Raw genomic sequence first — 141,455 nt, 5'->3', positions numbered from 1 at the left:
GCAATTGCAAGCACAAACCTTGATTTGCGTCATTCCACGGCCAGTTATTGTGCATTTAAAGCGCCCCCTAGTGGTCAATTTGAATGAGATTTGCACTGTGTAAGGTCATTATGTAGACATTTCCTGGAAGTTTTGTGTTGACTGGACAAATATTTAGTCATTTATAGCCTGATTTGCGCTATATCACCTGCAGTTTGTTTGCATTTACAGCGATCCCTGGTGTTCAATTTGAATGAAACTTTCAGGGCGTGGTTCAGGTACTTATGAGGACATATTCTGAGAGATTTGTGATTATTGTACAATGAATATGTGATATATAGCAAATTGTGTGTAAGGCCACTCTCCTATCTTGCACTTGTTGCGCCCCCTAGTGGTGTATGTATATAAAACTGTTTGGGTATATCTGGGGCACTTATCTGAACATACCCTATGATGATTGGCCTTACAGTTGTTGACTTGTGTTAATTTATGTCCAGAGCCACGCCCCTTTCAAAGTTCATTGGCCAATAACTTGAAAAGTAATTGAGATATGGACATGCTTTATACAACTTGTAATAAGCTTGATCCACTGATGATTCACTGAAAGTTTGGTGGCAATCGGAGCAACAGTGTAGGAGTAGTGTGTCTTTCAAAAAAATTAAAATGGCTGAAATATTTTCTAGGCGGACCTTAACGGTCCTTAAAGCTTTTTGTAGAGCACATTACGCTGCACGTGTGTGAGAAATTTCAAGTCATTTGGACTACCGCTCGCGGTTTGAACCCTAATTACATTTATCTGGTACAAAACATGCATGTTTTTAGGATGATGAAAGTAATTTACTCACCAACACTTTGAGCGTGGTTTGATATAGTAGAGGGACACCGCTGCACACCTCTGTTGCTCCTCAGGAACAACGCACCACCCAGCCCTTCCATCCCATCGCTTACAGGGACTAAAGTGATGATAGCACGCATGCACATAATAATAAAGTCATGTACACAAACAAACAGAGCTACTGACATAAAAGTAAACACATTCCTGATTTTGTGTGAACTCCAGAGAAAATAAAAAGCAGTGTATGACTTAGTGATCTGTTAATGATCCTCTTTTGTGCTTAGATTTTTCCTTTAATTTTCGCTCTCTGGAATAGAAGCTTTAGCCCTCTTCACAGAGAAAGTCTTAAAATATAAGAAACAGTGGATTTTTTGTATTTCTGATGTCACCTAACTCACAGGCACCCCAGCTCCACAAAGAAAAGAAAAGGACCAGGGTGGAGATCCACGGAAGGACATTGCCATTTGTATAAGCAAAGTCTATTGCTATAATTGTTTAATAGTTAGGAAACAGCAGTTAGATTGCATTTTTTGTTATTGTTTTATGCTTATGCACAGATTTTGGTAACGGAATCAGTTTAGCTTTGTATAGTTTCTTTGAGACATCTAAAGAATATATATATATTGACCTGGGCCGACACCCTCAAGTCCCGGCATATCTTTGGCACGCCCGTTGAGCCCGACTGGAAGGCCACTGGCATGTACAGCACGAGGCGGTCGCTTTCCTGGCACTTTCACTGTCACTCGCAGCAGGTCCATCTCCTTCCCAGGAGCATTTAGCATGTAGTCCTGCCAAGCCAAACATCAGCCATTACACATCAACCACTAGCCATCAGTGGTGCAGCATAATGCTTTAGAGCTCCGTCAACACACTGACTCACATTGACACTAGAGTGATAGGACAGTATGCCATCGTTGGACAGCGTGACATACTTCTTCTTCCATTCTTTGTTGAGCGAGTTCCCGCTGCGCTTCAACAAGATGCCCTGATGGAGGTGACAAAACCGAAGAGTGAGAATTTATTTCAAATGTCTCGTGTGTTCATCTTGCCCTTTTTGAGAGCATGATGACTGCTGGCTGCCAAAAGCATCCACTATGCTATTCATCAGGCCAATAAAAGACATCACAACATTTCATCACAAGCTCCACAAGCTGAAAATGCTTTTACACATTTGATTTGAAGTGACTGCTGGTGTGATGTCCTCTGCAGAGGGTCATTAGATACATCATGCTTTTTTCTGCATCCACTGCAAATCTGTGTCCTACCTGTTTGATGGGAATGGAGCGTCCACTGCCCAGATCTCCCATACAATCTGCACTCCTTCTGTTTGAGTCACTGCCCCTCCGACCCTAAACAAAGTACAAGAGGTGCATTGTAGGCATCAATGGCAATAATGGCAATAATTGGGTAATTAAGGAAGTCTTCTTTACAGATTGCTGTACATTTCATTACAAAGCCATAATTTCAAATAAAAGGAAGCATAAGCACGACTGCTTTGGCTACTAAAAAAAACGTTAAAAATCATTTGACCGTCTTGTACCGCAAATCTGGAGGTGCGTCTCCGGGTGGCACTGCGGACGGACCCAGGCGTGGCACTATCCTGCTTTTCCCCTCTCACTGTCTTGCCAATCTCTTTATGACTGATCACAGGAGTGGAGGGAAGTGATGAGGAGTAATCACTGCTCTGACCACCGTTACTGGCCTAAAAAAAGGAGGAGGGGGGTGATGAAGTAGTAGTTGAGAAAAAAAAGGAGATAATTGAGTTTGTCACAACAGCATGCCGACAGCCTTTAAAAATAGCCTGACAGACGAATAAAATATGCAATACACAAGGTAAGAAAAGGCGCACGCCATTTTTTCAGACAGTGTGGAACAGATAGACAGTTGTACCTGTCCAGGAAAGACACCTGACACGGGGGTGGAGCCTCCGGAGTGACTGGGAGAGTTAGGGAGAGATTTACAGGAAGCCAGTAGAGCAGCTTGCTTCTTGGCTGCCATGATCTTCTGAGCAGCTGTGGAAACACAAAAACTTTAAAATAGACACATAACCTTCATATATCTATATCTTCTGCAGCATAATTCTCAATGCTCTGATCTGCACACATACCATCAGTGAAGACTCTGTTCACATTGAGGCCGTACGTTGCACAGGTTTCATAGTAGGTGCAGCGCCGCACGTCTGAGCACAGCTGTCTGGCCCTGGCATCATCTATTACTCTGGGGTTGGTGCTGCTTATCTTATCTAGAAAAAGCACAAATCGCAAATATAAATTCACTCATGCAAACATTTGAATCAAAGCACGTGCTACATGTGAGTGGCTTACCCTGAGTACCGACTACTATGAAAGGTATCTCAGAAATGGGCCGGTGGGTAGCGAGCTGGTGGTAGATTCTGTAAACTTCCTGGAAGCTGGCCTCGTTTTCCAAACTGAAGACCAAGATAACTGCATCCACCCAACTTGCAAACTGAAGAGAAGGGAGGAGGAAAAAAGAAGAGCAGCACTCTGGCCGTAAGCGCTAGTGTAATTGTGTGTATTTAGTTGTCCACATTAACCAAGTTCAAACCCACCTGAGCACCCGGGAGTTCTGTTTCTTCTCTGATTATCAACACGTGGCTCTGTCCATCCACCAGGACGTCCTTAATGTATTGGCGACCTGCAAATACACAGTTGGAATAATCTAGAGTTCTTACTGATATTTTTGCAGTTCACACGTATAACTAATAACATTAATAGCATGCCCAGGCTCATACAAATTGAATGTAGCCAGTATTAATGTAATACATTTTATATTTTGTCTCTTTCTTCTTTTATTGTTGGTTTCTTTCCTTTATTAATATTTCTCTTTAATTTGCTTTTATTCATTGTTTGTTTTTGTCTCTTTTTTTCTACATATAAACTTATAGATGTGTCTAATTTGCTCTGTTATTCAATTTTTCTTTTGTCCTTTGCTTTGTTGTTACATATTAAACTGTAATCATACTATATAATAAAGTGAGACACTTTATAAGCTCCATGGGGTTTCTTGTCTTCCTTGCACATGTGTTTATGATGGATTGGTTACTATGTACAAATTATTTTGATGTGTTAAATAAAGAAGAAGAAAATTGTTATTAAGCTCTAATAATAAGAAAAACACACATAAAGGTTGTAGAATGAGGACATGTGAAACCAACCCTCAGCATTTTCCAGCTGCAGGTAACTTCCTGTCAAGTGCCTGTGAACCAGAGCGGACTTCCCACTGTATAGACCTCCCAAAACACCCTGAAGAGCACAAACACACAGATAAAGAGAGAGAGAGAGAGAGAAATTATTAATTTAGTATTAAATCCCACTCACCAGTTTGTAAAAGCTATGTCCTGATGCTTACCAGGTGAAGCTCTTGTATAGTTTGGCTCATGGTCCATTCTTGACTGCTGGTGCATGCAGCTGAAGAAAGAAAATTGACAGCCAAAAAGTAGAGAGAGGATTCATTAATAAAAAGTAAAAAAAATGTATTGGTAACTTGCTATGTAACAAGATGCAGGATAGCAGAGCTAAAATCTGGGCTAACAAGCTAACTAAGCTAAAAAAAACTTCTCACATCCATTTCTGTACTGGAAAAACTAACATGATCATTGACCTTTTCATCTGATTGTGAGCAAGCCAGCCAACTATTAAAACAAAATGTCAGACTGCTTTAAAGCAAAACTAAAGCACTTTTCTCTTTGCTCCCCCTACAGGTTGGAAGCGGAACTGTCCATTGCCGATGTCTCATTACAGATCTGCTGCCCGATCTGGCAAACTTGCATAGTGCGCTAATCTATTTAGCCTTGAAAATGTATTATTCTTTAGCTATGGTGAGATAATTAATCTGGTTCCCAGCGCAGATTCCCACATTTCATGAATTTTATGGAAGTTTTTATAGAAGTTGGTGTCTACTGAAAGAAGACAGAATATGCCACTTGGTGCTCTGTGGTGTCACACTGATTTAAAAAGGCAGGAGCAGACTTACATCAGAAAAAAGTAAAATAAGCTAAAATAAAAATGATGTGTTAATGAAAGAGTGTGAGTAAAGTATTTCATAAAAAGAGGAAACTACACTGTGGAAAGTGAAATTATGGCACTAGGGAATTTGTTTCTTGTAAGAAAAATGTGTCTTAATACTGTAATGTTTTTATACGGGATGATCAATAGTGTGATTTTGTTTACTTTATGGGCAACTTTATTTTGCATTAGACAAAAATGAAATGGGTCTTTAAGATATAATAGAAGATAACTGCTGTCAAATGAGTCATCTAGTTACAGAGTTTCTTATTTAGGTTGCGGCAGACAGCATCTCCAGAGATTAGCAATCTCATTCCTCTTACAGTTCTTGACAGTCTTTGAAAAGCAGACATGTAATGACTTATAAACTACACTATAAAACAACCCTTTGAAGACAAAAGCAATCATTTAGATTATAGCAAAGTGTAACGTGTGTAATGTTACTTGACTCCCTTTGAAAAACCTGAAGCATCTCATTTGATCGTGGTTGAGCTTTTACATTCATAAGATGATCTATTAGGGGTAGCTTAAATAAAACTGTGTTTGTGTTGGTTTTCTGGCTTTAGTTTTACTGATAAGAACAACATGAGGACTGAGTTTTAATTTCAAAAACCTACGTACATTATGTCCCAAGTGTCATGATGATATATAGTTTGTGAGATTATGGCCAAAAATATCTACTTCAATTCCAAACTGTGATCATAATGATCCAGCAGCTGTGCAGGTTTATTGTGTAGCGGTCGTTTGAGTACGTTATCAGATTTGGTACTAAAATAAGACGTTGTTAAAACGCCAAATAAGGTTAGCTGCATTTGTTCCGTTTTTAGTTGAGTTACAGCACTACAGAAACTATTCAAACATATTCTTTTTCTTAGTTTTATTACTCAACTTTCTTTAAGGTCATATTGTAGATATATTTCTGTTCCACACTTTACAGAAATTATGAATCAAAAGTCTCTCCTATTCAGTCTTAATAAGGTTTTTCTTCAAATAAAATAGAGATTCGACCGGTACATTATAATGGAATACCTCCACTAGAGTCAGTATCTTGAAACAAGACAAAATAACAATATAAGACAGATAAATCCACTGGTGGCAAGAAAATAATATTCAAAACAATTCTTAAAACAATCTGATTTCTTTTATAAAATTATGTACAATACTTTCCACTATTAACAAACATGTTTGACATTTTAAAGATTTTGCTTCACACAAGACACACACACACACACACACACACACACACACACACACACACACACACACACACACACACACACACACACACACACACACACAAAAGCTGTCATTGGCCGGCTTTTCCAGGGACACAGATTGCAACTTTAACCCCCCTACTCTACCTCAAAACCATCTTTGGTCAACTCCCCCTTTCATCGGCAGTTTCACGCCATAGACCAAATAGCATCTCTCACGGCTTGCTGTTGCCATGGCAACTCCATTTTCCAGAAGCCTCCAGCCCGGGTCTCTATACAATAAATGGTCTCTCATGGATACAGCGACGGGTGTGAGAGACAGAGAGACCACCTGTGTGCATTTGATGCTAAAAATATGCGAGTGTGTGCATGCCTTGACAATGATGACCATTTTTTTCTAAATTAAATTTGATCAATTACGGTAACCGATCATCAGAATACTGACATAACATGGAAATTACAGGTTCAACAAGACACAATGTTGACTCTGCAGCTCCTAAACACTTAAACACAATGTGGATGAATGAATAGGCTCCATTTGAAGACTGATTAACTCCACGCACAGAACAGGAAGTCACGGGTTCCTGTTCTCCTCACTTCTCTGATGAACACAGCTCTGTGTATCCCCAACCTTAATTATTCATGTCCCACTTACTCCTGACAAATTATTCAAAGCTTACTCCAAAACCACACTCTTTGTCAAAGTTCATTTTCTTTAGAACGTATCAATAAAGATTAAAGATTGATAAAGTTGCAACATTTCCTATATTTCAAATGGAGGGGTCTTAATATTTCATTAAGTGTTTTCGTAGTTTTTGACAAGACTGAAGTGATTTATCGTGTTTAGTTGGGTTTTTTTTTTATTTGGGGAATTCCTCAAAACAGAGATCCAAAACATTGATTACATTACTGAAGGTAGAGAAACCACTTTAAGGTAGCAGCATTTTAACCTTCTTCACTATGAAAATGTACAGTGAAGCTGATAAAGAACAATCCTTTCTGATTTACTTACATTTTTTCTGCAACATTAATGTGTAAAGTTGTGTAACGTTAATATCCTATCTATACCTGATTTTAGATTAGTTGTATGTTTGTCAAATATTTTTATTTATTATTAACTGCTCTGTAGATCATTGGAAACAGATCCATCTTTTGTCGAGGAAGATGATTCACTTGACACTTAGATGACCTAGTGAGAGGATTTAGTGATCAATATAGGGCTTTGAGTATTTGGTTGTTTGGTCTATGAAATGCCAGAAAATTGTTAAAAGAAATGCCCATGACTATTTCCTACAATCCAATGTAACATATTCAAATAGCTTACCCCAATACTTATTCCAAAACCTCAGAAATAATGAGGACTATCACATGACACAAAAGAATGCAACAAATCCTCACATTTGAGAAGCCGAAAACAAAGAATGTTTGGTATTTTTGCTTCAAACATTTCTTAAAGGATTAATCTATTGTCAAATAGTTGTTGATACAATTTCAGTTAATTGCTCTAGATCATGAACTAATCTGAGTTATGTTTTACCCATTTGTGCCATGGAGTTAAATCTGACTATTTACAGGATAACTGCCATCTATTCTTTAACAGTTAACCTTTAATACCTAATACTTGCCCTACTTATAACCTCAGATGTCATTTTGTTTTGAAAGTGTGCTGCGTTGTTCCCTTTCTGCAGCTCCCATTAAAGCTGATATTATTAAATCTGATTGGCAATATATTTTCACCCGATGTCATCAATGGAAGTTATTGTGTAGCCCTGAGAAATAGTTTCAGATACACTGAGAGATAAAGGCAACAATGAAAGAGAACTGTTGCACCAATCCTATTAAAGACAAGAAAGGTTATCGAGAGCTGATGTCAAACACAGTCACATCAGGATTACTGGTCATGTCAGTCACAAACACTGATGCTGTTCATCAGTAAAGCCTTCAATTAACATGTGTCATCTAAGAAAATTACAACAGTTTATTCTGAATGAAAATAACCACAGAAGACACTGAATTTAGTTTAGTGCTAAAGTAAATTCAAAACCACTTTGCATGACAGTAAGCATGATAAATGTATGCTCACCTGATAATTGAATTTGGCAACTGTGTGTAATTTACTATGCCCAAATGAATGAAATGTTTAAGAAAATGAATGAATAAGAACAGCAGTAGAGCATTAAAGAAACTGATTGGAGCACATTGTTTTGGTTTAGGTTCACAAAATTACAAAGAGGGCAATATAAATGAGAATAAATATGTGATCCTGTGTAATAACATTAAATAAAATGGTATTTGTAGCACCGGGAAAGTGAAACACCAGATGTGACGGTGTTTTTTAGATAGCAGTCATAATAGTAGATGCATGAGGTGGCCTTACCTTCCTCCTCACTCGACCCCCTTTCCACAGCTGGATAGAGAGGAGGTGCGGTGCTGACGCTGGCTGGCACCGCCGTACTTTTGGTGAAAATGCCACTAATGAACTTGAGCATCTTTCTGTCACGGGGAGGAGCGCGCTGGATTGTTCCTCCCTGGCTCTCCTTCCCCTTCTTCAGGTCCTCAGAGAGGGAATGTAGGTCACTGTTGTCCAGGGTACGACTTGTACCTTTCCTTTGAGGCCTGGACACGTCGGTGACAGGAGGTACAGGCAAGGAAACAGAAACTGTCTTAAATCTCTCCCCTTGAGGGCTGTCCCTAGCCATAATGCCGGAAAATCCTCCGCTGATGGGGGCTCCGGGTCGAATGAGCGTGCCCCTCCCGTCACTGTCAGCCCAGGATGCCCTGTAAGGCCCCAGAGTTGTAGCTGCCATTAAGGGGGACTGGTCCCCAAAACGGTTATCCCTTCGATCTAAAGTCCTAGCAGAGTGATACAAGCTTGTATTGGCCTCTCTGAGTTCCCTCCAGCATGCAGAGTTGCCTCCTGCATGTGACCTCATCAGGACTTCAGGGCGCTGGGTGACCTGTGGCGGGATGGAAAAGGGGAGGCTGCAACGTGAGCGACTGTTCAGGTCTGCTCCATTTTCACCCTTTAGGAAGAGCATGGGGGGCTCTCCGTAGAGCTCCGTCTTAGGGCGCATGGCGTCTGAGCGAGGACCCTCTCTGCGCACAGTTCCCTCAGTGGTAGTTCCTCCATACACTTTGACCATTTGTCTAACAGGTGGATGTACAAAAAAGGTGTCTTTGCTTTTACCAACTGATCCAATGTCTTTTGGGTGTCCATGAATTTCCTTACTTTCAGGCTTTCCCCAGTTCTCAGTGGGGCTGCCATACTTGCCATGCTGCACCTGTTCCACTTCTTCTTCCACCTGTGTGTTTTCTTTTTCTCCCACTTGTATACACACCAGTCCTTCCCCTTTTTTGGGGGCATCTTCCTCCTCCTTCTTAGGGCTCCCTTCCCCCTCTGGAAGAGCCTCCCTCTGGTTCCCTGCTACATCCTCTGGCACAGCTTCAACCTTCACCAGAGTTAGGGAAATGAGGTAGGTGGTGCGTCTCTGTGGGTTGCCTGCCTTGCTCATTGGTATAGCAGACTTCAGCACAGTACCACCTGCACTCTCACCTAGCCAGACCTGCACATCTCAGTCTTGGCAACCAAGACAAGACTGGAGCAGAAGAGAAAAAAATCTAAGATCAAGACAAACACATCAGACACCCAATCAACCCTTGTGTAGTCTGATGCCAGGCCTGTACACTTGACAGGAATCCAAGTTTCCTTTTAAATCCCTCAATAAAGACACGAAGAGTCAGTTAAAAAACAGGAATGCTTCAAATTGCAAATTTCCAGAATATGTTAAAAAGGATGACCCAGTGGTGAAAAAAGTCTAGACTGTTTTTAATGCCTCCTTTAATCCTCTTCAATGCACACAGATACTACTGGTCTCTACCACTGATTCATTCATAATCCTTACCTCTCTTTCTCTCTAATTGATTCTGTGAAAATCTCACATGTAAACACACGGATAGCTATAAGAAGACATTTCTTATCACTGTGTATGTCTCAGGCTCAGATTTCAGCCTGGAATTATGCAACAGCCAACACATTAGGTTGATCCATTTCTTGACTAAAATGAATACTGTCTGAATAATGCCACCTTACTACAGTATGTGTCTTGGATTTTGCTATTATCATACCTTCATTTTTCCTGATGAATAACCATTGCACAGTTCCTTGTACATTTGATTTGGTGAAGAATTTATCTCGCCATCAGATTACCATTCATATCAAACGGCACATCAAATAAGGCTGACAAAAAAAAAGACCTCCAGGTGATAAGTCCAAGACAAAAAACAAAAAAAAACAGGTGAAAGGGAACAGGGTGCAAACAAATCAAAATGGAAATCATTCACTTGTCACGAAGCGTCTGGCAGCTGGAGGCACCGTTCGACAATGTCATGCATAAAATTATGTATGCACGGTGTGATGGTCACTGGGAGATGCTGAAAAAAAACATCTGTTATGTCTCCAGAATAAAAAAAAATTAAAAGATGAAGTAGCCAGATTTACGCAGCCTGAGCAATGCTTCCTTGTGCCTGTATTCCTCCTCTGGAGAGCAGCTCTTCTCGGTCACCGCATCCTCTCCTTCGAGTGCCTCATCCAATTAGCAAGTCAATAAAATGTGTCTGTGAAGCAGAGGAAGCCCACCAGCTCACCACAGCCCCTCCTCCTTTTTTTTTCCTCCTCTTCTCGCTGCCACAGAGCCTTGCAGCCCCCGCTAGCCTGCTGATAGCTGCCGCACAAGCAGCTCCACACTGGATCCAGCTCCGGCAAACAGGCTGGGGATTAGAGGCTAGCAGTGAGGTGGTGGTGGTTGTCCTTGCCAATGTCCATCAGATTTGTATCTAACGACCCAACAAAAGAGATTCAGGAGGGAGAGAGAAAACCACTCAACTCTGCTTCTGTCAAAGCATCTGCTCTGTCTCCAGCTCTGTCTCTACCCTCTCCTTTTCCAGAGCAATTTATGGGCAGCTCCTGCCTTCTCTCCCTGCCTCCCTGTGTCCCCTCGGAGTGAGGAAGTGAGGATGCACAGGATAAATCTCGATGTCTATGAATCATTGCAACAGGGAATAAAATGGAGAAAAAAAATGTTTGAGAATAAGAACGTTTAGGAAGCAAAACTGATTTTAGCAGCATTTAATTGAATTACATGGAGAAGAAACTGAAGATATTAATTTGGGTTTGCAGGTGATGATGCAAGACAGTAAAGAATAAAATGGGAAAGAAAAACAAGTTCCTTGGAAATAAATCATAAACAAAATTCACTCCTTTCATTACAGTATCTCTCTTCAGGGCGGCAGCCACTTCTCCCTCTCTGCTAATCTCCTTATCAAACCATCATTTGTTTTAATAGGCTATAATAGTTCATTATATTTTTCAGTTTTCATAGAATCATATTTGTTCATTTTGTATGGGCTGCTATTTAAATTTTGTATCTAAATATATATAAGAAAATTTGGCATACTATATTAACAATCATCATCACAATAATAATATACACAAATGAACGTTACATGTGAATAAAACAGTTTTTATTAATTTGTGGTTGCAGTGCTGGTTGATTTCAGATGGTTTTAGCAAACGGACAAAAAATGTTAGACATGAAATGACGTGTACCCCGTCAGTCCTAAGTTTTTAAGGGCAATACCAGTTTTCTTGTCATATGTCTTTTTGCATTTTCCGTCTGCTAATTCAGACTAGTCTCATTTTCTCATGATTTTCATAAAACATATGATGTTATTGTTCCTTTAGTATGATAAATATGAACACAAATACAGTAAAATCCCTAACGACTGGCTGTTCTAACCCTCATGTGTCACCTCTGTCAGACTATGTTCGGCCTGAAACGAGAAAAGACGACATCTCTCCTGTCTTCTGTCAAAACACTGTACAAAAGTAACACAAGCAACATTTCAGAGGAGATGACAGGCGTGTCTGTGTGGACGAGACTGATGAAACATCAAAGAACACTGGTACTGTCCTTGAAGACACAATATGGTAATTAATTGTGATGTTGGAAAGCATGCCAGCGATCCTCAACTTCACTCCTCTTCTTTTTTATACCATTTCTCAGACTACAATCCCAATCCCCGATGTAGGAGTAACAAAAATAATATCCCAAAAGCATAACCATGACGTCTTGAAAGGCAACGCACTGCATGAAATTGAAATCCTTTATGGTTTGGCCAGGTCTAAACGTAGACACTGTTACCTCTCGCTGCGTATTTCACCGCGTCATTTCAAGTCAATGTCTCCTCGTCCTGGAAATATGGGTGTTCTATGGCATTCAGGGCAGATATTCGTTTCAGTGGGTCGAAGGTCAGCATTTTCTGTGGAAGAACAGCAGGATATTAGAGCTGCGTCAGGTCGTGAAGGAACAGTTCGACATTTTGAGGAATACTTTTGTGCACTGTCTTGCAGGGAGTTAGGCGAGAGGGTTGATACCACTCTACCTATTTATTAGATTAGCATAAAGACTGCATACAAGAAAAACAGACAGTCTGGCTCTGTTCAAAGTTAACATATAAAGCTCACTCATTAACACATTATCTCATCTGTGTAATCTATTTAAAATATAAGATAAAAGACAGTACGCCGTTTACGTAGGGTTATGTGCCTGACTGTCATTTCACCAGGACCAGTTGCTAGGCAACGGGCAAGAAGTGTACAAAGTTATTGGTCAAAAAAGGAAAACAAAAAGGTGAGAGGAAAGTCACAAAAAATGAGACTTAAGATTTGCTTTTTCTGGTTATTGTGATTTAGATATTTAAATTTGGTTATTTCAATAAATTCTTGCCCAAAATGTTTCTTAATGTATTTTGCAATTAAACCTTAAAAAGGCAAAATAAAATATACAGTTTACTTTAAAAAAGGTATTGTTAAGTCACTAGTTCAATCCCAGAACAGATACATTTACTGCACATTTCCTTTTTTTAGATATGTTGGTAAAAACAATACTAAATCAATTAGAAAAGTTTTACTAGCACTTTAAATTATAATGCAGAAAGAATAGTTTTATTTAAACAGGACTGCTGTAACTCGTCAGACTGGGTGAGCCCCGCCCACTCTGCGGGCGATTTGATTTGGCCCTGCAGCTCGGTCTGGAAACCTGCATCTTTAATCCTCCTGCTTCAGTTGACAATTTTGCAGGAACCAATCACAAATTGGCTTATCTACCTGGCACACTACTGGCGGGTTTAACACAAAGCGACCAAGCAGCTTCTTACTTTTTTTTTTTTTTTTGGTTGAAGGATTAACCATTTCCATTTGAACTATGCCCATTGATCACGCCTCTTGTGCAGATAAAATACAGAGCAGACTCCCCAGACCAATGCTCGATCTCAAATCTATCAAGCTTGGCTTGGTCTGGTGATTGCCTGACCATTAAGTTGTGCTCTCCTCTAGTTTAACCAGCTGGAGAAGTAACTAGTCATGAGGATTTTACCAGTGAAGTTATTGTGGCTAATGTAGAACATCAGCAGACTATGAGCAAAGATCATTCTTCTTGAGTTTGAGGTTACTGATCGTGTTGCTGGAAATTAATCACTTACCAGTCAAGATGGACTGACACTTTGAATTTTTAATTCATGGCGAAGTCTTACCAGCAATAGTTGCCCCCCCTGCTCATTTATCTCTGGAACAAAGTCAGTGATTGGGCGAGGTAAGAGAGGGGGGAAGTGTTTTCTTGACAATGTAACATCAGTTGGCCACTCGTCCTCTGGTGGCAAGCCGATAACTCTGAAATGACATCAAATTCCCAATGCATTAGGTATAATATGAAGCATCTGGTAAGGTAAATGGGATGTAAGCTGTGATACTCACTCAAAGATTTTCCCAAGTTGGTCCACTTCTGATTCCCCGCAGAACAAAGGTCTAACAGACAGAAGTAATACTATGTATCATTTAATCATCACCATCGTTATACTGTTCACAAGGCAATTATTTTAAGGCATGAATCTCTTCTCTCTACCAAAGTTGACTGCTGTCTTCATGTAATGTGTGATTTGTACCACTAGATGAAGCTACCATGTGTGTGTGTGTGTGTGTGTGTGTGTGTGTGTGTGTGTGTCAGTGCACTGGTTCTCAGTTGAACTGGGAGAGACTAGTTGCAAACAAGACTGATGAGTGTTAAAAAGCTATAGTTACATTATGACTTTTGCTTGCAGAAACTGTTTGTGGACATGCTACCACCAATGGCGTTTGGATGTGTTGAAGCAGGTTAAAGTCTGTGAGCCGGCAGTGGGTTTGAATCAGCATGCATGATGCTGATGACACTTGCCATGACTGCAAGATGTAAAGTACAACTACGGTATGCGTCAGAGTACATTTATTGTAGAGTTGGTTGGAAGAGGGGCAAGGCTGTAGTAAAACATATGTATGTGCTGAAACATAATGAGGTTGGAAGAAGCACAGCTGTTTTTCACCAATTCACCCCCCGACAGTCTGAGGCTCCAGACCACATTTCCCCGGAGCCACAGATAACCTTGTAATGTGATCCATTTAAAGATCAAAATTGGAAACCTCAGCAAACTCATCAACGCTGCTCTGAAACTGACACACAAACGTATGTTAAGTTTGAGCTCAAATCTGAATGCACATAACCAGGTAATGAGTGTATCTCAATGTAGCTAACGGCAACTCTATCCTACTTATATTTTATCTGCAGTATCCTTTCTGGATTAGGAAAAAAAAACATTGCCAGTGAAAATAATCCATGCAGCAAAATGTTTTTAAAGTACATTAGTAGTATTTACCTACAGTATATAAAATGAAAATGTTTGTAGGAGACATGGATTCAAACTCTTAGCTAGCCTGTGGTGTTATACGACAAACTTTAAGCAAAAACCTCCACCTTGCAAAGGTACCTTCAGGATATTAAATCGCATCTCTGCTACTTTGTAAGTTAATCAGATCAATACCATAATTTGTTGCTTTGTGTTCAATGTTTTTGATATTCTGATTGTACAGCACTTTCCTCAACTGTTTTTAAATGTGCTCTAAATACATTTGATTGGATGGATAGAATAATCAAACACACTGTTTCTTTGCACAGGCATTTGGATCATAAAAATCAATCTAATTTAAAAAACAAACAAAAAAAAACGTTACGTAATGTTCGGACAAAGACTGGCTATATATAACAAAAAATCAATCTAATCTAAAAAGACTGGCCAAAGACTGGCCAGTCTTTTTAGATTAGATTGATTTTTTGTTATATATAGCCAGTCTTTGTCCGAACATTATTCTGCTGACTCACTTGCGTCTGAACATCTCAGCAAAGATGCAGCCGGTGCTCCAGATGTCCACGGGTGTGGCGTAGCTGGACTGCAGCAGAACCTCGGGGGGTCGGTACCACAGTGTCACCACCTGGCAGACACAAACAGGGAGTCCATTGAATGTATATTGTTGCATGTTTTAGCTTGTTTACAACACTGTGTTTATGTTGACCCTTTCCCAAAGCTTACCATACATTTTAGGCTTCCTTGCCTTCCAGGTGGACATTTTTTAAATTCATTTTACCTCAGTATGAATATCAAGTAACAAGCTATAGGCCTACTTTGTTTGTGGTGATAAGTAGCTAACGTTAGCATGCTGACAGGCTAAAACCAAGCAGAAGTTAGCAGTATACTACTGACTGTGGACTCTTATTTTCATTTAAACTGTTACTTAAATATGAAGAATAGGTAGCGCAACCCAAGATTTGAAGTTAGCAACTGAAATAAATGTGTTCACTTTATGCTACTTTGTCATTAAATTTAATTTAAAAAGAGAAATAATAAGCTAGTATGGGCTTTGCAAAAAGGGTAATGTGCAGTGGTGGAAGCCATTTTCAAATACTTTACTTTGATAAAAGTACTAATACCACAAGTAAAAGCAATAATACCACCAAGTAAAAGTCCTGCATTCAAAACCTCACTTAAGTAAAGTATTGTCCACAAATGCACTTTCAGTATGAACAGTAAAAGTACACGTAGTAAAATGTTCAGTCATTCTTTTTAAACCATTTTACATATGATCATATAAGTCAACTTTTCATGACTTTAGAAAAACAGCCTTGTATTTTTAATTTTGTGAGGATGCATTTTCCAGCTCATCCAAGAGGGTTTTTAAATACTTTACTTAGCTTGTGAAATAGGTGAGTTTTCACAAACCATAACAAGGAACACTTCACCCTTAAGTTCATCACAAACATTCAAAATCAACACACCTGGAGATACATGGTTTTCTCAAGTAAAGAACAAGGTCCTTGAATTTGTACCCAAGTACAGTACTTGAGTAAATGTACTAAGTTACATTCCACAACTGCAAATGTAAAGATGCCAGTGTCTTGTATTCACAAAGGTTAATGTTGTAACCCGTTAGACACTGAATGCACTGTCAAAGAATTTAGTTGCAAAATAATATTAGTATGATAGATTAGTTATCTCAACCAAATTTTCAGTGGCTGAAGATTGAGTATGAACTGACTGGAAACAAGCAGCCGGTTTATAAATTGTATTTAGAGGTTATATCAGAATAGGTTTACATGGTTTAATTTTCAAAAAACACCATGTTTTTGTTGTACTGCACATTGCCCAGTTCTTTTGGGGTGGCTTTTTCACTTTGTAAACACCTATAACATGCACAAAAAAAAAAAAAATATATATATATATATATATATATATATATATATATATATATATATATATATATATATATATATATATATATATATATATATCACAATAAATGAAGGGGGGAAACTCCAAAAAACACAATATGAGCACAACATTTTTTAAATTATGATATTCTTTGGAAAATTGTATACACATGTATGGTCCAGGTGAGTTCTTACCACAGGAGTGAGGGCCATGTGACAGCTGTAGATCCTGGCCAGTCCAAAGTCAGCCAGCTTCACCTGGCCCTGGCTGGTTACCAGAATATTCTCTGGTTTTAGGTCTCGGTGCATCACGCGGTTAGAGTGAAGGAATGCAAGACCGCACAGCAACTGCCTCATCAGGTCCTGCAAAAGCACACAAAGGAATGTTTCAACAGGAACACAACATTTCAACAGAGGTTAATAATAATAATAATAATAATAATACATTATATCTAACAGTGCCTTTCTAACACTCAAGGACGCTTTACAGACAATAAAAGACAGATACAGGGAACAGAAAAGGGTTACTTGAAAAAAGGGTGATAAGACCCTAATTCATGAAAAACACTCCACCCTTTCCACACAGTTTTCTTCTTTCTAACCTATTTGACAGATTATGCAGTTTAATTGAGAAATTGTTTCAGTTAGTTCTCACTTTAATGCGGTCAGGAGATAATCCTGGAGCTGGGGATCTCTCTAGATACGTCTTGAGGTCTTGGTCCACATGTTCAAAAACCAGAGTGACTTTAGTCTCCTGGTCTGACCTCTGGGTGGCACATACATCCATAAGCCTGTCAAACAGTGACTTCAGTGAAAGGTGTTCAAAGTGAATTGCAGAATTGAATTATTTGAACTTGATGTTTTACCTGACCACGTTGGGGTGGTCAAACTGCTCCAGCCTTTTTAACAGAGCCACCTCTCTGACTGTGGAGACTGGGAGGCCATTTTGGTCGGTCTGGACTCGCACGCTTTTCAGAGCCACAAACTGCCCGCTCTCTGTATCTCGTGCCTTATAAACTGTCCCGTAAGCACCTCCTCCAATCTCTGCCACAGGCTCATACTGGATGCTGGTGCCGTGGGCCATGGCCAAGATCAAACAGACTGAGAAACAAAGTATGACACACAGATCAGATGCAAAAGCAATCCATGCTAGTAATTGTAGTAATGAGATGATGAAAGGCAATCACTTATGTATGTATGTATGTATGTATGTATGTATGTATGTATGTATGTAGAGTTTACACTTTTAAACTTGTATGAACCTAACAAGCATAACATTGGGAAGTTGAGAAGTAAGAAGTAGGGATTTTAAAACATCCCACCAGCCTGGAGCTGTTCCACTGAAAATGAACATTGAAAACCTTATCCTAAAACACATCACTGTATGACAGAAAATAACACACTGTCTTTCATCCCACTGCCCATTTCAACTACAATGACCCTCAACCCAAACCTACCCAGTACACAGACTTTGAATAAGTAGGCTACAGAAAATTAAGTTGTAATAAAAATCTAGTAACTAAAAATGCAATTAAAATAAGGCAAAACTAATAAAGCAAGATACATAACATCTAAAAACCAGTAACAGAGTAAAGCTTTTTTATGTGTATTGTTTTGACATTATTTTTTCTATTTCTAGTGTCTTTATTTTAGTCTGTTTTTCTTTTCTTCAAATGTCTCTTGATGATTTCTAAATGTCAAACTGTACATTCAAACAATGCAGTTTTCTTCTGTGAGGCTATACATAGCACAGTGGTGTTTTGAGCTGAATGCTAACATGCTGATAAAGCATGTACAAATATTTACCACAATCCCCACTTAGTTAAGCTTGTTACCCTACCGACATTTGCTAATGAGCACTAAACACAAAGTACAGCTGATACTGATGTGAGTGTCATAAGTTTTGTAGGCATTTGGTCATAAACCAAAGTATTGTACAAATTCAGTTTTTGACCTGATGCTAGTGCTAGAATAAGTCAGAGGAACACCAAAGTCATTACAATTCATCCTGAGGTGGGACATGAATTTATGAACAGTATGTCATGGCGCTACAACATAACAATAATTCTAAAAAACACATGTCAACTTTTGGCGGTACGAGAGAAAAAGTCCAGGGATCCCTTAAAGTTCTCAGGATAAATCATCTGGGAACCATGAATGTCTGTTAAAAGAATAATAATAATCCAATAGTTATGAGATATTTAAGTCTGGAGTGTTCTGATGGACCAACTGACAGACCGATATTGCCATCAATAGATGCACACCATTCACGTGGCTAATTTCTTTTTTAATAAATACTTAAGTAAACCGGTATAATGAATTAGCTGTACTGGACAAGGAATATACTTCTAATATTTTGGCTGCGATAACTTGGCGGAAACAGAAAGTTTGCAGGATGCGTCAGAGCGAGGAAGAGGAGGAGGAGGAGGAGAGCTTCATTCAGATGATCAATCAAAGCAGCTGGCCTTGTATGGAGCAGTAAACCACTGACCCTTACCAGTGTCCAAGCAGGAGATATGGATGTGGTGCAGTCATGTAAGCTCTTAGTAATATAGTTTATATAACAAACCAAGCTGTTGTAACACTACACTCTACAAAAAGGGGACAAGGGCTGTTTTTCAATTTGTAAAAACAGAGTGCTTCACACTGTCCACCCCAGTGTAGTGGTTAGAGCACTGCTGTATACAAAAGAAGCAGCATCACAGAGGAGCATGCTGTACGGCTCATCAACAACCTGGTGGATGTGCCAAGGAGCCGACTGCCATTCTGGCTCTATGCTGAATGTGTAACATTTGCAAATACACAAATACTGTCAACGCTGATCTAAATTCAGATAAACCTAAAAAACATACACAGTGACACAAAAATCCTGTAATTCAAATAGTCATGAAGCAGTCCTGCTCATGATTTGCAACATTTCCCAACACAACCAGAGATAATTAAATAGATACCTCAGTATAAACGCTTCAAGAGTTTCTCTCAACACATTTCTTCTGTCTTGCAGTATGTATCATATTCCCAACTCTATCATTATCTATATTAATTAAATTAAAAAATTGTTGGCAATGAAACAAGATAAACATTTATACAGACATATTATCACATTACAAAGTTCTTTCAGCAATTTGTATGCAAAAAGTTGCCTCTGAAGACATCCATCAGACACAAAAGTGACACTACCATTCATTTGGAGTCATGTTTCTGTCCATCTGGCAGATACAACTCCAATATTCACTCTCTTTAGTACCATTTTGGTCTCCACTGACAGAGAAATATCTTAAGCTGCTAAATGTTCCACTATGTTCAGCTAAATGCACAGCATTTTATGGGTAGTTGTGCTGGCCTCTATCAAAGTGAATCCTCCAGGTACTTTAATCCAAGGTGCTGACATAATATTAGACATATCCAAAATGGAATGCATTAGTGCTCTTCTACATTTGGGAATAGTTTTATAATCTGCTGTTGACTGAATGGGATGCTAATTTAAAGCAAATACACTTAACGCATGACTTTTGGCTGCCACAGGAAGCACTTTCAACCATTCATCAACAGCTTTCCTGTCCCATTCACTCTCTTTCCTCTGGCCTCTTCACCAACTCCATCTATCAGCATTCAGCACACAACCATCAAGAGAATCATCCCACTCCTTCCTTCCTTTTGTTCAAGCCTCTATCTACAGTTCCACCCATTCTACCTACCTGACATTAACGCCGGTCACCTTCATACCCAGCATATATGTCCTACGCGCTGGTGGCGGTTCTGTTGTCCTCTGCTGCCTTCAGGTCTTTACCAGTACATGTCATGATATTCAGGGTATGTGGTATAAAGTTCAAAAGGTCAATACTCATTCTAAAGATAGAAGAGGATCATCATCATCATCACAACGCAGTCTTGGCTCAAAAACCATTGCTTCCAGGTCCTCTATTGTATAACCTTGTCGATGTCATTTACTGACTGATGTATTGGTGTGGAAGGAACTACTGAATAACTGGGGACTGTTACTTTGTATAACAGATTGCTTCATGAGCCTGGAACGAAAAACCCAGATGAATGCAGAGTCACTGATGAATGTAGCAATACTGTATAAGTCTTCTTTTTGGGCACATTTTTAATATTTTGATGTTTTAATTAATCACATTTACAACCTTTTGGATCAGTATTTAAATCTCACCAGAGCTTCAAGCAACTATTCTACTAACCATTTACAATACATCCCCAACATGCGCATATACCAAGGTGTTCAGTAAAGTGGTATTCTATAGCAACAATACTGTTTAAAATGATCTATAAACACTGGTGAACATGCTGTTAACGGGCATAGAGCTCAAACTCTAGGGATTTGAATATTCAGTTATTATGCCAAACCACAATTGTGGAAGCGGTCAATATAAACTGTTGGTAATAAGAGTATTTCAGTTGAGGTAGAGTGTCTGCGGACATGAATCTGCCAGCATCCCTGTGTATCTGCAAGAAATACAAATTCCTGATGTTAAACTAAACTGAGAAAAAGACTGCAAATACATTTCCATAAAATAAAAGTCACTTGAAGTAGCAATAAAATACTACAAAAGTAACCCAAGAAACATTTTATTGCAACATCGTTGCATGTTTGATTTTCAGACTTTCCCTAAAACCTTCAATTTAGTTTTACTCATAAACATTTGTAGCTGATTCTAAAATTAGCATTAAGTTAAGTTTCCTCTTCACAGCAACATGTATCGGTTTTCTACATATTAACAGACAACCAGTAAACTAGCACTTAACTATTGAGGTTAATTATTAAAGCCTTACATACAGAGAAAGACATGTCTGTCTAATGAGCTTTTGTTACAACACCCCAGGGAACTAAGTTCATGAACCAATACTTTAAATTATTCACATGAACAAAATGTTTTTAATTACCCTTTTAGCACGTTGACACACTACCTTATACACATTTAGCCTTTGATATTAGTTAATAGTAGGCTGCACTAACAACTTGGATTTTTCTAGCTTTAGTAATATACATGAATATAGATATTAGGGGTGGGTGCAATTTATCGCAGACTACTGCAATATGTTTAGAATCACAATCTCGTATCGTGACATAAGTATCGTGATGATAGCGTATCGGGAGGAGTCTGGTGATTCTCACTCCTAATAAATATATAGTTTATGGTTTCAAAATCCTTTCATAATATTTATGTCACAATTTCCAGGCAACTATTAATGAGACCTGGCCAAAAAAACTGAACAAGAAATTGTGAGAAACAAATTAGTATAATGGACAATGTAGTCAGCCTCATGTAAACAACATATTGATCATATATTATGATTTACAGATTGCCACAGATGCTGGATGCCTCATAAAAGTAATTAAGCTGATTTTGCAACTTTCCACTGCATGCAGACTGTGAGGCAACTGCTGTGGGAGGCAGTACTGCCACAGAGAGCCACAAAGACTGAGAAAATTCTTGACAAAGAAGAGCGAGGCCTGGTGAAAAGGGGTGAATTTTCAGGCCTGTTCTGTCAAATGTCAAACTGCAGAAAGTTTTTTTTTTTTTTTAATGCAGAGGTGGAAGAAGTGCTAAGATCTGAAGTGACTATATGTAACTTTTACACGTTTCTGAAACTATAATGTTCCATTTGATGATCATAAGTGCGCTGTAACAGCAAACAAGACTAGTTTTATATGGTTTTTATTAATGCATCTGCTCAGGTTTGATTTTTCCCACAAAGTCCCAAAATGATTTTTAGCAAGTAGACAGCGCTACAGTAAAGACATTCTGGCGGGTCACAGATTTCTTTGTTACACATAGGCCTGTCGCGATAGTCAATAAATCAATTACTCTTAGGAAAGAAACCATGACTGACTGCCTGACTCTCACACAGACAGACACACCTCCTAATTTGTTTAACCAAACTTCAGATAATTCGATTGACAAGTTGATGGAAACTTAGCTTATGTTTACCGTATGCACTAACACTTGAAATGCAATGTTGCATCACTAACGTATTCTTTTATTGTAAAAGACTAACTTTTTTTTGTCTAAGCAAAACATTCTTTGCGACTATATGACCTCACCGTAACACTTACTCAGTCATCTACAGTGGTCAATACAGCACCTGTAAAAAACACAGCAGGTGTGGTAAAAACAAGTAGCTGCTAGAATCAACACAAACTGAAAGTTACATATAGCCACTTTAAAAGAACAAAAGTACTGGCATCAAAATATACTTTAAGTACCAAAAGTAAAAGTACTCATTACGCTGAATTGTTAATTTCAGATTAATAAATGTTATATTATTGGATTATAATTATTGATGCACCACTTAATGTTGAAGCTACATTTAACAATGTATTATTGATCCGCTAGTAGCTGTAGTGAAGTAGAAGTATCAAGTACAAAATGGAAATATTCTAGTAAAGTACATTATGATATTTGGCTAATTATGACCCAAGTATGTACTGAGCCTGACATATTACAGTTAAAAAATACATATGTAAAAACTCTTTGGTTGATTAACTACATAATAGCGTCACTAGAGGCTACTTCTTAACCTGCCTGAGTCTTGTTTATCATCTGGCACTATAGCCCCTGCAGTATCCACACCTTCATTTGACAACAGGGGGAAATAAAACAAAACAGACTGATTTAAAACAATTTCACTGGATTACAGAATTAGCCTGTTGAATGTCCTTCCCCATCTCATACTGACTTATGTTCATGTCAAACCTCCTCTGATCCTACAGGAAGTGGAAAAGCTGTATGCTATGTCTATGGTAGGCTACATGACTTAAAAACATTTCTGGAAGTTTCCCATATGTCGCAACACTGAGGTCTCTAGCAGCTCTATCGATCAGAAGAGCCTGTCAGTTGTGATTATCACGTTAAATTCTCTCCCACCACATGTCATTCATTTAATACCGGACATTGAAGGCCAGTGGGCGTAGGCAGAAACAGGCCAGGACAGACGGAAAGTCTTCTGTCCCGACACGTGGAGCTCCTCCATAGCGCTCCTTTGTTAATTAAACTGGCACAAAAAAGTGAAGCAACAGGCCACACGGACTTTTTTCCTCTTTACCTACATGTGCACTGACGTGGCGGAAGAAGACTGTAAAAAAGTAGGCTACATACGGCAGAAACGGATCACCGCCAGCAACTTCCCTTTGCACATCTGTGCCACAAAAACTGCCAAAGTGTCACGCACATGAATCACAGTCATTGTAAACGGCAGGTCAGATACTTCACTTACCACCTCTGTATATTTTCTGCGGCAGGTAAACTTTGCTTTGGCTTTATGAGGAGGACATGCTCACTAATCTGCCACGTATAACTCCTCCAGAAGCGGGTCAGGAGCGGCAAATCCAGGCGGAGGTTTACAGCTCCGGCAGGGGATCTGATGTGCACAAGCTAATCAACAGATTATGATTTCGACCCTTCTCTGTTTTTCGTCTTATTCTTCTTCTTCTTCTTCTACTACTTCTACTTCTACTATGGGGTGGGTTTTAGGTCAGCCCACATCCAAAAAGTTGCATTGCTGCCACCTCAGGAACTAGCACCTTAGTGCACTATATCCTTCTAAACAGCCCAGTGTCCTTTAAAAAGTATTTTAGAAGTAGGATCAAGCGGGAGGGTAAAAAGTTGTTTTCAGTTTTTTAGAGAATCGTCTTCTAAGCCAATGTCTCGCATTTCTCTGATTAGATCTTGTCTTTGGTGGTCATTTTTTCTCCAAAAAATCAACACATGGCTTGTGTTCATGTTCCTGACATGAACACAAGCCACTCTGGTGTTTTCCTAACATAAATAAAGTGCTATTCAGAAACGTGTGACCAATCCTCAGTCCAGAAATAATATGGATAACCTCCCTTCTTTTACAGACAGTGACGGAATCAATTACCCTACTAGATATGGAGAATAGTTACCTCCCTTTGTCTTATTGTTCCCAGAGCTGTTGCCATTTTAAAATTATTAATAATTATCACACAATACCTTTACCCTCCACCTTGGATAAATCAATGCTGGTCTCTACATTTTTCTTATAAGCAGCTTCCTTTGCCAACCTATCACCTTTACATTTCTCGCAATACCAACATGAGCTGGGACCCATGCAGGTGAAATTTATACCCCTCTCCTTGTCACCTCTTTAATTGTCACAAGAATCTCATATACAAGGTCTTGTCGACTCTTTGATGACCCTTTCCCAATACTATTGATAGCGGACACAGTAACTACATATCAACACTTTATGGTCCAGAATCTGCTCAGTCCATCGCACTGCCATCAGGATTGCATATAACTCCACTGTGAGCACACTTGGAAATTCGAGGTTCTCTTAAGGGCTTGGACATTCCACCACTGAACAACAAAAGCTGCTCCTGCAGCACCTGTTTCTGGATCCTTTGAACCATCATCAAAAATTAATGTGTTCCTGATATCTCTCTATTATATGCCCATGGAATCTGATTCAGGATTATCTGACTTAATCCCAAGTATCTTCAAATCATTCTTCGGGTTTCCAATAGCCACAGTACTCGTGGACAGAAGTTCATGTCACGTATAGACATTTCCTGTGCCACGGTCTCTCCTGTCCCTCCAAAACGTGGAAGTTTTGCCCCCTCTCCCTCCCAGCTTGCTATAATTGCTACCTTAACTGGGTGATGACACCTTTGACCCATCAAATTGATCCAATAATTAGCCTGAAGTTGCTTTCTCCTCAAGCAGAGTGGCATTTCACCTGCTTCTACCTGCAAGGAACAAACTTTCTACCAAACACCTTCTAGATATTTCTTTCCTTATTTTCACCTGAATTCTTCTATTATTTAAAAAGTTACCCAGTTAAACATATTTCCCCCAATTCCTAGCATATGCATCTTGATTAAGAGACCCTATACACAAAGCATATTGTATGCTTTTTCCATGTCTAAAAATACTGCCACAACCGTCTCATTCTGAATCTGTGCTTTTCTTATTTCATCCTCTAGACTAATTTCCCTTTCTAAAGCCACTCTGACACCCAGCCATCAACCACCTTTCTTCCATTAAGAGCATTGGCCTTCCATTTACCACCCTTTCCATTAACTTACTTAAGTGAGAGGTTAAAGCTATTGGCCTATAATTTGCCTGATTACTAGCATTTTTTCCCGGTTTTCTTATTGGAATAATAACTGCCTCCTTCCATCCCGCATGAATCTTTCCTTCCCCCCACTTTATTTACCAACTTTATTAAATACATTTAAAATCTTCCGAAGTCCCTTATCACTTAAACGTCTTAACATACCATAACAAACGTCATCTTTACCAGGAGCTGAATTCTTACACTTATCCAATGCATTTCTCAACTCTCTCAGAGTGATAGGAACATATTCATCCTCTAATCAATCTTTCTTTTGAATAACCCCAGCATATTGACTCCTTGTTTCTTCCCTACCCCTTCTTTCTTCTTCTGAGTTCTTTTCAGTCTTCTAAAAGCTCTGTTCCTTTCCCAAACTACCTCTTCACATTCAACACACTACCATGGAACCGCTTTTCTCCCTAGTTTTCCTGAACTTTTTGACATTGCAGCCATATACTCTGTCGCAACTCACTTTCTTTTAATTCAACATCTTTACATTCTTGGACTGAACTAATATATAAATTGCTTATTTCCATAAATCTCGTCCAGTCTGCCTTTTTGAAAATCCACCTACCGTGACTCTCTTTGGGACACAACCTTACATCAAAGTTCAATTTATATAAAATTGTGTGGTGATCACTTCCAATAGTGCTGTGCACTTCCCACTCACACTTTTGAGCCATTTTACTAGACAAAATTGTTAGGTCTAAGACTGACTCTTTACCAGTTCTAATATCAATCCTAGTCCTTCTACCATCATTCAACAAACAAAGTTCCTATCATTCATTATCTCCTCAATCACCTGTCCATTGTCATTTCCCCTCCCCACAGCGTATTGTGGGCATTAAAATCTCCACACCATATAACACTATCACTATCCTGGCCTTCTATTTCTTCAAGTTTATTTAATTCTAACTGTTTAAAAGGGTTATAATAATTTACCATTACTATTTTCTTTTTGTCTGCCCATACTTCCACTACCACATATTCTTGTTTCTTCCCTATACCCAACACCATATAGGGTACACCATTCCTTACAAAGGTGGCACACCCCCCACCACTACCTTGCTCTCTGTAACAACTGATGCCTTTATCATTAGATATAACAAAATCCAATCTGGGTTTTAACCACGTTTCCTACACATTACATCAGGTTTTTCACTTACGCTATCTATAAACTGTTTAAAATTGTAACCATTTGCCAACAAGCTCCTTGCATTCCACTGGATAAATGATCATGATCAATAAGATCACCCTTTACCCACTTCCTGACTGGCATGTACAGCCAGACATTTCCTTATTTCTTCCCATTTTAAGTCTAGGATGCCCAAATGCCAAATTGCTACCTTTGCAATAATATGAATCCTTTCAGTTTTAGATTTAATCTCCGCTGTTGCATTAATTACCCCTGCAATAAAGATATCCAAGTCCCTCTTTTCTCCTTCTCCTTCTCTCTTACATATTCTCGTCTCTGTGTCCATGCATTCCCTGTTGTTGTTTCCTGTCTAACATTTCCTACATCAACTCTCTTTGTTTGCTCCACTCTTTTGACTGCCATAAGAAACTTCTGCACAATTACAGCATTTAGGACTTCTCCACATTCCCCATAGTCATGTTTCCACCACATTTAGTACGCCTTTTAGTCCCTTTGCACAACTCCACTACACTCCACGCACTCTTTCACTTCTCTAACCCGCTTTATTCATCCTCCTTTTCTGCCAGTTCCCACTTTCTTGCTCATCCTCATCCATAGGCTACTACAACACTATCTTCCGGATTGCCTGCCATGATAGAGAATACGTGCACTTGTATCGTATACCGGACCTGTACAGGCCGTCTGCCGACACTCCCGCATGCTCTCTCCACTTAGGCTATTCTGTCCTACTTATAACAGTCCCTATGCAATTTTGTGTAGGCCTACTCGTACAGAAGCTGCACAGAGTCGAAACCACCGCTTCCTTGCTTCCACAAGACGATGGCGTCGAGACGTACGAGCGCCTGCCAGCCTGCACTCTATTTGGGTTGTCACTTCCTGTTGATTCTGGCCACTCTAGGAGGAAGGGCTAAATAAAAGAAAAAATATTTACAGAATATTACGCATGCATGTTCTACGGGAACAAGTAACAAAATACAAAAGGCACAATGATTTCAAAGGCTTCAAGGGATTGTGCTTGTGTGATAAAGCAGACAAAAATAACGTGACCATTTCACCAACTGGCATGAGACCGGGTTGGATAAGTCATCTCACCAAAAAAGGAAATAAAACAATAACATCTCAAATTTAAGAAGTAAGAAAAGAATCAAATATTTTAGCATAACACAGGGAAGAAAATATTTTAAAAAGGAATAACCAATTGATTATATGACAACAATAAAATAAACTCCAGTTGCCAATCACCTGTCAGGAAAAAGAACACTACAATAAACAAAATTCATTTGTCTGGCTGATAAATTAAGCTTTGAGCTCATTTAAAAATGTGTGGAGTTGTTGACAAATATGTGTATATTCGTTTGTATTGTATGCGGTAAAAACTATACAAACATTTCTGTCCATCTGTAAAAAAAGAACAACGCAATTTTGCAATTAGGAAGCACATAATGTAATCTTAAAAACGGCTGTCTTGTTTAAAATAAACAATACAACTGATCTCAGCTGGTTTTCTGTCTATAATGGAGTGCAATGGAAATTTCAAAGTGACCCCAAACTTTTGACCGGTAGTGTATGGTATAAACAAAAATTACGAACTTAATGTCTTATAAAGACCAGTTACAGTATATTATTTTGTGTGAAGTATATATGTATATATGTAAATGTATATATATATATATATAATATATATATATATATATATATATATATATATATATATATATATATGTATATATATATATATATATATATATATATATATATATATATATATATATATATATATATATAATATATATATATATATATATATATATATATATATATATATATATATATATATATATATATATATATAATATATATAAAAGACAAAGATCCCTGTGTACAAAGTTACACTCTGGAACATTACCATTGGCCCAAGAGACTGGTAGGTTCAATGCCACTCCAGAGGAGGACAGACTTTTTTGTGTGCGCTAGTTGTATTTTTTGTTTAAATGTCTGGTCTATGAGGACATAAACTTATGTACCTTTTAGCAAAATGACGTCTCTGTTAATTTCTTTTGGCTGGTTGACTGAAAAACTTGAGTTGTGCTTCTTTTTTTGTAGCAGATTTCCTTTGCCAAGCTTGGGATTGAAGGCAGAATATTTGGTTTCTGACCGGGCTGTAGAACAACCTGCAATTTTGTAATGAAATAAATTCTTGACTACTGCAACTGCACTTTTTGGGTTTGCAAACCCATAAGGGTAGGGCACTTTGTGTGCATGACACAAAAATCAATCAATCAATCAAGCAATGATATGGTCTTTATTGTCTTAATCAATGTATTATAATTACTGTTTAATATTTTTGTTTTCATCCTCTTTAATGTGATGATATCTTTAAGAGACGGCATTTCAGCAGCTTATTTAGGACATAAAGCCTCTTGCTCCATGCTTATGTCTACCCTTTGAAAGCCTCAGACCCTCCATTGTCATACAGATGACGACACACCACACGCATGTGTGATCAGTGTGTGATGACTAGCATTGGCTCAAAATGCCCAAATGTCTTCACTAACTCCTTACTACACTGTATATTGAATCTTCTGATTCCAGCTGTCAACTACATCTGCACACTATCTTCCACTTCCACTGCAGAGATACAAGCATTTGTAACCCTCCAGGCTGCACTACTTCAATGAGATTATTTATACCACGTTGATTAATCCATCAACAGACCCACCAAACATACATTTAGCTTGAATTCCTCTCTGTTTACTTAATTTCTATTACTTTGATCACCCCCCTTTGTTGTCTTGTTTGCTCTGTTTTTATAGTAAAGCACTGAAAATGCTATGGATACATATGCTATAAATATTCACTGATGATTTTTTTAATTTCTGGGGAAACTAGTCAAATTAGACATCACACCTTTACTCAAACTGTCAATTTCCTTAAAATGGCAATTGCTCCAATCATTTAACAAACTACTGATACAACTAAGGCTCTTATGATTCTGACTCTGTTAGCTATAATTCACCTCTAGCTCCAGCCCATTGCAGCTCTTTGTCACTTATTCACAACAATGACTTTAATTCTGATCCTGTAAATTTGTTTTGAATAAAGACAGGAACAGGTTAAACACATACATATTGACAACATGCCTGTTCACACCACATTTTTGCTTCATCACATTTTCTGTTTTAGCGTTTTTGAAGCTGAAATCGGCAAACAAATTACAATGCTTCTCTTTGTGATGAAGGAGCAGGCGCCTGTTCATCTAATAATAGACACCAGACAGTCTCTTCTGAGACAATTATCTGACAGATGTGTTGTGATTGTGTGAATGGTGGATCTATTGTATGCCCTACTGTCGAAGAGTTTTTGTTTTGTTCATTACTGTCAGGGTTTAGAGAAATGGCTAAAGATTTTGGCCCAAAATGCAGAGACGACAGAGTATTGAGTTCAAAGATTTAATAAATGAAAAGGGTTACAACAAAAAGAGTCCTGAAGTAATAGGACAATAGCTCCAAAAAATGTTGAAGCATCTGAAAGACTAGGAATCAAAAAAAAACTGGAACACCGAGACAAAGGTGGTAGACATACACTCACAAACACACAATGCTCTGACAACAGATAAAGACAACACAAAGGTGGGAAAACACAAGGCAGAAAGGGACAAAAGACATGACATAGGAGTAAACAGACTACAAAATAAAACAGGAAACACTAAAATAGAAAATCGCAACCATGACAATTACAAGAAACACACCCATAGGCTACAGTTTCAAAATAATTGTTTTTCTTCTCTCCATCAGCCATGGATAAGAGCACGTGGTCTACGTCACACATCAGCACCTCGGACAGCAGCCTGCCTACCGTGGATGGAGCTCATCTTCTCAGCTGCAGGAGGATGTTTTTACTGGAAAACTGCGATCTGAAGAAGTTTGAGGGGTTATTTTTTAAATGGCGCGCCTGAAAACCAACTGAAAATCACCCTGAAGACCTGGACATGTCGCTGCAGTCTGCCATGTGAAGTGACATTTTATTGTCTTACCTTCTGATTCACAAAGGCCTTGATTTATTTCGGTAAACATTGAATGATGATGTGCGGTTGTTTTCTAACAACCCTGGAGGGACGGTTGCAGTCCACGGTCTGTTTGCAGGAATCCATATCTGACACCCTCTCCATCTGCCTGATTTGTGGCGCAGAGAACTGTGAGTGCAAGTTGTCGTGAAATGGATTCTTATGGTTCATCAGATGTTCTTTTTTAGTATACATTTATAACATGTAACGCTGCTGGATTGTAACTGTTTAACCGGGTGGTCGGACCGGCTTTAGGAGGAAATGCGTTGGATGAAACCCGCTTGATCTAAAAAAGAAGGAAAAAGGCTACAGCGAAGAAGAAGAGACAAGAGGAAATAGTGGTGAATTAAAAGATGCGACTGCGAGACACCAAATGATGCACGCGTGTCACCTCGTTCATAATTTCATTCCCCCTGTAGGTAGATTAAACCCAAATATAATTCGGCTTGGATAATTGTTAATATAATTTAGGATCAAGTATTAGCCCCCTCACACACGATCGCTGTTTTTCCACCTGAAGAAGAATAGACACCAAGCTTTTGTCCTCTGCTGATTTAAAAACACGCTGGGATAGCCTATACAACCGGAAGGAAAATGTAGACAAGGCAAGATGATATGAGGTTGGACCGTTCTGACTTTAATGTGGGTGCTTCACAGGTCGTGGCTTCCAACCTCTATTGGCTCTATCCATGAGAAATAATGCCTCCCTATTGGCTGGATTGCTGTGCACATGCTATAACAACAGGATATGCAAAAAGCTATGGGCTGATCTAATAGCCTATGTTTCCCGCATGCTTTTTTTGACCGAAATCTGTATTTTCTTTCATTGGATGTCAACTGCCTACTTGAATCAAATGGTTTGGATTCCATAATAATAATAATAATAATAATAATAATAATAATAATAATAATAATAATAATAATAATAGCATTCATAATAATGATTAATGGACCTGCCACAGTCAAGCTGAAGGCTGTTTTCTCTCACAAAGCAGTTGTGCCTGTGTAGTAAAGCTGCCGAAGAATGTTTAAGTATCGGATCCGTTTGTTTTTCAATGAACTCAGAGTGTTGTTACTGATGCGCTCTGGATCAAGCAGGAGGACTGACACGGGCAGAGACCCGGACACGCAGACCAGGATGCGAGGACTCGCTATAGGAGGCTGTGGTTGGCCGCCGTTGAACTGCGCTCACCGGGACGATGAGGAGGAATATTATGGCTCTGACTCCCGGCCACGCAGCCTGGCATTGGAGGACACAGAAGAAGAGAAAACCGAGGGAGGAGGCCTGGACGCCGCTTCCATCCCGAGTCTGTCAGAAAGCGGGATGCGATCACCGCAGTGCCGGATCTGCTTCCAGGGGCCTGAGAAGGTATAGTTAAATATTAAAGATATTACTGTGGGTTGCAAGAGGACCAGAGCATTGCCTGCAGGAAACTCCATGAGCCTGTAGGAACCTGCACTCCAGCACCAAGTACTGCTGGTTCATGGGGCCTCAAAGCACGTGGTGCTCCTCTGAGGAAGTCTGTTCTGGTCACGAGGACATGTTTCCAACTCCACTGCTGTTTAAGCTCAAGAATTTATAGAAATGCCTGCTGTCATGAAAATTAATTAAAGTATTTTTCAGGAAAACAAACCCAGTATAGGCAGCTCTCAGAAAAGCACAAGACATTAAAAGACGTTCAAAGTTGACCTATTTAAGAATGTTTTGCAAAATATTTGTACATTGCACAATTCACGGTTTGGTGCACCCTTTCAGAGTCCAGAACCAGTTTTTCAGCATTAAAGGGATAGTTCTACTCTGAAGACAGATTAAAAAAAATATATATTTCATAAAAATGTAAGCAGCAGAGGTTGAGATATCTTAATTTTAAAGGTGAGTCAAGCTTAAAAAAGGATCCTACATTTCCCATAACGCAACTCATTATCACATTTTTATAACTCTCCCTAAATGTCAGCGTCTTTGTCCATGTCAGTTTGTAGCGCAGGTTCACTGTATAAATGTGCAGTAGATCTGAGATAACCCAGATGACATCACTATGACATCATCAGGGTTTTTCCCCCTAATGTGATTAAGATTCTACAGAGCTACAAAAGATATTATATGATTAGCAGAGTAGTGGTCCTCATAAGAAGTAAACTACATTTTTTCAGGAGTGCCCTTTTAAGCTATTTACTTGTGCAAACAGTTCAGTTCGAGGAATTAGCCTTGGTGTATTTGCTGCACACAATAAATTATTTAAAAAGATAATAAACAATAAAGTAAAGTACTACTACAGTCAAGAACTTAAATGTAGAATATATATATATATATATATATATTCTACATTTAATATACAGTTGTGGTCAAAAGTGTACATACACTTGTAGAAAATCACAATGTTATGGCTGTCTTGAGTCTTCAATAAGTTCTACAACTCTTATTTTTCTGTGATAGAGTGATCGGAACACATACATGTTTGTCACAAAAAACAGTCATAAAGTTTGGTTCTTTCATAAATTTATTATGGGTCTGCTGAAAATGTCACCAAATCTGCTGGGTCAAAAATATACATACAGCAACATTAGTATTTGGTTACATGTCCCTTGGCCATTTTCACGGCAACTAGGCGCTTTTGGTAGCCATCCACAAGGTCCTGGCAAGCTTCAGGTCGAATGTTTGACCACTCTTCTTGACAGAATTGGTGCAGTTCAGCTAAATGTGATGGTTTTCTTGCATGAACCTGTTTCTTTAGCACTGTCCACATGTTCTCAATGGGGTTTAAGTCAGGACTTTGGGAAGGCCATTCTAAAACCTTAATTCTAGCCTGGTTTAGCCATTCCTTTACCACTTTTGATGTGTGTTTTGGGTCATTGTCTTGTTGGAACACCCAACTGCGCCCAAGACCCAACCTTCGGGCTGATGGTTTTAAGTTTTCCTGCAGAATTTGGAGGTAATCCTCCTTCTTCATTATCCCATTTACTTTCTGCAAAGAACCAGTTCCACTGGCAGCAAAACATCCCCAGAGCATAATACTACCACCACCATGCTTGACAGTAGGCATGGTGTTCCTGGGATTAAAGGCCTCACCTTTTCTCCTCCAAACATATTGCTGGGTGCTGTGGCCAAACAGCTCAATTTTTGTTTCGTCTGACCAGAGAACTTTCCTCCAGAAGGTTTTATCTTTGTCCATGTGATCAGCAGCAAACTTCAGCCGAGTCTTAAGGTGCCTTTTCTGGAGCAAGGGCTTCTTTCTTGCACGGCAGCCTCTCAGTCCATGGCGATGTAAAACACGCTTGACTGTGGAGACTGACACCTGTGTTCCATCAGCTTCCAAATCCTTGCAGACCTGCTTCTTGGTGATTCTTGGTTGACTCTTGACCATCCTGACCAATCTCCTCTCGGCAGCATGTGATAGCTTGCGTTTTCTTCCTGATCGTGGCAGTGACACAACTGTTCCATGCACTTTATACTTGCGTATAAGTGTCTGCACAGTTGCTCTTGGGACCTGTAGCTGCTTTGAAATGGCTCCAAGTGACTTCCCTGACTTGTTCAAGTCAATAATTCGCTTTTTCAGATCCACACTGAGTTCCTTTGACTTTCCCATTGTAGCTTTGTAGCTGAGTCTAATCACTGGGTCAAATGAGCCCTATTTAAATGGGCTCATGAGAAGTCAACAGCTGTAGTCAATCAGAATCACTTAGAAGAAGTGAAGAGGCCATGACATGAAGCTAATTTGATTGACACAACTCGCTACATCACCAAAATTGACATATTTTGTGCTGTATGTATATTTTTGACCCAGCAGATTTGGTGACATTTTCAGCTGACCCATAATAAATTTATGAAAGAACCAAACTTTATGACTGTTTTTTGTGACAAACATGTATGTGTTCCGATCACTCTATCACAGAAAAATAAGAGTTGTAGAACTTATTGAAGACTCAAGACAGCCATAACATTGTGATTTTCTACAAGTGTATGTACACTTTTGACCACAACTGTATATACTGTGTTACAACAAAAAAGTATGTAAAAATATACTATATACATGTGTGTGCAATATTAGAAAGAAAAAGATGGAGGGCTATACGTTTGTGCAGGGTGTGCAAAAACATTGATCAGGGAATGTGCAAAGGTTCACATCATATTTACTGTATATAACATTACATTAGGCTCGTGCAGCATTAGCATATTTTAGAAAAGCAATTAACATTAAAGTTTCAGAGAATGTTTCCTCAACATTAAATAAATGCATACTCATCATAATTCAGGGGGATTTGAGCGAGGGAGGCCGATATAATACAGGTACGTATAACACAGCTCAAGTGTCTTCCACTCACATTAAGGAGAGCAGAGGGGGTGGATGCATAAAAAGGCAAAAAATGTTTTTTTAAAAGCATTTGTCATTCTTATCTGAGCCTTTAAAATGTAATGTATGGAACCAACCTTGAAGAGACAGACTTTGGTTGAGGTCTCAAAAAGTTTCCGTTTCCCCTACAGATATCCAACTAATTAAAGACCTAGCACATCACCTGGAGTCAGACAGAAAATAAAGTGAGATGTGCGCAATTGTTGTCAGTCCGAGGGCCTTAGGGAGTCTCATACTGACAACAAAAAGCTGCACCAGATGTCCTGTAATTTCTTATGAGGCGACAGAAAAGTGACACGTGAGCAGCAAACTGAATCCAGATGAAGGCGTTAAGGAGCTGACAGTAAAATGTATCAAAACCAGTAGACCCTACACTCTCACATCACTACATTGGGATTCATGTTCCAAATATCTGGTTAGATGATATCCTAAGTCAACCACTGAAATTTTCCTTTCAAGTCAGCACATACATAAATATTCAGAGTTCATGATGCTTAAAACATTTCCATACTTGCTTTTATGTCTTAATTATTCATAATTAAATGGGGGATCAACTGCCGAAAGCCTTTCTTTCTGTCCCATGATTTCTGTAAAGTTAGGAGCTGATCACTGCTCCAAAATTATCATCTCAAATGTTTATCTGGACTGAGAAGTATAGTTATGTATGTTATAGAGACGTTGGGCAGTTGGAAATAACGGATCCTATGGCTTTGTACACTACTGAAGGAGACAAATCGACACACTGGGATGTTACCTGAACACAGTCGTTTTGACACAGACTGATGCATACATGTGAATGACATAGAAATAAGATAAGATTAGCCTTTATTGTCTCCCTTAGGGGAAATTTGTCTTGGGCATTTGAGAGAATGCAAATGGCGTAGCAGCTCACACACAAATATAGCTGTATACACGTACAATCAATCTTCAGGTAACATTCAGTAACATATACACAGATCCATATACACCAGAACATACACACAAAGCATATTGCATGATGTCCTCCACCGAGATATTGCACAATCCGGCCATATAAAATAAAAAATGGAAAGACCCACTAGTTATTTTGTTCATATGTTCCATTTTATGCACCAAGCAGAATACAATTGTATGAGAGAGTTGCTTTTAGAGTAATTGTAGAGATATAATATTCCATAATTTAGCAAATATGCCCTATAAGCAAACCAACATTACACAGTCTCAGAAAAGGGTGGTTAAAAAGTGCAGCTCTGGTTTGTTCCAATGAACTCAAAACAACCATTAAAAAAGCAGTCAGTTGGCAATGAAAGTGAACGTAACAGGGATGTTAGACTCAGAGACAATGAACCAGAAAGAAAGAAAGCTCAGGAAGGAAAAACATTCCTGGACATGTGGATAGTAGAAATGAGATGAGTTAACTTCATCCCACTTCACACTGTAAGAATAAAATCCGCAGAAACACGGATAATGTCCTGGCAGAAAATTACCAGTAGCTTTTCCATTAAGTTTACAGACATTTCTGTTAATTCAAAAACAGGAAATTCGGTAGATCTGCAGTGTGTTCTCTGTACATTTTGACAGACATTTCTGTTAATAATAATAAAAAAAAAAATACGGGAAACATCCTGTGAAAAGTCATAACAGAAAATTCCTTCATATTAACACAGTATTTTAGCCGTATTTCTACAGACTTTTTTTAACAGTGAACCTGACCCAGTTTTGACTACAATCGTTAACGCCCAGCAACCCTAGGGAGTTGTTGGAACTTAACAGAAACCTGATCAAAAATACAAATACGTGAAAGGCACAGGGATGTTATCCTGAAAAGGATTCATGGCAGTACAATTATCAAAGCTTTAATGCCAATACTCTTAAAGTGACAGAATTAGAGGGTACAAGAAAAGTGCATATGTTGAAGGTGATGTGATATTGTTGCCCTTATTACTTAATAGTTAATGTGACTTTGAAATCCTTTCTCTCATTAACAAATACTATGAAACAGCATTGGAGACAGGGTTGCACTTATTACAATAAATTAGACAGATAGACTAATGTCATATTCAACAATACCAAAAACGTGTTGGGTAAGAAAGAAAAGACAAGCAAAATACAAGTTACACACAGTTTCATATTGATTATATTTGTTGGCACTTGCTTCAAGCTATTTTTATCTATCTCTGTTAATCCCTTTGCCAGCTTCATGACAGGAACAATTTACAATAACCTCAAATAACACTGTACCTTTAATAGATACAATGTGACATTAACATTGTCAGGGCTGGGGAAGCAAGTTGTTCTATTCGTGATAAGAAATCTTTATTTTTATTATTACTGCCATCTCCATCAAATCAAATCTTGTAACAAGCAAATTCAATAACAGCTTTAATATTCAGCGGCCTCTGCTGAATGCTGTGTCTCATGCAGATGCTTCTTGTGTCCTGCAGGGGGAGTTGTTGAGCCCTTGTCGTTGTGCTGGCTCTGTGCGCTGCACTCACCAGTCCTGCCTTATCCGCTGGATCAGTGAGAGAGGCTCCTGGAGCTGTGAGATCTGCTACTTTAAGTACCAGGTTCTGGCCATCAGCACCAAAAACCCACTGCAGGTACAGTCACTCTCTCAAAAAGCTGTACTTACTTTCTTAGTCTCTGTTGTCACCTTTAATGTCTACACATTGTTACAGGGGTATAAACATTTAAAGGAGCTACATGAATAAAATCTTTGACAGTAGACTGCCAGCCTACAGCGTATGGCAGAAAGCCATGTGCAAACTTTACATTGCCAGATTTGAGTGAATTATTTATTATATTATTATTATTACAATGAATGTAATGGCATACATTAGAGACCATGTTTACATTACCAACACCACAGAGGCATTTTTGGATCGATTGTGTTCAGTTAACATGCTGTGATTTCTAACAGGAAGCACATTGCTGTTGGCAGATAAAAGCGAGTATCAACATTTACACAAGACTATTTATACTGGGTTTTTTTACAGATAAATGGAAAAGAAGAAAGTGATGGGGACTTGTAGGAAGATGCCAAGAACCAATTAATGAGACACTGCACATTGGAAGTAGTTGGAACATGATTTTACCAAAATTTGTGGCAAACAGACAATTGACAAAAAGACAGTATCACCAAATGTTTCCAGCTTCTGAATTCTGGAACAGAGATAGTTTCAGATGGGAGCTTGTTCTTTCCATTGCTTGTCTTGCTTTAGACACTGGCATCTCAGAATGAACACTATAACTATAATATTTTTGGAGAATTGGTGTGATATGGTAGTAGTGAAATGGCTTAATTCTATCAGGAACTTAAATATAGATTGAAGCCTGAGCAGAAGAGGTTCAGTGATGTGCTGACTGTGTATCTGTGATGATGTGTGTCTTTTAGCCGCCCTGCAGTGACTCACATATAACATAGCACTGAGGCGAAGCCTAGTACAGTCTCTTAATAGAATTATTTTCAAATTTACATCTACAGTTCAGGGTTTCAGTTCATTTTTGCATCTTACTCTGTCTTTTCTAGTGGCAGGCCATCTCTCTGACTGTGATTGAGAAGGTGCAGATTGCAGCCATTATCCTGGGCTCTATGTTCCTGATCGCAAGTATCTCCTGGTTGGTGTGGTCCTCTCTCAGCCCTTCAGCCAAATGGCAGCGGCAGGACCTTCTCTTCCAGATATGTTACGGCATGTACGGCTTCATGGATATAGTTTGTATAGGTAAGACACAGATATTTATTTCACAGGCAGTTGGTGTAAATATTAACACGTTTTTACAATTCAACAAGTCGTTTTGTGTTTATTTTACACGTCCATAATTTTCTAATAAAATTTTCCATAAAGAACTATGTAAGCTAGATACTATTTATCATGAATATGGAGACAGTGTTAAATTAAAGAGAATATTAAATGTTAAAGAAAATATCTTCAGTCAGTGCATAACAGGTAATCTGAGCATGAAAAAGTGGGCAATTTGTCTACAGGCAAGCATACAATTATATATTTTAAATAATAAATAAGTATTTACTTAGGTTTAAATAGAGCAATTAATTCAATGGAAATCCTGTTTTCCCTATAATTAGTACCAAATTACATCACTTGGGAAACCATGAATGTATGTACAAAACTCAATCCATCCAAATAGTTGTTGAGATGAATACCTTATCTCTTACTTTTGTATTTATAACTCAGGGACTGCAAAGCACAAATATAGTTAGTTTACACATACAATACAGCAATTGAGTTGTGAATTGGATGAGTTCAACCATGTGCATATTTGTTTATTAAATAAAACGTTTGTGTTGCAGGAGTGTATTTGTTGCATTCTTTCTCTGCCTCTCTTTTTTTTCTTGGGAAGGAATTTTATAGGCACGTGTCAGTCCAAAATACCCACAAACAAGTCTAGTATGTGAATCTTTTTTTATTTTTGAGAACTTCTTATTCACTCTGTACTTTCTGTACTTGTTAGTACTTCCTGATTCTCATTGAACAAACAACTGTTTGTCTATATGTAACCCTGCTTCCTGCCACTGACCTCCCCCACCCTTTGTCTATTATGCCCAGGCCTTATAATCCATGAAGGATCGTCTGTTTACCGGATCTTTAAGCGCTGGCAAGCGGTGAACCAGCAGTGGAAAGTACTGAATTATGAGAAAGCAAAGGACCTAGGTGACCCGATCAGTTCCAGCATTAAAGGTCATGTTGAGAGGAACTCAGACAGCGGAAGGACGGCAAGTCAACCTGTCAGGACTATTCTTAACCACCACTGTGGCTATACCATTTTGCACATCCTCAGCCAGTTAAGACCCAACAGCCTGCGCAGAGCCAACCATGAGGTGGTCATGAGGGTGACCACTGTATGAGGCTGGCTCATACAGGCAAAGTGGCACGACGTTTAAGGAGGAGATCCAAGTGTTGATTGGGATTTTATTAAAGAATCCTGATCTGCCACATTAACACTGCCCGTTAACTTCTAGGCTCACATTTTGCTTGCAGAATCAGAGCTCAAGAAATATATCTCCGATTAAGGCAAAGGGAGAACGTTGTAGTTTTATCCGAGTTTTTAAACTGCAAAAGTAAGACTAATGAGAAAAAAATTATACATTTAAAAACAAAAGCTTTGATTCTTAAAGCTATTAACCATTTTTACCACCATGACCAATGGTACTAAATGTCATTGAAATGTTTTTTTATTTGTCTTGCTTTCTAATAAATTAATGTCAAGATTTATTTGGATTTTGCTCTATAATTCATAGTTTGACACTGATAATAATTGGGCCCATACTCATGTGACCATCATTTGCCCCAGCACCCCTCACTTTTATAATGAATTTCTGAAGGTCTGTCATGATCTTATGATGTTTTTTCACTCAAAGCAGCATTGATGAATATGTATAAAAATTCATAAAAATATACATTAAAGTACAATTCATGTTTTTAATAAAGACAACTTGGTAGGAAAACGTGTGTGTTTTGTCTCATTTTTAGGCAACAAGATGGATCTGAGAGCAAATGTAACACTCTTGGTATGATTTCACTTTCCTGATTTCCCAAATCTCTGATAATTAACACACACAAACACACACACACACACACCCTGGGTGTCTCTCTTTCTTTGATGTCAACTAGCAAACAAAGAAAGAATTTTAAAAGAATATGGAAAAAGCCTGAATGAAAATCCATTCACATCCTGTTAGTCTAAAAAAATATATAAATCTCATTATGGATCAAGAGAGACGAAGAGATAGAGCTCTCTCTCTTCTGTACATCTATGGACGTGAACAAATGTCTTATGAAGCCTTACAGCAGGAGGGAGCTATAATGTGTCACCCCCTACTTGACAGACTGAACGGAGAGAGATATCAGAGTTGATTTCGAGGACACCCAGAGGGAAGGGCAGCATTGAATTTTAATAGACAACACAGTGAAAGTGAAAAGTATTCATGGGCCACTGAGTGGCTTCAGGAGGTATTAAGAGTCCTTTGCTCATATTTGCTATATTCCCTAAACTCTGTGTTCTTGGTGTGTGACTGTGGGTGGGCTACAGTTTCTATTGGATACCATTTATTTTATCAACAGACACATATCAAAACACCCACAACTTTGCTCTTTTGGGGTTCACAGACAAGTGTCCCAAGTACAACAAAAGCAGCATAACTGACCAACTTAAATTATCAACAAATATATTACTATTAACATAGTTTCTAATTGTAAGTGATAGTAGACAGAAAACAACCAAATATAACTCTGCATTATTTTAAAATAAAATAAATTCAATTAAAAATACCACATGTTAATACCATAGACTGTAGTCTATAGTTAATACCAAATGCTACACCTTCAGTGTTAACTTAGTCTGTTAAAGTACTGAACCCAGCTACAGTTTTGAGGTGCTTGCATTTTACTTAACCATTTGCATTTTATTTTATGTTCTGTTAATTTAAGAAACACATTATTTACTTTACTACTCCAATAGGTCTACATTTATCTAATGGCTACAGTTTTACTAATACATACATTTTTACAAATGTATGTAGATCAGACTATACTTTTAAGCCAGTAGCTATCTTGTTTAGCCCTTGCGAGTTGAGTAAAGACATAGACAGTTAAAGAAAACGCCCATGATAGAGTAAAGCCATAGAGTAAAGCAAGAAGTAAGCCCAGAAATTAGCCGGATAGATAACTGGCAAACACTGAAAAGACGCCTACTGATGACGTCAAATCGCCGCGACTCATAAACGCTGGTAAACCGTATACGACCTAGAAACCAACGTGACTCTCTGGAATTGTCTGTGTTTATTTAATAATTAGTTGACAGAGTGAATATTCTCGGGGGATAACGTATCTCTTTTAATCCAACATGAGTTCGTCAATGCCACAGAAGCGTTACTACAGACAGCGAGCCCATTCAAACCCGATGGCTTACCACACGTTTGATTAGTGAGTGATGAATGTATTCGAGTGGAAAACCTGCACCACACACTGCTCGTGTAAATTTCTGTCTGAACCTGCTAAAGCTATAATTGTCAGCCCCTAAACTCTGGTGGTATGTGGCCATGCAAAACGTTTCGTATTTTGGAGCCTTGTATAGGAGATATTTGTTTGAGATTTCAGCCTCCGCCACAATACAATGTCCCTTAACGTTAGTTGCTAACAGTGGTGTTTAGTAAAAGTAATCAGTACCATCTCTTTTCATAAACACTATCCCTGTTAACACTGTCAGCTGTTTTCACGAATCTTCACTACAAAATGGCTCAATTGAAATCCCCCTATTTCCTCCTCAGCCCCGTGTGTCCTGAGGTGATGGACTGGTCCAAACTGTATGCAGACTTCTTTACTGGCAACCCCTCTGAGAAAGAGTCCCCCCAAGTTGAGTTTGCAGACATCGGATGTGGATACGGGGGTCTATTAGGTAACTAATAGATAGACCACTGAATAGGTCACTGATCTGACCACTTACACCGTTCAAAGTGTATAGTTTTGCTCTGTTTTGACATCATGTCCTGTTCTCTTGTGTCTCTGTGCTTCTTCACTCAGTGGAGTTATCGCCACTTTTCCCAGATAAGCTCATCCTGGGCTTGGAGATCCGAGTGAAAGTGTCCGATTATGTTCAGGATCGTATTCAATGCCTGCGTGCCTCGGAACCAGGAAGCTACCAGAACATCGCCTGCATTCGCAGCAATGCGATGAAGTACCTCCCCAACTTCTTTTCTAAAGGACAGGTAGGTTTGCCTTGGTGTGTCTACTGCTGAGTGATGACAGAAACAGACAGTTTTGGTCCTGACAGGTTGCAGTTTTCCAAGTCATTGCACTTTCCTACATGAAAACACCCAGTTCAGATGCAATACTTTTAGCCCAGCTGTGAATACAGTTTAAATTAATTCATATTAAAATATAGAATGTGTTTGCATTCACTTTACATTCATTCGATTCATTTTAAAAATAGTAAGTTTGTGTTACTTTACATTCTTTTTAGAATTGTTTTTCCAACTGGCACACATTTCTACCGTTGTATTGAAAAGTAATAAAATGTTTAGTTTTTTTGTTTTGGAAGAAAAATATACATTTATATTTATACATGATATAATAGATATTGTACGTTAGTTTTTCAACAATTTGTGCTACCGGACAAATTGTTCTGTTTGTTGCAACCAGAAGACTGTTCTGCATTTTAAAGGCTTCCCTTCATTTTTGTCCTGCTCCCCACATGCGCCACCTAACTCAACATGGCATTGACCCACCACCATTTAAAGTCTCTGAACCCCTTGAATCTCATCATTTAAAGCTATAATGCATAAATTTCTGTTGCCCCCCATGAGGGATTCTAAGTAATGATTCTGAACAATGATGTGTGTCCACATGAAACAAGAACTCTCAATGGTCATGGTGTGAACAGTAATACGGACCCGCACACATTCTAGATTTGATGTTACAACTATATAACTGACTTTATTGGTAGGACTATAGGGAAACTAAAACTACTAAAATACTACTATTAGTGCTAACATATAGTAAATTGACTTCACACCATGATCGCCTTAGATCTTATCAAACAAACTGATCAATGAACTTTATTGCAAATGAACCAGAAAATACACTAAGAAACAAAAAGCAGATGGGTTGTATAAAATATTTAAGAAAGTTGACTGAAGACGACCTCAAATGCAGCGTATTGTCTTAGATTCTATGCACCCATTCATGTTTTCATCCGTGTTCTGATTTCTTTTTGGTGTTAATAGTTATGCCAAAACCAAAGTTTAACCAAAAAGTCATGCACACTGTCAATCACTTGTGTTCACCTTATTTACAAAGGTTTAGTCCTCAGATCTTCATGAGGTCATGAAATCCAGGAGTTGAATTTAAGTGTGCAATTTTTTGTTGTTAATACAACCATTAGTCTATAAGCAATAACTTACCGTATGTGTTACCTGAGGAGAGTTAAATGTAATTGTGATGGATTGCAGCACAGTAATTTTGGGCTCTTATTGTAGCACCACTTTCCTATCTGCACACCATCTCTATGTTACCCCGAACAAATACCACGGGCAGAGTTGAAGCTGGTATGTTCTATACCGTGTACCGACATGGACTGTAATAACCTTAAATTAAGACTGACAGTAAGATAATAAGACTGTGCACGTTTCTGACTACAAATAATAACTTTATTTATGTTCAACATATGGCCTGAATGATTTTATAAAGATTTCTCATTAAATCCTGGATTTTGCAACAATGGGGTCATTGACGAACAATTAAGGCATTGCACCAGCTGAGTATAGAGCAGTGCAAGACGCCATTTATCCGTTCCCATTAGCTGCGGTAATCTATGACTTGTTGAAAGTCGTATTAGATTATACAGTGAGCTTAGTGTACCAATTTAGGTACCCTGGGTAAAAAAAAAAAAACTCACCTCAAATGCCCCGAGCAAGTATAAACTAAGAAATGCACATAGGGGAGTAATTGCTGTAACACTGGTATATTTAAGGAAAAATAATGATATACTTTATTAGGTACATCTGTTCAACTGCTCGTTAACGCAAATATATAATCAGCCAATCCCTCAGCAGCAACTCAATGCATTACGGCGTGTAGACATGGTCAAGACAATCTGCTGATGTTCATACCTAGCATCAAAATGAAAGGTGATTTGTTGTTTTTGGCGAAAAACTGGTTTGAGTATTTCAGAAACCGCTCATCTGCTGGGGATTTCTACGCACAACAATCTTTAGGGTTCACAGTGGTCTGAAGAAGAGAATATATCAAGTGAGCCTAATTCTCTGGGTGCAAATGCCTTGTTGATGGAAGAAGTCAGAGGAGGATCATCTTAAACTAGTTTCTTGAACATGACAATTAATTCAATGTACGCAAATGGCCTCCACAGTTACCAGATCGCAATCCTATTGAGAACCTTTGAGATGTGGTGAAACATAAGATTCACATTATGGATGTGCAGCCGATAAATCGGCAGCAACTGTATGATGCTATGATGTCGCTATGGACTAAAATATCTGAGGTCTATTTCCAGCACCTTGTAGAATCTAGATATGCCACAAAGAATTAAGCTGAGAGTGGAAATGTATCATAGGAACTCTGCCTGGTGTTGAAAGAGATGTGCATTTGCAAGGTGCTTTTTTCTTTTGCAGACAGTGGTACTCCCCTCAGCTCATTCAAAACTTGCATCTCTTGACTCGCATTAATTTACCAAAGAAGGACTTATTTCTAGTTGCAGCTTGTCTTATTATTAATTGTAGTATTTTGTATTCCTTGCTTGTGATTTGAACAAAACTTCCAGAAAAATAAGACAACCACCCAAACTAGTGCTTAAATCTAGTCCCAATTCTTCTCCTGTGCATGTGTTTTAAAATGTTAAAACAGAACATTCGAAAGGCCTGAAATAGGATTTTTTTTCCTTCTTCTTAGTATGTTTTGTAACCCAAAATGTGTTAAGGTTTTTCCATCTTCCATCACCACCACAGCGGCCCCTGAGGCTGCAGCAGTCCCTGGTGATTATCCCGACATCTTTATACCTGACATTGTTTATTTGAGCTAATAAAAAGTTACTGGAATGGTTTTTAATGTATCAATCAATGCAGACTTCACTTGTCAAAGACCGAGACATGGGGAACTTTACGGTGGGGTGGGGTGGGGAAATCAAGAAGGGAAATTCCACTTTGGGGGAAACACCTGAAGAGAATCAGGGCATAAGTGTGGTACTAGACATGGCCGAATGACTGAAAGGTCATAAAATGAAGTGATCCTTTTCTTTTTTTTAACTGTATAAGCTGTAAGCGAAGAACTGCTGAAAAGGAAACTTACCATGATGGGGACAGTAAGAAAGCTTTTAAAAACTCAAAAAATATCTTCTATCGCGTATTTTATTCACCGGGAGGGGTTGAGGTTTATCTACAGGGGTATTTAAATAGTCAACAAACATGCATAAATGACCTGACCCATAAAATTGGGTAACCATTTTAATTACAGTCATTTTCTGGAGGTTTAAATTACTGGGGTCTGATCGACCCCAAGGAAACAAAAGATGTTAGTAAATTTGAGGAAAACAGGAGGGTTAAATTGAGGTGACAATCAGTCCCACGCTGAAGTAAAAAATAAATCGTTCTATTTTTATCTTGTGTGTGGGAATGTGACCAAGTCATTTTTTTTCTGTGCTAATGTAACTTTTTTGTCTTCAGCTCAGTAAGATGTTCTTCCTCTTCCCTGACCCTCACTTTAAGAAGACCAAGCACAAGTGGAGGATTATTAGTCCCACATTGTTGGCAGAGTATGCCTACACGCTGAGAGTCGGGGTATGTACATAAGTAAGACATGTACCAGCTAGTGCTGAAACGATCAGTCCATCAACAGAAATTTAATTTGCAGTCATTTTGATGAATTGTTTGTCATTTATCAAGCACAGATTCCAAGAACAACATTCACTTGTTTCAGCTTCTCAGATATGAGGGTATAACATTGTAATTTGTTTTAGACTGTTTATTGACAGATTTGACAGATTTATTAATAATACAAATAGTTATACGTTGTAGCCGTTGTTCCATCCAATGTCGTCAGCGTTCAGTGTTTTTGTGCTCTAAATCATTTTTTTAAATTGAAGATTCTGCTCAGATTTAAACTCCAAAATTTAGTTAAAACTTGCCATTTAAACAGTTCAGCCAAGATACAGAAAAAACACTCCTACCCTTTGTAGTATTTCTCCATTGTCAACAAACAATACCTTGGGTCCATCTCTTGTATTTTCCTACAATGTTGGTGGTACACGGCCACAAGTCCATTCATTTCCACTGAAGACATAAGTGATTTAAAAACAGGTCACAAATATGTAATTTTTAATGGTTAAATGATTTACTAAAAACAGCCGGGCACTGTAGTTTTTAGAAAATGTAACACAAACAGTAGTAAAAAGTGCATTTCTTGGGGAATAATTTCAGCCACGAACTAATAGACATTTGGTGCTCCAGTGATAATATAGCCGCACAATGGTGTGTGTGGGATCCTTTTAAAAACAAAAAACTAAAAGACCCATATGCATATTGATAAAAGAAAATGTCTGCCATTGTAACAGTAAGAGCTCATTGATGTGTTTTTGATTATTTTGGGCAACAATGGAACAATGGCACAGAGGAATAAGATACAACAGGCTTTGGCTACACAGACAAATTTATTGTTTTGGGCTTTTAATGGGATTTCTTGATGATAAAAAATAATAGTATCATAGCTTTATGCTTTAAGATACCTTAGTTTCAGGTATATTATCAGTGTTTTTTAAATATCCACAACTGAGACTTTTACCACCACCCCACAATGACGGAGAATTGGATTCAAGTTATAGTCTTATTAGCACTACAAACCAAGTAATTGTTGATATACTAATTACCACTCTCCCCATCATTTTATCAATTGATTGGTGTGTGTAGAAATTCATGAATTAAATTAAATAGAGCAACCATTGTGGCCTGCAGCTTGTTGACATCTGCACACACGCTGCTTCTGCCTGTCAGAGCGACACTTCATTTAGACACAAGTGCTGCTGGAGGTTGTTGGGAACAATGATGGGTGTGGGTGGCACACAGCCATGATGGTGGGTTGGGAGGCTGTCAAGAAAACGCACATTATAGAGGCAGTTTCATACTAAAAAATGTGGTTTAATAGAGAATATCTTTTCAGTCAGACCACATCTGAAACAGTAAACAGGTGTGATCAACACAGTCTCTGACCCTGCCTTCTCTGAAACAAACCCACATGTGCCGATATGCACGTAAAAAATTCTGTGCCATTGCTGAGTGTTCTACGAAATCCTTGTTCTAGTAATGTTATCTGTCCAGCCTCTAAAGTCAACTACAGTGACATAGGTGATTAACCTCTATGTTGGCTGTAGGTTATTTTTATCTTTTTTTCAACACGGACCATTGGTCTCCAAAGGTGATGAAACAACTGATGCTGAAATGTTGGACAATGTTTAAAAGGACAAAGGCCATGAGTTTATTTTGTGATCGATTAATGGGTGTGTGTTTATCCACCGGTCAATGTATTTTTCTTAGAACTGTGGAAATAACCCAGCTGTGTTTGTCTGGGCATGTCAGGGTTTGGTGTATACCATCACAGATGTGGAGGAAGTGCACCTCTGGATGGTGAAGCACTTCACTGAACATCCGCTGTTTACGCGTGTCTCTGAGGAAGAACTGGTACGTTGATGTGGAGCTTTTCATTTCTGTGTTTCCAAGTCATCTGCTTATTGAAGGAAAAGAGGTCAAACTCATGATCTGAAATTCTTTGAAGGAGTAGTTCAACATGTTGTGATGAATGGTTTTTCACTTGCTCAGTTAGATAACAAAACTAATATAACTCATGTCTGCGCACTAAATATGAAGCAAAGCTAAAAGCCATTAGCCGATTAGCCTAGCTGATGCTTCATGTACACAATGTCGTACACGCTTCCTTCCGCAATGTCTACACCCATTTTTAACCTTGAAGTAACAACAGATAAATGGCCTTAGTTAGCTACTTTTGTTGGGTTACATAAATATGCCGGTTTGTTAACAAATTAAAGCAGACACTAACAAACCGTGTACAACTTCAACATTTTGGGAAATGTGTTTATTTGCGTTTTTGCAAGAGTTCAACAACAAGATTGATACCACTTTCCTGTACAAACATGAGAGCAATCTTTTTATCTAACTGTTGGCTAGAAAGCAAAGAAGCGTATTTCCCAAACTGTTGTACTAGTCCTTTAAAAAAGTTAGTAATATTAACATTAATGCATAATTAATTCATTAAAGTGAGAATGGTGAGCAAAACAAAATAAGGTAGGTTTGTTATTTATTTTTACACATAACTCAAATTACTCCAACAATAAACATTAAGCTGATTATGATTTTAAGTTTGATGCACAGTGTGAACAAACTGTCACAAAAGAAAGTTTACTTGAGCTTATCTGCCACTGCATCCCTTTTGATTATAATTGTGTTTGATCCTATTTTGACAGGTTGGTGATGTCATCATAAATCGTTTGGGTACCTGTACAGAGGAGGGAAAGAAAGTGCAGAGAAGTGGCGGGAAGAATTTCCTCGCAGTTTTCCGGAGGATCGAGGATTCAAACTAAGAACAAACACTTTGGACATGCAATGAACTGAAATAATGGTCTTATGCATTCATCTCTTCATGGACGATAATGCTGCTCTGTGGATCAGGAGGCTGCGGCTTGTTCCCCTCCAGCACATAACAAGTGATGGTGTGATTGTAGTTTCTGGCATTATTTGACAAACTTATACATTATTACCAATAGTGGATTTGTGTTTGACTTTTTTCACATCATTTTTATATTTTATTCCTTAGCTCCCAAAAGACCGCACAAGGGAAGTAAATCATTAATGCAAGTGTTTTGTATCGCTTTTTTAATCTTATTTTTTAATGATTCAGTTTCACGCCGGTTTCTTTTGCCAAACTCCAAAGTGCTGTAACAATTTCCTGTAAAGCTGTATTTAGTAAAACCAAAAATCGGTATTGGGTTTGGTTCATTTTAGTGGTGATTTGTACATTGTCTGGTAACACTGAAGAGAGTAGGTGGAATGAGAATTGAATGACTATATGTTGTTTTACCTTGTTTTGGGGCCTTTCTCACAAAAGGATTAAGAGGACCAACTTTTACGTTACCCAGTATTCTGGATTTGAAGGGGACTTTAGGTTTTACTGCTTAAAACCATTTCAAATTACCAGAAGAATTCAACTAATGTTATAACTGGGTTGGCTTCACAATGTTATTTCGCAGTATTGGTGTCTGAATCTGAAATAGATTACCACATCATCATTTTTCAAATCTTTTCTGTTTTTTTGCAGAAGCAGTTTAAAGAACTTGTTTTCTTAAAGCTTGAGCGTGTAACCTTTTGATATTAATGAACGTGGTCATAAAAGGCTTGCATCACGTCGACACACCGACAGTTTTGTTGTCATTACTTAGTGTTTCTGTATTTGATGTTAGCTGTATATGACAGGTTGGAGTTCTTGTTTGCCAGGAGCCTGGAAACAGAACAGTGCAGGTTTGAAGCCCTTTTGCTGCTGCAGGGGGTGGTGATTAAGAACAGGACAGCACATGCCTCAGTGATAGAAACCCAGACACTGGGAAACTTTAGATGATCGCAGAGAGCAATTGAAGCACTCATATCCCTAAAGAAATGTAAACTCATACTAGAAAAGGTTTTACTTTTCTATCCTGTTCTCAGATTATTTGCATTGTGGCAATAGTCGGCCATATTTGACAGTACATATTCTGAAACCTACAGTGTACTAATGAGCATTTGTGAATTTAGTTGTTTTTTTTTCTCAACTTTTGCTGCATATTGACCCAAATTTAGATTGTTTTCAGAATTTACAGATCAACATCTGTGAATATGCAGTGGGCTCCCAGAATGTTTGATTGGTAAGTTGCTCTTTTGTGAAGGCACCTTTTAAGGCTGAAAGGTACATACAGGTTTTGGAGCAACATATACTGCCATCCAATCAATGTCTTTTTCAGGGACATCTCGCTTATTTCAGCAAGACAGTGCCATGCCACATTCTGCACGTGTTACAACAGTGTGGCTTTGTAGAAAAAGTGTGGTTACTAGACTGGCCTACCAGTCCAAACCTGTCTCCCATTGAAAATGTCTGGCGCATTATTCATCCATCCATTGTTGTCCGCTTATCCACGGTCGGGTCGCGGGGACACCAGCACGGTACCCCAAATTTACCTTTCCCGAGCCACAATATCTATCTCCAACTGGGGCTTCCCGAGGCATTCCCAGGCAAGGGGGGAGATATAGTCCCTCGACTTTGTCCTGGGTCTTCACTGAGCTGGACGTGCCAGGATAACTCCCTAGGGAGGCGCCCAGGGGGGCAACCGTACCGTTTTACATTCACTGCACCCATGCTGCCTGGTTATCTGGCCACCACCTCAAGCTCAGCTTTAAGCCAACATAGCTGGTGTACTCACAGAAAATCCTGACTTGTTTCTTAGCACAGCATTAACAACTGGGGAGATTCTACACAGCCAATCTGCATACTGCATGCTTGGAGCATCAATTTCTTCCTCAATTGGGATTCTCAGGTCTGGACTAATGAGAAACTTCTACCGACCCAAGATTCCAAACCAACCTAATCTTTTCAAGGCCTTTCAACTGAACAAAGAAAAAAAATCTCTTTTATCTCAACTTCCAATTTTCCTATTTACCCATACTGCATGGCATACCCCGTTGTGGTTAAACCTGAACTCCCGTCTTTTAATAGTTTGACCATTCTTGCCCCCAAAACCATTGTGTAAAAAAACAACAAAAACTGTTGTCTCCCCTCAGGCTGAACTTACTGTTCAAATTTAGTCGGCTAATATTTAAACTGAAATTTTAGAGAATTTGTTTGTACAGTATTTTTCATCTCTGTGGTTGAGTTAGACATAGGTTAAATACTTTCAAACTACAGAGTGCAACAAAAAGGACCTGGAACTGCTTTAAAAATCTAGCTATATATAATCTAGAATACCCTACATAAATATTTTAAACATATAACCTAAAAAAATCAATTTAACTAGAAAATGTGTATCTTCTTGTTTTTTATACATAGTACTGGTCAAATATACAGGGATTATGTTGTTGTTAAAAATGTCTATAAAAGCTAAGACCCCAAAGTAAAAACAAGCTTCAGAGGAAACAAATCGAGTGCTTTGTAGGAAGAATGAACAAGAAAAAAAACAGTAGAGAGGAAGAATGTAATCAGGGTTTCATAACAGTATTTAGGTCAACTAGTTACAGGAGTACCTATGCAAAATGTAAACAAGACGAACAATTTGAATGCAATTGTACAATGTTTCTAACTTATTGGATAGAAAGTAGACAACAGTGGCACATCACAAAAACATTTTGCCTATGTAAAGCTTATCCGATATGATGTGATGTTATAAATTTTATCAGTTTCACAAAAAAAGTCTGATTCACACTCATGTTTGTTGTTTTTCTGCCCGGAGTGATGTCTCTTTGTGAAAACCACCAGGCAGTTTTATTTAAAAACCATCCAAGAGTAAAATTTTCTGTGAAATCCCTCATTATATACATTATGGTAGGTGGTCTTACATAGGTAACATCCCATTCATTGTCAATCACATAAGCTATCACTGTGGTGGTCATTCATCACACACAGCCAGAATGAAAAAGTCTCTCGCATATGACACAACACATCTTGTGCCCAGATATGCTTTTAATCTAACAGACCACACCTTAAACATCTATTTTATATTCATGAAATGAAAGTGTTCAGTTTTTTTTTTTTTTTTTTTATAACTGCAGAGTTTTAATCAATTACCACACGTATGATGATACAAAACACAAGTAATGTTATTGCTCTATTTTTATTCTTCCTTTCCACATCTTCATATCCTGTATGCTCAAAATAAGCTGTTGGGCATTTGGCAACTCTTTGTGTCTGAACACAAATAAACATAAACACATTCTGAATATGATATTCTGAACAGTGAACATTTGTTCAAACACAACCAGAATCCACTTGAAAAAAAAAACATAGTACACATAACTGTGAGCCAATCTCACTTAACAGAATGGCTGAATCTCTAGTGGCTCTCTTTGAGGGAGTACATAATGATTCCCAAGGGTACGTAATACTAATGCTGTTGTCAGGGGAATAAACAGCTGACATAGTCATCAGACAGAAGCGTTTAGGAACCACTGACTTAATGGGTGACCACCTAACAAACCTGGTTCACGGTTTTCATTACTGCTTACAAACAAAATCTGGAGTAGACCCTATTACATAAATACACCATCCTCACCAGCCTGCTGAGAGAGGAAAAACACAAACTGTACTCAATAATTTACCTGCACCTCTGGTTACGTACACATACACGTGTGTGTGTGTGTGTGTGTGTGTGTGTGTGTGTGTGTGTGTGTGTGTGTGTGTGTGTGTGTGTGTGTGTGTGTGTGTCAAAGATACTGATCTTCTGATACCACCCAGACAGGCAGGCTGCAGACATGAACTTTAACATACTAATCTTGCTTAAAGCATCCTCCCTTTTAGGCACTGTGCCAATATAGTAAGGGGAAATACCTCTCAGGCTATCCCTACTATGCGCTGTATAGCATGATCTACAACTGTGCCTCATCAGTTCGCACCGCAGAACAGCAAAAGTAAGCTATTCTTTCACAGGATTTGTTAAAATTCTTATCAGCATTATAACAATAAATCTTTGGTTTGATTTGTTTGCAATGTTTTGCGTAAGACCCAGATTCTACAAGACACTGACCTTGTTCAGAAGTTGTTTATGTGTTCATGTAAATTTCAGAGGTCATTTTTTTATCTTTCATCACCCAGGAAGTCTCCTGTACCTGTCTCATGTATAGATGTTTTCTCACCAATCTATGGTCCATGTTGCACTTTTGTCCTTGCTACCTCAGCATCACATTTTGTTTTGTGGCAACAGACGTCTGATTCATTCATGTTCAGGTCAAGTAGGCTACTTTATATAATGAGGTCAGACATGTGGGGATGACAATGCCTAAAAACAGTCTTCTGATATTACCCTTTTCCCTGGGAGGCTCCATCCAATGGACTGGAGCTCTTTTCAAGTGTCTTCCTTGATTTCAGGTTTGCTGACTTTAGTGTAGGCTACATTTTCAATCTGACTTCTTTATCTTACCATTTTACTGCTGCTGTATATCTTATTAATGGTTTTGCCATATATTCATTTTTTTTTTAGCACCTGCACCTTTGTGTCATTAAACACATTCTTGAAGTAGCTTTTTTCCCAATGGGGTATGATAACAACTCATGCAGATGACTGCTGATAAATCATGACTATTCCACATCACAGGGTCTGCGTAAATCTCTACTAAACAAGCCAGAAGCGCTTCACTTTATTTTATTTATGGTTCCATCATTTCCATTTATCAGACCAAAATAAGTTCATGACATTTTTTGCTTTTGCTTATATCTGTTCTGTTAGATGTCATCACATCCAGTCTACACAAACAGAAGCAGGTCATACTCATTAGGTTGAATTCCCCTAAAGCCCTGAGCCGAATAAATCATGCACACTTTATTTGACCACTGTAGAATGGCAACACGTTAGATTAGTAGAGGAAATAAAGACTGTGTCCCCAAAACAGTGTTTAGGTGTTCTGCACTGGATCCCAGAACAACCAGCAGCTAAAAATCTAAATGTCATGTTTCAATACAGAAGTGACCCTTTAAAACCCAAAATCAGGGTGACCAGCCATGTGATGATGCAGTGTGGACTTCATTTCTCTTAATCACTGTTTCACTCAGGAAAAAACTCCACGTTGTCTGTTTATGACAAAGTTTCAGAACAGCCCAGGGCAGCAGGCCCGTAGTAAATCTGCTGGATAATCTTGCAGGAGTTGGCTGGTATTCTGCATGTCGTTATAAGTAGACAGAAAAACGCAGTAGGTCATTTTTAACAACCTTTAGTAAGCAGCTGGGCTCATTTTCATGCTATTTCTCCTTCAAGCTGCAATAATTTATATATGCTCCTATAGGATTATCATTTATCTGTGGTACTGTTAGATATTTAACATTATTGTGGTCATAACTTATGATTTAAAAGTGTTATGGCCTGGTATGTGGGGGATTATATTTTAAAGGATGATTATAGATCGCATTACAGGGACTACACACACAAATGTGTTTGGTTAGAGAACTTCTTGGCACAAAATATATTTTTTAAATGATATACAGTGAGGGATCTGTATTACTTTATGATGATTCTGTAAAATACCTTGAAATTATTACTGATTCTGAGCTCCACCGTTGATGCTGTTGTATTAAAGTTAATCAAAGTCTGTGCATGGTTTAAAGGTCCAAACATTACTTTTCTTTTAATGTCAGGAAAAACTTGTGACCCCAATGTTGCTAGGGCTACCTATTTTGGATTATGCTGATATTATGTATAATAATACTGAATCCCAGTGTTGACCTTTAACTGTTATTAACAATAGTTAATGTAGATTTATTTTTAAATACCCATTGCATACCTATCAACATGATTAATTGTCAAAGTAAAATGCCAAAGGAAATGTCATCAATTTTAAAATTCATTATTTTTAATTACCCAATTCATTTAAAGCTGTTTTTTTATTCCTCAATGTATTTATTAAGACACTCTGATCACCTTAGCCTGTATTCGATCAGTCTTTGCAGTAATTGTTTGTAAAAAAGACATTTTGATTTAAGGCTCTCTTTGCTTGAAACAACTTACTGTAGTAGACACAATAATAACTTCTTTTGTTTAGCCTTATTGAAGTTGGTCTTTCTTCTAATATTTACTTTCAGAAATATGAATCAATGTCAATGATTTATGAGTGAGTTGTGAGTTATGGATATAGTAAAATAAATTGTACAGACCTCCCTCTAGCAAGATGTAGCCCATTTTATACAGTCTATAATGTAGCTTAATGAATTGCCAGAACCTTCATGGAAACGAGATGATGCATTTCAACAGGCTTATAAATCATAAGCCTGTTGAGATGTAGTCATGATGCAAACACTGTGCAAGTTTAAATGTAGGCCTACCATAATGGATAGGCTAAGAGTCATGCAGAGAGGCGACTTCCTCGTCCCGCCGACATTGCCCTGCAATCCTCAATGTTTCTGTGGACCTGGTGAGCTAAGATTTCCAGTTAGAGCATATAAAACACGGGCCGGAAATGTCAAAACTGATTCTAAGTACGGCTCCGGTTATTACTTCACAGTCCGCACACATGGTGCTTTGGACAAATTCCAGTTCAAAGGAAATCAGGTCAGGATTTTCTCCCTCCCTAGAAAACCACCAAGTCAGCAAAATATATTATCATAGCTGGGTAAACAAAGTCTCACCAGATCTAAAAAAAAACAAAAAAAGACACAGACTGTCCCTGCTTAAAGTTGCGCTTGAAGCCCCCATATCATTTAAGCCCTCTTCTTGTTTGATAGCCTACGCCTGTTTGTAATTGATTGAGAATGAACAAATTGTAATTTAGGGCACATTGTTGTGCTTATTGATTCATCTGTTTCTGCTTAAGGTTTTGCCCCGACCTAAATCAATTGGATCTATAACAGCACTGGCCCTGCGGGGTACATGGTCTATTAAGCACACAAGACCTCATTTCTACATATGTGATCACTCGAAACATGTCTGTCTGCTGGACTATCAGAGAGCAAAGTGCTGCCTCAGGGGGTGGGGGAGATAAGCCTCAAAAGTCATATAGAAGTCATGTATTATTTATCCAGGACCTCCACGTGTGCTGTCTCTGGGATGGTCTGAGCTCAGCCCTGTGATTGGACACACCTTCCTCTCAGCTCACGCCTTCACAGTCTCACCCATAGACAGTTAAAGAAAGGTCTCCCCCAGGCGGGGGCGGGGCTAGAGCTCGTTTACACCCATGATTGGCCCAGATTGAAAAAAATGTACAGCTTTATCTCCGCGGGTTCGAGGAGCAGGTCGCGCGTTATAAATACTGCCTCCAGCCTGGGAAAACAAAATGAGCACCGACATCCAAGAAAGCCGCGTCAGGTCACCGCTTCATGATCAGTGTGAGAAGGATGCTGCAACAAGCTCTACGAGTATCTGTCCGGAACGCTTTCCCCCAGGTCAAATGGATGGAGAGGTGGGCTGAGGGCGCATCATCCAAGCAGCAGGCACTGAAGACTCTGGGCGACATGCCCGGACCGTCGGTCGCCAGTTTCGCCTGGGACTTGTTCGCCAAACGGGGCCTGTCGCGGCTGCACGAGTTACAGGTAACATGATGATGTTCAACAGGGATTGGGAATAATTACTATAATTGCTTTTTAATATTTAGTCAGTAGGCTATAGGCTGCAAAATAGTGAACTAAATGATACCACACACATATATATATATATATTTCAATATATAATATATATTGGTGCACAGGACGTTCAAATAGGATAGTTTTAATGCATTTGATTGATGGAATATTAGTGGTTGCATGAAAGAGAGAGAGAGAGAGAGAGAGAGAGAGAGAGAGAGAGAGAGAGAGAGAGAGAGAGAGAGAGAGAGACTTAAGGCAGCACAGATAACCCTCCCCTTCAGCAGATGAATGTCAAAACAACCTTGTAGTGTCTCTAGAAAGCCCAAAGTGAAGTAAAAAATAAGCAAAACATATTGTTGAGTGGGGAGGGGGGGTCTTTAATCTAAATTAACCCTTTGAGACACTATGGCCTAAGTTAATATGACTGCCAAGAAGATATGGCTGATCAAACTGCCTGTTAAATGACCCAATCATTAGTGGGTTAGAAAAGCCTGCATGCATCTTTGTTTCTCACTAGCTTCAAACTACAGGACAGTGCATCCAAAGGCAATCACTTCATAGCCTGCAGGGTTTTTACAAGGTCACCTCTCTCTTTCTAATGTCCCAGCTGGAAGGAGTGCAGCGGTATGGACCCATGTGGAAAGCGAGTTTTGGTCCAATCCTGACAGTTCATGTGGCTGACCCTGCGCTGATTGAGCAGGTACTGAGGCAGGAGGGCCAGCACCCCATGCGCTCTGACCTTTCCTCCTGGAAGGACTACAGGAAACTCCGAGGACATCACTATGGACTCCTGACATCGTAAGTATCACTCTGAGACTTCCTTTTCGTTAGTGTGATACTGAGAAGTTAGACTTAGAATACTTTAAATTATTTACCCTCTTACTGTGTTACCAATGTCTAGTTCTTTGTTGATTCTGAATGAAAAATAACGGACAAAATCCTTTTCAATTAAGTAGTTAAATACTCTTGACACTGATTTAGTTCAGCTAAATTGTGTGAACAGATGCTATGCTAACACAAGTGTTTGTTTATTTTTTACTCTGTGTGTTCCTAGTGAGGGGGAGGAGTGGCAGTCGGTGAGAAGTCTCTTGGGGAAGCACATGCTGCGACCAAAAGCAGTTGAAGCTTACGATAAAACCCTGAATGGCGTGGTCGGCGACCTCGTTTCCAAACTTCGCCTTCGCAGATGCTCTCAGGGCCTAGTCAATGACATCGCCAGCGAGTTCTATCGCTTTGGCCTCGAGGGTAAGGTTTCATGAGGTCCGAGGCATGGCGACATCATGCATCACTACAGGGTGTACTACACCGTGTAAACATTGGTGATTAGGGCCAGCCACATGCAGGAAGCAGTATAATGTCATACCACTGACATTTTAAACATACATACATGTCAAAGCCCGATGTGCCCGAATAGTTTTAACATTTACATTAAACAACCTTTAGCTCACCTTTCCAGTGGTGGAAGAAGTATTCAGATCCCTTACTTAAGTAAAAGTAGATATTCTGCAATACAAAAATACTAATTTACAAGTAAGAGTTCTGCATTCAAAGTTATAACAAAGAAAAGCAAAATAACCTATTTCAGAGTGTTATATTATTTTATATATTAAATTGCATCACTGAGTAAGTGGCACTTAATGTTGTAGTTTGTCAAGATGGAGCTAATTTGTACTGCTTTACTACATACTTTTGAGTAGTTAACCTATAACACTGCATAATATTCTAGAAACTGCTTAATACCATATCTGTCAGATGAATGTAGCCCAGTAAAACGTCTCTGAAATGAAGTGGAGTAGAAATATATAGTAAACTGGAAATACTCAAGTAAAGTACCTCATAATTGTACTTAAGTACTGTAGTGTGTACTTTTCTTAATTTAGGCCTAATACGAGCTCAGATTAACCACGGACTATTGAGTACAGCTAAACTCATTGCTCATTTCCTGCCTCAGGTGTCATCAACAGTTATTTTTCTATGACCAGATTCCCCCCAAACTAAACAGTTTAAATCCAGTGACTATTTGGTCACAAGCCCAGCTCTCAAACATTTACTTTTGCATCAAACTAAATGATTGTAGTGTTGAGTGGAAGCCGGGCCAACTGGGGTTGAAACGTAAAATGCTACTTTCAAAAAGCCTTGGATGTGGTTTCATCTCCCTGTGCAGCCTGAGTTTACTGTACATTTCTGTCAGCCCATGTCTTTCTCGCCTCCTCATTTACCTTTCTTTTCTTTTCTTTTCTTTCACAGGAATTTCCTCAGTGTTGTTTGAATCCAGAATCGGTTGCCTGGATGAGGTTGTCCCAGAAGAGACAGAGCGTTTCATCCAGTCGATCAACACCATGTTTGTAATGACGCTCCTTACCATGGCCATGCCAAAGTGGTTGCACCAGCTGTTTCCTAAACCCTGGAACATCTTCTGTCAGTGCTGGGACTACATGTTTGACTTTGGTTGGTCATTTCTTTTAATCATTTGCGTTCAGTGTTGGCATGGGAAATGGTAGCAATATTTATGCCTACCAGTAATTGGAAATATCAACTCTGATAGTGATGACTCTATGTATAAGATTGTATTATTCAAAAATTGGAAGATATAATGAAAACAGAAAACAGAATAATTTTTTTAAAAAGATGTATGAGGGACATCTAGCAGACCCTACACAACCTCTTCATTAGAACATGAAACCAAAACATACATGCTCTATGGCTTTCCACATTATGACTATTATTATTATTACTATTATTACATTATTGCCATTATGGCTGGGTATATAAGAAACTGGGTTATTGTGTCACTCACTCTTCAAGTACATTAAGACTCATCTAGATCTGAATCAAACCTGTTTAAAATAATCACTCAAACTGGATCAGGAAGCAGGCGATTAAAGTCCTTAACCCTCACGCACTACAAGATTGTCTGCGCTGACGCCTTGAACATCAGTCACGATGGTTAAACTGTGGTCATAATAAACCTTATTGCCTAGTTGCTTTCTCCAAATTACTGTAGGAAAACAGATGGCAAGTTTATGAGAAAGTCTAGTTTATACAGTAATCACTGTGCAATTAATGCATGGCTTTTGGTACTTATTAAGAAGGATACTAAAAATCACACCAGATAGCTCAGAGCTTGCTGTGTCTTAGCATCTACATTACATACTGCACCTTCACTGTCATAATGGCCTCTAATCTCTGTGCTTGTAGCAAAAGGCCACATTGATCAGCGTCTGACGGCCGAGGCGGAAAAAATTGCCCGTGGAATGAAGGTGGAGGGCCGTTATCTGACATACTTCCTGTCGCGGACCGGGCTGCCCATGAAGACTGTCTACAGCAACGTCACAGAGCTGCTTCTTGCTGGAGTCGACACAGTAAGCATGATAACTCTGTCACCTCCTTTGTTGGATTCTGCATCAAGTTCTCCCATATTTAATAACCTCTCCCCCTGCACTCTACCTGTCTTTTCAGATCTCCAGCACCATGTCCTGGTCGTTGTACGAGCTGTCCCGCCACCCCAAGGTGCAGGCATTGCTCCGAGATGAGGTGTTGAGAGTGCTGGAGGGCCGAAGCGTACCGGAGGCCGCTGATGTGGCCCGCATGCCTCTCCTGAAGGCCACAGTCAAAGAAGTACTTCGGTATAACTGAAAGGATTTGAGTTAATTTCCTAAAGACCAAATTTTCAGACTGTAAGTTTCATTGGGCTTACATTATTAAACTTTTTTTCCCCCAGGTTGTACCCCGTTATTCCTGCCAATGCAAGAGTGATTACAGAGAGAGACATCCAGGTTGGAGGCTACCTCATCCCTAAAAATGTGAGTTTGTTGAGGAAATTAGTACAATTTGAAATCCTTCAATCTTTCATTTAAATCTGTAGTCACACTGTAAGCAGCCCTTTGTACTGGGCTAAATGTGAATGTTACACATATCTGACAGTAAAATCTTTCCATCCAGACTTTAATTACCCTGTGCCACTTTGCAACATCACGGGATCCAGCGGTGTTTGAAAATCCAGATGAATTCCAGCCCCATCGATGGTTGACCAAGGACCACACTCACCACCCGTATGCCTCTGTACCCTTTGGGGTGGGAAAACGCAGCTGCATAGGTCGTCGTATTGCCGAGCTGGAGCTCTACCTTGCTCTTTCAAGGGTGAGTTGGTTGGACGTTTTTGCTGGTTGCTGTGATGAAAACCGTTACTGTGTAGAAATAGAAATGCGTATATTTTGCAGTATTTGAATTGTTAATTATCTGTTGAAAATCAGAACAGCTTTTAAACAGTTTTAAACTAGTCAGTCATTCAAAAATGTTTCATGTACCATGTATACATAAATCACATATGACATACAACATGTATTTGTCTCAAGACACTGTAACACATTTTGCTACATGCTGCATGTACACAGATTATTTGAATTATTTAGCAAGTGATTTAGATTGTTTCCAATTAAACGGCAGTGTTTCAGCCAAATCCTCTTGCAGCATTTTTTCTCGGAATAATGAAAGAAACTTAGGGGTTTTAGGCTGTTGTGCAAATCCAGTTCAAAATGAATTGATTTCAATACTTAATCCAGGGATTTCAGTCAAGAGTCACTAACCAACACTGAGCACATGATGAGCAGTCACCCTAGAGTAAATCTGTATTCTCTGTTCACACTAGATCCTCATAGAGTTTGATGTGAAACCGGACCCTGAAGGGATTTCCGTGAAATCCATGACACGGACGCTTCTGGTTCCTGAAAATGTCATTAGCCTCCAGTTTATTGAACGATGACCCACTCTCCTGAGCTGATCGGTTACATGAACGAGTATGTGAGTCTTTTCGCAGTAGAGAGCGCTAGTTATCACAGCCTCTTGCATGCAAACCTTTGACACGACATGTATCTGTAACGTGGTGCGTGGAGGCTGACGTGTGGAGAAGGACAAATAAATGAAGGATGAGCAGTGACAGCTCATCACTGGGGCTTTCCACTGGGAGCCGTGTTACTCCAAATTAAATACTGTGGGGTTATAAAATCCCCATGAAGCACTTATTTGCAGAGGCTATGAGGAAACCAGAGATCTCCTTCAGTATGTTTTTGTAGACAATCTTCAGACTTTAGCCTTAAAGTGAGTCAAACCATCTTGCATTTCTGGGAACATATTTGAAGCTGATTGTTGACTTCCAAGTAACCCCTTCCTAAATCTAATTTTGACTCTTAACTATATGCGTCTATATGTGTCCTGGTCGTGCAAACATTCATTTCAAGAGTGTTTCTCTGAGATAGACAGTGTGACGTAAATTATTCAAGAAGAGTCTCAGACTGGCACATGGAATGCTATTTCTTCAGCTCTTATTGAGCTAACGTGAGAGTTTTGTGTAGATATGATGTTCAATGTGTATTTTTAAGGTGCTTATGTTAAACTTTTAGTGACAGGCACCTTTTTAAAAAGGAATGGCAGCTGTTGAAATTGAAACCCTAAGCATGGTGCCTCTGTTTAAATCCCAAACGTAGGCCACTCTGCACTCAGGCTTTGTCTGTATGGTCTTTAGAATGTACTGTAAATGTATACATACCACAATTCAACAGTGCCACACAATGCAACTGTATGTGTTTTTTAACATTTTTGAACCTACCATGAGTGATATAGCACCATTTTGCAAATGTAATAGGCTTCAGTACCTGAACTCTGTATTTATTCTAATTTAGCACATTTAAAAATGTTACTGTAAATATTATTAAAAGATTTCAAGTTGGACTTATTTGTTGATTTTATTTGGCCAAACCAATCAGAATCAGGGTATATCAATGCAGCATTTGCTTCAAGCTCTGACACTATCAGCTGCATCAGATTTAAGTCTAACCAATCAGACGTGTTTTGATGGTGAACAGTCACCTGGCACGTAGGCAGAAATTTCTAAGAAATAAAACACAGAGAATTAAAGTCTGTCTTGACCACGTGGAGTGTGTAGTGTGTGCTTTATGCAGCAGCTGTGGGTCAATAATTTGGACCAAATCACTCCACGGCAGATGGAGTGCCAAACGATGTTCAACCTAAAACTAAACATCCAAATGTAAATCACAATACAAAAATCCTGTTAATTAGCATTCAAAATGTTACATCAGCTCTGAAAACTACAATCCAAATTATGTTATAATATATATTGGGCTATATATATGCTCTATATATATCAAGTCAAAATCCTTAATCCCACAATGGGGAAATTCACACTGTTACAGCAGCAAGGGATAAGAAAAAAATTTGAAAAAACAAATAAACACACAATAATAAATATCATTAAACAGAATAAATAAATAGTAAACTGTATTTACAGTATTTTCACATTTTTTATTGCACGTTTATTAGATGTACGTACTACACTTACTAGATGTTTGAGGACTTTGAAGCTAAAGGCCAATATTTGACTGTGGGAATAATGGATCTTGGGAGTAACACCACTAGAGATTAGAGAGAAATGCTGATTTTGTTACTCTATACTGGGAAAACCTGCAAGGGCATCAAAAATACAGAATGCCTACACTGGAAAGGTTTAGGACTCCTGTTGTGAAAAGGAAAAGAAACCACTGAGCTGTTTTTTGTGTACTATAACATGCAATAAAGTATGACTAATCCCAAACACATGCATTTAAAGGAAGCCTACTATTCCCTGTAGTGTCCCCATGGTTTTCAGGAAGGTGATGGTTCTTGGAATATTGGAAAGTAAGACAAGACAGAGAGTTGATTAAATATGTTTTACATTGATATGTTAATAGTTTTTATGGACATTTACACATATATAGATTAATTCAAAATCACTTCAAATAAAGTAAAGATTGGCCTTCACAGTTTCTGGCTTTTGAACTTAGGCCATTAGTTCTAGTAGCCAACTGCGACTAGTAGAAGTACGCTAGAAGTAGGGATATGCAACATATTAAAATGTTGTTTTAAATAAAAAATAAGTCAGTGTACTGGTTAGATTCCCAAAATGCAAAAAAAAATACTTAGGCTAACGTCAGTTAACAAGTTTCGATCACAGAATCGGTCCCGTGTAAATCATTTATGTGTGTAAAATACCCAGGCCAATACGGCACATATGTACTGTATATATACAAAGATTAATCAAGATTTACACTCCAGTCCAGAAGGAGGCAGTAGTGCGCCGTAACGTTGCCAACCGCGATAACGCCTCGCAGGAAGGAAGGCAGACTAGCAGGGCCGCTTATACGTCAAATTTATGTAGCCAGTTAGCCCGTTAGCCATGTAGCTAGCTACCGAGGTGTTTAAGGGGCATAAATAGACTACACAGACTCCAGCTAACGGACCAGCCACACACGAAGGAAAGTAGCGAGGAAAGGTGAGTCAGAAAACAGCGTAGCTAGTTGTATTAGCTTTTTAATGAACGTAAACTAACGTTAGCTAGCAAGCTATCGTAGGACCGTTGTGTTAGCTAAGCGAATTGTAGTAGCTAACGTTACTAGCCAATATAAACGACCGTGTTTTTAGTCAAATTGTGTTGGCTAACCAAACATACTGTACTGCAATATTTTCTGGAAGGGCTATCTTCGTTGCCACAGCTAATTATTTTATACTAAATATTTTACATTGAACGCAAAAGAAGAGGCACTATGGCTAACATTGCATGTAAACAAAGGCATAGCTAGCTAAGACTCCCATCAACAAAAACACAGCTGCTTGAAAATTGGTCTCACACAGAGTTTTAAAGTAACATTGGGGATATATTACTTTCGTTATCTGTGTGGTTATAACGTTGACGTGAATGTTTCCTAAAGCTGCACTATAATGCTGGCATGCACTGTCGTTAGGGTGTTAATTTGAATTGTTACATGGAATAACTTGAATTGATATAAACGGGTGAAGTCAGATTTTTTATTTTATTATTATTATACCGAGTAACATTACCCATTAGAGCCCGCCATAAAAAAACTGCTTGTCAAAGTGGGATGCTCCTATAGTCCTTCCTGCTCACCTCAGAATTAACTCAACCTTTACAGCCTATTGCTCTTTTAGAAGAGATTAAATTATTGTTGGATTGTAACACTGCAACTCTATGGAGCCGACCTGAGCCTAAGGATGTCTAGTCTCACCATGTAATTTTCTGATGTGTTTCATGTTGTGGCTGAACAGATGCAAACAGGTGACCCTGCAGTTGGTGCACCGATGGCAGTAGCTGGTGCACAGAGTCGGTCAGAGGACGAAGAGTCACTCGGAGTGAAAGATGTGAAAAGGACGGCAACACAAGCGTTTGGCAGTGGTGTTCCCAAACGCAGAAGTTCCTCCAGGTTGGAGTTATATTCTTGTATACTGCATTATTCCAGTTGTTTACTAACATAATCAATGTATATTGTTTGCATAAGGGCATAGATGTTTTGTTTAATGCTGCTTCCAGTGTTTGATATTGTTCTGTGGTGGATCTGCAAATCTTTAAAGAATTGCTCTTTATGTTTTTGTATATTTTTACACATTGTCCTTAGGTCAATAAAGAGGAAGAAATTTGACGATGAATTGGTGGAGAGCAGTCTTGTGAAGTCGTCCAGTAGAGTCAAAGGCCCTCCTGTCATAGAGCCTGTCCGCTGTTCAGGGAGTGAACCTTCATCTAGTGAGAAAAAGAAGGTACATAATACCGTAGAACCCACACATTCTTAAAGGTCCCATGGCATGAAAATGTCACTTTATGAGGTTTTTAACATTAATATGCGTTCCCCCAGCCTGCCTATGGTCCCCCAGTGGCTAGAAGTGGCGATAGGTGTAAACTGAGCCCTGGGAATCCTGCTCTCCCTTTTGAGAAAATGAAAGCTCAGATGGGCCGATCTGGAATCTTGCTTCTTATGAGGTCATAAGGGATAAGGTTACCTCCCCTTTCTCAGCTTTGCCCGCCCAGAGAATTTTGCCCACCCATGAGAGAGAGACATCATGGCTCTCAAATGAGCAAAGTGGCAGTTGGTCAAGTTGGCTGTTCTATTCTTTTTCGGAGACAGTTGCCGCCCAACTAGGCAGAGTGCTACCCTTATTTCCCTACAGTGCTTAGAACTGCCGCCAAGCGCTGCGCTCAAAGTTTATTTACAAATAATTTCAACTTTGACCTTGTTGCTGCTGACCTTTTCAATGCACAACCAATTTCAGAAGCAATAATGACATTTGCCTCCACTGTACTTTGCCTCTCTCTCTTTTTTTTACCTCATGGTTTTATTGTGGATCATGTTTATGCAGCTTTACAGGATGTCATGGCAAAGATGATAAGCTTACACAGCTTTGATGGATATTTTTTGTGCCTTTTTATGCAACTCTGTCAGGTAACAAAATCAGGAAATGCTCTCACACCGCCTCTCACCATGTTAGTAAACCCTGCGCCCATCACCAAAAGAGTAAAGAAAAGCAAGCAGCCTCTACATATTACTAAAGACTTGGGAAGATGGAAACCCACTGATGACCTGCTTCTTATAAATGCAGTGTTGCAGGTGAGTTGTATAAAATGTTAAATTATTGTCTGAAAGAATGCATAATGCTTAGAAATGAATGTGACTAGCTTGTATGACTCAGTTTGTCAGTTTTGTTCTAATGAGTCTGTATTTGTCTCTAGACCACAGACCTAACCTCTGTTCATTTGGGTGTCAAGTTCAGCTGTCGTTTTACATTGCGGGAAATTAATGAGAGGTGGTACGCTCTCCTCTACGATCCTGTCATCTCAAAGTAAGAAAAGACTTACCCGGCAGCAGCTTTACTTTAAATTCTACCTAAGTCTATTTAAGTTTTTCTATGTTATTTACCCATTTAAGTAAAAACATTCTCTCTGTTGTCTTTTTAGGCTTGCATGGCAGGCCATGCGTCAGCTTCACCCAGAAGCCATTGCAGCAATCCAAAGCAAAGCTCTCTTCAGTCAGGTTGAGGAGGCACTGCTGGCTAAGATTGGCTCAGTAAGTGAAACTGGAACTTTTGGAACATTTCACTGTTGTAGTAAAGAAAAACTAACATAAAATACCAAACAGTCTATTTGGCTTAAAGCTACCAGTCTAGTGGTTGAGAATTTTAATAATAATCACTTTAAACATGTTTTTGTGTATTCACTTAAGCATACTTTTTAAATGTATACATTTGACTGCTGCATTCACAAGCGGTTTTGTGTTACATTTGTCACTGAACAGACTAGTCAACCCAAACTGGACATGTTCCAGGAGCTTCTGAGCAAACACCCTGGTGTCTTTCACCCATCTCGCACCCCCAAGAGCTTGCTGGTACACTGGCAGCTACTGAAGCAGTATTACCTACTGGATGACCAGAGCGGTAAGTTGAGTTACTTACACAATTATACCAATTAAACTTACAAGCATTTTAATATGTATTTTGTTTTATTTTGGCAAACTGAAAAAAAACTGCCTCTTGTACTCCAATGCACATCAAATTGTGAATAAAACTAAGTTTCTTCCAAGGAAACTGCAATATGTTATATTTTTCGATTTAAAATATAGAACAAATCTTAGACCGGAGATGACACAACTGGCATGGAGCTCAAAATTGTTAAATGTTATTTTTGGTGTAACATGCCTAATGATAGAACTGCAGTGAATGTCCACTATTACTTCCCTGATAATCTTTTATTTAATTCACCAAATATTTTTCATTTACCTCTTGGTTGTATTACACTTATTTAGCACATTAATGAAAAAATGTACTAGGCCTCTCTGAAATGATGAATGCAAATCTGGATCGACAATAAAGACCCTACCCTTTTTGAATATTCATACGAAGTAAAAACTTTAGTGTGAGCCTTTTTTAGTGTGGAATATAAGAAAACCCCGGGTGTTGTTTACTTTAAAGTGATGAGTGTAACATTTCTGTATGTAATTGTCTTGTTGGCTTTGATTGCGTGCTGCAGTCCAGCCTCTTCCTAAAGGTGACCAGGTCCTCAACTTCTCTGATGCTGAGCAGATGGTTGATGATGTAAAGTTAAAGTAAGATAGTCTTTCATTTTTGCAGTATTTGTGTCATGTATGTCATGTTTGTGTCACTGTTAAGAAAGTATTTTATTATTTTCTCACTTAAGTATTATACGTCGATGAATTTTCAACGCTGATCCATTTTCCTGCATTTCCTTTCAAACAGGGAGAGTAGAGATGAGGTGTTGGAACATGGTGAGAAATTGGATAAGGAAGAAAGTTCAATGCGATTCATCTTGCACAGTATCAATTAAATCTTTGATCATCTTGATGTTGTTTACACAAGCGTTCTTACCCTTTGTCTTTAAATTCAGAGCTGATGATTTCCGATCGTCACCAAAAAAGAGAGATCAGACAGTTGGAGCAGGAGTTGCCTCGTTGGCAGGTCCTCGTGGACAGTATTACGGGTATGTAAGCGAGCAGATGCCTTTTCAAAGATATATTTGTTTTGAGGAATCCAGTTTAGTGAAACTATTTTGTGTCTGTGTGTGTCATCAGGGATGAGCATGCCTGATTTTGACAACCAGACACTGGCAGCGTTACGAGGAAGAATGGTACGCTACCTCATGAGATCGCGAGAGGTAAGCCATCTTTCAGAAACAGTTGTTAAAGAGACGAAATGTAGAGGTATCTTCTTTGTGACAAGAAAATGGAAGGAGAGAATGTCTGAGATGTATTTTCACTATGATGATAATGATCTTATTTATTTATGTTCACACAGATTACGTTGGGCAGGGCAACCAAGGACAAACCGATAGATGTAGATCTGTCACTAGAAGGACCTGCCTGGAAAATATCAAGAAAACAAGGTGAATAAACTTGTACACTGTAACGTAACACTGGTAAATGCAAAACAATGTTTTTAAAAGACAGAAATCAGTAAAACATTCCTCACAATTTAAGGTTTTGAAGCAACTACTTTTACTTATTTATTAATGTTACATTTTTTGATGTTGAGATTATTTAGCCTATTTAATGTTGATCGTTATATTTTTGAAAGTGAGTTTGGCTAAGATGTGCACTGAACATGAATATGTGACATTTGAGTTATCCAGGCTTGGGTGTAAAGTACGCTTTGATATTGCTTCTGAAACACAAAATATAGCTTATCTCAACTGCAAGAACCCAGATTGTGTTTTTAACCAGAGGAACCAAGGTCAATATTTTTATCCTGATATAGTTCCTTTTAAAGGGCGCTGGCCTGGGTGTAGTACTTTCCAGGAGCTTGGTTAATTCTTCACCGCGTTCCCGTCGGCACACTTTTATTGTGTGCCGACCACACAATAAAACTGAGCCACCGGCAGCACGGTGTCTCAGTTTCTTCCAGGTCGTTCTGGGCCTTTCTGTGTGGCGTTTGCATGTTCTCCCCGTGTTTGCGTGGGTTTCCCCTGGGTGCTCCGGTTTCTTCCCACCATAAAGACATGCATGCTAGAAAGCTAGGAATACAGTTGCAAGCACCCCCACCCCTCCTCCACACAGTTGCTAGCAGCCAAGGAGGACACAGAGGATTAAAAAAACATGGACTTTTCTGAAGAAGTAATTATCTTCACTTGGATTTCTGTGTGCGAAAGTCGCTGGACAACAACCATTTCTAAACATAGCCATACTGAGAAATACAGAGAGTTGTGTGGAGCTGATAGTCTTAATTAGCTTTATATCAACTAATTTGGCAATGGCTTGAATGTAACAAACGTTCATTAATATAAAGAAGTAATGCACTAAAGCTTTAGTTTTTGAGTCAACAGTTGATTTTATACCTGTGTTGATTTTCTCGATTTATTTTTATGTTAAAACGAAGTAATCTTTCAACTGGCAGAGATCGATCCCCTCTGATGTTGCTGAAAGTAACCAAACTACCATGACTAATCATATTAATGTCTACAGGAATTATTAAACTGAAGAATAATGGAGACTTCTTCATCGCCAATGAGGGCAGACGACCCATCTACATTGATGGCAGACCAGTCCTGTCGGGCAACAAGTGGAAACTTAACAACAACTCAGTGGTGGAGGTGTGTGGAGAGTGTCAAACAAGTTGTTTAGCATTTAAATTGAACAACCATGATATATTTGAGTGGTACAAAGTGAGACAAAGCCCTAACATGCTGTATCCAAATCTTTAGATTGCAGGTCTTCGCTTTGTGTTCCTCATTAACCTGGAACTCATCTCACTTATAAAAGCTGAAGCAGCCAAGATGACACCGCAGTAAATGTCAGCCATCCAGCAGAAGAGTGACCAAACAGGACATATTGGCAGGCAAATGGATGCAGTCAGTGCTTTTCTGTCCAACAGCGGTTACCAGTCCCATGAAGTGCAGTAGCGCTACCACGACTCAGACAAACCGCCTTGTTAACCTGAAATGACAATTTTAAACAGACTACAGCTAAATCCTGGCAAAAGCTAGTAACAGGTGTTACCTGTTGTTTGGACAGTTTCCATGTTGTAATGTAGACACTCTCATGGTAGAGCCTTGTTTTTATTTTATTTTTCAGAATATTGTATTTAAATTCTGTAGTAAAGTTTTTTCAAAATATTAAACTTGTATACACAATGTTCTGGGCATGCAAACTTATGTCTATATCTGATTTTCTCTAATATGTTTCTTGAAGCTGAACACTGAAGCAAAATCACACTGAAATGTTTAGAACTCTCTAGCATACATGATGGGAACGTGGCAGAACTGTTTACATGAGTGAAAACGTTGCTAAAAAGTAAAACTTTTGGTTGCACTTTTATATAAACCAGGTGTACAAAGTGCCTAAGAATTACCAAAACATAATAAAACATTTAATATTGAAATCAAAGACAAGCAAGAATTGTTAGAAGAATAATTTGAGTGTTATTGCTGCAGTGTTGATTACGCACACTTTGCCAAAAGGCAGGGCTAGAGAGCTCAGTATGCACATACAGTTTAAGTTACTGTTTGTATGCACTAGCAATAGAAGCACAAGAAGTACTATTCTGAGTTTATTTGCTATTCTTCTGGTCAGGCTAAAATATTTAGGAACGTTGGTTACAGATTAAAAACATACAAACATCTGTGCAAGATGCAGTAAGTGCATGTAGACACAGCCCCATTCAAAGCAAATTGCAATAAGCATACATTTTCACTTTAAGGGAACTCTACAACAACAAAAAAAACATTTACAGCTCTAATAAATTAATTGGTTGCACCCATAGAAATAAAACGGGTGCACCCAACTGCATACCATTTTTCTTAGACAAATATTTAAATAAGGTGTGTATAAATGTTACTGTGGAAATGTCAGAGTGATCTATCCCTTAACTGTGACTGTGAGCTTAAGGAATGGTTTGGTCTGTAAAATGTTTCAATGAGCAACAGGGTGTTCTGGTCCATTTCAGTGTAGTCTACCTTACTGACATGAAAATGTCCGATGACAATAAGCACATTGGACAATCTAAACACCCATAGAAATGACCTGGACAACTTAGGGCATGTGTAAAAATCTACCAGGGGTGTTGGAAATATTGTCATCAAAACATAGACCGTGCAGTCTAGTAAATCTCTTGGTGCCATAGAAACACCATCCTAACTCATGTGCTATGCAGGTTATGTTATGACTGGATTCCCAAAACATGGCAGGGCTCACACAAGCAAAATTTAAACAAGGGAAAAAGATTCTCCTGTGCCACATTTATCCAATTTTTTTGTAATATTCTGCTTCTGTATATGTCTATATACACTATCTGTATATGCTAAATATGTGTTATTTAAGGTTAGTAGCAGTAACAAATGTTGTATTGAAAGAGAAGAAACTGAAGTAAAGAACTGTGTTACTGCTGGTTTAGCTTTAACTCAAACTTGAATCAATAAATAATAACTGCAGACCTTTTCTTAAATGAAGCAAAGAAATCTATATTTACTGTAAAAACCATCACTGACATGAGCAGCAGCCTCCCACATTATACAGCTGGTGTGACTAGGGTGGATTGTTTTATGTTGCAAAGCAGTACGTGAAGTGTTGGGGCAAAGAATTACTGAGTTTCTCACCAAAGAAATGCAGCTGGAAACCAAAAATGAACACTGTTTTTGAAAACAAGCACAAGAGAAAATAAATGCACATGTGGTGATGCCTGGTAGGCTAAGGAGAAGTGGGCGAATGGTTACGTTTGACATAAAATTATGGGGTTTCTGGTCTTATTTTGAGAAATAAGATACATCATTAGTCTCAAATTATTCTTTAATGATAGATACATAGATAGACAGATAGATAGATAGATATTGATCAAAAAAATGGGAAATTACGGTGTTAGAGCAGCAAACATATCAGTCACACAACATATAAATGAGATACTAGGAAAAAATATACATACAGTATACATGAAATAATAATAATAATAAGAATAAAATACAAGAGCAAATAATATGTAATAATGACTTCCCAAAGCTATTAAAAAACTGTTATGGTACTTTTGTAGTGGTAAATAACATTTAAAGGTATCTCATTTATATTGTTGTGTGCACTAATGTCTCATGAGAAACACCAGCTTTGACTCCACAATTGCATTGTTGTAGCGGTGAGATAACTTTATCTCTGGTGAGGTTGTAATATATCAACACACCTACTGTACTGCTGTTGACTGGAACAATAAAGTTACCTGATAAAGACTTCCTCTTTGACACCAGCTGATAAGTGATGCCAGCCAGCAAGAGTAGACTACAGAGGTTCTACTTCAACTTCAACAAATAAAATACATCCAAAAGGGAAAAAGATGTTTCGTCAGATGATAAGAACATTCACTGCACCTTCTTTCTTATTTTCTCTTTCTTTCCTTTCTGGGGGCATACTGGAAGAAGATACCTACATCCCACTTGTCAGTTGTCTGACTTGAGTTATCTGTATTTTATACACAACAACGATATTCCCTCATCTGTTAACTATGTCGTGTTTTATTCAAACCTCACTTTCCCTCTGCATGTTTGCCATGTAAAATCAGGTGCATTCAGGGTTTGCTCAGAGTTAAGTTCAGGACGCTGGAATTGCCTCGCCTGTTCTGTACAGAGCATAGACTGTAATGTACAGTGAATGGCAGAAAGGCTTTGGGTTGCCACATGACCAACTGTCTTGAACGCCCCTCGGTCAGTTGGTGAAAGCTGTGCAAGGTATTTGTTTCGGTTGTGAATCGTGGCGAGCATTTGAGTAGAAGCAGGTGACTGACAACATAAGTGAGTAGTTGTGTTTGTTTGGTTTTGTTTATATGAACAAACATGACCGTTTTCTTATGTTAACGAACATATGTGACGACAGGCAGACTGGCTATCAGTGGCAAGCTTGCTCACTTGAGTGTTAGCTAGCTAACGTCAAGTTAGCCATAAAGATGGTGATAACGTTAATAGCTAACGTTACATTTTAAATTTCGTTATTATTCGTAATGTTTCGTTATTTAAGTTAATTTGAAGTGACTCTTAAATGTGTAAATGCCCTGCCCTGGCTGTAAATTGCTAACATGATGTATGTCAGTGAAGGAAATTATAATTCTTTTGACTTTGATGATCTTACAAGGCTGTTACTTTAACGTCACTGCACCTAGCTAGGGCATACTGTTATCAAGAGGATATATTGTGTAACTTTACACCAAAGATGTTGCAGATTTTACACACAACACAACTTTACATTACATTAACGTATTAAAGGCGAGAAAGTTTTAATTTTTTACTGTTACAACTGTGATAAAGTTGAAGAATGTTTTTTTCAACTCTATTTTGTCAGAAATGCATCTAACAAGTGTCAGCTGGTCACTAAACTGTAGAGCCTGTATTTCTCAATACCTGGTAATATTATAGTGTAAAAAAATGTTATTTTTGAAGTTTGTGAAATACCTTCACACATAGTACTTTACAGAGGAATGTTGTATACACTCCTTGTTGTGCACCACAATCCACAGGTCTTTTAAAGGTAGTGTGTTGTATGTGTTCAGTTGTGACACAGTGTTACAATTCACTCTTTCTGGTATTTACATGTTTACAAGCCTTAAATATAACTGTTTTCTTAACATTTTTTTGAGTAAGGCACATTGAGCATTATACATTTTCTTGTCTACAAATGTTGTGAGACCCCATCTAAAGTAAATTTTAAGTAGCTGTCTCTGTGAAAGCTGGTTGAAGATAACCCCGAGTAATCTTAATAGCCACTGTTGATGATAAGACGGGCGTAATGGATTGATAACGCAGAGCTCTTCTACATGTTATCTGTCATTTTATGTGCGATCTGTAAGTAATGCTGTTTGTTATCTCACAACTTAGCCTACACTATATTTTTAAATTAAATTTTGAATTAATTGATAAACTGATAAAGTTTGTGCTTCTAATTTTGGTCACATGATTCCGTTAAAAGTGAGATCTGTATTATTTATCCTTCCATTTAGTAACAGATCTTTCCTCGTAAAACAACCCTTTAATGATGTTTTCTAAAGCTTTGATACATTTCATCACCTTCCTTGATTCAGGTTGTATTTCAATTAAGTAGTTAACCTTTTTTAAACTTGTATACACTATGTTCTGAAGTTCACTTCAGAGTCCAATCTACTGTTGAAATGTCACGTTTCAAATATTAACAAAAGGCTGTACTTTAAGAAACAACATATCCGGCATGTGTTGTCTGTCTGCCTGTAGGGGGCTGAATAATTTTGCACGCACCACTTTTCAGTTTTTTATTTGCTAAAAAAGTTTAAAATGTCCAATAGATTTCGTTCCACTTCACAATTGTGTCCCACTTGTTGGTGATTCTTCACAAAAAATAAAAAAAATTATATCTTTATGTTTGAAGCCTGAAATGTGTCAAAAGGTTGAAAAGTTCAAGGGGGCCGAATACTTTCGCAAGGTACTGTAGATATAATTTGGCTTGTGTTACGTAAGAACTTTCCTTCCATGATTCAGGTTGGAGTCATAACTTTTTTCTTTAATTGTCAAAGTGCCATGGTATTATCAACAAAAGAAGACAAGATCCTCTAATTTAATTATTATACATTTCAGTCAGTTTCTTAATTGTATGCTGGACAAACATTGATGAATAAATGGAGTTACACATTTATCTACTGACATATCTGTGGCAAGAGAAGAGGGAGCTGAAACTCAGGCCTCCTCTTGCTCTCTGTTCACTCCCCCTGAGCTGGTTGGCTCATTTTGTAGGGTGAAGTAACTTCTGGTAGTTCAGTTCAGTAGGAGTTGAAGCATTTAAAGGCTCAGTTGTTAATTAACAGGAACACATGTTGGCTGTAAAGTGAGAGCAGGTTTGGCCAATGTTGGGGGAAAAAAAACTGTATATCAGACTTAAAGAATCTTGCACACATCCATGCTTTTTTAAAAACATTTATCCATGTTATGCTCACAATTGTTAAGACAGAGATCCCATTTAATATGTAGTAGAAAGGCAGACAGCAACTCTTGTCATTTGCTGCAAGTTATTTGACCTTTGTAGCACATGCCAAACAAAAAAATTGTAGTCAAGGTGCAGAAGCTGGCATGTGAAGTGTTTTAAAAATAGTATGCTTTTCTGAAAAGTTGATGCATGACAATGCTGGGAAATAAAACAATAGCATATCTTGAAAGTTAAGACACTGCCAGTAGAAGAGCTTATATACAAATTAATTGGTGCATATGAAAGGGTGTCATGCACTGCTTTTATGTGTTGCCTTTAACCCGCCAAAAAGTTTAGTAGTTCAGTCTGCTTGGCAAAATACAAAAACTAAGAAATCATTTGATACCCATGGGTTGTATTTCAGTGTTTTTTCTTTGCAACTTCAGTAAGAAATCATTTGAAATATGCTTTCTGTTTGAGTCACTATGAATTAAATTTTTTTTTCTCAACTTAATTCCCAGAACATCAGTGCAATGCTGCTCCTCAGACGCTGCCACACCCTGACTCGATTTGGCCCTCGCAACACTCAAAGGTACAGCACTGTAACAAACGGGTGGTGTACCAGACATTTACTTTGCCTGCACTGACAGCAGTTAGGTTTTGTCTGGGCTGAGCTACATCCAGTCCAAAGGCTCAGTTTAATGAAGCATATTAAAACGGCCAACTCAAGCTGTGTTTTCAGAAAAGGAAGTTGATTTTTGAAATGTTTGTCTAACATTTGTGACCAACACAACCTCACTAATTGTGTTAATTCCCTTTTCCTGTATCTCTTTTTCTTCTATCTTTTATTATACATTTTGTGAATACACCAGAATTGAACAGTTATTCTTGAACATACAGACTTAATGAGCTTGGCTTGATCTTCTTTATTTCATAGGCATCAAGTGGCACCTGCTGTGGCGTCCTGTGCAGTTCGTCTCTGGAGCAGCAGCAGGGAGGACCAGAGATGGTACCAGCGTGCACATACACCCAGCTGGAGACATGCATTGGCGGGACTGCTGGCTGGTACCGGGGCGGTACTGGCTTATGGACTCCACCACCACAAGGTTAGGAAGAGATTAGTCTCGCTTTGCCAGACCCTCCTCCACAGTGCGGCGGAGGAGGGTCTGGCTGGTCCACACAGCATTCCGGGATGGGATTAAAAAAAAAGGGCTCTGGTTTATTGGCATTTCTTTAAACCAATCACAATCGTCTTGGGCGGACAGAGCCATGGCGCCGCTGCAAAATAGCCTCGGGAAGGAACTTGTTTTAGTGAAACATGAGTACATTCAAAGGTTGTTTTAGTCTGCAACAGAAAACTCAGATTTGACAGATAGTCTCTGTTTAAAATGCCAACACAGAGAAAGCCCAGGGTAACGGGCATCCAGCCTAAATGAGGGACATTCGGCGGAATTTCCAACGGCACCGGTGCAGTCCCAGAAGCGGAAGGTCGTGGATATAGACTAGGAGGAGATAAGATCAGTGAACACAGTCACTGTTTAATTTGGTTTTGTTGTGCCAGGGCTAAATTATGTCAATTGAACATGTTTTTAACTTGTGATGATCATTTAACATTATTCTAAACATCTTCAATATGTATGTTTTTGTAAATTTAACAAAATGATAACCAATAGATGCATTTAGATGAAATGCAGTTGCAGCCCAACACTAGCTACACTTCTTTGCCAGATGCTTTGCCTGAAAAGTCTGTTTCTCAAAATGGATCAAGTGTTGATCTAGAGCAGCACAGTGTAAATGTGCAGTACATGGTTCAATCTCAATTAGGTAGTTGTTATTAAGTTTAAACGGTTCAGTAACATTAAATGTAGAAAAAATAGTGTGCCATGTTCCCTTTCAGTTAATGATTCTATTCACAGCGAGGGCAGCAACCTGTCTCATCTGTTTGTTTGCAATGTCAGCTCATTTGTCAACTTTCCCTACCACACCTTTTGTGACTCAACATGCAAACACATTTTGAGCTGAGCAGATGATTAATCTCTTCAGAGGAAAGAATGGGAAGAATATGCTCCCAACCTTGAGTTTATTACTACTATTGTTCTCTTGTGGTATCAGTATAATGTTACAGGACTTTGAGTCTGTGTGTCCTATTGTTGCGAATTCCACTTGGAGGGTCCAAACGTCGGGACTCAAGTAGCTAAGAATCACTCTAGCTTTGATTAAGTATACCAAAACGATTTATTAATAAAACAAGCAATGCATTCCGGACAATCAATACGTGCACGGGTCTCAATGGAACATGACTAGCTCAGAGGTTTCACAAAAAGGCCCTGAAACAATGGCGTCCCTTGCCTTATATACGGTTCTCTAAGGAGCCCTATTGGTCAAAAGCATCACAAGGCGGGTCATATCGTCTTAACAACTGTATTTCTATTGGCTGGGTGGGTGCGACTTCCTGTTTACAATCTTCGGCCATGTGTGGGTGTGTGCGTGTGTTGCGGGTTGTTTCCTGTGGGATTTCCTTTGTTTGCCTCCATTGTGAGTGAACACGTGGCTTTCTGGTCTTACTGCATCCGGTTCACTTGTAAATGTAATGTTCTGCCAACAGGGTATCGCCCCCACCTGGATGCCAAGCAACAGTACATTTTCTCCCTCATTCAATGTCTGATATGAGTTCTGTTTCATTAACTTATGCATAAGTTCATTCACAGTGTCTAAATATGATAACAATACCTGAGTACAATTTCTCACAATAATTCACAATACCTGAGTATAATTTCCCACAAATTCCCCCTTTTTGCACCTACTTGGTGCAAATCCTACTGTAAACAAGGAACTGTGTGAAAAACCTTTTAGAATTCATTTTAGTATAAAAACGTGCAGCAAAAGTTTAATATGGTAAAAAACGTATATACCCCTTTTCACACCTGCAAAGGTGTGAATCCTAACTCTCAATGTTGCCCTATTGGACACCTGGTCCCCCCTGGTCTTATTCACAAAGGGTGGGGTCTCTTGGCCACAGTGGTGTGTATGTGCGTGTGTGTGTGTCTATTCGTCTACAATATACAAGATAATGATCCTCCATCTCTTAGCCTAGACTAACTCTCCCTACTGTAAACATACAAACACACACGCGCACACACATATGAAACCCCAGGGGACAAGAGACAGGGGACCACCTTCTGTAACGTACCAGGAAGCTCCTTTCCATTTGTTAATTGCCAGACTTGACCTGATCAACTCTTTTCAGTCAGAAGGTGGGGGGGGGAAATGGGGACAGTGGATGCATAATTTTCTAATCTGGTTCCTTCAGACATTTTAACTTTTTAAAACTCAACAATCCCCACAATCAATTCTGCTTCTGACATATTTGTAGAGCTGGATTATAACAAAATGTAACAGAGCATCTTATATCACAAAACAGAAGTATTGCAAAACACCTTAATGTAACAAACAAACTATATCCTTATGACAACAAACTTAGCTCATGACCAACCTGTCTTCATTTATGCTGAAATAATGCTTTTACCTTTTGACTTGAATGTATAATGCAAATCGCACACAATGTTTAAGCACATACAACATTTAAAATTTTCAACCTTTCGCAACACCACCTTTATGGAAATCCTATTCAGTGATCACAATGAAATGACAGACGTCCCAGCATTAATTATGGAGCACCCCGGAATAAAGCATGGAGTTTTTTTTTTTTTTACTCCCCCTTTCTTGCCACCCACATGTTTACCCATCCTGTGAACAGTTCAATGTCTACATATTAAATCCCGGTACTTCGCAATACTGGATCAATTCCTACCAAATCATCTTTTAACACTTCATTGAAAATGTGAGGATTATGTTTAATCCATCTGTATTAACCTAGTTGTCACCGATCTTGCTTGAAACTATAACAGGAAATTTAATGAAAATGTTACAAAATTTATAAGGCCCTACAAATGTAATTTTCCCTACCAGACATGAGACATGTCTTAACCCTTTAAACATGTCTGTTTACATGAACTTTGCCTAATTGTAGAGTATAAGTTGTTGTTCCCAGTATTTTATGTGTGTTTGTTTTAGATTGCGAGTCTGTAAGTGACAAATCTCCTTCCATGTGTGCATCTGAAACACCAGAACCAGGACGGTCTCTCGCTCCCTCCTTCTCCTTATCAGTCCATCTTCTCATCGTTGGTCTGTATCTCAGTCTTTTTGTTTATGGTGTAGCAGGCCACATGGTTGACCCCTGGAGAGCCCTCTCACCTTAGCATCAGCAAGGCCCCAGCCAGAGTATGTGGACCTCACTCCTTGCTCCGTGGTCCAGCACAGCACACTCACAGATGTTGTAAATATTATCAAACATTTAGCCCTGGTCCACTTTCAAGTCAGTTTTGGGCCAAAAATCGCAGCCAGACCATAAAGCTTTATGGTCTTCAGCTGTGCTGTGGTCTGAGGTGCTGTGATGGTTGTTGTTGGTCTTCTGGTCCAGTTTGTCTCTGATCCCGCAGCTGGAGGAGCGAGATGGACCTGGTTCTGACACAACGAGGCACTATGTGGCACAAAACAGAACTCCAAAAAGCATTATCTTTTCTTTTATCAATACTCATTCAGTGTATGTCACTCATGTCACTCAAATAACATTTCTTTCCCTCTTGCTGGTTTAACTCTGTAAAATCCTCACAAACATCCTAAAGAGAAACTAGTTTTGGAACTTATCTCCTCCAAGCTTCAGTTTACATTACGGGTTATGTTTCTGCACAAATTAAAACAAAATCTTAGAGTAGTCTTAATATCCTTAATGCTATGGACACTGTATTATTGCTACTGCATCTCTCCTTCTGAGTTATGTCTCCTACAGCATTCCTATTCCTAATTATGTATTCGTTTTAGCCATTAACACTCTGTCTTGCATCTTGATCTTAAAAGCAACAAAACAAAAGGTTCAAAAAGAAAAGAATCACCCAAATAAAATATTTCCACATCAACTCAATAGTTTAAACAGTTTGTCATGTAAAAACTCAAATACAAACAAAATCACAAACAAAATTAAGCTTCACTAAAAGCTCATTTTAACACCACATCAAATACACATAGAATGGAATCTCATATCAGCTTGGATTGGTTTAATCTTATCTCAACCATAAACTTAGATGACTTGTAACAAAAAGAATGTTTTCTTTAATTTTCTATTTTTAAGTTGCAACAAAAATTTGTACTAACTAATGTGTAATGTGTTATTTATGACCTGTAGTTCTAGTAACAGTAGAACCCACCTTATCACCTAGTGGTTCAATCTATCCATTTGTACCTGATATGAGAACATATCTCATTATACTGTATAATTTATGCACCTTACTTTAAAGCAGTCTTAATCTATGACATTATTTCAAAAACGTTACTACAGTAGGGCCAGTCATATTAATAGTAAGAAATTTCATCATTTCACTGTTCCAAGTTTAAAGTCCCAATTCCAAACTGTAAATCTTTGTATTTCTATTATCAACCCAATTCCCCTAAAATGTTTCCCAAGCATGATAAGTATCACAAAGTACTGTAAAGGTAACAAAATAAGAAGCCTCATATTTTTCTTTCTTAAACTGGAAATGATCAAAGCCATTTTCTATTAATCAACTAAGTAATTGAATCAATTACCACTTTCATGTGAATATTTTTAGATCAATGCATGGATCACACATTGGATTGACTACTTTTATATCTTTGTTTTTTTTTTTTGTTTTTAAACCGAATGTTCCCTCATTTAAATCTCAATTATTTTTCTTAAAACGTTACACTATTTCCCTCTTTTTCCTAGTTGGAGTTTTCTCAGCCTCCCCAAGTACCACTAAGATCTGACAGGACATATTACTATAATTTTGATCCATCTCCTAATTGCAGACATACAACAAATAAAGCAAGACAAGACATACAGACATACATTTAAACATATACCAACTATACCCAATCTGAAAAGTGAGTCATTAATAGTGTTGAATTCTCACCAGCTATGTCCCTTCATAAAATGCACTAAACTTTCTATTTCTTATTTCTTACTTTTTCCTTGTGATATCATAAATTTCACATTTCTTTTCCTTCAATCTACCAGATCTCAGACCCTTGCTTCTATATAACCCACTTTTTCCTTCTTTCCCTCATTCTTACAACACCCTCTCTCTTTGTCTCTTTCTGTATGTTTTTTTTTATGAGCTAGCCTCTGAGCCTGGCTGCATTTGTTGTCTCAATGCAGAATCCTGATATTTTACTGTCCCTTCGCTCTTGCCTTGCAGCAGCTGTCTGTGAGTGAAGAGAGGCTGAGGGCTCTGAAGCACTGGGACACGCATTTTCTCTTCTTCCTCTGAACCATTTATCAACTCGGTGGTATCTTTGCTCACAATCACTGCCCCTTTATGTATGTTTACTGTTGGTTAAATGCCATGTGTGCCAACCGGAGACTATTGTGGCAGTCTTATGTGTAGATTTACTACAAACTAACTCTTCATTCTAACCCCAACCGGCCCGTCAGACACCGCCTCCCAAGAGCCTGGGTCTGACCGAGGTTTCTGCCTATAAGGAAGTTTTTCCTCGCCACTGTCGCACTGTTGCTTGCTCTGGAGGAAAAAACTGGAACTGTTGTCCCTTGTGGATTCTGGAGTGTGGTCTAGACCTGCTCTATCTGTAAAGTGTCTTGAGATAACTCTTGTTGTGATTTGATACTATAAATAAATTGAATTGAAATTGAATTGAATTTACTGGAAGTGACTGATCATTTTCTGTCCCTGTGTTTTATCAACCCTGTCTTCCTTACCTTGTGTCCTAGTGTCCCTTATGGGGTGTGCTGCTCCCTGTATGAGCATTAAAAGACAGTGGAGAACAGCATGTTTATCTACTACATTTCATTATTTTATTTCTCAATTTGGCACATAATATGAGATTTCAGTTTTGGCATTGTCCTCTAATTCAGTTATATCATCCTGTAATTTGATTCTATTTCCCACATTATCAGTCCCGCCCCTATTCCCAGCATGACACAATTTATCACTACTATTCTTCTCCTGAGCCCCATTTCTTTTAGGCTTGGTGCCCTCTGTCCAGACTGAGGACTGTCTGGACTTCCTAAGCAGCGCTTAAGTAATTCCTGCATTTTTTGAATCAAATTGTGTGTCCGCTAAAGTGCGGGTTGGAGGATCTGCTGGGGCACAATGTGTCAGGTGATGCCAAGGTGCGCCCAATTTACCTTTGACCTGGACCGTTTGTGAAGTAAACTCCTTCACTTTGGACCAGTCCACCTGGGGTTGGCCCACTTCCTCTTGTGGACCTTAACCCTGACCCAGCCTCCTACCTTAATGGTCTGCCTCTCGTTCTGAGTGGTGCTGGCTTCTTTCTCCACCTGGGTAGAGAGGGCTGAGACCAAATAGGTTAGTTCATTCATATAGGCAGACATTTTCACCTGTTTTACATCCAATAATGGCATATGACCTCCATCATTGGTGAACCTGACATTGGTCTGCCAGGCAAGATCCTGTGGGGGGAGGTGCGTCTCTCCCCCTTTTGCAGCTCTCATGGCCATGAGTGCCAAGGGAAGGGCCTCCACCCACACCATCCTGCTCCCATGGCAGACCTTGGCTATCTTAACCTGCATGTTTGGTTGGCCCTTTCCACTAGTCCTGGGACTGTGGATGGTAAACCGACCGAATGAGTGTGTGATCCCCAGAGCAGCCTCAACTTCTCTCAACAACTGGTTGTTAAAATGGGTGCCATTATCTGACCTGATTCGTCTTGGAATGCCATATCGTGGTATCAGTTCAGTTTTTAACCATTTTACTACAGTCTTTCCATCTTCATGTCTAGCTGGGATAGCTTCTACCCACCTAGAAAATCTGTCTACCATTACCAAATCTATACTGATGTCTTGGAAACAGGCTGTTGGAACCGGGAAAGAGCCCATCGGCGTGGTGAGGCAACATGAGGATCAGGAACCGGGTGCACTGCTGGAATGGTGACATCGTCGGAGCCAATAAACAATCTGGTGCAGGGGAACTGGTGGCGGGGTTGTCAGCGTCATGAGTCTCACAGGGTCTTGGAGTGTGGAGGGCGGCACTTCTACTGAGATGTGGGTCCCCTGGGAGTTCATCCATCCAAACTTGCCACTAAGTCCCTCCTGAGTAGCTTAACTGGGCAGGAGGGAGACATCAGGAAGGAGTGGAGAACCTGCTGTTGTTGGTACTGGACTGTGAGTGGTTCCGTAAAGGACTGGTCTAGAGGTTTGCCTGTGACCCCTTTAATGGATTGAGTCCTGTTGGAGAGAGAGAAGACCCCTGAATTTACACATGAAAAGGTGGCGCCAGTATCAGCCAACATGATATAACTGTGTCCATTGATTGTCAGAGTGATGAGGGGCTCGGCACTCAAGGGGAAGTGAGTGGTGCCGTTGTTGTCAGAGAGTCATTGTGGTGGTGGGTGATACCCCTGCTGGGTCATCCACTGTGCCAGGGCTTGGTTAGCAACAGTGGGCGGCCACGGCTGTGGCGGTTGTTGAGATTGCGGGGCTGCTGCCTGTGCCCCAAAGTTCTGGCTCTCTTCGGGCTGCGGTTGTGTCTGGCAGTCCCTGGCATAATGTCCGGGTTGTCCACAGTTGTAGCAGTAATATGTGGTTCCTCCTTGTGCAGGTCCTCTCCGCCCCCTGCCTCTAGGGGGGCCTCGGTCTCTTCCTCCTCTTCCTCTATTTGGCCAGGGTGTTTGCCACTGTGTAGATTGTACCTGTGGTGGCCAGGGCGGTTGTGGTTGAGGGGGCCAGGGAACTTGTGGTGGGGGCCCCATCATCTGGGCCATAGCATAGACGGCTTCGGGGGTCACCTGGACCATTGGGGCTTGTGTCACGTGGGTGAATGGGTTGTTGCTTTGTCTGGTCTTGTGATGGTTCTCTCCAAGGTTGTATGGAGGAGGTGGGGTGGTTTGTGAAGTTGTCAATTCTGGGTATAATCTATTTATTTTCTGAGTTTTATCCTGGATGGGGTATCTTCTGCTGTTATTGGGGGTACAGTTGATTTTGACATGGTGGCCACTAGGCGGAGGGCCAGGGCATGACACTCCTCTTCCTCTTTTCTGGCAGCTCGTTTTGGCCTAGTGAAGCGGAATCTGCCTCCTTCTTCTTCTTTTTCAGCTCGCTTTGCATAGTTTAAACATTGATTTTGATAGTCAGTTATTTGTAGAATCTGTTGAAAAGTTGGCACTCCTTTCACAGGTATCCAACCAGCCTTCTCCCATGCTGTTATTAATCTTTTCCCCCTTTTTCTATCACCCTTACCTAATGCCTGTACCAGCTTTTCTCCATAAAATGTTGCCATTGTCTCTCCCTTTTCACTCCTCACTGCCTCTAATCAAACAGCCCCTCCCTTATCACCCGCTCTTGTAGGCTGTCTCTCCCTTTTCACTTCTCACTGCCAAATTCCTCTGCACCCCTCCCCCCTTTTTTCTCTTTTCCCTCTCTTTTTTCCCTCCAATTTTCTCTACTTTTCAATAACCCACAAAGATTCAACAGTATTTTTACGTGTAATTTTAACCTACGTCTTCAACAGCAGCACCACAGACGGACCAGAGGCTTGGTCAATTATCAACGCTTCACTCGGGCTTAATCAGTCTTTTCCAAACTTTTACAATTTCATCTCTGACAAATACATACAAATACATTACTTTTTCAACACGTGGTGACTCACCTTATTGATGAAACCACCACAACGAACACTGGCTCGCTGTGCTGCGGTCTTCCCTCATCAGTATAGGACTTGCAGCGAATCAATCTACCGACAAGTTTATCGAAACACCCACAGAAAGCTCCAATAATTGGAATCGTCTACGCATCCCAGATGCTTCAAATCTCTTATCTCTACATCCGCTGAGAACTGCCCAGAGGTGGGTAGTAACGAGTTACATTTACTCCGTTACATTTACTTGAGTAAGTTTTTGAAAAAAATTGTACTTCTAGGAGTAGTTTTAAATCACTATACTTTTACTTTTACTTGAGTAGATTAGTGAAAAATAAACTGTACTCTTTTTAGGTTACATACAGTATGTTTTACACATGCAGTATCCATCCAAATTTGGTGTGACAAGTCTCTCAAGTAAGCTATTTTGTAATTAATAATTTATTTTATTGATTGGATGAACTATAATTTGCCTAAAGATAATTATTTTTATCTTTGGCGGTCTGATTGATGCTTGTGTTAAGAAATAAATCAGACGTTACTCAACAGTTACTCACTACTTGAGTAGTTTTCGTCAAGTACTTTTTACTTTCACTCAAGTAATTATTTGGATGACTACTTTTACTTTTACTTGAGTCATATTACTCTGAAGTAACAGTACTTTTACTTGAGTACAATTTTGGCTACTCTACCCACCTCTGGAACTGCCTTATGGGCCGGTTCTCCTCTAAGACAAACACTGACACGTGGGCGCTGCAAACTTCCCCTCACAGTAACACTGCGGGTTTATCGTATTACTCACACCACGTGCTCCAAAGAATTTTATGGAATCGTCATTATCTCATTCGCTGAACTCAGTCTTATGGACCGAGACTCCAAAATGGTGAACGCTGGCTCTGTACGCGCCGAGACCTCCCTCGGCATGTAGGTCGATCACTCCTACCTGGCAAGTTTTGAATCCCTCGCGTACAGTAACTCTAATGGAATCACCTTATGAACACTGGCCCGCTATCGCGTTTCAGGCCTTCTCCAATTAGTAATTCTATTAACCCTTGTGTTGTCTTCCCGTCAACCATGAATTTCTTTTCACTTTTTCAATGTTGTGGGCGCTTTATTTTTAAATGTTTTTTCCTAAGTTAAAAAACTTAAAATGGGTCAAATTTGACCCGAGGACAACATGAGGGTTAAGCAAGTCTACTAACAGGTTTATCGAACCTCAACACACAGCGTGGCTCCATACAATTATGGAATCATATTTTATCAACTCATGCATCCTTCAAAATCGTCTACGCATCCCAGATGCTTACTCTCACACTTTCATTCATTCAACAGAGAAAACGGAATGCATTTGCTCTATGTCCACAAAAACACTTAATAATTTTTAGTCTATATTTTTTTTTACATAATGTACTCACCCGGAGGTCTGATCACTTTAATTTGGTTTATACTATTATACAATATGCTGAATTTGATGAAACAGGTTTCAGCTTACCCTTTTTTAGAGAGCTCCCTGTGACCATTCCTCCGCGGTTTGCACAAAATGCCTCCTCTGTCTCGTTCCGGCAGACGTGGACTGTCCGTGGAATCTGGACCCGGAGTTAAACAACTTCTAATCCTGATTCCGTGGAATTCCTAAGTTTAACCACTGCTCGAAAACCATCCTCTGCTACCAAATTTGTTGCGAATTCCACTTGGAGGGTCCAAACGTCGGGACTCAAGTAGCTAAGGAATCACTCTAGCTTTGATTAAGTATACCAAAACGATTTATTAATAAAAACAGAGCAATGCATTCCGGACAATCAATACGTGCACGGGTCTCAATGGAACATGACTAGCTCAGAGGTTTCACAAAAAGGCCCTGAAACAATGGCGTCCCTTGCCTTATATACGGGTTCTCTTAAGGAGCCCTATTGGTCAAAAGCATCACAAGGCGGGTCATATCGTCTTAACAACTGTATTTCTATTGGCTGGGTGGGTGCGACTTCCTGTTTACAATCTTCGGCCATGTGTGGGTGTGTGCGTGTGTTGCGGGTTGTTTCCTGTGGGATTTCCTTTGTTTGCCTCCATTGTGAGTGAACACGTGGCTTTCTGGTCTTACTGCATCCGGTTCACTTGTAAATGTAATGTTCTGCCAACAGGGTATCGCCCCCACCTGGATGCCAAGCAACAGTACATTTTCTCCCTCATTCAATGTCTGATATGAGTTCTGTTTCATTAACTTATGCATAAGTTCATTCACAGTGTCTAAATATGATAACAATACCTGAGTACAATTTCTCACAATAATTCACAATACCTGAGTATAATTTCCCACACTATCCAGAGGCTATTAAAAGATACTTATAATATTCTCACATCAGGACCAACACGTACCCAGTGGTGTCGGCATGTGCAAACATGAGAACACACACTTCCACTGCTGTTACAGCCAGTTTATCACCAAAACACCAGAGGCTTAATAGTGACATATAAATACAGTTGTAAAGTGATTACAGAAGAATCCAAATTACCTTTCAGTCATAATTGTAATAAGCAAAATGTAATTACTCAACATGCTCTTTTCAAGTGTTCCAGTCTGGATTCCTGCTTTCCAGTCGCCTTTTCTTTCAAATTATCTTTTTGATGGATCTCCAAACTGATGCCTCCTTCCTTCTCTCTGGTGCAGGCTGAGCAGGAAGACACAGTGCAAACCATAGAGAAGACCTCAGCTCTTCCAGTCTTCAGCCAGGAAGAGGTCACCAGTCACCGCTCTCTGGAAGATGGCGTGTGGGTCACCTACAAAGGTGGCGTCTATGACATCACTGAGTTTGTGGCCATGCACCCTGGTGGGGATAAAATCTTGCTGGCGGCAGGTGGAGCCCTTGAACCCTTCTGGGCGCTGTATGCTGTACACAAGCAGGAACATGTGCTGGAAATGCTCTCAGAGTATAAGGTGGGCCAATTCTTGGTTTCTGTAATTTAACTAAATGACTTTGATTTTATGAAGAATAAAAAGTAAGGATGAGCTTCACTAAAACGTTTGTGTTTAAACCAAATTGCAAAAAAGGAACGTTAAACCATGAGTATCATAAAAAATACAAAATGAAAGTGACTATATGGGAAAAAATTATATATATATATATATATATATAATATATATATATATATATATTGCCCCCGGTGCTGCGCATTGGAGTGTGAATGTGTGTGAGTGTTTATCTGATGAGCAGGTGGAACCTTGTACGGCAGCCTCGGCCACACTGTATGAATGTGTGTGAATGGTGAATGTTTCCTGTAGATGTGAAAGGTGTACATAAACACAGCACATTTACATTTACAAAAACAATTGCTAATAAAGCCGCAAGTTGCAATTCCTTAGCTCACATCTTGATTTGTGTCATTCAACATTTAAAGCGCCCCCTAGTGGTCAATTTGAATGAGACTTGCAGTGTCTGTGTGGGGTCATTATGTAGACATTTCCTGGAAGTTTTGAGTTGATTGGACAAACTTTTAGTCATTTATAGCCTGATTTGCGCTATGTCAACTCCAGTTTGTTTGCATTTATAGTGCTCCCTGGTGTTCAATTTGAATGAAACTTTCAGATTGGGGTTCAGTTACTTATGAGGACATATCCTGAGAGATTAGTGATAGTTGGACCATGAATATCTGATTTATAGTAAAATTTGTGTAACGCCACCTATCTTGCACTTTTAGCACCCTCTAGTGACGCATGAATATAAAACTGTCTGGGTATATCTGGGGCACTTATCTGAACATACCCTGAGAGTTTTGTGATGATTGGCCTTATGGTTGTCCAGAGCCATGCCCCTTTCAAAGTTCATTGGTCAATAACTTGAAAAGTAATTGAGATATGGACATGCTTCATACAACTTGTAAAAAGTTTGATCCATTTATGATTGTGTGAGGCCTGGTGGTTTGATTCCCACTATGATACATCAACCAATGTGTCCCTGAGCAAGACATGTAACCCCTAGTTGCTCCCGAGGCGTGTAACCTCTGACATATGTAGCAATTGTAAGTCACATTGGCAGCTGAAATACTTACTGTAGACCTGAAGTCAAAGTGTCAACCATTACTGATTTCACTCATTTTAAATGTAACAATGCAACACATCCAGTGAGCAGCTTCACCTTGCAAAGCTCTCTAACTTTGAGTTACATCTCTAGCTGAAAAATAGAACGGTAATAATAGAGTAGAAACCCCCACACTTATCAACTAAAGAAAAAAGGCGGACAGTAAAATGATTGCCCAGTCTGTTGCTTGTAAGCATCCATCACAGTTTACAGATGGAGTTTCTGATTCAGCTTAGCGCTGCGCACACCGCTTTAACACAAGTGCTATAACTTGCTTTAAGTGCAATTCAATCACAATACACATTAAACAACGGACTAATTGTATTTAGTATACAAATCCATTAAATGTGCTGTATTAATGTGAACATGTGGCAGCTTTTTATCAGGGAATGTCTGTTGAATTTATCCTTGTCATTTATTTTGTCTGTCTCGCACTTGATCACTGTAGCCACATAAGAAAAGTTCCACTGTGCACTGTATACTAATGTACTATGTACAATATAAACCTGCCTCTCACCAAAGACTTCACCTCCTGCTTAGACAGTTTTGGATGTCAGCAACATACCACTTTTCCGACACACTCCAAAGGACATATTCTGGACTTAATCTGCTGCTCTGGTGTCACCCCATCTGACCTTACAGCAGATGAACTCTCCATAACTGACCATTTTCTCCTCACATTTACAGTGAAACTCAGTCTCTCCATCTCAAAAATACCACGCCTTATTTCATTTCGGAACATAAGAATATCAACCCCGCCACCCTCACTTCACTATCCACTCCTCCCGCCTTCCTGACACTCACAATCTCTCCACCCCCGATGATCTGGTCTCTCATTACAACACTGGACTCCATATATTCTCAATTCTCTTGCACCGTTGAAAAGCAGATCTGTTTTCTTTCTCCGTCTCCGCCCCTTGGTTCACCCCCGATCTGCGTCTCATGAAAGCCAAAGGTCGGCAACTTGAACGTCTCCATAGAAAACTGGTCTCACTATTCACAAAGAAATGTACAACAGCCACATCCTACGTTACAAGGACTCTATTGCCAGCACCAAATCCCACTACTACTCCACAATAATCACGGCCAACAAGGAAACTCCAAGTCACTGTTCTCCTTACTTAACAATGTCACCCAACCCCTGGACTCTCTCCCTCCCCATTTGTACACTACCTCCTTCTGCAACTCGGTAATGTCCTTTTTCACAGAAAAAATCAAGAACATCCACCAGCATCTTGGATCAATCCCTCACCTCAGCATCTCAGATAACCTCATTCATCCACACACTCATTCTCCTCCTTCCGTCTCCCCACTATTTCAGAAATCACAGAGCTCACCCGGAATCCAAGCCATCTACTTGTAAACTTGATCCCCTCCCCACCCAACTTGTTAAAGCCTGTCTTCCCTCCCTTGTCCCCCTCATCTCTGCTATCATCCACTCCTCCCTTACCACTGGAACCGTCCCTACATCCTTCAAAACTGCTGCCATCACCCCTATTTTGAAAAAACCTGGTGCCGACCCATCCAACTTCAACAACTTCCGTCCTATTTCCAATCTTCCTTCCTCTCCAAAATTCTTGAAAAAACAGTTGCCTCTCAACTCCATTCTCACCTATCCCACAATTACCTGTATGAACAGTTCCAGTCCGGTTTCCGCCCCCTCCATAGCACTGAAACAGCACTCATCAAATCACCAACGACCTCCTCATGGCACTGATTCTGGACTCCTCACCATCCTCACCTCCTCGACCTGAGTGCAGCATTTGACACCATCTGTCACACCACCCTCCTCAATAGGCTATCTTCCATTGGCATCACCCACACTCCGTTAGACTGGTTCACCTCTACCTCTCTGGTCGCACACAGTTCATTCAACTCAAGTCCTGTGAATCCATTCCCTCCTCCGTCACTTCAGGTGTGCCCAGGGCTCTGTTTGGGCCCCTACTCTTCATCATTTACCTGCTTCCCCTCGGCAATATCTTCCGCAAATTTAACATTCACTTCCACGTTACGCCGATGACACCCAGCTCTAACCTCTCCACCAAACCTCGTCCACTCTCCGCCCACCTCCCTTACGGATTGCATCTCTGAAATAAAAATCTGGCTCACCCAAAACTTCCTCAAATTAAACAGTAATAAAACCGAGGTTCTCCTCATTGGCACCAAAGCCACTCTTTCCAAAACAGACGGTTTTTCTCTCACAATGACAACTGCTCCGTCTCACCCTCCCCCCAGGTTAAGAGTCTGGGTGTCATCCTTGACAGCACATTATCCTTTCAACCCCATATCAATAACATTACCCGGTCTGCCTACTCCACCTACGTAACATCAATCGCCTCCGCCCCTCCCTTACCCCCCACACTGCTGCAATTCTGTCCACAGTCTCGTCACTTCCCGTCTCGATTTTTGCAACTCTCTCCTCTTCGGTCTCGCTCACAAATCCCTCCACAAACTTCAATTGGTCCAGAATCAGCTGCCCGCATCATAACTCGAACCCCTCCATCCACCACATCACTCCTGTCCTCCAACAGCTCCACTGGCTCCCGGTCCAGTTCCGTATCAAATTCAAAATCCTTCTACTAGCATTCAAGGCCATACCAACCTCGCCCCCCCATATTTGTCTGATCTCCTCCAGCGTCCCCTCCCTCCCGCTCCCTCAGATCCTCTTCCTCCATAAAACCTGTCTGTCCCCCCCGCCCGTCTCACCACCATGGGGGGCAGAGCATTTAGCCGCTCTGCTCCCGTCTCTGGAACTCACTACCCCCCCACTCAGAAACATTGATTCATTCCCCCATTTCAAATCACAATTAAAAACACTCTGTTTATAACTGCCTATTCCATGTAAATGTCTGTTGCCCGCCTTTTCTGTTGTATAGTATTTGTTTTGCTTTTGTATAGTATTGTTTTGCTTTTGTATAGTATTTGTTTTGCTGTATAGTATTTGTTTGCTGTTGTATAGTATTTGTTTGCTGTTGTATAGTATTGTTTTGTTTTGCTGTATAGTATTTGTTTGCTGTTGTATAGTATTTGTTTAGCTGTTGTATAGTATTTGTTTTGCTGTTCTTAATTTATGAATTCCCTGTGCGCGTCCTTGAGTGCCTAGAAAGGCGTCTTTAAATAAAATGTATTATTATTATTATTATTATGTAGGCTAAATACGAGCACTCCCTCAAGTGGGCAGTGAGAAAAATACACTTTGCTGATATTTGTCTTGTGGAGAAAGTGTCTTTCTTTGCCTTTTGATTAGCATTTTAGGCCATTTTGAGATGAACAGAAAAGTGCTGCTGAAAATATGTAATAGTTGGTAGCGTTGAATCCCATGTGGTGTAACGCAACTTGTGTCTGTGGTTAATACAAGGTTGGTGAGCTGAGGGCAGACGATCTGAAGAAGCAGCAGGCCGTTCACACATTGGACCCCTACTCCTCTGACCCCGAGCGTCACCCCGCCCTGCGCATCAATAACCTCAAGCCCTTCAATGCTGAGCCGCCTCCTGAAATCCTCTCTGACAGCTTCATCACCCCCTCTGCTATCTTCTTCAAAAGAAACCACTTGCCAGTTCCTCGGGTGGACCCGGCTTCATATCAGTTGCAGATAGAGGGACTACCTACAGTGCTGACGCTGTCTTTAGAAGACTTAAAGACTCGATTCCCCAAACACACTGTCACGGCCACGTTGCAGTGTGCCGGTAACCGGCGCTCTGAGATGAATCGGGTCAAGCAGGTGAAAGGACTGAACTGGGGCATTGCTGCGATCAGTAATGCTACATGGAGCGGTGCGAGGCTCAGGGATGTGTTGCTGGCTGCTGGCTACAGGCCCGATGTGGCCCAGCGGGCTTTCCATGTTCAGTTTGAAGGGCTGGACAAAGATGTGACTGGGACTACCTACGGTGCCTCTATCCCTCTAAACAAGGCAGTTAGCGAGGAAGGTGATGTGTTGCTGGCGTATGAAATGAATGGTGAGGATCTCCCTGCTGACCACGGCTACCCCGTCCGCGTTGTGGTGCCAGGCACGGTGGGTGCACGCAACGTTAAGTGGCTGGGGAAGATCATTGTGAGTGCGGAAGAAAGCAGTAGCCACTGGCAGCAGAATGACTACAAGGGTTTCTCCCCCGGGACGGACTGGGACACAGTGGACTTCAAGTCTGCTCCGGCCATCCAAGAGCTGCCCATTCAGTCAGCCATCACCACACCGGCAGACGGTGTTGTGATCAATCGCAGTTTGGAAGAGGTGACGGTGAAGGGTTACGCCTGGAGTGGCGGAGGCAGAGAGGTGGTGCGTGTAGATGTTTCTATAGATGGAGGAAAGACGTGGCAGGTGGCGCAGCTGAGGAGCAGTGAGAAGGGACAAGCACCTGAACCCTCTCCCCCACCGGGACGAGCCTGGGCCTGGAAGCTGTGGGAGCTAACGGCTCCTCTTCCTCCTGAGGCTCAGGAGTTGGAGATAGTTTGCAAGGCGGTTGACAACAGTTACAACATGCAGCCGGACACAGTTCCTCCCATCTGGAATCTGAGGGGCGTACTGAGTAACGCCTGGCACAGAGTGAAGGTGAACATCAGAGAGGATTAGAGCGAGGAATAGACTCAGTGGTTTGATCCAAATTCCACAGGTTTATGCCTGAAACCAAGTTATCAGAGATTAGACATTGTTTAAAATCTGTCACTGAGACTAAGCGGAAAATACAGCAGGATTTTGTAAGATTGTAAGATTTAAGATACCTAGAACAAAGCTAAAGGCTGTAAATAACCAAAATATATCCAGTTTTATTTTGTGATGAATCACCTACGTTACATGTGAGTCTGTTAATTCTCTAATTTGTAGAAGAGAGAAAATTATTTTTGTAATCGGGATTGACAATCCTTATGCTGAAGATGTGGACGTGGACGAATTTGAAGTCCTATGAAATCTAATTGATATGTAGAGAAGTTTGAAGTTTATTAAATAGTCATTACATTAAGATGATCAGATCATTACTTTAGAGAGAGCAACTGGAGTTTAAGATGAGACTGGAATCATCAACTTGAAAGTTGAAACTAAACCTAGCATTTGTTTATCTGCAGCTGTGGCTTTGCTGATTAATAATATTTTATAAGTTGTGGCCGGGTTGGCTCAGTGGGTAGAGCAGGCCTGCATGTCTTCCCCCTCCCTCTCCCCTTTCTCACCTACCTGTCCTATCCATAAAAACTCAAAAAATAATCTTAAAATATATATTTTATAAAATAATAAACTTTTAGTTTGAGTAGCTTAAAGAAGCTTAAAGTGCTCATATTATGCTTTTTGGCTTTATTGTGTTCTATATCTTTTTGTGCACGTTATAGGTTTACAAAGTGAAAAAGCCACTCCAACAGAAAACATGTTCGTTCGTCACCTTGTAACACACGTTACAATGCTCGCCTAGCTGCTAGCATGGCACGCCCCTAAGGCCATTTCGCAGTTGCCGCTTTCGAGCTTGCGCGTGCCAATGTGACGTAGATCTCGATGGCGCGCCAGGATTTTGAGTGGCGTCCAGAGGGCGTGCACCACTCTATTTGTTTCAACATTGCAGAAGTCAGGGCACTGCTTGACTACACTGTGTTTTGTGTAAAATGTACATTATTGTTGAAGACGATAAATAAAGAGTTCTAATTGTAAGTGCCAGTGCCATACAGCACTTCTTAGATTAGAGGAAATGAGAAGTAGTCAATTATAATTCTTATTTAGAGACATCTGCTGAAAAAAACACAATGTGTTACACAGCTTTGCAGTGCTTACGTTTTTCCAACTGGAGATCCCGACTGGCAAGCAAACTATAGTTTTTATACTTAATGAAAGATAATTACATTTAACAGATTATTTTTCTTCCAGGGTAATAGGAAAAAATGCTTTAAGAGTAGTACTAATTGTAAAAAGTAAAGTATATTTATTAACAGTAGTATTTTGTTTTACTGTTAGAAATCAACTGAGTTTCTAGCTCCATATTAACTTACAGTGTGCATATCTATGGTATGGTTAACATTTAAATTCCCCTTTTGTATAAACTAAAAAAAACTGCACTGGACGTTTTCACATTTTTTCTTCTTCACCGGGGTTTTTTTTTTTTGCTCACCGTGAATTCTGGGAAGTGGGACTTCAGCGAAAATTTGTCATGCCTCAGTATAATTTAGGTTACCTACAAGATGACATCACTTTCACATGTTGGTGATAGGTTTTGTTGTATTGAAAGTTTTCTTTGCTCAAATTAAAAAAAATTAAATCAAAAGAAAGCTGTAAGATTAAAACAGTTTTTACCATGTTTTATAAAGTAACAAATCTTTTCCTGGTACTTTTACTTAGGGATTCCTTAAAGTAGTAACAGAGGAAATAGGATGCAAACTGACTGCGACTGCCTTCTGAAAAAAGATGTTGCAGCTGGCAGAAAGGTAAGCAGGACCAAGGAGTCCAGGGGAGGACAGGATAATGTAAAAGGTTAGGTGTTAGGGCAATCAATAATTAGAGAAATGAAAGAATGCAATAACGTTTTTGTTGAAAAATATAGTCTAATTAACCTGTGTATTCCAAAACTACACTTAATTATCCTGTATTCAAGTCACAATCCGTAATTTGTGTGATTTCTTAATGAATGTATGAACTGGGAGTCACGATGAGTGGCCTGGCCTTCTGTTCTGATTAGGATTAAACAATGTTCTTGGCACATGGTTTCCTCTGACAGCAAGATTATTTATATAATAAAACCAGATATGTTCCGGGATTTAAATGCTGTGGGACTCATTTGTTTATGAGTATCCCGGGGCTGCTGACCTAGTGGGGAAGTTGGTTTGGTAACCATGTTTGTCATAAACTTTTCAGATGTGTCTATGAGTCAGCAATGACTAAATTTGCAGTAATCGGTATTGTGGCGGACAGATAAATAAAACATTTTTTAAAAGATTTATATGGTTCTGAAGTTGACGCAGACTGAGAATTTTTGTATTCTGTTAGTTTCAGACTCCTGATGCTGCTACGTGTGCAGTGGAGTGCAACATGCACGACTCACAATTTTCACAAACTTTCTGAAATGACAAAGCAAAAGGAAAGCAGAGTACAATAAATTTCCACTCACTCCAGTAGAAGATGAGACATTACACATTTGTGGTATCGAACTGGATCCTTTGGACCAAATGTTCTACAGTCTCTGTTCACCCTTTGTTGGATCAAACATAAACAGCATTATGCTGCTGTGTGATGATTTGGATATACAGACAGCTAGTTTAGGTGTCAAAAGCCGCCTTGTTCATAAAAGCCTATACTGTACTTCCACTTCTTGCTTGTTCCTTCTTTCAGCTCCTTTTTTCCGTTGTCAGAAATAACTATTCTGTCACAACAATTACACAATATAACTTCAGAGGTAGATGAAGCTGCCTTTAACTGTATATTTCTCTCTAGGTCAGCAAATACAGAGACTTTTGTGACATTGGTGGTGAATGCAAAATAGTGCACTAAAGCTTCGGTTTACTTTCTCTGTATAGTAAATTGTGATACAGTAAGGAATGTGCAGCATGCAGACTGAAAGTTACCAAAGAAAGAAATGTACAAGAAAAAGCCAAACCTAGATGTGTGAGTAGTTCTTATCTTGATGCTAATTTGCTAAATAATCCTTCAGCCTATGAACACCTACTGTAGCTAGGGAATAATCTACAACCCATCAGGAGGTGGGTTTCCATAGATAGAATATGACAGAATCTTCCCTGTTGGAAAATTTTGATTTAAGTTCTGCTGTTGGCATGCAAAGACAAACCTTTAGTGTTAGTGTGTTGCCTCAGGTTTCAGTCTGAGGCCGTACAGTGCCAACCAGCCACCATGCATTCACATCTTGAGACCAGCTGTTTTGTCGGCTAATGCTGCTGTAGCATTTATACCAGTCCCACACACAACAGTCTGCTGTAGTCTCAACTTTGGTAAATTACCGTACAAATGCCCCGACAAAGTTTCAAGTCTTTTTGAGAATTTCATAGAATAATATCAACGTTCAATCATCATTCTGTAGACCTTTCCATTGCTTTGGGTTTGTAAGGTTTGTATCAAATCTGCACCAGGGGGAATCTCTGGTAACTTCATCAGAAATATGACACTGCAAGCAGGAATTTAATTGAGTCAGCCTAAACCGAAACATTAACTAAAGTTCCTCCGACATTAACTTATTTTCTCTTTGACAAAAAATGTTTTAAAACCAAAGGTTTTATAAGATACAAACACCCATATGAACCCACTAGCATTATTCTATAGATGTGATATACTGCATTTAAACACATTTCTGATCATTTTGTGCCAGAATTAAAAAAAAAAGTATAAGGCAGCATCTTTAATTTTTAACATAAATTACATTCAACTGCAGAATTTGACTTTAAGTTCTAATCATGAAGTTTTGGCCACTGTGGGGAAGAAGAACTCTACAACAAGCTGACTAAAGCAATTCAGACACAGAGCAACATTATCTACGGAGTTGTATTTCTGGCCACCTGATGAATTCCCCCATTCACTCACTTCTTTTCTTTGTCAACTCCCAAAATTAGTATCTGGGTGTTTTGCTCTCTAGATGTTAGACTTAGACTTTCACCCAAAGGTGCTCTGATCGTTACCGGCCGATGTATGGTCTTAATAGTTTGATCGTGTCTCTAAAGGCCGGTCAGGCAAGCAAAGGAAAACTCTTAAAGAAAGTTGCCTGGCAAGAAATAAACAGTTGTCAATTCATGATACTTTCTCATCTCACAATTTTAATACTTAAGATAAAATGCTGTTGAGAATAGTTCAATAAATAATGCTATGCTATGTGACTGGTGATACTGCTTCCAGGCTCCAATGATGGATCAATTTGTGTTTGAGTAGTAAACATAAATATTTGCGAAAATGCAATAGGTGTGGGGAATGCAGGAATGTGGAAGTGAAGACCCATAATTGAACTGTGAAACATACTCGTAGGATATACAGTACAACACCAGGGAATCAACGACAAGGCATTAACCCTAAGGGAATAACCTGGAAGTGTTATAGTGATAGTTTCACTCAGGGTTAATAACCTCTACAGAGAGTTAAATGGTAGCTTGACCCAATAAACTGCTCGAGTGTGTCGTCCACTGCAGAGCTCCGTACTGTCCTCTCCCAACAGCTGTACAATTCACTAGCAGACAGGTTGGCTGCAGGTCAACTGGCTGCTCTTGTAATTCTCATTCTTGAGGGATGGATCATCGAAGCCACAGGGCTGACTCATGCGCCCGGGCTGAGTTAAAAAACTTCTGGAGCGCTCAGAGAACAAACACAGTCTGCTGTGGGACTCTGCTGTGCACTTCTCAGGCTCTGAGTGTCAGCCTGGGATTATTCGGGACAGAAACTCTTGATGAAAACTTGAAAATGGACTACACATGGCTGTTGCTGCTCAACCTCAGTGGAGCTATTTGTGCAGTGGTGCAATGGACAGAATTAGAAGAAGCAAAGGTAAGATGATAGTTTGCTTTTTTATTTGTTTAAAAAATACATTCACAATTCACCTCATCTCAACGGCGAGTATATATGCAAGACATGCTACATACATTGACAGTATTCTTTTTAAGTGTAGGAGAGTTTCATTGTCTGCCTCTGCATTCACAGGCCTATTTGAGGCAATATGGTTACCTGAATGACCACGCTGATCCAGAGGACCCTTATCACCTGGAGGAGGTCATTGAAGCTCTCAGGTAAAATAGACTGATGGTCTCTCAAGGGGAAACACAGTTAGCTACTTACAATACGTTTAGATCTACGTGAGGGTCCATGAAAACAATCCTCCCTTATAGAGTGGAGGAAGATGTGAGCAGCCCTCAGTTTGCAGATGTTTGATCATTTCTGGTCTGCAGGGTTTTTCAGGGGGTGAATGATCTGCCTCCTACTGGAGAACTGGATGAAGCTACTCTGAATGTGATGAGACAGCCACGCTGCGGCTTGGAGGACCCCTTCAATAAGAAACAACACAAATACAGAGTGATGGGTGAGAAAAGAAAAGGAAACCTTTTGCACAAAAAATCTCTTTCACAAAACTATCAGCAATGTTATGTCTATGTTTTTTTTGTATGAGCTTTGACGCTATAGTTACGGATCTGTTAAAGGTACCTACAGTACGTTGTCCACATGTCCTGCAGTGTCAACAACGGTAAAAGCGCTTGTTGTTTTAACTTTGACAACTGTGAGGCATGTTGTCAGAAAGTTGCAGGGTCTGGATCAGCAACAATGTATCTGATTCATTTCAGATGTCTCAGACTTTTAGAAACCTTTAAAAATTTGGAAAGATCCAAATACTGGTGAAGAAATACAAACACTTCACAACTCAAGTAGTACTAACTTCCTTATTTAAAGTGCACACAACGTGTAATGAATCCTTTGATGTGATCCGTGCTATGTGATAATAAATACACATCTATGAAACTAGGATCTACAAAGTAAAGTGATAGTGATTAGATTACTTTTTTTCCCCCCAATGGTGGTCTCACTGACAAATGTAGAACACTTTTAGTGTGGTTTTGTTGAAGTGACTTAGAATAAAGGATTCTTTTCTTACAGGTCGTTGGAGAAAGAGGAGTCTGACCTACCGCATCTACAACTACACACCTGACATGAAGAAGGCCGAGGTCAAGATGGCCATCAGCTCTGCCTTCAAGTACTGGAGTGATGTGGCTGCTTTGAGTTTCAGAGAAGTCAGCTATGGCAGAGCAGACATTCAGCTCTACTTCCATAGAAAAGATGGCTTCTGCTCTGTCCCATTCGATGGCCGTGGTCAGTTTTCTATTAAAACGTTTATATGTAGCTACTATTGGGCCTACTGTCCCCTAAAACACTAACTCAACTGTTTATTTGTACCATCTGCAGGTCATGTACTCGCCCATGCTGAGTCACCAGAATCTGGCATTGTCCATTTTGATGAGGATGAGTTCTGGACCGAGGGAACATATTATGGTACTAATCTGCGTATTGTGGCTGCACATGAAATTGGCCACGCCCTCGGCCTGGGCCACTCTCAGTTCAGAAGCGCTCTGATGGCTCCAATCTACACTGGTTACCGTGTCAACTTCAGGTTGCATACAGATGATATCAGAGGCATCCAGGTGTTATACGGTGAGTGTATTAAGAAGGCCCACTGGATTAGATTAGAGCTGTCATTTTGGTATTGACTGTGTTGTATCGGTATTTGTGAACTTATAAATCAGTACGTGTAACTCGACCAGACACTTTATGTGATTGTATGACTTTAGATTTACTGTTTTTTTATGTCAAAATAAGGAGAGCGTGCATTCATCTTAACTTCTCTGTTTTGTAGGCAAACGTATCACCAGCACTTTAGCCAGTCCAACACCCCCGGACAGTCTGGTTTCCGAGGAAACCAGCCATGACACTGAGAACATCCCTAACCCCTGCACTGCCACACTGGATGCCATCATGTTAGGTATGTTACAGACTAGCTGTTGCTAGATAAAATTACCACCCGTGTGCATTGTGACCTGGATTTGCAGGAAATAGACAAAGTAATGCAAACTTGAATTAGCAGCATTTATGAGCCACAATAAAGTTTAGAAAAGGTTGTCTTTTTGATCTGTAATCTTTTATAAAGGAACATGAGACAGCAGTTCCATCATTCAAAACAAGCTACATTAGTTCACTCGGGAATGGTAATTTGTTGACTTTAAGTAACTTTTCACAACAGGTTTACATTATTTGGTATATGACTGTGACGATATTAATCTTTCTACATCAGCATATCAACACGTTTGCTGTACCATCATATCAAGACATTTGTAGCACAACAGCAGGATCAAAAAGTGTGTCACAAAGACGTTGGTACCTCACTGTATGTTTAATCAGGTCCATGGAGGAAAACCTTTGCTTTCAGTGGTGATTATGTCTGGACGATCTCTGATCTGGGACACAACACACCAATAAAGATTGACAGGCTGTGGAGGGCCCTCCCTGGAAACCTAAGTGCTGCTGTGCACTCTCAAAGATCCAACAAGACATACTTTTTTAAAGGTACCGTTGTCCTGTATACTTAAGTGTGTTATTATTCTTCCTTTGCTGTGAGTTCAGAAATTAAACGTATGAATATTTATACTGTTTCTGGTCACAGGCGATAAAGTGTGGAGGTATACCATGTTTGTGCTGGACTACGGCTACCCCAAACAGGTCAAACGGATCCCACCTAATATTAATGCAGCCGTGTACCTGGAGAAGAACAAGAAGCTGGTCTTTATCAAGGTATCAAAACATGAGCAGCATTTAAACATGTGAGTGCATCCTCATTTATCTTGCAGAAACCCTCAGTTTGTATCTCTTTGCTGTCTGCCTGTGTAGGGTTCACAACACTGGCAGTGGGATGAGCTGACATACTCGGACTTAAGTTTCTACCCCAAACCGCTCTCTATGCTTTTCACCGGAGTTCCGTCCAGTCCGGATGCAGCCTTCACCTGGACCAACGGCAAGATCTTTTTCTTCAAGGGAGATGAGTACTGGCGTGTGAATGAGCTGCTGAGGGTCGACAGAGGATACCCACTGAGCAAGAAGGAGCGCTGGATGCGATGCTAGGGTTCCACCATCAGGGGGCAGCATGTATCAAGAGGTCCACAGCAGGGGTGCTGGTTCTACTCCAGAGGCATTCACAACAGACAACCTCAATAGCGGTGATTAATTGTGAATTGTCATCCAATACGTAAAAACAAAACTGCGTGGGAATTGATTGTATTTCACTGGATCTGATTTTAACCAAGCTACAGCCTTCACGGCAAGCTTTTTTAGGCTTACTCTTTGAGCACAAAAATGTTTGTGAAAATTATGTAAGCTTTTGCATAATCTCAGGGAGAAACCAAGGGAGGCAATGTTTTTTGTCTCCAACATATGTGTTGGATTATGTGTTAATTCTTTTAGTAAGATGTAATATGACGATGGGAGTGTGCCCTTTCTGTTCAGACATTCTGTTCAATCAATTATGTGACTTTTAAAAGTATGTTTAGTGTCACGTAACACTTCCATTGTCGCATGAATCACACTGGTCAGTCAGAAATCATGTGATATAGATAAAATGTAACATTTTCTACAATTAAACAAGAGTCTGCTGTAAAAAATAAATAAATCTGTATGCAGTTACCGGTCACCAATAAAAACACCATACAATAAAAGGATAGAAAAATATTTAACATTCATTATGATGAAAGGCAAGTCTGTTCAGCATTGTCTGCAAAGAAACTTTGGAGGCGCCATGGCAACCCCAACCAGTTGCAGAGTAGGAAATCCTCCCCGTGACCTCTTTATTGCCCATGAAAAATCTGGTGAGTAATGCTGCCAGTGTTGCTAAGCGCCCAAAGAGACAAACAGTGTGATTTATCTCAATCAATGGTTTTGTATCAAACACATTTATTTATCTTTGACATTTCTATCGACAGGTATGTACACTTTCAGGCAACAGCAAGTGTATTGTCCCTGAAAAATTCAAACACAATGGATAATTATTTAAAAATCTACAAATTAACAACAAACATGCTTTGTTTTTTTCCTTTTTTCAACCCTACCACGTACTTGGTCATTATATAAATTAAATTATAAAACGTTTACTCCACACGCATACACAACAGTCTAAATTCTTCACCTACTGTATTCTGTCAGGAAATACAAACCTTTTTTGCCCCGTTTAGTATTTGCTTCCCTTTCTTATACTCCATGTATCTGCATGCCTCATTTTACTTTCTCACCCAACTTTGTCTAAAAAAAATACAAAGTCATTTTAGTGATAAACTTTCACAAATTCTACAAGCGCACAGTTAAACAAGTAAGACAGGTAATACCACAACACTTTATGGCAATGGCTAACTTTTTTTAAGTACAGTACATGTAATGTCAAACAAACTGCTTTGTCATATTCACTACTAAAACAGAAATACATCAGGTTTTGAGGCTCGTGCATGCGGTTTATGTATTTAATACATGAGAAGAAATGGAGGACCTTACTTTGTTAGTATCTATTTTAAGTGTTTCTCTGAGAAACACAGTGGTTGCAGTGGTTATATTATAGCTTTCACTAAACCGGTGACACTTCTTTCATCACCCCAAAAAGCAGCATTCTCTTTCACCGAACACCCAGGACTGACACAAGTCCTCGCTCCAAATAAAAGGGCAAAATAAACCTTTAGCCGAGGGGAGCAGTTTTTTAACTCTACGACTTAGGAACAACGTTAGGAAGACACATTTGAAGAACCAGAGAGCACCAAGTAGTCCCTTATCTCTGTTTCGCTCAGACCCTGACGACTGGGGTTGTAGCTGTAAGGGGCGCAGTGGACCCGGTGTCAAAGTCCAAATCGATCATGGTGTGGTTGGCAGTGCCCAGGCTGCTAAGGGAAGTGCCTGTACCCATCTGTCTGTCCCGCAGACTTTGCAGGTAGCTCTGAGAAGAAGAACACAGGGAGCCATTAGTGAGCTCCACAAAAATGGTGGAGTCAACTTGACGCGGATTTTACGGCATCAGTTATTCTTACTGGTAAGATATAACTGATGCCATAAAAACACAATAATCAGTATCTACAGCACACGCCATGTTGGGTGACACTGACCGGTGCCAGTAGATCCCCAGCGTAACGTTTCACTGGGGTGGGTTTACGGCGGTACGTGCCTTCCTGCCCACCTGCCTGCTGTCGCTTCTTGGCGTCCTTCTCTCGAATCCGCATCAGCTGGACTCTCTTCTGTCTCCGGCTGATAACGACTACAAGGAGAAGGGGTAATGATGAACGACACGTTATATTTAGAAGAGGACAACTTTAGCCTTTTATTTTGATTACCATTGTTTTGATTCAAACATTTGATATGATGTTATACCACCTTCTCTTTTTTGGTTGCATTTATCAGAGTTGAAAACTAATGTTGACATTTTTGTTTACAATCACTTTCAAAGTTTGTACTCTTCAATGTGGTACTAAATTCTCCTATGTTTGAGCTCTAAGCTAGGGGCAGGCGGGTCCCCATGTCCCCATTTTGAAGTCTGTGTCAACAAAAATGTAATGATAATCTCATCATATCATAGCGGTTATTTATCATGTCCCCATGTTTATAAATTTGTGTCTTGACAATAAATTAAGATTGTTGCTCATTTTTGATATTATCATCATCATATTAATTGCTAGTGGAGACAAAAATATTTATATATATATATATATATAAAAAATTCAAATCCCAGGTTTTTGCTGAACATGTCACTGTGAAAATGTAGGGATGCTCTTGTAACAAGAATGAACAAAGGGTCAGGTGCAGAATAAATCCTTGTCTCTGATTGGCTGTTTCTGTGATGTGATAGCTTGAGTTACCTTGAAATGTTACTTCTACACTAGAAACAAGACAACTTTAGTACTCCTCTGTTCTTAAGTGTAGTTCCTAAAAGTTAGATGAATATGGGTCCTGACACACTCGAACAACAAAACTCAAAGGGTCTTGAAACTTCCTGCTTACCCTCAGTGTGTGAGAAGCTGTCATCTGTCAGTTTCCACTGGACCAGTACTCCTATGAGGCTGAGGGCGGGCCAGATGCCCAGAATGACCCAGCTGTACCAGCAGAGAGGGGGCCCAGGTGTGAGGCGCAAGCAATTATACACATGCGTGGCCAAAACCAGCATCTCCACAAAGTAATCAGCACACACTGTCATGATAGCTGCCCCGAACACAGCCGTGGAGAGCATGGTGAAGAGCTTTTGCCACTGGAGTGTCAGCACAGCAAACAGCATGCCTGTTCCCAGAAGTGTACCCAGTGGGACCCAGACTGTGGTTGGAGTGTAGAACTGGTGAGTGACCAGCAGGGCGGCGAGAGCCAGGAGGAGGCCAAGCAGCAGGCCAGTCATGAAGAGGCCGACGCTTCGCACCAGCATAGTCACCAGACCGCACAGCAGCCCGATACCGAGGCCGATACCTGCGCTGGCCTCCACGCTCAGCTGGGTGTCCAGTACGTGCTCCTTGTGACACAGCAGGAAAATAATGACAGCGCCAAACATCAGACCAGACAAGAACATGACAGCCTTGAAACAGCGGTAACCTAGAGGAGGAGAGACAAGAGAGATGTTCAATGAGGAAACAGGAAATGGCGGGATCAGTGAAAAGCTTTTTATATTTAAGTAAATAAGATACAAGCTCAGCAAAGTAACTCTGGACACAGATACAATAAGAATGTTTTTGTGTCAAATTTCCAAAAGATGTTAACAAGAACCTGGTCAGTAACATCAAGTAGGCTAATGGCGCAAGTCTACAGTTATGAGTGACATTTTGATGGTGTGTTTTGTCATCCCAAAAAAATTCAGTTTCAGCTTCCTAGTTTTCAAGGTCTGTGAGGCAACAGGGATCCTCACCAAAGAAGCAATAGATGATGCCAAACAGGCAACACATGGAGCAGATGACAGCAGGGATGACATCATACTTCCTCTCTATCTCCAAACTACAGGCGTCGAACTGGGCAGCGCCTGCCCCGGCCCCTTCAGAGCTCAGCCTGGTGGGATCTGCCATTCTGGGTGAATGTGAGAGGCTGGAGTTCGGGACAAGGGTGGAACTTCTGGTGGCGTTATCTCAAGTCCATCTGAGCAGGTCTGGGGACTGTTGGGGGAGAATAAATGTTAATGATTTACAGGAAAATAAAGAAAATGTGTGGTTTCCTGATCACACCAAAGACTTAAGTGCTCCAGGGGCAAATGTAAAGTGTGAAATATTCAGGTCAACTGTGACTTCTTCCGAGCTGCTCTGTATGTGCAGCTGCCATAGACCCAACACACCAAGCTATGCAACTCAGTGCAATCCTGTATGGCCAGGCATACACACAAGCAGCTCATTCACTCACTATAATCCATGTGCCAGGACCCCTGTTGATCTCTATACCCCTGAATCAATAGGGTCATGATGAACTCTGACAGTTGTTAAGTGGTCAGTCATCTGAGAAGAGTAATTAGCTTTACTTTATCAGATTTTAACACAATTAAAATCATTTAACTTTAACTGTCCTTTTAGAATTACATGGGAAGGAGAAAACCAGCAAGCACTTTTTTCTGTAACTTTGGTTCCATGTTTAATTAGATTTTTTTTTTTTAATGATTTTAGCCTTCACTCGGCCCCCTTGATTATTTAATACATACACACATACAGTTAACTGATAACTTTATTATGATGAACAACTAGTGGACACAGTAGCTATGTCCACAATCACTGCAGAGCAGCAGATGTACAATCCTGTGAAAATCATGCATCTCCTAATTGTTGACTTCTCATCACGTTTGCATCTCTGTGAAATTGTTTATTTTGCATAAGAAGTAGGAAAAAAATGTTAGCTCTTAAAAGGAACGTGTGATCCTTTGGTTTATCCCAAAAATTCACAAAACATCACCAAATGTTGGGAACTACAGGATGTTCCCTGAACAGCATTAAGCTTACACTAAAGTAGAGTCTAACAATACATGAAGTCTACCTTTTTATTAAACTGTATGCAAAACCTGCTCAAAACATTATGTTTGTATTTTTTCCCCTCATTTTACCTCCACTGACATTGTAATTTCTAGGACCAACTTGTGCTCTTGAAAATGTAATTATATATTATATTTAGGCTGGCAGGCCTGTAGAGAGCTGCAAAGGGCTTCAATGGGGCTACAAGCTTATGGGTGGACTACTTTTTTCTGAGGCTGCTGGCAGGCCTCCCGTATGATCTCACCAAAGCCGATATCTGATTACAGCTCACTCAAGTTTTCTACTTGAGACAAACAGTCAGGAACAGTCACTCCTGCCTTTATTCTTTGTTTCTTGCCAGATCTTTCTCTTTCCCCCGTCTATCACTACTTCTCCTTCTTTATCTGGAACTTTCCCCACATTAAATCTATTTCATCTTTCACAATGACATTAGCCATTATTTGTTTTGCCTCTTAGACACAAGCGCTGTGTAAGTTGTATGTCCTGGCTATGAGTTACTTTACATGGAAAAAATGACAGCCCATTGGAAAGTTTTCTTTTCTTCTTTAGTCACTCGCAGTTTCTTTATGAACCTATCCCTCTCTCCCTCTTTCTGCTTTCCATCAGTAACAACTACAATGTTTTAGTTCTTTGCTGCAAGTGAAAGACAACATTTAGGGGGAATAAGTCCAATATATATTGTCTGGAGACTATGGTTGGATGTAGGTTACATTGTATAGTATAGTATATTAAAACTTTTAATATATGTGCAAATAGCAGAAATTGAGATATGTAAAATTATTTGAGGTGGGTGCAGTAATGTGGTTTTAAATAAACCGGTCTAATAAATATACCACAAACTGCAATGGCTATAGATTTATCATCTTCAATACTCTAGCAAACGTAATTTCTTTGCTTATAAAATTAAAGGGTTACCGCTACACCTTCAGACACTCAAGTTAAACTCTATATTGTAGTGTACGTTTTGTGATAAAATTGGCTTCCCTTGCACCATAAGCAAGGACCTCAGCCCCCTGTGACCCTGAACAGGATAAGAGGTTAGAAAATGGATTGACTGACACAGGCTGCTCATTGTTAAGGGGCTTTTGTCTCACTCTTTGGTCTCGTTACTGTGATCTGCTTCTCCATGCGGGTGTTGATTCAGTTATATAAGAAAAAGAAGAGTTACAATGTGGAAATGTTAATATGTACTTACAAAAATGTATTTTTGTTTTAAAAATGAACCAAGAAACCAGTAGATATAGTTTACGTCTGACTGATTGCGGTTGGTTTGCCCCAGAGCATTTTGCCCTAGCTGGTCTTTGTCCAATAGGACATGAATGCAACATGAAGCCACCTGTTTGGTTTGGATATGAAACACCTGCACCTGCCAGTTTCCTGGCTTGTAGTATTTTATTTGTAGAGTTTTTTTGAGACTGACTCCACTCTAAAGCTTTACCTTATGTACCTGCTCTGTGACCTTTTGCTGTTTGCTTTTTTTTTGTGAGAAATTTAAAACTTAAATGAAAATGAGTGACTAAGGTGATAAAATGAATTTGAATGTCAAATTTGAATACACATTTGTACAAAAATGTAATAAAATAAGTCCAGTCTCTTCCTTTTTAGCACATATCATATTTGGTTAGAGTTAAGTCTTACATTTCTTTGGTGTATCATAAACACTGGCACTATGTGTGAATAAGTTACTATTTCAGCACCATTTTAACAGTGATTTATTTAACTCTACACGCACACTCAAGTCTGGCATCTGCCTCATGCTATCCCTCTGTGGGTCACAATGGTGTCCTATGTCTAGCAGGCTTGGAAGTCCTTGCTGCTGTGGGAAAATAGAGCCATTATGGAGCAAGACAAAGACTCTGAGGCCCATGCTGTGACCTCTAGTGGCACTCAGAGGAAACCATGCAAACAGAAAAGGAGACCACATAAATGACTGAGAGCACCAAGGAGACTGGTAGATCCAGAGTGTTTGCTGGAAGTATTTGCCTTCAGAGGGCTAGTAAGTGATGGAAGGAGTGGGTCCTAACTAGAAACAGAACTGAATCTGTCTAAATGACTGAGCTCTCTGGAGGCCCCAAAACCTCCCAATGCTTCATTCTAGCTGAATTTTCTACAAGCTAAAGTCACATGGCAACTAATTCAATAGAAGTCCACAAAGCTCTCTTCAGCAACGCTAGCAGCTCTGTGGACTCTATACCTAATACATCATGGGCTGTATTTCCTTAGCTGTAGCCAGAAGCTAACAACCTCATGCTACATGCTTATATTTTAAAAGTAATATTTACCAGGTTCACCATCTAGGTTTAGCATCTTCGAATGCTAAAATTTGGTAATTAGCACTAAACAAAAAAACAGCTGAGGTGGCTGGTTCATTTGCCTTTCAGGATTATAGTCACACAGCAAAGGATTAGACAAAATTTAAACTTACACCTGATGATAGTGCTGGATTGAAAGTCAGGATCAACAAAGTTATTCGGATAGTAACTTTTTTAATTATAACTTAAATATCTGTAGTAAATTTCCAGGCAATCCATCAAAAATGTTAAAATATATTCACTCAAAAACAAAAAGGTCAATCTTGTGATGATGCTAGAGGAAAAGTGAGGGTAGAGGATCACCAAAGTCAGTCAGATTCATACTCTGTGGACTATAAATGTCTGTACAAAATTGTATGGATATCTATTCAATAGTTGGTGGACCGACTAACCAACCGACCGAGGTTAAAATGTTTAGCGAATATTTCATTTCCAGCAAAGACTAGCTTGACCGGCAGGTCTGAAATGTGTCAAACCCCTTTACTTGGACTCCAATGGTAAGAAAAGGAAAAAAGCACACATAATAGCCCCCAGAAACATCACTTACATTTACTTAGGAGTCAGTAGGTGGGAACTGTGCATTAACATACAATAAGCATCAGCTGCAGAGGAGCCATTAGAATATTACGTTGCTATTGAAACAAGAACTTGTGAAGCAGTATACTCCCCTTGAACAAACACTGCAGGGGGCTACGTAGCGCAGATTCAAGTGGTCAGCTGCTGAGGAACAGGCAGGGCTGACAAGAAGTTCCCCACATAGCTAATATGGGTGTGTTTAATGAAGGGGTGGGCGTGCGTGATCACAGCCAAGGATTCTGCTCCTTCTTGACGGTCAGGGCCAGCTGAGAAGCTGAAAACCTGCCCTGGCTGTTTGACAACTTCACTTGGAAGATTCGGAAGAATGTGAGACTGTGCTCTGCAGTTTAAAAGCAATAAATTCTGCCACCTTCAGCTGAACAACCCAACCAGCTAAAAGACTGATCAAATCTAGACAACCGGAACCATTGGGAATACAGCTAAGCGTCACAGTGGGGGTTATTAAAATGGATGCCATATTGTGCTAAGTTTAAACAAGGATACATGTATGCTCATCATCACAACAACCTCTGGCTTCACTCTGGATCATATTGAGGAAGACGTCATATGGGCTGCTGTTAAGCTTCCTGTCTCTCCATAGCAGGAAGCTCAGGACCAGATGAGGAAGTGGAACATCAGCTTTCAGCAGGAACTGACCCTAGTGTTTGTGACACGGAGCAGACAGGAACAAAAAGTTGCATCATCATCACTCAGAAAGATCACTTCAACACTGCCTCAATTTAAAATAAGAATCTGGGACTGGGAAACGTGATGCAGCTACCTAGGACTCGGCACTGCTACGAAAGTAAGCATCGTCAACACAAACAACTAGACATGAGCCATTTGGCTATTCTAAGGAAACAGAAGGAAAGGCAACCTTGCAATGATGAAAACAAACTTCTAATCTGTCTGGCTCGCAGGCTGATCTACATATAACACCTGCCATTGTGTCTCTGTTTATGTGATTGAAGTACTTCAGCACGGATTTTGTGCTTGTTTTGCTGTAATGACTTGGAAAATGAACAAAGAACCACATTATAGGCAGTTACACGTTGTTGTTTTTTTTAACAGATAGTGATATACTCTCCGTCTAACGCCAAGACGCCAAAATGATGCACTGATCATGAATGTGCAAAAACATACAAAAAAACTAGACAGACTTTTTATCAACAAATCAATACCTGCCAGTGTCAAACGTTTCTACGGTCACATTCCAGACCTTTTATTTTTTTAATCCAGATTACTTCCCCACAAACACTTACTTACAACTGACCAATTATAACCTCAAACACACCAACAAATAGCTAAATATAGCTATAAAACTATAGCATTGCGATAGATATTTGGTAACTTGATCCCTCGCTTCAAAACCTTAAAGGAGTGTGTGGCATAAGCAATTTGGCTGTGTTTTGAAAGCTCTGCCTTTGCGCACACTACATCCATCAATCAATACTTTATAACAGACTCAGGATCCAAATAAAAGACAAAACATCAAATAAATAAATTACGTACAAAAGCACAATACATGGTTAAAAGAATAAAAAATCAGGGTCCTACAAAGAGACAACTATAGCAGTGTCTCCACAGCTGGGATTGGTAGTGTGAAGTACTAAACTTCATGTTCGATAAGACAAAAATGATCAGTCATTAAACCAGCTAATGCGGCTAATACATTTATACATAAGTCTTACAATTATTGACTCCTGCAGTCACAAAATCGAGATCACACAATCTAGGTCGCTTCAGTAATAGGTCATGTCACCCATGAGATACTTTTGCATGTGCAATACTCTATACACTATGTGAACATGGTCTTTAACAACCCCAGTGCATCCCAGTTGTATTTTGGGTGCATTCATAACTGTATTAATTTATTACATTACTAAGGATCCCATATTAGGGCCAATTGTGATCAGGAATGATGTAAACAGGGCCTATAATCTGGGATGTATCCTTCATTAAATTTCATATTTAGGTCTGTTGTCTTGTGACCCACATGTCACAATCTCATTGGCAGGACGTAAACTTAAATTTCTTAAACTTAAGTCTCCTATTTCCAAATAAAGATAAAATTTATGATTCTCACTGCCAAATAGTTTGCCTTCTGGCCATGGACCTCAATAATGGTCACTTGTGGCAAATGTCATTAGTAGTATACAATTTATCCCCCCCCCCTCATAATCTCTCAATCTCATGCCTGATTTAAGTCTAAACAATAGAGGGCTTTCAACTTGAAAATGCAGAGAGCTACTTATAGGGAGGCATGAAAAAAAGATGAAAAACACAATGAGGAGCCTTTTGAAGAGTCACATGTCGATGATCCAAGCGTGTGTACTGTACATCAGAAATACCCATGGTTGTTAACATAGTAAGAACTAATATTCAAACAAGTAAACACTCTATGCTGCAGTACGTTGGGGTTGTGATCCAGCAGTAGAGGACGGAGTGTACACTGTGTGCAGCAAGGAGGGGCAGTTCCATAACGCTCGATTACGGTTTGTGGTAGAGAGCAGCGTTTAGTAGGCAGTGCGGTGGAGTCTGATGTCCATATGTTAGTAAGAGCATGAGAGTGTGGCACTCTGTATGAGATAATATTTGCTGCTGCTGAAGTGTCCAGAACTGTTCTGTAGTGAAGCTTGGGAAATGTCAGTGGGGGTATGATATTATTATAGTGTATATTCAGATGATATTTAGCTTGTATCAAAATGTTTTTATTTCTTTTCATAGGGAGTTGGTGTACAATACAATAAACACAAAGTCAAATAAAATAAGACACTGATTGAGTTGTGGTACTTTGTAAATTAGGTTGGCTGTAGTGGCAGAAAGAGGAGTCAGAACATGGTAGCCGTTCAGACCTCAGTGCAGTGCCTACATACTGTAAGTCTGCAGCATTTCCACTCCATCTCTATCATTTAGAGCCGCCATTTAACCCTCTTTGTCAAATTCCAGTCAACAATAATTGTACCTCCTACAGCGATCTCACAAGCCTAAAATATCACGTCTTTCAATTTCCAAGCCAACTCGACACACCTCTCATGTCATAACTACAACCAGTGTTTAAAGTGCTATAAGTAGCATATGGATGGACGTTTCAAAATGACTGGTATCAGTTTTTATGTGGTCTTTATGTAACAATGGGGGTTTTCTTGCACCCAGGAGTCTCCAAATCCTTCCATCTCTGATTGTAACTACAAACTCAGTTGCTGCTCAGTCATGTTCTTCTTTCAGTCAGGTTTTTGCTATTTAAGAAGTAACACAGAAAGACAGGATCAGCTGCATTTGAACATGAAAGCAATTACACTCATCGTTGGGTAATTTAAAAGTGTAGTGATTTTGCTACCTTTGACTACGTTAAAACTACTACATTAAAAACAAGACATTAAACATTAAATGATAGACTTGAGAAAGTCCCAAGTACAGAGCACAGTCATCTCCAAATTAGATCAACAACAACAATGAGTCTTGTACAGATCATACAGCCCAGCTCTTCCTTAACACTGCTCTTATTCCTCTTCAGTACATTTGTGTGCAGCGTTGATGGACAGATGTAGGGGGCCTGAGCATGAAAGAGCTGGGGTGCTGACCCAACAATTTCTCAGCAATGTCACTACAAAACCGCATTTGTGATGGCTTTGATCTTAATTAAAGTCAATATGTCCCGACCTAACACACAACAACAATAACATCAGAGGAGAAGCTGAGTATACGATTCTGTCATTGATTACTATTACATAAATGTATTAAATACACTATATAACACTACTGATGGCATGTCTAGATTGTATTTCAAATTAACCAAATAAAGCAATGAAGTTCATCATATAGTTAACCAAAACTACCTTCTCAGAACTGCCGATATAGAGATTCCAATACCTTAATTAGAGGGGTAAACCTTAGCCTATGGCCCTGTTGTCTTAAGAGAAAAAAAGACTGCTTTCTAGAAAGCAGATCCAAAAACAGTAATTACCCAAACTTCAAATTTAAGCTTGTTCTCATAAGATGGGAATCCCTGCTTTGCTGTGTGTCAGCTGCTCTTCCTGTGCACTCTTCCCAACAACACTCTCGTGAAAGTTGCATACAGTATTTACAATATAGTTGGTTTATTCCTTGACGATAAGTCAGCATATTCTAATAACAAAGACAAGAACTTGCACCAACGCTAATTAAAAGGCACTATGCTAAACATGTGCAGTAAGTTTCTCAACCCCGATTCTTCTTGCCTCCTTTCCTGTCTTCTCTCTTTCCCCAAAGCAGGGTAGGGCTTCCTCTTTGCCTTTTCAAAGTGACAAAACCATCTGGTGCAGGCTGACAGAGTAGGTCAAGTAGATGGGGGTACTGAGGGGGTGTAACTACAGACTGCACTCCGCAGTAAAGACAGGACCTGTGGGCTGTCATACCACGGCACAAAAACCAAAGAGGCCATTCCACCCTGGATCACAGAGCAGAACTGCAGGGCCAAGGCTTCTTGCACACACTACGTGGGCCATAAAGGGACATGACATGTTTGCCTTATAAGATGAAGGATGTTTCCATTGAGTCTTTATTGCATATGTTTATGCATAGCCACTATGGGTTTATTTCTTGATTATTTTGTATTATTATTATTATTTTACTACACTGGGTGATACAAAATAAAGTAATACAAGTTCTGTTTCTTAGATTTGAAGTGTTCATAGTTTGTCAATCTGTTACACATTCCATATAACTGGTTTCAAATTAAACAAAACAGTATTCATTTTTTGTAAGGAGCTGCAGGCCACTTGCCATCTTCCACAAGAACAACTTTCACATAATTAACTTAAAACCTAGAGTTGTTAGCCAGTATTGTTTAAATCACAGTACTGTTTTTTTTTTTTTTGTCTAAATGTTTGGTTTAATGCACACAAATAAAGCCTTTATAATCCTGGATCATTATCTCGTTGTCATCAAAGGCTAAAAGGATCAATTGCATGATGTGCATCAAGTGTAAAATGTTTAAAAAGGGGAGCAGCCATGAAGGCAGCACGTTAGCCCGGCCGGTTATTCCAAACGTGTCCAGCTGTAGGCTCGGGTAACGTAGGTTAACTGGTCAGTCAGGATCTGAGGTGGAACCCCTCAACTACAATCAATCATCATCGGTAGCCTAATAAAGTATGCGGCTATTGTTTTCAACGATAGAGTTAACTCAATTCATATGCCCACTGGCAGAGAACTAACAAACAAATAAATCTCGGGGTTAAAAACACAAAAGATGAGTTTTCTTTCGTTAAAAGTGATTTTAAAAACTTACCGATGTGCCTGTGTGTTCGGCAGCAAGGTTAACTTCTCCTTGACAATCCGTCCTGCCAAACGGAAAAAACGCCAACCACCATTCGCTGACAAAAAAAGCGGCAGTAGAGTATAGCAGGGAAAACAGGTTTTTGTTGTTGTTGCCTAAACTCTTTTTAAACACACAGGCTTGCACTGCACCGCCAGCAACGGCATAGTTTTTTCCTATCCCGGCCTCATGCAAATATTTTAAAACGCGAACCTAGCTGTGACCACAGATGTGAGGAGGCTAGTTTCCATTCTCCGCGGTTCCTCCGTCAGTCACCCAACTTTGTATCTAAATTAACCGTTGAAGTTCCCGTCGGAGACTCCACACCAAACTACTTCAAGTCCACCTCCTCCTCTTGGAAAATCTTAACCATCCTCCCTCACACACCTCCCTTCTCCTTTTCTCGCAGCTGAAGGAAACGGCACTTAAAAAAACAAAGAAGAAAAAGGTTTTCCCTCCGAGGCAATCCCCCTCCCTATCTCCATCCAGCGTCGTCAGTTGGGCCGTTAAAGCCCGGAGGGAAGGGGGGGGGGGCTCAAAATCAAATGACAACAGCTAGCTAACCTTAATTGGCCCACATTAATTAAGTACAGTTTAAGCAGGGTTCTTCAACGCTTTTTTTTAAGCCAAGGACCCCTTAACTGAAAGAGAGACGGATCAAAGACCCCCACACTTGCTGTATCTCTTCATGTTTTGGGTTTGCATTTATGTTACCTGGGTTTTACTGTTGTGGGGTTGATTTACTGTGTTTTCTGACTATTCAAAAAATAATTAAATACACAGGCTATGCATACACATTCTTCAACCTGACATCCTAAACTTTTTCTTAATTAATGGCTCATAACTGACCTATAACACAATAGTAATTTAACCTTTAAAACATTAACATTTTAAACCCTTTTTAAAGGCTGTCTTTTTTAGGAAGTGGTACAGACATGATAAATACAGTCAGGTTGTACATCTTACGGGATATCACATTCTCTTCCCCTTTTTGTATTCACACATTCACTGAAAAGGGTTATGATTTTTCTGTTTAGAGAGTAACGACCAATGACATAGATAGAACCCTATGGACTGTGTTGGTACATTCAAAGTGGGAGAGGGGAGGGGTGGTTGTGTGTGTGTGTGTGTGTGTGTGTGTGTGTGTGTGTGTGTGTGTTTATTTATTTATTTATAGTCACGCCCATTGACTTCATGACCACCACATTAACAGTTCAGCAACTACAGCCACAGGTGTTCATTGTTTACCAGGTGCAGGGTGTTCACAGTCAACATTTACATGTAGAGATCATTGTATGATCAGTCAGGTTTGACTGGACTGAGTCCATCATAAACATGACAGATTATTACTTTGACATGGCTTATATGTGTCTTGTTGTGTTGCGACATGAAGCTGAGTTAAATACGAGCAAGTTCTGGAGGAAAAACATGTGACAAACAAATCAGGTCGTTTTTTCTCCCCCCAGCTAAACAGACAAGTACATTTCCCTGATAATTTACCTAAATTAGACTGTGCCCCAAGGTGACATACAGCAGGAGAATCACTAAAGACCTTCTACAACCTTAACTTTAACAATAACCCTTTTGTGGATAGGCAGCAACAATAGTCTGCGGCTAGGTATCTGTGAGGTTGAGATATGGATAAAATAGGTTTTCTTAGGCATATTTTCAACCAAGGTAATATTTTTGAAGTGATAGTAAAGAGGTCATTGCTGAGGAAAATGTTACAACTTAAAAATTCAAGAGTGATTTCTGTAACATTCTGCAGCTTTTAAATAAAAAAAGATCTGGAGTTATTTTTCACCAAGAAAAGCATGGCTTCCATTTACTGAAAGTTTGCATGATTTAATGACTGTATATAGCATCTGTTGCAGTCTTTTATATTCTGGTTTCAAAACAATGAGTCATCCCTGTATATTCAATACACAAACTGTCCGAACCTGTTTTTTAAACACATGGAGATATATTGGGACAGTTATCTATGCAAAGGAAGTGATGTACCTTTAATCTTTTGTTTTATAAACTACACCAAGCCACCATTGTGCTCACATGCTTACCACATGGTCTGTGGTTTCTCAGGTCTGCTTGTGGCTCTGTTGCCTGGGGGGCAGAGCAGATGATGTGACAGGAAGTTACTAACATGGTCCAGATGTGGGGACAAGAGCCCACCTCCGACACAGCTGCAAAATGTGGACTACAGGCAGCGACTCCATGCATACGCATGATCCCTGTGTTGAAGAAAACTCAATCAAAAAGCATTTGTTTGTGTTGTTTGCATAAGTTTAATACAAATATTGACAGACTAAAATTTTAATCTGTTCCCAATTTCATTCAGCCTGTCCTCCTTCACTACAGAGGTACAATACTAAAAGTTTTGTTCAAAAACTCAATGTTAGGGGTATACAATTTAGTCAAGCGTACAAAGTACATTTTCTACATACAGGTATTCAAATAATTCAGAGGCGATAGTTCAACATATGAGTGCCCTCTAGTGTTTAAAATGATGCAATGCAACAACGTGACATGACAAAAGCTGCAAGTGAGCCAATTTTTTTGACAAGAGTGCTTTTATTCTTGAGTAGAAATTAATTTTACTCTGAAACCCAAAGCATTGGAAATGACCAAAAAGTACAAATGCAGCTGCAATTTTATCAAACAGTGATAAACTACATAAAAGGCACCAATCAAGCTTACTGAGGAGATGTCCAAATGAAATTGCTTATGTGATCTATGTATCCACAGGGGCCGGTCTAAGGGCCTGCTTCTTTGGATTGTTTGCTATTCCATTAATAGAGTTTCCACTGGCTGGACAACAGACCTCCCCCCCTGAGCAAAGAGAGGGCCTTTTATGTCTCCCCTGTCTGCAGTTTTTAAAGTCCATTAAAGAAAGTCACTAATCCTCATCGTCCTCTTCATCAATTAAGACCATCTTCCGCCTACGCTTCACAGGAGCAGAGATATCCTCCCTGTCTGAATCTGCATCAACGCTGGTTTCCATATCCATTGCAGTGGTGGACTCATCCTCTGTAAAGACAGTAATGTGTGAGCTTAAATGTTGCAGTTTAGTCATGACACACCACTGTTGTCAGAGGCTTGTTATTGGTGATAGATTGCTGTAGCACAGATGTTAAGCTTAGCGTGAACTAAGGAGTGAAAACATACTTTTAACCTTTAGTTTTCTTGCTGGGTGCCCAGTTATAATTCAATTAACATATTGAAACAATAATATACACACACACATAAACACAGTATGAATAAAAAACATTGGTATACCATTCTCCTCATCATCGTCCAACACTCTGCTTCTTTTAGTTAAGATCGTCTCCTGGGACCTGATGTGAAAAGAAATAGATGAAGAATTAAGTGTTGTTCAGAATTAAAAATAGACACTTCTCAGCTGTGGTTTGGCTTAACTGATTTACAAAAAAACAATGAATGAGTCACCTTTCATACGTACGGTCTGTATCCTCAGCCGGAGTGAAATCTGACACAGGAGCTAAATACAACAAAAAAGTTGGAATAACAAGAACAAAGTCATCTCAATCCTTGACTCATCTTTGATTAGCAGTAGATGAAAGCATGCAGTGTCCCATCGGTATTGCTGGCGGTGTAGTGCACATGTCGCTTCCAAGTTATTTGAACTGGCATAACGGAGGAATCTTATTATAAGTATCAGTTTTTTTTTTTTTTTTTAACCTGGATATGTTTATGATTTTTAAGGTTCTTATATTCACCATTTTGAGATGCAAAACAAGAGTGAAACAATTAATCACAATTATAGTGCTGCTTCTCCAGTTGCAGAACACTTGATTGTGAGAACGTTGCCATTGCAAAGTGGATGCAGTAGATTTCTGTTATATTCTAAGGAAATTGAAGCATAGACATTTCCTTTTTCCTGCTAGATTAGCCAAAGCAAGCTATTCTAGCAGCCATGTAACTTAACACTTACTACGTGACAGAGCTGTAATTAACTGCTGTCATATGAAACAAGGTGCAGAATCGATAGCACCCACACATACCTGTATGCTCTGATGAGTGGTGTTTCCTCTTGCGTTTCAGCAGCAGAGTTCTCAGAACCTGAGCTCTCTGTTCCCCTGAGACCTCCTCCGTCTCCTGTGATTCTCCAGTTGGACTTGTGGAGCCGTCTTGCTCCTCGCTGCCTTTAGGTTCCTCCTCTCTTGGACTGAGAGCTGCAGCTGCACTCTGGAGCTGGGATACACTGATCTTTGCTGAAATCCTCCAAAAGGTCTCCTAGTTACCGATTAGTAAAAAAAAAAAAAAAAAATGTATTTTAGACATTAGGTATTTAATTATTTTTCTATTACATTTTTTTTGCAGTGTTATTTTGCAATCAAAATGAAGAACTCCAACACAGTCTCAAATAAAAGCACAAAGAGCAGATCAAAGGGATTTACTTAGAATGAGGTAAAATTACTCATTTGATATTAAAACAACACATAAAAGCCACACCTGTTCATTTGCAGGTGCTCGAATTCCCAGTTTGCGCAGCAGTCTCAGGAAGCTCTTGTTGTCCATGGCTTCTTCATTTGCCTCTGTCAGAGGAACTAGTGGCACATCCTGGGAGAAACCTTGTGAATAACCACAACAATTTCATTATCAGGCACTAATCCCAATAGGTTTTCTTGCACATACTGTAACTTCCCTGAGACTTGCAATAGAATGAAGCAGGGTCCTAACACCTGGTAATGAGTTAGTTTTTTTGCACTTCCGTTTCCCTCATTTCAAAGTCAAAGTTTTTTTCTAATTTAGGTTGTTTGGTTAGACTCCTGATATAAGGTTTGTGGTCAACAGATATACAGACAGATAACATAAAATCATTAAATACCCAACTTGCAAACTTGGAAGTCTTAAAAAGGCAGGTGCTGATAGTTGATAAGCCTAACATGATCCTTTTTGGGTCCCTAATCCCATTGATTTTGTTGGGCAATGTAAACTTCCAGGTCAGCTACAAAAATACTTCATCCCTTCAACACTCTATAGAGTATAAACATAACATGCAAAATGAATAGTTTTTTTTTGTTGGACAATTGCACTTACCATCTTCTTCACGGTCATTTGCTGTTCTGTTTAGACACTTCTGTAACCACAACAAGGGTTCAGACATGCCTGTAAAAAAACAACAGCATGAAACTAATCCAAAAAGTACACAATAGAAGAATAATTTATTCCTGTAGTCTTAAAAGGTTTACTAAACAAGGACTTAACAAACATTATCACATGACCTATATACAGTAAGTACATTTTATTTATATAGCACCTTTCACTGACAAGAGGGGTCACAAAGGGCTTTACAGTAAAAACAAATAAAAACAGCAACACATAGAACACTAAGCCATACTGCTAGTTTAAAGGTTGTCTAAAAAGATGTGTCTTCAGGTATTTTATATACAGCCAACAAAAGAAAGCACAGAAGGCCTTTGCCTCACCTTCCTGTTGTAGAGCGTACACCAGGGTGCCTACATCAGGTCTCCTCTCTACTGTGGAGTGCAAGCTTCGGCTACTCCTTCCTCCATTTTGTGATGTTTCCCTTTCTTGCTCTTCATCTTCCTCCATCTCTTCAGACTCATCATCTTCCTCATCTCTGTCGTCAGGATCATCTGTTAACCCTTGTGTTAGTCCTTCTAGGAACTCTTCTTCAGTCTGCGGCAGAGAAAGAGGGAGCTTTACGTGTAGCAACACCATTTCTTAAACTATAACTTGTCATATATGTGATTCTTTTAGGATGTATATTTATTTTTGCCCCCCCCATTCTTAATCGGGTTTATAGTCTTATTGTAAAAGATAGGAAGTACATCTGAAATAACTTTACCATTGCTTTTCCAGAGCTCGTCCCTTTAGTGCTGCGACTCCTCTTCTTATAAAGCTCTCGTCTCTCGGACACCAAGCCCATACTGAGCAGCTTGTCTACCACGCGCGCACGGGAGCGTTTGGCTGTGAGCTTCTTCATGATGTTACCCAGCACATCTGTGAAAACACCACACAACGCATGAAGCATTCCTGAGACTGGAAATGAGGACAGAGGTAAAAGCTACTTAATTTTCTTCTCATGCACTACACAATGATGTCATGGTGTTTGGTACCATCAGAGTCTTTGTACTCCTCATGGAGCATCTGCAGCTCCTCCTCCTGCTCCTCAGTCCAAAGAACAATCCGGGTTCCTTTCCTTTTGGAAAAGAATTGCAGTGTATTGAGCCATTCTGCAATCTATTCCTCACTGGATTACTGCACTAACATATTATTCATTCTGTCTGGAGTACATACTTCTGTTTCTTCAGTTCTTTAGCATTGTCCACAAGCCCCATGTGCACTAGCTGCATTACAACCTGGCGCCGAGTGCGGGTGCTGTCGCTGAGTAGTGGCAGCAGAGTCTCCACTATATCTGGCGCTAAACACAAGAATCAACAGAATCAACGGAAGAATATAGATAAGTACATAGTGTGCAAAATGCATCTTGTAACTTATAATACAACAAACAGACCTTCAGAATGACGGTGCTCCTCATAGAGGTTGCGCAACTCCTCTTCCTCCTCTTCAGTCCATGTTGGTTTCTTTCCCTCTCTGACATATTAAGGACAACGAGACACAACATTACAAAAGCAGAACACTTTGCTACTTTGTATTAAGTGTAATTGCCATGTTTCAATAAATGTCCTATAGTCTTAGACAACCACGTCTTTTACCAGTAACTTGGTAACAAAGGTCAGCTTAACATGACACACAATTGTAGACGTGCAAAAACAAGCACCAACCCGTCTTTGCCGTAGCCTTCAGTCATCTCACGCACGGCTCCCACATTTTTCCAGAACAGCAGTTCAACATATGCCTTGTTGTTTTGTGCTGCCAGTGAAAAGAAACGGTTCAGAACAAACTTGGCAAAGGTCACCAGTTCCTGTGAAGGAGAAAATAAAAGTAAGCTCCTGTGTCTAAAACAGCTAGCTTGACAACATATAAAAATGGTTTTCCTATGTCATTACTGTACCTTGTAAGCAGCTGCAGCGGGGTCACTCAGGATCTTGTTGAAAAGGTTGAAGACTGACAACTGGAAAAGCTGGGCGTCCATTTTGAGGTCGACAGCCAAGCGATGCAGCATACGAGCGATGCAGTGGTTTGTGTGAGGTGTGTTTTTGGAGTATGATTTTAATAAGAGGAGGTATGGACGCACTACACTGGGGTTGGAAAACCTGTGAGGGGTAAGAGAAAGGTAACATGCCCCATTAGGAAGGTCACAACAATACTTTTCGGGATGCAGTGGCAGGTTGTTGTTACTATAGTCTATATCCACAACCTTCCACTTCTGGGATTGCTCTGTTGCCGCCGGAAATTAAGCAGTGTATCCTTCTTTTCTGATGTCCATTACCTTAAGCTTTCTTTGTGCAGAATTTTAAACTCCGGACGATTTACGAGGACTATGGTTAACTGCTCCTCAGATCTCAGCAGGGTAAATCCAGACAGCTAGCTAGACTATGTGTCCAATCTGAATTTTCTGTTGCATGACTAAAACAACTTTTAAACGTAAAAGTTCCACAAAAACAAATTCCTTCCTGAGGCGATTGTGCAGCAGCAACATGGCTCTATGCGGAACTTAGCACCGCCCATGACGATTGGGATTGGTTTAAAGAAATGCCAATAAACCAGAGTACGTTTCCCCTCCCAAATTGGAATGCTGTGTGGACTAGCCAGACCCTCCTCCGCAGCGGTGTGAAAGAAGGTCTGGCAATGCAAGACTATTGCTACAACTGGTTTCCTCACCTCTTGATAAAGTCTAGAAAGTTGAACTCTTTTTCGAAAACCTGGACGGACTGCAACTCTTCCTCTTCTAACTCTAATGCATCATCATCATCATCATCCTCCGCAGCAGGCTCAGGAGGAGGTGACCCTGAAATGCAAGGTTTGAATGCTGCATAGATGCTCTGATACAGAAAGCTCACATACATAAACGTACATTCAGAAAAAAATTAAAAACAAAATCTTACTTGGCAGGTTGGCATACAGGATCTGCTTCAGGAGTTCCAGTTCCTCCTCAGGTTCCACATCAGCTGAACCGAACACATCACCCTCTGGCCACACTTCCCTGGAAAGGCCAAGAAGATGGTAAATACTTTAATAGCTAAACAAGTGTGATTAGTCTGAGGGGTCGATGGCTGAGTCTCACTGACCTGGCAGCACGCAGCAGCCCCAGTGCTTCTGGTCCCAGTCGAATCAGCAGGGCATCCTGCACCCGCACCATGGCGTCAGTGCGCTGTTCCTCAAGAGGAGTGTCAGATGTGGCATCAAATGGCACAATGCTTTCAGTTAAAGACTCTGACAACTGCCCACAGAAGACAAAACGGTGGTGTTCAGTGTTGGTAAATTTGGCCCTTTCCACTGTGTACCAGAAAAAAGCTGTCATTGATTTCGGGAGCCCTCTGCTCCCCGTAGATGTTGATTCTCAAACTGACCTGAAACCCTGAAGCCTTCAGCTCTTCCTCCACAACCTTCCAAGTCTCTGCCAAAGACTCTGGACTAGTTTCTGCAGCCGAGAGCTTTTTTTGACCTCGAGACTTTTTTCGCCTAACCCTCTTTTTCTGCAGATTTGATGGAGTTAGATATGAATATTTTAAGCAGGGACTAATATAGTAATAATAAGAGGGACTAATAGCAAGAATTTACACACGCTTCAAATTTAGCACAAGAACATACCTGAACCATCAAGCTATTGCGACCTTTGCAGTAGCGCTCTAACATGCGCAAGAAGAGATGTGTTGACTCCACCAAGTCTTTGAGGTAGGATTGGGGCTGTCTGGTTTCATCATACTTCCTCAGCAAGGTCAGAAAAATCTCCCTGTATTCCATCAGGTAAAATATGTTGCCTAGAAAGTGAGGGTAAATACAGTAGATGAGGCAAGTAGGACAACGACAGGCAACCCCTTTTCCATAATTCAGACTTAGAACAAGATTGAAAACTGTGTAGCATATCCATATACTAGATGCATTATGCAGTAATGTACACAGTCTGTCTGAACTTCATTACCCAGAAAAAAAACGTTTTGTCAACAATGTTTGTTAGCGTCTTACTTTTAATTACGCTGCAACTCTGACGGATGCTTTCATCCTGTGAGCGGTCCATTTCATTTACAGTTAGCAGCAGCTCCTGGTACGCCTTTAGTGCCAAGTGCATTCTAGAAAGAACAAGTGATATAAGTCTGGGACCAACGCAGAGATTTGACATTTTTCTATTAACCAGCTTCCTAATGATTCTCTTACCTGCGTGACCAGGATGTGGCCTCTTTGCGGTCTGTGAGCATCATTTCATAGTAGTTGGTGATGTTGCGCTCAATATAATGAAAAGCACGGATGGACATGGTCTCAGAAACTAAGTCGGCACGAAAACCATTGCCACGGTTGAAAGCCATGAAGAAGCTGAGCGCCCAGAGGTAGTACGTCTCGTCATGTTGCTGAGTTTGCTCTCGAATTAGACTTTCCTGTAGAGGAGACAAGGAATACAAAGTGACTCTATTGTAATTCCAACGAGCCTTGTGAAACTTTTACAGAATTGGTCCGCAAATGTAGACAGAAACTTAAGAAAGAACATATCAGACATCTTCTTTCAAAGGATTTTTACACAACATAGTTTTATAAAAACTGTCCTATTAACTGTCCTATTTTCCATTTGTATACTACCAAACAAGACACAAAAAGAGTGATTTTTTTTTTTTTTTTTTTTAACTAAGTCACTAATGTTACAGCAGCTGACCTTAACAAGGTACATGAGGCGATTGTAGCAGTTCTCCAAGAAGTCCACACAAAACTCTCGCAGGAAGAGTCGAACATTTAAGGCCGAGCGACGTTTGTCCTTACATTCCCGAGCCTGTCGATTCCTCTTGGGAACACGTCTCACTGCTTTGCCCATGTCATGAGTATAGTTTTTGAACTAAAAAAACAGATTCATATTCAATACATACAAGCATCACTTTACCAAGATTGCTTGGTATCACTACAGGAGCTCACTACTCACATTGTGAACATTTCTGTGATAAATCACATCTTTGTCCCCAATCGACTTGAGGCCTTGAACAACGTAGGACCCTCCAAAGCGAGAGTGTCTGAAAGAATATGAATAAAATTCACACACGCATGTCAAAGGTGAAGAATGTCGATATATATATTACCCCTGTGTGCCACTAACTTGAGTGTTCCATGTGAATTGCCATTACAGTGTTTTTTAATTTAACTAATAGCACGGGTGTTTTTAAGGATTTTAGTGAATGCATGTTTATTTTAATTCTGTTTGCTGTGCATTTTATAAAATAACTGCATGAACTGTTACACACACATACATACACACACACACACATACACCACTATGACAACATTGCAGCCCCTCAATTTGACTTTTACACAGCCCGCCTGGACTGATGGGCTGAGTAAAGACAGGTGTGGAGAACTAATGAGGAACTGATGGAAAACGGATGTGAAACAATGGAGAAGAGACAAGCAGAAAGGAACTCTGACGAAGGGGAGGAACACGGAGAAGAAACGGACTGAAGGAGAAAACAGCAGAGAAGTAGGCACACTGAAAAGCAGAGGACATGGAGATAAGCATACAGTCTGGAGCATTTACAGCAGTGACAAACTCAAGGAAGTGCAAACGAACGAGTGGTGGTGCAGATCGGGACACATCGACAGAGGCCAAAGCAGCAGGGGGATGCAGCCACCTGAATGAAGGATTCAATGCCTATGTACAGATTAATAAAGGAAAGTCCTCTAGCTACCGTGTGTGTGTGTGTGTGTGTGTGTGTGTGTGTGTGTGTGTGTGAGTGTGAGTGTGAGTGAGAGAGAGAGAGAGAGAGAGAGAGACTGGCCTAAGAGCTGCCCTTATACCTTCCCAGTGCCTGCAGTTTGGCTGACATTCTCAGCCTTTAGTGTTTATTACTTGTTTTTTTATAACGGAAGAACTGTTTTTATCTTTTACTCAGTAATATAAAGTGTTAAATTAAGTTTTGATGTGGTTCTGGTCCATTACTATCAGTGGAACAATTGCTGTGTTTTTCTTTTGTTAAACAAACTGACACATCAGCTCAGTGTGTGTCTCACACCTACAAACACCTGTAACTAACATGGAGGGGCTTTTTCAGGCCAAGTTGGAAAATGAAACATTTTGGCTCTGGTTGGAATAATGTGGTGACTTTATAGAAACTTGATATTACCTGGTTCCTCTTTGTAATGTACGGGAGCGTTTGGCTGCGAGCTCCTTCTCCCTCAGTGCCTCCAGCTCCTGAGTGTCTCTGTGCTTCTCTTCTGCTGTTCGAGCCTGACCGGCGCTCACCAGAGCTTCTGGCGTCTGCAGGGAAAGAACAAGAGCTCAAACACAGAACAGCTGGAAACCTATGTGTTCATCTAAAAAGGTTCTTCTGTCTAACCTGGTCTCTGAACATCAGGGAGATTATTTCCAACACATGCATACTCCACTGCTGCTCACTCTGGGCCGACGCCAGGAACTTGATCAGGTCATCAAAACCACTCATGTGAATGGCCCACAGCAGCCTATCATGGATGCTGGCATCATCATCTACTTTCTACAGGAGAAACACAGATTAGGGAAGAAGTACAGGTAGGATGAAGGGTAAAGTCTCAAATACTGTAACTTTAGCTCTGCCTCTTATATGATCACATTGGTATTCACATTAAAGTCTGACCTTCTCTTCACATGGGTCGGCAGGTACATGAAGAACATTTCTGACCAGCAGCAGGATCCTCTCTATCAGCAGGTTATCCTCCTCCTGTCTCTGCTCCCAGTCCTGAAAGAGAAGGTGAGTCACGACAAACAGGAAGAAGCACGCAGATAAACAGAACTGTTTGGGAAGCCGGTGACGGGAATGCAACGTTTTTCTTTTACCAGTGAAACACTCACCAATTGTAGAAGCGTGTATAATGTCTCACTTAAAATGCCAAACACTGCTTCACTGGCAAATGCCTGGAAATAAAAGCAGAGGACACAAAAAGTACTTACTGTTAAATACGGTACATTTTAAAAGTAAATTAGTTTTTAGAGTAATAGCATAACTTCTTATTGTTAGACTGAGATCTAATACCTCTTTACAGGCTTGTAAATGAGACGTCACTTGCAAAAAGTGATGTCTAAACACTGGGTCATCCGGGACTTTACCAAAGCAAAGCATTGCAGGCTGAGTGAGGTTGACCATGAGCCTGAGGAAAAAACAGTCAGTAAATCTGATGACATGTTTAATAAAACAATATTTGGTACCAGCATGGCAATAATGTATCACAATATTGGTATTGGTGCATCAAAAATCCACTTTATAAGATCCTATGACCCTCATGTTATAAATATTCATGAGCATACATTTCAAGTTCAAGAGAGAAGTTTCAATTTAAGGTTTATACCTGATGCAGGCATCAAATAAGGCTTTGTCTTGTCCATGCTGGATGATAATAGGCAGAAGGTCATTCTGGACAATCTGGCCTGCACCCAGCTGCTGGCGGACGTCCCGAGTGTCGTCCTCATGGCGTAAATACCTGATCAGGTCTTTTACACTTTCTGCACACAGAGAGAGAACAGTTAGAGAAGGACAGTAGTGTTGCTGTTCTTAATTAATAACAAAATATTCCCCTTCCCTCTGAGGAGGCAGGAAAAGCATAGGAATATGTATAAAAAACTTCAACTTAAAACTCACCCAAGCAATCAGCTTCTTTGTGATAGGTGTCTCCCTCCAGATAGCCGAGAGCAGTGCACGTTGCCAAGAGCTCACAATTCATTCTAATTAAGTCCACACACCATCAGACTGCCTAAAGGTGAAGGTTTGGTCTAATCAACCACACAGTAGGATACAGACAGACCAACACATCAAGATCAACAGAGTATCTCAAAAAGCTGATTACTATGAACTTTAGATTTTGTTTATTAATTTAACTATTTATTACAGTGTGTGTGTGTAAAAATAAAAAACAATCAATAATAATGGTGAACATGCAGAACACAAATTAATAATTAGTTCAAACAATAGTAGGAAGAAGGATCATGCTTATCTAGTCCTTCCCCTTTTCTAAATTAATCTAATCAATACTCCAATTACATTTATTCTCCGCCTCAGCATCCATTATTCTTTGGGCTAGATTAATCTAATCTAAATTTGCTAATGGTGGTGAACTTGCACATAATAATAAACTTTTACACAGTCCGTTTTATTCTGAACATGACCTGTTACATTTATAAAGTAGTTTAAGCTTTTCGAGCTGGCTCATCTGTGTCTTGCAGAGAGGACATCAAACTTGTTTCAGGTTTGCTTATTAACTGATTGGGTTCTAGGTATAGCTAGTTATTAAACTAACGTTAGAGCTACCAACATTTATTACGACATTAAAATGTTCACATTAACCCACTGGATACAACCAGGAGGTTGGAGAATCTATCTCAGCGTATGGTAACGTTAACATTATCACATTCACCAGCAATGACTGTTATTATAGAGTAAGGCAAGGCAACTTTATGTGTAGGCTATAACACAGTTCAGCAGCAATGCAATTCAAAGTGCTTTAGCTACATAAAACACCAAAACACAGTTCAAAATTAATACAAATTTATAACAAATTGTATTAGCTAGTACACTACTCAGAGATTTATATAAACCACGGTCACTAGCTAATCCACAAAGGACAGTTGTTCTCCACATATTGCTAACGGTGCAGTTTACAGCAGTCTCCCGTTAACGTTAGTCGACCAGTGACTTTTTTTAATCTTGGTTCAGAGAAAAGACGACAACAACATGGATTTATTTACCAGATAGTTTGAACGCTGTTCCTCGACAGGTTCCGTGTTCAGAAACCGGTGGAGTATACAATTAAGAGCTCTTCAGTTATTAGGGTGGGTTTCAGTCAGATAGCTCACAAATCTGAGAGTCAGACAAGTCTCGCGCCAAAACCCAGAAAGCGGATGTAGAATGTGTCACTGCGGATAAATGTTTGCCCTGAGTTCAGAATTACAGGCGGCACGTTTCCAGGTTAACCAAATGGCTTTCCCTACCAAACAAACTCCAAAGCTAACTTAAATTACTGAATTGCCGGTGCCAGGTTGAGGCAAGAAAATAGAATTACGACCCGATCAATGGTTGACGTTTAGGTGTGCTAAACTGTGAGAATGTAGTGGAATATACTTGCAGTTTGAGCTAGACGGTCGCCTGAGAGGTTGTACGTCGGGCAAAAATACTGCCAGTAAGAAGTAGTTCCTGTTTACAAAGCTCCTTGTTTGTATGAAGGGTACAGTAAGTTAGTTACCTTATGAATAGGCCATGCCATGGACTGTATATTTGATAGTAGTTATAACTAAAAAGTGTATTATGTCACCATACAGGAGCCACACATACACACCAAGCTCCGTCATTTACACTGAAAGAAAAACATTGTTAAAGAAGAACTTTGGACAATCAGATTTAATAACAAGTCAGGCTTAAAAGAACTGAAGCAACGTGAAGGTAGTCTACTGTACATTTTATAACCAAGCACAATTTTCCTAATAAACCATTTGGTGTTTTTACAAACCTGTCTGCAGACAACAATAAGGTTCTTGTAGTTTTGATCAGGCAAGTGCAGCTCTAAATACCTGCTTTAAACACATTTGAGAAATTGGATGTATGGTAAAGGTGTTTACCCTTAAGTTTAAAGCTATAGATTCTGCCGCCCCATGAGAAATTCAATTTAATGACAACACTACTGCCAGCGCGTCCACATGATACAAGCCTTCATTGACCACGCAGAAAATTAGTAGCCATATAAAAACTAGTACATTCATAGTGAGTTGTGGGCACAGATTTGTGCCAATGAAGTTTATTTGCACTTACATATTCATTCATCAATCGTGCCAAATACACACAGCATTGCAAAGCACATTCACAATAGTCTTTTGAACTGGTGACTGTCATATTTTCATATGTTAATAAAGTGGCTTTGCATAGCCCTACAGATGACGTGATGATGAAGATGAAATGTTTAGCAAAATTGGGTGGTTTAAATAGCACCAAAGTGACACTGTCTAAAGGGATTCATCCAACATAGCGCCTATACTGAGAGACTTTCTGCTAGATGATTTAACACAGCTAGTAGGAATGAGGACTATATGAGAATTTGTTTTTTTGGCGGTGAGGGGGGTCCTCATTTATTTCATGTATTTTTTTTCTCTCGTGGCTCTGGCCTTCACACTTTCTATTAGTTTTTTTTTCTATTCGTCGTCCTTGTCCTCCTTGTCATCCTTGTCGTTTCGGACTGACTCTCTCTCCTTCTCCCTCCTGGATTCCTTCACCACCTGATGGAAAAGAAACGGATAATAAATTAAAAAAATTTTTTTTTAAAGTATCAATATATGAAGCTGGTTATTTTTGTATAAATTATTGTACCTCTCCGTCTCTAGTCTCAACGGTCTTGATCACCACAGTCCTCTTGCTCATGCTGCCTGGAGTGTGTTCATAGTCTGTGAAAAGTCAGATTAAAGCACTGCTTTTCTACATTTTTTTTAATTTCACAAAATAGAAGTTTTGCCTTTCTGAATTTTTTTTTTTTTTTTTTTTTTTTTAAAGATTCACTTTGAAGGTGGAACTCAGGCACCCCGGGTTTCAAATTACAAAAAAACTGGTTGATTCGACAGTACTACACAAAATTGACTCGCAAGGTGCATTTTGGAAAATTACATTAGAGTTTAAATTAAATTACATCCGCCGACTTTATCTGTCTTGTGAGCTAAACTGGGTATCACTGTGTCACGAGCCAAAGCATTAAGAGTTTGTTGAAGCAACCAACGTCATAATAACTTATAGCATCATATTATCATATGTATTCATATAATACATTATATGAAACCCACGGGCGCTTTACACAAGTAATGCTACAGGAGGACAAGGGTTAAAGAAAATAGTAAGCAAACACAACACTGTTAATAACCTGACAGAGTGTGACTCACTCTTTTAGTTTTTCTTCGTTTAACTTTCTTTTTTTCTTTGATGGGGCCTGCCCCAGGGTCAGTTATAACTACAACAGATAACTTCTAAAGTAACATTAACATACAATTAGGCCTATATTAAGAAATCTCCTGCTTCCTTTTACCTGGCTCCGCTGACATATGCTAACACTGTAGCTAACACAACTGTTCCGGTGTTACAAAGAAATCTGTGACGTGTCGCAATGTTTTACTGTAGTGCCGTCTACCTGCTAAAAATCATTCTGTTACTTTGCGGGAAAAATTTGAACCGGGCAGATGCCTTACTAAAAATTATGTAAAAATAGCATTCTTTTCACTGTTTGTCTTGTTTGCTGTTACAGGTAATTTAAGGCCATTGTATGAAAAATGACTTTAGAAACATTAAAAATGTACATGTAGTCACTTTAAGTAATATTAGGAAAACATTTGATATGGGAATAGGCCTACACAATGGGGGAAAACCTACATAATTAGTGGCTCCTCACATGTTTCAATGCTATAAGGCAAAAAGGATTTTATTCATGTTATATTTTGGAGAAAGAGAACTATAGCTTACCTCGGTCGCCTTGGTAACTGCTCATGCCGATATTGAGCATGGGAACAGTAATTCTGAAAAGGGAATATGAAAGCTGGTTGTGAAAATTTGCTTTATTTGAGGTTAGACTTGCATATTAATTACTCTGAGGTTTGTAATTGACTGAAAACTAGACAAGAAACAAAACAATAACATTTTTGGCTGTCAGATGAAAACATCAACATCCAGAAAGTTAGAAAGGAAATCACTTTTTTTTTTTATTAGTTAATTTTATATGTACAACTGCATTCTAGATACTGCCCATCTTGTCTCTAATCAGGAGCAAAAAGGGATAAAAGATTTTCAAAAAATCATGTTAAAACAGCAAATAACCTGAGACACATTTTGTTCTCACCTACTCTCCTCCCCCTCCAGCAGTTTACGATAAGTTGCAATCTCAATGTCCAAAGCCATTTTGACATTGAGGAGGTCCTGGTACTCCCGAAGGTGGCGAGCCATCTCGTCCTTCAGGTGGCGGATCTCATCCTCCAGCCTTCCTACATTGTCCTGGTAGTTGCCAATGTCATTGCCAAATTGGTCCTCCATTTCACGCATCTGTCTCAGCAGAGCTTCATTCTGAGAAACACAGTAGCAGACACAATGCAATAAGAGGGTGTGATGTATATAATCATAGATTATTCTACACAAAGGACAGGTGTTTTTTGGGCTCACCGTGTTCTTCAGTGCATCAATTTCACAGCTAAGAGACTGAATCTGCCTCCTGGACTCATTGGCCTCCTGCTTGGCCTGCCTCAGATTATCAGTGTTGCGCTTTGCAGACTCAGTCAGATCATTAAACTGCAGGAACAAAAGAAAGCACACAATAATATATATGTGCTCATATGTTCATGTGTTACTGTCAGTTTGTCTGTTTGCCTACCTTGGACTTGTACCAGTCCTCAGATTCCTGCATGTTCTTCAAGGCAATGGTCTCATACTGGGCCCGGATATCCCTCAGCGCACCAGTTAGGTCAGGCCTGGCGGTGCTGCTGTCCACCTCCATCTTCAGCTGCTGGGTCTGGACACTCACTTGTACGTCCTGGATTTCCTGATAATACCAAGATATGGACAAAATATTGTCAAAAAAAAAACATTGCACTGTTCTTCCATTGCTTTTCTTGGCTGTCAAAAGTGCCAGTGCAGTGGTATCCACCCACTCATTTGTTTAACCTAAAAAAAGAATAAAATCATATTTCACAAAGTGACACTTACTGAAGACAAATTAATCAGTTGAAGCTTGTTAGTTAAACGCTAGTCTTGCATTGCCAGACCTTCCTCCACAGCGCTGCGAAGGAGGGTCTGGCTGGTCCACACAGCATTCCGGGATGGGAGACAAACGTGTTCTGGTTTAGTGGCATTTGTTCAAACCAGACACAATCGTCATTGACGGCGCTAAGCGCTGAGCAGAGCCAAGTAGCAAAATAGCCTCGGGAAGAAACTTGTTTTGGTAGAACATGAGTAGGTTCAAAAGTTGTTTTAGTTGTGCAAAAGATAACTTGGAAAGAAAGGCTAGCTAGCTGTCTGGATTTACCCTGCAGAGATCTGAGGAGCACTTAACGTTAGTCCTCATAAATCAACAGAGTTTAAAATGGCAACACAAAGAAAGCGGAAGGTGACGGACATTTGGCCAAAATTAGGGGAATCTGGCGGAATTTCCGGCGACACTTGAACAATCCCAGAAATGTAACGTCATTTATATAGTTGAGCGCATAAAATTACTTTTCAGCATTTCTGCCGCTTCTGTGTGTGAGTGTTTGTGTGTCACTTACTTCATCATGGAGCTTCTTGAGGAATTCAATCTCATCCATCAGAGACTCAATCTTCCTCTCTAGCTCCAGACGGGACAATGTGGCATCATCCACATCCTAATTTTTACATGAGACAAACACTGTTAAATAAATAAATAAAAAGTAATTAAATTAAAGACAAAAAAATGGCAATACACCATTTGATTTGTGAGAATTTGCAGCCATGGGGGAAAAATATTTCTATAAAAAAGTGCCTATAGTCTCTTTCCTTTGCAGCAGTATAGGCATTTATGAATCTGCCCCACCATATTACATTGTCACCATTGTGGAAGTGTTGGAGATGAAGAGCAAAGCTGTCCATTTTGACCTGATATCAGAGCCTGAGGACACTTCAATCAATAAGGTAATCATGGTCCAGTGAGCTGAGCGTTTACCTTGCGGAAGGCAACCAGGTTGTGCTCAGCATCTGCCCTCTTCTGGGCCTCTTCCTCCAACCTTGAGGACAAAGGAGCAAGACAAAATATTTCAAACAATGTACAGGTTTCCTTCAGGTTCCAAGAATGTCCTCTTTATCAAAAGGGAAGAGAGAACGTGTCAAATTTGTCCAAGAACCCCCTTGCTGTCTAAGGTTGCACCGAGGCATCAGCTGGCAAACAGCATTCTGGATCAATTTGTTAATTCACTCTCCTGTAAAAAGGGTTTGGGAGTGCGCCCAGTGGGATCAGCAGCTGCTCCTTTCAGCTAATGTGGTTTCTCTACAGTTCAATAAGGTCATCTGCACACACTCAATACTGTTATGACCACACAGTTCCCATCTTTTTTAAAGATTTGAAATGGTCATTTTAATATTGAACAAAAATTGCCGGTAGCTGTGGGAGCGTGAATGGTTGTTTTTCTCTGTATGTCAACCCTGATAGTCTGGCAACCTGTCCAGTGTGTACTCTGCCTCTAACCCAATTGGCTGCTCCTGCAAGAATGAACAAAAGTAAATGGAAAAAAGATATTTCATAATGTTCTAGCAAACTCAGTTACAATCCATGAGTCATCGTGATGACTCATCTCAAATTATATCACAATGCCCAATACGCACTTTTGCTCATTCTCTGACTAATTGGCTCCATCCGTCCTGTCAGACAGAAGTCATGTCCAGACTGTACATGAAGTAGATTAGTGGGAAAAGCATCACATAGTGGGCCCTGCTTCCTCATCTTTAATTCATATTGTGTTATAGGGGTCCTTTTGTCCTAATGGGGTCTCTGGCGCCATCCCATTAGCACAGAGGGACACTGAAAACAAACCTAATGGAGTCACTGAGTCACATTGATTTTTCCTGCCGCTATTCTTACCACGCCTGATATCCAAACTCTCTTCCTCTGGTCCCATTTCCTCTCTTTCTCCCCTCCCCACATCTCAGCCCGCCCCACCCTGTGTCTACTCCATCCATCCATCCTCCTTTTATTATAATCTCTGAGTGTGACTACATGATTGTGTGTGTTTCCAGAAGTCCATACATTTGCATTATTTTAGGGTAATCACTAAACACTTCTTTATCTAATTTGGCATCAAGTACAAGTACAGAGTTTTCTGTGGGTCACTTTGCTGTCATGTACTGAGGCTTTCCTCCTTGTTTTTGCTGAATCATGCCAATGCACAAGACATTCAGTAAACATATAAACTTACATATTTTTACTGAATCATGTTGCACATGAGAAACAATCTCATGTGCAAGATGCAGTGCACTGTCCTGTATCATGCTGCCGCTCTGTGGTGTCCAGTCGGCACATGTGCCACGCCCTACATCACCATCACTACCACACCCCCGCTAAACTTGTACAAAACAGTTATGAAATATTGGAATTTCACCTTTGACTTGGTTGGGACAATATGGTTTGGAAAATGATGCAACTTTCTCTGAAGCCATATGTTCTGTAGTGGTTCTGTTGTTTGCTGTAGACAAGGATCTATCTATCTATCTATCTATCTATCTATCTATCTATCTATCTATCTATCTATCTATCTATCTATCTATCTCATTTCTTCATGCATCATACTTTTCTTTCTCAACATGTTGGTACCAACCTCTGCTTGAGCAGGACCACGTCTTCCGCCAGGTTGTCCCTCTCCACTTGGTAATGGTCCCTCTCCTTTCCGGTGGCATCCAGTTGGCGGCGCAGGTCCCTCACTTCCTCCTGGAAGATCTCAGAGGCACGGCTGGGCTGACCATGCTGCTGCTGGCCCTTGAACTGGTTGAGCTCCTGCTGCAGTGCACCATTCTGCTGCTCCAGGTAGCGCACCTTCTCAATGAAGCTGGCAAAGCGGTCGTTGAGCTCCTGCAGCTCGGCCTTTTCGTTGCTGCGGGTGGTTAGGAACTCCTGGTTGATGGCTTCAGACAGGGTGAAGTCCACCTTGTCGTAGGAAAGGCGAGGGGGTTGGGCGGTGGAGCGAGAACGCTGTTGTTGGTAGGTGGTGGAGCGGGATGCAACCACGGGTGACATTGAACGCATATAGCGACCCCCAGAAATGGGCATACGGGAGGATACAGGGGAGTAAGAGGACATGGAAATGGGGTGTGGGCTTCCAAAGGTGCGCCTGTAGGAAGTTGAGGTATGCATTGAAGAGTGGCTCATGGTTGGTCTCGTTCTGTTCTGAGAAGAGAGAGCTGGAGGCTTGGAGATGCTCGTGATGCAACAGTACATCAGATTGAAGAGTGCTGTGGGTTTTTATGCACATAGGCTGGCTATCCCATCATCCTGACACATCCCCCTCCCTTATTTCTCCTCACCCCACCCACATGAGTCCTTCCTTTCTCAATCACTCATGAGCATACAATCTTTGGCCACTCCCTACCCTTAAGAGCTAGACCCTGCCTCTCTCTGTCTCGACAGCTCCACCCTTTTTATCAGAGCACTTGGCAGGAGGCCAGACTGGCTTCCACATTTCTGCTTTGATACCTAGATGTGTCTTCTCACCACCTCCCCTCCTCTCCTTCTCTGATGCTTGCCCTCATTGACACATGTTCACTGGTTACTCAGTCAGTCAGTTTTGTTGTTGTTTTGTTTCTTCACATGATTCATATATACTGTATCAATACAGTGTATGATTTCACTCTTATTTGCACATGTAATGTTCTTAACTTTACTATCAACTGTGTGTCAAGGATTCTGTTACCTGGTCCTAAATAAGAAATTGTAGCCTAAATTGAATCACTTGGATACATTGATTTAATCCCCCCGCCCATCTGTCTCCCTTCCTCTCTCCTCTCTGTCTTTCTGTCTCTCATTCCTTTTACAGTAATGGAACACGTTATTGATATTCTGGGCGTCTGGGGCAGAGCTATGACTCTGCAGTTATTCTATCCTTTTAAATGCACTAGATCCAGTTGTCCCTGTTAGTAGAATAAGAGTTGTCAAAACCCATTATTTCTGGTGAACAAGTTTTTGGCAATGTTGCACGAAGTCTGAATCAGGACTTAATGATGACAGAGGTCAAAGAATAGTTACTGATGTTATAGCAACACTCCCAGCTACCAGCAAAAATAATTAACAGTTTAGGATTACATTATAAAAATGTTTTATTGTTTTTAGTTTAATATAACTTTGAAAGCACTCATTTAATTAGCAAACTGACCAGGAGCAATTTTTACAAGTATTCTCTATATCAAAGTTACAACGTTATAGCACCTTTAAATCAGAAAAGAAAGGATTTTGATCTTTATCATGGACCAAAAAGTGCTGTGAAACCATCAATAGTTAGTTAGTTTCTTTATCTGCAGAGATGTACGTATGAGTCCTGTTTGCAAGGTTGAACAATGAAGTGCATGGAGAAGCTTTACTCTAAAGTTATGATATGGGGTTAAACCTTTAATGTAACATTACTAAATCAACCACTGAGGCAGGGCTTAAGGCTTAACTTGAAATGAAATGCCAAGCTTGCAGCACGATTCATAGACACTATTTAATACTGGTGTGTACAATAGCTTCAAATAATAGTGAAAATGTAACATTATTGTTGGCGATATTGCAGTACCTTCAAATCCTTGTGCAGACTGTGTGTGTATTTGTGTGTGTGTGTGTGTGTGTGTGTGTGTGTGTGCGTGCGCACACATGCATCTGTGTGTGTGGGGTCCATGGTCATTTTAATGCAGACAGGCTACCTCTCTCATTTAAAGTTGACGTAATTCTGAGCATGCTCTGTGGCGACTGGGTGTGGTATTGTCTTCTCTTTGTGTCCCCAGTGATGCTTGGCACCTTGAATCCTGTTCATTTATGCTCTTTGGTATCTAATATAACCTAATACACAACCAAATATATCATATTATAAATATAACATTGTTTCTCTTTTAAACATACCCACTGTTACATATCAAACAGCAGCCTTTATTTTGACCTGTACACAGCGCTTTTTCTAATTAAATGTAACTTTGGGTTTCCTCTTCCTGATGGAGCATCTGAAGCACACTGAAATAATAGTATAGTTATCTCTTCAACTGTCTGTCATTCACATACACACGCTTACACACTTGATTCCCCCTCCTCTGGGTCTGCAAGGCTGCTACTGCCAATGTCTGGCTCTCTGTGTAATAAATGGCCCATGTTAGTCTTAGCTCTGTAATCTAATCAACCTGCTTTATGGTCAGTAACCCTCTCCGCTCTCTCCATCCCCCTCTGTCTCACCGCCTCTCTCCCGCTCAGCTCAGAACACGTGTTACTCTCTGTTCTTTCCCCAGATCAAATCTGTCCATATGTCAAGGTTTCTTATCAGTGTTAGGACTAAATCTGCATTTCTACACCTTAATTGAATGTATGTCTCACACACTCACACACACACACAAACACACACAGGTTCAGTGATTCATTTATTCTTACTATTAGCCAGATGTTACCATGAACGATTTTATCCTTCTGGTTCTCAGAGAATTCCCGAAGGGGCCATAAATTCAATCATGTTTCTTAAACGGTGTCAGGCTAGAATATCTGTTCCACATATTGAACTCACAGTATGTGTGTCTTGTTTCATACAGAAGCCGGCATTTACATATCTTAGTAAAATGGGATGAAAAGGAATACACATATTGAGTTGTGATTTAATTTTAGGGGGTGGGTTAGATTTACCCTAGCCTGGTCCTACCAGACTCTCCCACATTTTATTTGTAAAGAGAGTCTGGCCACTCTCCATTGAAAAGTCGAGAAGTTAGAATAAAACGATTGGAGCTGCCCAGAGACACTCTGGATCTGCCATAACCAATCGCTAACTTTGGTCGTGACGTATGTTTTGCGCATGTGCAACTAAAAGGGGAGACCAACGAGGCTCATATTTAGCATTACCATTGCTAGCGTTAGCCTCACAGCGTTAGCCTTAGCCAACTCCTTCACCACTAACGTTTGCGAGCTTGAAAACCAAACTTTTCCAGAACCCTGTGGTAAGGAGGGCCACCAACAAAACTCAGCAAAGATTGTTCTTGGGCTTTAACTTCGGGATACTCTGCAGCGTTGCTACAACGAAGCAAATGGCTTCGCTTGCATCTTTCTCCCCCGCCACTACGGTACTACAAGTCTAGCGCACAGCCTCAACGTCATCGTTTTGAGCAAGGGGGTAAGCCTCTCCTCTCTAAGGGTTGCTCCCAGGGTGCCATTTTAATGCTACGAAGCCATCACCTGCAGTTAGCATCCCATTGACTGTCATTCATTTTGGCGCCACTTTGACAGTAAATAACTTTACATCTGAAGCGTTTCAAGACTCAATTTGTGCATTTTCTATTTCTAAAGAAACTCGAGAATGTATAGAAGGCTCCATCACCTTGTACCTCACATTAGGTTTCCGTAGCAGACGTTTTTGTAAAAATAGGCTAACGATTGTGTCATAACCACGCTATATGCTGTCGCATAGTTGACAAAACACCGTATTGCCAGGAGAAGCTCGCAGACAGTTTCGATTCACATCACTAACGTTAACTAGCATGTTAACGTAGGAGGGCGGAGCCAGGCTAGATTTACCCTATGTTCATAAATTATGTTTTGGATGTGGTCTCTGATACTAAACAGCAGTCAGCAATGACAACAGCACAAGCACTGCTTTATTGAAAACTGAGCTTACAGCATAATTTTCAGCTGCCATTTTGTTAATACATTTTGACTTTGACGACTTATAGTGGTAGTAATTTCAAACCTGTTGCTAGGCAAGAACATCCCTATTAAACTATTTTGCAATTCACTGGATTACATTCAATGCTTCTCAACAATGTCAACATGTCAATTATGGTTTAGGTTATGGAAAGATGGTGGTTACGGCAAATAAACTATGGTTACTGTATTGATATGCACATGAGCTGACTATTGCAGCCTATAAACCACGTTTACAAGACAACAGAGTTAAAATATTTAATTTTGTATGTGTATAACATTTCCATCAAGTGGTTAATGTAATAACGTTTCACATGCTATAGATTTCTTTTTTAATACTTCATTAAGAAGAAAGAAATTAGTTGTTGTATGTTTCAAATCAAATGTGACTGACACTTTTAGGATGATAATATTTGTAGTATGTAATGGGGGTTGAGGCTGAGGTACACTTGAAACAAAGAACTTAACAAATGTTGTTACCAATGTAAAAAATAAAATAGTGTGTATCAGAACTGGTTAATGTACTGTATATGCTGATTTTGCAGCAAGACTTATTGCTACATCCTTGACTGTGGTAGGTTTCTGCACTGTAAAGGGCGGATGAAGGAAACTGCATCCCTTTTAACATCCGTTGCTAAGGTGTGGTGAGCAATAAAGAATCGTTCAAATGAATAAGAGCCATGTAGCTACTTCTGTGGTGTCACCCTACTGACTCATCTCCAGGTTCACTGTCCAGAAAGGACTTAGGACTTGGAAAAGTCTGGCCTGGTTATTTGGAAAAAAAAGGTTATTCATGAAGCTTGCTGACGATTCAGCCACTTTGAATGGGACAAGTGGTGAGGAGGCTGGGACCTATTAAAAGCTGCAGGCCTGGTAAGATCCGGGTGGGCTGTCAGGTCCAAGATAGAGATCATCATGTGAAAAATGATGGCCTTCCTGCATGGCTGTGGTGTCTTGTTGGGGCTGCAGTGCACATCCGGAGTGAACTGAGATAATAACACTTGGTACATGTGACCTAGTGACATGTTAAGGGTGGAGGATGATTAACGGCTGTGTTTGTGTAATTACTTTAATGGAGCACTGCAGTGTTTCACATGTTTGTTGGAAGGATATTTATGTGGAATATTTATGTATGTTGGTAAAGAGAGATAAGTAAGAAACAACATTGTGGAGTGTACATGAGTTAAATAACATTCATAATAAAGCAGAAAAAATGCACTAAAAAACTTAAAACTACAGATTACTTACTGATACCCCAAATAGTTTTGTTGAGAAAAGTGCACTGTTTTATCCCATATTTAGTGCCCCAAAACTTAGATTCCCACGCTAGTGCAATAATACAATTGACTGAATTTTAAATTCTGTAAATACATTAAGTAAACAGCCTTCACTTTCTTCACACCTTTACTTGGATTCATGAATGCAAACAACAACTTCCAAGATCCATCCTTTCCTTTACTTCTTTCTCTTTGCATGTTGGATTCCACTGTGTAGGCCGGGCCATAGCTTCTCCCATTAAAGATTTTGCTGCACTGACGTCATCTTTTTTTCCTGCACTGCAGTGTTTCATATGATGTGTGTTACGACCAGCAGCTCAATGCATGAAGGTATCCCGCAACAAATCATTTTTAATTGAGCAGAGAGTGGGACATGTATTCTTTTTTTTAGCCAACTCCGCTGCAGTGATCCTGAGATCACACCACTTCCTGAACGCATCACTGCACCACCTAAATGCCTGCTGAGACCATGTGAAACGTTTATGACGTGCCATATTTAACTAAGTGGTTTGCTGCAGTCCAAACAAGGCATATTTTGTTGTAAGAATATTGCACTTTATCTTTTTTTCTTTTTGAGTGTTATGTGTTGGTGTTTTTGTCTAAATGTTCTTTCCCTATCTAATCCGATGCAAATTTAATCTAATCTGTGATTTAAATGTGTGATATATTCTGCCCATCCATTCAACCTCATCCAGGGTCAGGTTGCGGGGGCAGCAGCTCTAGCAGGGGACTTTCCCTTTCAATAGATTTACCGCTAACAGGCCTGTGTGTGCCCAGTTTACTATTTTATTTATGCTTTTTCTTTAACGTAAAGTTGTTGTAGTAGATTAGTCCTTATGAGTGTTTAGCCTGCATTAATTCGGTCTTCATGTCCAGAGTAAGGTTTCACTACCCAGTTTATCATTTGGGATATGGGAAAAACTCTCTGGCTTGTTTTGCATTTTTTCAAACCAATCACATTGTCTTTCATGCAGCAACGG

General features: G+C 39.8%; 11 protein-coding genes and 1 long non-coding RNA gene across 19 annotated transcripts in view; 6 read left to right on the top strand and 6 right to left on the bottom strand.

The window, feature by feature from the left end:
• Positions 1-11,068, bottom strand: part of LOC116679823 (arf-GAP with GTPase, ANK repeat and PH domain-containing protein 1) — a 15,638-nt gene extending 4,570 nt beyond the window's left edge. Inside the window, exons 1-13 of the mRNA XM_032509286.1 lie at positions 10,179-11,068; positions 8,431-9,649; positions 4,184-4,242; positions 3,990-4,077; positions 3,384-3,469; positions 3,139-3,280; positions 2,922-3,056; positions 2,705-2,826; positions 2,355-2,516; positions 2,080-2,163; positions 1,695-1,799; positions 1,443-1,602; positions 825-932 (exon numbers count right to left, since the gene is read on the bottom strand). Of these exons, the coding sequence (XP_032365177.1) occupies positions 825-932; positions 1,443-1,602; positions 1,695-1,799; positions 2,080-2,163; positions 2,355-2,516; positions 2,705-2,826; positions 2,922-3,056; positions 3,139-3,280; positions 3,384-3,469; positions 3,990-4,077; positions 4,184-4,242; positions 8,431-9,565 (2,386 nt within the window). The 5' untranslated portion in view covers positions 9,566-9,649; positions 10,179-11,068. The remainder of the gene's footprint in view (positions 1-824; positions 933-1,442; positions 1,603-1,694; positions 1,800-2,079; positions 2,164-2,354; positions 2,517-2,704; positions 2,827-2,921; positions 3,057-3,138; positions 3,281-3,383; positions 3,470-3,989; positions 4,078-4,183; positions 4,243-8,430; positions 9,650-10,178) is intronic.
• A 488-nt stretch (positions 11,069-11,556) lies between these two features.
• On the bottom strand, positions 11,557-28,161 carry LOC116679828 (uncharacterized). The gene is made up of 3 exons (XR_004329516.1): positions 28,148-28,161; positions 24,588-24,591; positions 11,557-11,668 (listed from the first exon to the last, which is right to left on the bottom strand). It is a non-coding gene; the product is annotated as an uncharacterized LOC116679828 (long non-coding RNA).
• LOC116679825 (cyclin-dependent kinase 4) lies at positions 12,133-24,162 on the bottom strand. The gene is made up of 8 exons (XM_032509290.1): positions 23,918-24,162; positions 17,548-17,782; positions 17,337-17,472; positions 16,877-17,044; positions 15,299-15,408; positions 13,864-13,914; positions 13,644-13,779; positions 12,133-12,371 (listed from the first exon to the last, which is right to left on the bottom strand). The coding sequence occupies exons 2-8, from the start codon at positions 17,763-17,765 to the stop codon at positions 12,282-12,284; spliced, it is 909 nt and encodes a 302-aa protein (XP_032365181.1). The 5' UTR covers positions 17,766-17,782; positions 23,918-24,162; the 3' UTR covers positions 12,133-12,281.
• Positions 28,162-30,732: 2,571 nt separating the features above from the next.
• On the top strand, positions 30,733-40,438 carry LOC116679856 (E3 ubiquitin-protein ligase MARCH9-like). Its single transcript, XM_032509337.1, has 4 exons — positions 30,733-32,365; positions 37,769-37,924; positions 38,854-39,046; positions 39,890-40,438. Exons 1-4 carry the CDS (start codon positions 32,021-32,023, stop codon positions 40,186-40,188), a joined length of 993 nt encoding a protein of 330 aa, XP_032365228.1. The 5' UTR covers positions 30,733-32,020; the 3' UTR covers positions 40,189-40,438.
• A 1,601-nt stretch (positions 40,439-42,039) lies between these two features.
• Positions 42,040-49,840, top strand: LOC116679855 (tRNA (guanine-N(7)-)-methyltransferase-like). Its single transcript, XM_032509336.1, has 6 exons — positions 42,040-42,265; positions 42,610-42,737; positions 42,863-43,047; positions 46,516-46,629; positions 48,421-48,522; positions 49,323-49,840. Exons 1-6 carry the CDS (start codon positions 42,186-42,188, stop codon positions 49,437-49,439), a joined length of 726 nt encoding a protein of 241 aa, XP_032365227.1. The 5' UTR covers positions 42,040-42,185; the 3' UTR covers positions 49,440-49,840.
• Positions 49,841-56,785: 6,945 nt separating this feature from the next.
• On the top strand, positions 56,786-65,420 carry LOC116679836 (25-hydroxyvitamin D-1 alpha hydroxylase, mitochondrial-like). Of its 3 annotated transcripts, XR_004329518.1 has the most exons (11): positions 56,787-57,106; positions 57,747-57,937; positions 58,194-58,384; positions 59,387-59,587; positions 60,338-60,501; positions 60,599-60,765; positions 60,861-60,942; positions 61,082-61,279; positions 61,788-61,967; positions 64,258-64,260; positions 65,410-65,420. XR_004329518.1 is itself a non-coding variant. In XM_032509309.1 (9 exons), exons 1-9 carry the CDS (start codon positions 56,894-56,896, stop codon positions 61,899-61,901), a joined length of 1,428 nt encoding a protein of 475 aa, XP_032365200.1. In that variant the 5' UTR covers positions 56,786-56,893; the 3' UTR covers positions 61,902-62,145. The 3 variants fall into 3 exon arrangements, 2 of the variants coding, with proteins under 2 accessions (XP_032365200.1, XP_032365199.1); XM_032509309.1 differs by lacking the exons at positions 64,258-64,260; positions 65,410-65,420 and having other exon boundaries at positions 56,786-57,106; positions 57,840-57,937; positions 61,788-62,145; XM_032509308.1 differs by lacking the exons at positions 64,258-64,260; positions 65,410-65,420 and having other exon boundaries at positions 56,788-57,106; positions 61,788-62,145.
• LOC116679837 (microspherule protein 1) lies at positions 64,259-70,615 on the top strand. The gene is made up of 14 exons (XM_032509310.1): positions 64,259-64,463; positions 65,255-65,409; positions 65,602-65,740; positions 66,421-66,585; positions 66,708-66,817; positions 66,933-67,041; positions 67,270-67,408; positions 68,001-68,076; positions 68,228-68,256; positions 68,376-68,468; positions 68,560-68,642; positions 68,783-68,870; positions 69,946-70,073; positions 70,185-70,615. Exons 2-14 carry the CDS (start codon positions 65,255-65,257, stop codon positions 70,269-70,271), a joined length of 1,401 nt encoding a protein of 466 aa, XP_032365201.1. The 5' UTR covers positions 64,259-64,463; the 3' UTR covers positions 70,272-70,615.
• Positions 70,616-73,129: 2,514 nt separating this feature from the next.
• On the top strand, positions 73,130-96,413 carry LOC116679835 (sulfite oxidase). The gene is made up of 5 exons (XM_032509307.1): positions 73,130-73,250; positions 75,903-75,973; positions 76,319-76,487; positions 87,736-88,002; positions 92,502-96,413. The coding sequence occupies exons 2-5, from the start codon at positions 75,915-75,917 to the stop codon at positions 93,708-93,710; spliced, it is 1,704 nt and encodes a 567-aa protein (XP_032365198.1). The 5' UTR covers positions 73,130-73,250; positions 75,903-75,914; the 3' UTR covers positions 93,711-96,413.
• Positions 96,414-98,272: 1,859 nt separating this feature from the next.
• LOC116679839 (matrix metalloproteinase-19) lies at positions 98,273-117,826 on the top strand. 2 transcript variants are annotated; one of them, XR_004329519.1, is made up of 11 exons: positions 98,273-98,588; positions 98,742-98,827; positions 98,987-99,117; positions 99,687-99,899; positions 99,993-100,238; positions 100,441-100,566; positions 100,983-101,147; positions 101,245-101,372; positions 101,469-102,125; positions 115,680-115,682; positions 117,820-117,826. XR_004329519.1 is itself a non-coding variant. In XM_032509315.1 (9 exons), the coding sequence occupies exons 1-9, from the start codon at positions 98,334-98,336 to the stop codon at positions 101,697-101,699; spliced, it is 1,581 nt and encodes a 526-aa protein (XP_032365206.1). In that variant the 5' UTR covers positions 98,273-98,333; the 3' UTR covers positions 101,700-102,228. The 2 variants fall into 2 exon arrangements, 1 of the variants encoding a protein (XP_032365206.1); XM_032509315.1 differs by lacking the exons at positions 115,680-115,682; positions 117,820-117,826 and having other exon boundaries at positions 101,469-102,228.
• Positions 102,662-115,289, bottom strand: LOC116679840 (transmembrane protein 198). Of its 3 annotated transcripts, none has more exons than XM_032509316.1 (5): positions 114,746-115,287; positions 105,490-105,730; positions 104,604-105,179; positions 103,715-103,863; positions 102,662-103,548 (listed from the first exon to the last, which is right to left on the bottom strand). In XM_032509316.1, exons 2-5 carry the CDS (start codon positions 105,641-105,643, stop codon positions 103,399-103,401), a joined length of 1,029 nt encoding a protein of 342 aa, XP_032365207.1. In that variant the 5' UTR covers positions 105,644-105,730; positions 114,746-115,287; the 3' UTR covers positions 102,662-103,398. The 3 variants fall into 3 exon arrangements, with proteins under 3 accessions (XP_032365207.1, XP_032365208.1, XP_032365209.1); XM_032509317.1 differs by having other exon boundaries at positions 103,234-103,548; positions 103,774-103,863; positions 114,746-115,289; XM_032509318.1 differs by having other exon boundaries at positions 103,234-103,548; positions 103,786-103,863; positions 114,746-115,289.
• Positions 117,257-128,715, bottom strand: LOC116679838 (protein timeless homolog). Of its 3 annotated transcripts, none has more exons than XM_032509312.1 (30): positions 128,571-128,715; positions 127,468-127,603; positions 127,178-127,331; positions 126,865-126,979; positions 126,684-126,746; positions 126,469-126,570; positions 126,193-126,348; positions 125,980-126,113; positions 124,788-124,875; positions 124,527-124,703; positions 124,037-124,254; positions 123,848-123,951; positions 123,473-123,642; positions 123,232-123,357; positions 122,950-123,101; positions 122,767-122,864; positions 122,543-122,669; positions 121,773-121,974; positions 121,543-121,682; positions 121,272-121,351; positions 121,055-121,178; positions 120,874-120,956; positions 120,603-120,757; positions 120,220-120,433; positions 119,831-119,899; positions 119,243-119,361; positions 118,792-119,023; positions 118,217-118,268; positions 118,046-118,104; positions 117,257-117,796 (listed from the first exon to the last, which is right to left on the bottom strand). In XM_032509312.1, the coding sequence occupies exons 2-30, from the start codon at positions 127,547-127,549 to the stop codon at positions 117,666-117,668; spliced, it is 3,726 nt and encodes a 1,241-aa protein (XP_032365203.1). In that variant the 5' UTR covers positions 127,550-127,603; positions 128,571-128,715; the 3' UTR covers positions 117,257-117,665. The 3 variants fall into 3 exon arrangements, with proteins under 3 accessions (XP_032365203.1, XP_032365205.1, XP_032365204.1); XM_032509314.1 differs by having other exon boundaries at positions 127,468-127,598; XM_032509313.1 differs by having other exon boundaries at positions 127,468-127,579.
• An 887-nt stretch (positions 128,716-129,602) lies between these two features.
• On the bottom strand, positions 129,603-135,807 carry LOC116679853 (plasticin-like). Its single transcript, XM_032509333.1, has 9 exons — positions 135,159-135,807; positions 133,514-133,574; positions 133,101-133,196; positions 132,212-132,379; positions 132,004-132,129; positions 131,687-131,907; positions 131,314-131,366; positions 130,180-130,253; positions 129,603-130,088 (listed from the first exon to the last, which is right to left on the bottom strand). Exons 1-9 carry the CDS (start codon positions 135,773-135,775, stop codon positions 130,005-130,007), a joined length of 1,500 nt encoding a protein of 499 aa, XP_032365224.1. The 5' UTR covers positions 135,776-135,807; the 3' UTR covers positions 129,603-130,004.
• Between the last annotated feature and the right edge of the window lie 5,648 nt (positions 135,808-141,455).

Source organism: Etheostoma spectabile, unplaced genomic scaffold (genome assembly GCF_008692095.1).
Source record: "Etheostoma spectabile isolate EspeVRDwgs_2016 unplaced genomic scaffold, UIUC_Espe_1.0 scaffold00018250, whole genome shotgun sequence".
Classification (NCBI taxonomy): domain Eukaryota; kingdom Metazoa; phylum Chordata; class Actinopteri; order Perciformes; family Percidae; genus Etheostoma; species Etheostoma spectabile.
Note: the sequence above shows the minus strand (reverse complement) of the source record. Positions and strands in the feature narration are given on the sequence as shown.

Coding starts and splice junctions, on each gene's coding strand:
- LOC116679836 (XM_032509308.1), top strand. CDS start 56,894: ATGATCAGTGTGAGAAGGATGCTGCAACAAGCTCTACGAGTATCTGTC. Junction 57,107..57,746: donor CGCGGCTGCACGAGTTACAG/GTAACATGATGA, acceptor CTAATGTCCCAG/CTGGAAGGAGTGCAGCGGTA. Junction 59,588..60,337: donor GGACTACATGTTTGACTTTG/GTTGGTCATTTC, acceptor CTGTGCTTGTAG/CAAAAGGCCACATTGATCAG.
- LOC116679838 (XM_032509312.1), bottom strand. CDS start 127,549: ATGAATTGTGAGCTCTTGGCAACGTGCACTGCTCTCGGCTATCTGGAG. Junction 123,952..124,036: donor GCCACATCCTGGTCACGCAG/GTAAGAGAATCA, acceptor TGTTCTTTCTAG/AATGCACTTGGCACTAAAGG. Junction 121,975..122,542: donor TTTCTAGACTTTATCAAGAG/GTGAGGAAACCA, acceptor TACCCCTCACAG/GTTTTCCAACCCCAGTGTAG.
- LOC116679840 (XM_032509316.1), bottom strand. CDS start 105,643: ATGGCAGATCCCACCAGGCTGAGCTCTGAAGGGGCCGGGGCAGGCGCT. Junction 105,180..105,489: donor CATCATCTATTGCTTCTTTG/GTGAGGATCCCT, acceptor CTCCTCCTCTAG/GTTACCGCTGTTTCAAGGCT. Junction 103,549..103,714: donor CTGGGGATCTACTGGCACCG/GTCAGTGTCACC, acceptor TCTTCTTCTCAG/AGCTACCTGCAAAGTCTGCG.
- LOC116679837 (XM_032509310.1), top strand. CDS start 65,255: ATGCAAACAGGTGACCCTGCAGTTGGTGCACCGATGGCAGTAGCTGGT. Junction 65,741..66,420: donor CATCTAGTGAGAAAAAGAAG/GTACATAATACC, acceptor CAACTCTGTCAG/GTAACAAAATCAGGAAATGC. Junction 68,871..69,945: donor GAAAATATCAAGAAAACAAG/GTGAATAAACTT, acceptor TAATGTCTACAG/GAATTATTAAACTGAAGAAT.
- LOC116679839 (XM_032509315.1), top strand. CDS start 98,334: ATGGATCATCGAAGCCACAGGGCTGACTCATGCGCCCGGGCTGAGTTA. Junction 98,828..98,986: donor GAGGTCATTGAAGCTCTCAG/GTAAAATAGACT, acceptor TCTGGTCTGCAG/GGTTTTTCAGGGGGTGAATG. Junction 101,373..101,468: donor AGAAGCTGGTCTTTATCAAG/GTATCAAAACAT, acceptor CTGCCTGTGTAG/GGTTCACAACACTGGCAGTG.
- LOC116679853 (XM_032509333.1), bottom strand. CDS start 135,775: ATGTACTGTTGCATCACGAGCATCTCCAAGCCTCCAGCTCTCTCTTCT. Junction 132,130..132,211: donor AGGACTGGTACAAGTCCAAG/GTAGGCAAACAG, acceptor TTGTTCCTGCAG/TTTAATGATCTGACTGAGTC. Junction 130,254..131,313: donor CAGTTACCAAGGCGACCGAG/GTAAGCTATAGT, acceptor GACTTTTCACAG/ACTATGAACACACTCCAGGC.
- LOC116679835 (XM_032509307.1), top strand. CDS start 75,915: ATGCTGCTCCTCAGACGCTGCCACACCCTGACTCGATTTGGCCCTCGC. Junction 76,488..87,735: donor ATGGACTCCACCACCACAAG/GTTAGGAAGAGA, acceptor TCTCTGGTGCAG/GCTGAGCAGGAAGACACAGT. Junction 88,003..92,501: donor AAATGCTCTCAGAGTATAAG/GTGGGCCAATTC, acceptor GGTTAATACAAG/GTTGGTGAGCTGAGGGCAGA.
- LOC116679856 (XM_032509337.1), top strand. CDS start 32,021: ATGTTTAAGTATCGGATCCGTTTGTTTTTCAATGAACTCAGAGTGTTG. Junction 32,366..37,768: donor GCTTCCAGGGGCCTGAGAAG/GTATAGTTAAAT, acceptor TGTGTCCTGCAG/GGGGAGTTGTTGAGCCCTTG. Junction 39,047..39,889: donor CATGGATATAGTTTGTATAG/GTAAGACACAGA, acceptor TATTATGCCCAG/GCCTTATAATCCATGAAGGA.
- LOC116679855 (XM_032509336.1), top strand. CDS start 42,186: ATGAGTTCGTCAATGCCACAGAAGCGTTACTACAGACAGCGAGCCCAT. Junction 42,266..42,609: donor GCTTACCACACGTTTGATTA/GTGAGTGATGAA, acceptor TTTCCTCCTCAG/CCCCGTGTGTCCTGAGGTGA. Junction 43,048..46,515: donor ACTTCTTTTCTAAAGGACAG/GTAGGTTTGCCT, acceptor TTTTGTCTTCAG/CTCAGTAAGATGTTCTTCCT.
- LOC116679825 (XM_032509290.1), bottom strand. CDS start 17,765: ATGGCCCACGGCACCAGCATCCAGTATGAGCCTGTGGCAGAGATTGGA. Junction 15,409..16,876: donor ACATGGCCCTCACTCCTGTG/GTAAGAACTCAC, acceptor TGTGTCTGCCAG/GTGGTGACACTGTGGTACCG. Junction 13,780..13,863: donor CAACTTGGGAAAATCTTTGA/GTGAGTATCACA, acceptor ATGTCATTTCAG/AGTTATCGGCTTGCCACCAG.